The sequence below is a fragment of the Amblyomma americanum genome, chromosome 1 (genome assembly GCF_052857255.1).
Source record: "Amblyomma americanum isolate KBUSLIRL-KWMA chromosome 1, ASM5285725v1, whole genome shotgun sequence".
Lineage (NCBI taxonomy): Eukaryota > Metazoa > Arthropoda > Arachnida > Ixodida > Ixodidae > Amblyomma > Amblyomma americanum.
Genome location: NC_135497.1, coordinates 312907675 through 313026133, shown reverse-complemented (window position 1 = coordinate 313026133; position 118459 = coordinate 312907675). Strand labels below are relative to the sequence as shown.

The following is a 118459-nucleotide window of genomic DNA, read 5'->3' as shown; positions in this document are numbered from 1 at the left end:
CTCGACGCCGGAGAGCTTGTAGACCGCCATTCGGCGCTTTGCCTCTTTGAGGATCGTATTGAAAACACCATGTTTCGTCTTCAGCAATGATGCTGTCGACGAATGCAGCATCCTTCTCTGCCTCTGAGAGCAAATCAGCACTCACCGATGCCCGCGTATGCTTCTGGTCGTGTGTGAGGAAGTGCGGTACAAGTCTCGCATTCAGCTTTCGTTTCCCCAAGTTCTCACGCAAAATTTGGTGGCATGTTGTCTTACTAACATCGAGAGCATCTGATAGCATGTTGACTGTAATGGTGCGGTCTTGATGTACGATTTCCCTCATCCTAGCCACGTTGTTTTCGTGAGGTTGAAGGGCGCCCCTGCCTTGTGTCGTCTTCTACCGGCGTTCGCCCCGAAACGAAATTCTTGTGCCACTCGAAAACTCGCGCCCGCGATAATGTCTCGTTGCCGTAAGCGTCACGAAGGAGCTCATACATCGGCGTGACTCTCTTGCCAAGCTTCACACAGAATTTTATGTTTACACACTGTTCGAGGTGGACGTCTATCTCTCCAGATTCACAGTGGCAACGTATCATTCTACATCTAGTGCCATCTAACGGCTGCCACGCAATTAACATATATAGCTCAGGTTAGCCCGAAAATATGGAGCTACACATCCGCACCAACATTTGTTTTGGGGAGTCATTTCTAGAGAAGAAAATAAATCAGTCTCGAAACTTTCTGGGCAATGGTTGTATTACTACCACTCAATTCCTTCCTCAGACTCCGGTCAATACCACATTAATTATGATTACAGTCATGACGGACTCATGACTCAATTCCAATGACCCACATGACAATTATCTGACAGTCTATTTATGTACCAATTGTCATACACATTCAATCGTGACTGAGCACTTTTTGTGAGCCATATTCTGTCCGTGACTTATGATCATGACTGATGTCCACGACTCAAATCCTTCCTCAGACAATGACTCCGGTCATGACCACATTGATTATGATTCCGGTCATGACTCATTACTTCGGACTCATGACTCATTTACAATGACTCACATGACCATGAGAATGATCTGACACTGTATTTATATACTAATTGTCGTACGCATTCAATCGTGACTACCATACGCTAGCTGATGACGTGATATCGTGCGACAATTTTTGCTTCCACTTTTTGCGGACACGTGAGCTACCAACGTAGCTGGAAACAACTTTTATTAAACGAAAAAAAAATCTCCCAGGGTGGTCCCCTACCGGTTCAGGAGTCCACGGGCTTGTGCTTCACATAAAGGCCGATCCACCAGCCATATCTGGCCGGGGGGCTGGGCGGTCCGTAAAGTAGCCTCCCAGGAAGAATGAGTGGGATAAGGGAAGGGGGCCCTGCCTGTGGGGAAGGACATTCCCGAAGCTAGGGAAAAGTGTGGATCGCCACAGGTGTTACAATGAGGAGGAAAGGTGGGGTGAAAGCATGAGAGGCCGTAAGGTGAAATAAAGCAGCCCGTCTGTAATTGTTGCCATGTGGCGCTGGATAAGTGCGACAAGGTTCTGTGGGGTGGTGATAATCTCATGCGGCCGAATTTGTGGAATGTGGTGACTTGGATATATGTATAAAGGACCGATGGGGTCTCTTGCGCAGGGTTGGGTGCCTGATCGTCCGGCGTCCGGGAGGAGAGTTCTCGGGCGAGCGCATGAACGCGCTCATTCCGGGGAATCGAGGCATGCCCAGGGATCCACGACCGAGTAACTGTTCGGTCGCGAGAGGTGGCTGAGGCAAGAATACGGTGCGTGGCTGGCGCGACCACTCGCCGCGCCCTTTAGGTAGTAGCGGTATGCGGCCGGGAAATTAGTTGGGATAGTGGCGGCGGCCCCCACTGTGCTGTCTTCATAGGCTGCGACTGCCATGAAAAATCCTACTTTAGAATTTGCTGCCGCGTTGACATAAAGGATATCGGAGCGGTTGCTGTATGTTTTGGCGTAATAGTTCTCTCGAGCCTGCCGGCAACCCTGATGGAGGCTAGCGCTCATATTGCGTAGTAGGGGCTAGCCTTGTAATGCTTTCACATTCATAAAATAAAATGTTGAGATCAACAGCTAAGTCTGAGTTCCTCAAAACTAGCTCATGCACTGACGTCGCGATCATAAAACAAAGGTAACAAGCAATCTTCCTGCTCGTTCGCATTCTCACCATCGTGGCGCAGTGCTCCCTTCGCTTGATGTTTGCGATTGATTAACTGCAGTGCAACTTTTCACCGAATTAGGGATACGATAGCTCGTCAATCGTGCTTTTTTCATCGGATTGTGTAGCCCTGACAAAAGCGTATTGCGAACTAAGGGACGAGGACACATGGAAACAACACTCGTGGGACACACGATGATGAGATGACCCGGGTTTACTTGCCGGTGCTCCACAATATTGGAGCTTTTGCGCTCGGACCTACTGACCACCCTGCGTAGGAGTCCTGCGATGGCCGTTATAACCTTGCGGCTGGCCAATACGGTCACCTCTCTAGGAGATCGTTTAAGTTTCAGAAGCCAGCTATGGAGAACCCATCGCGGGGCCCATGGTTTCCCTGTGAAGAGAAACCGCCGCGTCGCTAGCACGACGGCACGACCCCACTTGCGGGATGGAGATCCCAAGGTATCTGAAAGCCTTTTGAATTTTCTTACGCCGTTGTCAGAGCGGGATTTCATGGATCCAACCTGAGTATGAACCCAAGCCTGCCTCCGCCAGGCATCCGACTTCATGAGCGCAACTGGCCCCCACTGTTGCATGAAAGTCGCTTACTTCAGAGGAAGAATCGCAACCATTTCCATCCCCACCACTCACGTTGCAATTGTACAAAGCCGGGCAGCCGAAACCGCCCTTGGCCCATCCAGATGGCGGGGCGCGGACGTCATGCGCGTGCCAAATCGGATTTTTCCTCCATGGCAGAAAAGGAGCACGCAATACAGACAAAAAAAAGAAAAAAATGCAGGATGCACACGACATGAGCCATGATAAAAAGAAGTTGGCCACCTCAATGGAAAAAGAGGAGGAAGAAGGGGTCATAAGAGTCGAAAAAGTTTTCAGCGGTTCCAACATATTTCAGCCACTTTGAGTGATCCGTTGCTGAATACCGTGGACTTTCAACACCTAAAGTACCCATGGAATATCCGGTGGTGTAAGTCAAGGCTTTGTGAAGTGTCCATGACGCTCCTGCGATGTAGAATCCCCCACTTAAACTTGTACTTATGCAGGTGCGGGTTCGCTGCGACAAACCTTTGTGTATCATGTGGGCAAGTTGAATCAATCGATCATTTTCTCCTCTCTTGCCGGCGGTTCGCGGTTCAGAGAAAGCAATATCTGGAGGTTCCTCTTTCGAGACTAGGACTGCCTCTGTCTCTTACAGTTCTTCTATCGTTCGGTGCGAGTGCCAAGGGATTCCCGTTAAGCAGTGTATGCGGCTATCTTCACGATTACATAAGTGCAACTAATCGATTATCTTGTTAGCTATACACAAAATTCTTTCGCATGTCCAAAAAAGGCTAGATTGATTCTATTCCGGATGACTCATACCTCTTGAATTCATTTTATTTTTCCCAATTTTTTTTTATCTTGATTCAGTCTTCTGACGATTCCTTCCCCGCGCAAATGCTTCATTGGCATTCTACCCTATACCTTGGCCAATCCCCCCCACGTGGGTATGTGCCATATTACTTGAGGAGAAGAAGAAGAAGAAGAAGTCGAAAAAGGTCAGTGGGAAATTTCGCACGGCTCCACGAACGACGGATATCGCCTTCGAAGCGACAGCAAGATAAGCAGGTGGCAAGCGCAGAAAAGGGCCAAACATCTTATCCAGTGCTGTTAGCGGCATGTAATGCAGTCAAGCCATTATGACGCCCTTGGACACTCAGCCGCGTAGGAAGCTTAGCCGGAGAATGAGCTTTCGTTTTAAGTTTGCGGTGACCACTGGTCGCGGTACTGGGCGACGGCACGAAAACAAGCCAATTAAAAAAGTGCATAAATGTGTTTAGGGTAAAGAACGCACATGAACACAAAAAAACACATATGCACACACAACAAACAAGACCACAGCGGTCCTCCAATGTTCTTGCAGTCTGTTAGTTCTCAAACCACATCACTCAGTTTCAGGTACTGCACTATGGAGCGCCAGCAGTCAACATTAAGTTCGTCAAGCTGTGTGCTGCCATGGCCAGCCTCGCAGAGAACCCTCGCACGCACAACCCCAGCATTGATCATGTAGTTGTCATGCAGATAGCACCGTGCCTTGTTCACGTCCATAGACACCTGGCGCTCGGATTTTCCAGACAATGACACCAGGTGTTCCTGTAGCGATGCGGTACCGCACAATTCATCGAAGGCAGATGCGCAGTGATGTTTGGCTGAGGCGGTTGGGCGTCCGTCAAGGCTCATCACGAATTTCGCTGCCTTGTTTAGTAGGCCCTGGTTCTGCTCTTTAGCGTCGTCCATCGCTGCACAAGCCCACACCACGTCTTCCCAGGCAAAACACATTACACTAACCCTCGAAAGGAAGACATTCTTGCTGATCATCTCTTCAAGCACGCCAAAGACCGCGACGGACATGTTGCCGGTGATCCTGATGCGCAGCTCAACTAAGCTTCTCTTGATTTTGGGAACGAGGACCGAGAGCAACTGAGCACTCTTCAAGGTGAGTCGAGAGGTGACCAACGTAAGTTTTCTTAGGCGTGTGCTGCATGTCAGGGCATCAAAGATCTCAGCCATTAGTGGGGCTGTCTCCTCGCTCTCATTGTAAGCTGTGCGCATGTCTAAGTGAAAGCTACAAAGGCACCCACATGCCTTGAGTGCCGCACAGAGCGCACTGGAAATAGCTCCTGGTGTTGTGCCATCATTGCCAGTGGCAACGCACACGTAGTCAAGGTGTATAGTGAGCGCAGTGAGGGATTCAAGGCCAACTTGTCATACAGAGAGCACAGGACGTTGCCGACGAGCCCGCTGTGGCTGAGTTTCACCTTTGTAGCGAATCCGAAGGCCTGTTCCAGGACTTCGGACACTGGCGAGGGCCGGTCTACAAACAGGCAAAATTGGACGCGGCCAGGACACTCCAGTTTGAGCAGCTCAAGAGTGGAATTTTTCTCCTGTAGTATTCGCGATGTGCTGCTGATCTGCGGCAGAACGAGGCTTTTGAGTGTAGTGTTGGAAGGAAGTGCCGCGCATAACTTGCTGACAGTTGCTGCATCAATTGGAGAGCAGTTGTGCAAACTCAGGTGCTCCAAAGTGCAGTTGGCAGATAATGCCTCCGCAGTATATGTAGCCCCTCTGCTATCAAAGCTGCAATTTAGCAGCAACAGTGTTTAAGTGAGTAATGACCAATCAAGAACTTTGCCAGTGCCTCTCTCACCGTGTCGCTAATTGATGTCTTTTCCAGAGCCAGAGGCTGAAATGGTAAAATGCCTTCTAACGCGCCAAACAGGCTTGTCAAACAGTCAAGACAACCTCGCCGTCCGTTTAAGTGCTCGCAGCTCATACCAGTTTCGCATAGACCAACCAAGGACAGCTTCCGCAGAAACCTGCTGCTCTTGAAGGCCTCTGCCATGGCGTCGCAGGCGGAAGACTGTCTGCTGTCCTGGAGGGCCAATTCCTCAAGCCGTTCACATGCGACTAGGGCTAGAAGCAGTGTGATTGTAGATTCCCGAGACAGATGGTTGCCGATCAGCTTGACGCTGTGCAGAGTTTGCCCGTTTCCCCTCAGCACTCGGCCACCTTGGGCGCCAGGACATCGCTGATGTGAACGTTTGTAAGGTGAAGCTCACGCAGGCAATTCGGAGGGCCAAAGGCCTGGAGAAATCTGCAATCAGGCAGAGGTCTATGGCTGGCATGAAGTACGAGGCTCTGCAGATTGTTCGCCGGTCCAACGATGACAGACGAGATGGACAGCCGGTCAATGTGTGTTCGGTCGAATACACGGACCTCGCGGATGCAGGGATGTTGTTTCGGAAGCCAGGCGATGAGGAAGGCACCATCATTTTCATTGCCGGAGCCCCGGTTCCTCGCCCACTGGTCACCTCGGTCGTCATAAGAGCGCAGACAGAGCTTGCCCGGTTCAAACTGTGTCAATACAAGCCTCGTCGCCCGCAACGCCTTGTTCCACGACGCTATATCTTCAATAGCCAGCATTCTTTGAGCTTGTCTGCGGAGCAGGGTCGTTCGCTGCGTAGGCCACGTAGCAAGTGTTCGAGTCTCCAACGCCAAGGATAGTGGTTACCCGCACCGTCCAGGCTGGTATTGCCTTTTCAACTCGCCCGAAAAAATTCCGCTGGTGCCGTAATACCAAATGAAGAAGGCATACTTCTTCCACAGCGGTCTAAGTGCACTTGGACGAAAGGTTGGTACTCACGCTCCAATACACAAAGCTTGCGAGGTAACTCTCGAAACACGAGTTCTTGCTTTCTGCCAGGATCTCTGGATCTTCAGATGCGGCCGTAGCTATTCCTCTGGTAGTACTCTACGTGATCAACACTGCGGGCGTGCTCCGAGTCCAGAGCAGTTGGGAATCAGCGGAGGGAACGAAGCCTAGCACGGCTTGGAACACGAGAGCGCACGAGAGCCGCCAGTGTCAATGTGCTACGGCTTCGTCGTCTTCTTAGCAAATGGCGCCATCTCTTTCACTCCTGATCCCGGGTTCCATACTTGGAGAGAGAGAAAAAAACGTTCAATCCATATAATGTTTGGGTGGGCTCTCATTCCAGGAGCCCGTTGGCTTTTGCCGCAGTGCTTGCCCGGTTCACCATCGAAAGCTTGTCGTCCGAATGTGAGCTGCACAGAGCTGCCTCCCAGTCCTCAGTTTTTGCGTTATTGATTTTTGGTATAGCTGGGTTTTTCTGGCATGTCCATACCATATATGGTATAACTCAGCCACTTCGACGCAGAAGGCGCAGAGCGGATCGTACGAAGTTGGAAACATATAGCTGAATTTGACAGGAATAATTCGTTTGCAAGTGTGATGACCCCCATAATGCGCAGGTCCACACGGGACGGAGAGGCAAAGAGACACCGTATGGCTCAGTTTAAACAAACAGGTATATTCAATAATTACACATGATTAAGGTTATACATCAGAGGCTGGGGCGTCCGAGCTTACGTGCCGACGACTTCATGGGGGCGATGGAGTGGCTCCGGAGTTGGTCTCGAGCGGTTGCTGGCAGAAGCTGCACGCCGTCGGGCTTCGGCGCTGAAGGCCCTCTTGGCGAACGATGTCGTCCTCAGCTCAGACTGGCCTGGACTGCATCCGTTTACATGTGCTTTTAAGCACTTGATTAACAAAGGACTAAGGGCGGTCATTTCCAGTGGCCCGCCCAAAGCATCAATTCTCCAATCAAAAATAACATGCGAGATGGGGACAACCCCTTGGGTTGGGCTTAGCCTCGAACCCAGAGTCTGTTAACAATACAAACTAAATAAACAACAAAAACGCCACCACTCTCTCTCAAGTGAGAGTATACACAGGCTCTCTCTTCGGAGCTAATCCTTGCCTCAGGCATGCATACCGCCTCCCACCATCGGTCCGCGTCGCTCGTCAACAACAGAGGAGGGGGCGAAAGGGCCCACGATGCTGCCGCGCTACCGACGGCGGGACACAGCTAATAAGTATGAATGAGTTCGTCTGTTGCTCCGGGAAACCAGACTAAGGGTCGCCCCTGTCTTCCCACATTCTTGGCGAGTCTTGCCTGTCCGCCATGACAGGTGTCCGTCACGGCCATCCTGGGAATGCGCTTTTTGTTCACTAGCGCCTGTCTTTCCACATTCTTGGCGAGTACTGCCTGTCCGCCATGACAGGTGTCTGTCACGGCCCTTCTGGGAATGCGCTTTTGTTCACGAGGCACGGCGGGAAGCTGTGGGTGCCTTCCCGGCGATAGCCCACGTCGTAAGGGGAAGGAGGGGGGGCTAGGGCTTTCACTTGGGCGCACAAACATACCACCGCATCGTGGTCTCGCCCCCCCCCCCTCACGTGTTGAGTCCGAGGGAAAGAATGTTGTCTTCGCGGTAGCGCATAGCGTCGGCTGTGGTACGGCGCGCTCTGGCCCGCTGACAGCTCCCTTGTCCTGGAATGTGCCCGGGAGGGCCGCACCTGGAACGGCCACGCAAATTGGGGAGGATAAAGCCTGTTTCCCCGCGGCGGCGGCGGCGGGTCCGGTTGTTCTGGTCGTCACTCAAAGAGCATGGCTGGGTAATTGATGATGCTGCTGTCACGGCGGCGGGTCCCTTCGTTCTGGTCGTCACTCAAAGTGCATGGCTGGGTAATTGATGATGCCGCTGTCATCTGGGTCTCCGTCTACGCCGCGCCGTGGAACGCGGAACCTCGCAGCACACACAAGGAATGTACCTCGCAGCACACACAAGGAATGTACCTCGTTGCACACACAAGGAATGTACCTCGTAGCACACAAGGAATGTCACACAAGTATTCGTTTGCAATTTCCTTAAAATGACCCTTTGCTCCCTGTTTAGTTTTTTTTGCAGTTCGGAGTACACTTTCTTCGTTAATCTCAAATGTTGGAGCAAATCCCTGTAGCTTCCTAGTGGTTTAGAATAATAATGTTCCTGCGAATGTTGGGGGACCCGGGGTAATATCGCGCGGGCAGCGGCGTGAGCGCCTTCGGTTCCAACATCCCCGAGTGTCATGGAGTCCACATGACTGTGGGTTTAAAGTCTTTATCGTCTTTATTTCTTGAGTATTCTGTTTCCATGTTTACCAATCCTTCCTCTTGTAAAGTTACGACATGCAGTCTGGGAGTCTGTAATTACACAGAAGACCTTCCTGGAAACCACCGCCACACCTATCGCCGCTTCCTCAGCCTGGGCGATTATCTGGCATCCAATTGATGCCCCATTAACTAATTTTCCTTGCGCACTCGTGCATGCTATCGTTGACATCCCGTCGACCGGTCCTGCCGCGTCCACGTAAAATGCCTCTTCCATCGCGCCCCATGTTCTCCTGATGGCGTTCGCCCTAGCCTTCTTTCTTTTCTTATGATATTCGGGGTGCATATTTCTCGGAATGGGCTTCACCTCGATCTTGCTTCTAAGCTGATCTCTCAAGTCCTCTGTCCTCCGTAGACTAAATGCATGGGAGGCCTAATCTATCGAGCAAGTCACTTCCTGTCCTGCTTCCTGACAGCCGTATCCTCTGTGATATCGAATGGCCTTCAGTAATTTCGTCTACAGTATTGTGAATGCCCATGTGCAGTAATTAATCTTTCTGTTCCTGCGTTTACCAGGATACCAAGTGCTCTTTTATATAACTTTGCGTATTATGACTTCCAGCTTGTCACTTTTCTACTATTTCAGATAAGGTGCTGAGCAAGCTATACTGCTCTCAATAAAAGCCTGTATTAACTTTCTGGTTTCTTTTTATTTAAGTCCATGCTTGTAGTTTCATACCGAACACATAATTCCCGCCATTTGCTCAGTTGTTGCCTGCAATCGCCTAATCACTTCCGCGTTGGTGCCCTTGGCGTCTATTAACAGACCTAAGGTTTTCGCAAGTGCCACCTCTTAAATTTGCGCTCCCCTCACAAATACTATAACATGGTCAGAGTCTCCTTTCTTCCCAAAGATTAGCAACTCCGATTTGTTGGGTGCACATTGGAGTCCGCACCTATTAGCGTATTCTTGCACGGTATCCGCCGCACATTGTAGTCTTTCCTGCATGCTCCCAGTTCACCCTACCGAGGTCCAAATCGTAACGTCGTCAGCATATAGCGCGTGCTTGACACCCTGTATGCTGTCCAACCAACTCGCTAGTCCTAATAGGGCATGCAGCGTTGAAGAGCAAAAGGGGCAGCACTGCCCCAGCTGCGGTGTGCCCACGCTTCCCAGCCGCGTGAACTCCGACTTTACTTCTCTGACATATTAAGCCTAACTCTTCTGTTCAAGAGAAATTATTTGATATAATTACACATCCTTACACCGCAATCACAGTCCTGTAAATTTTTGAGTATGATATCATGTTTGACATTGTCCAATGCGTGCACCATTTAGGTCTAATGCTAGAATTGTCCTGGTCGGATAGCCTCTAGGTTTGTCAATGACTTCTTCTTTTAGCTCTAAAAGTACATCTTAAGTCGAAAGGTTTGTTCTGAACCTGAACATCGCGTTTCGGAAGAGGCCACATTTATCTTAATGTCTGTAAATTCTTTTATATATAACTTTTTCCATCAACTTGCCGGCGCACGACGTTAGCGACATTGGCCTCAATTTATCGATACCGATTTCTGTACCGGGTTTCGGAATAAGCGGAACTTCTGCCGTTTACCATTCCTCAGGAATTTTTTCTTTCGACAAGCATTTGCATGTTTGGATGCTTGGAGCGAGGGGCAAATCACGTGACACATCCCTTGCCACAAGTGCAAGGACGAGCGTTCAGAGCGGCGGTCGGCGCTGGGGCGGACATGACTGAGAAGCGGAAGAGCGAATCACGGAACACATCACATGCCACAACCGGCGCAGCGCTGGACGTCAGTGCCAAATGCGCAGCTATGGCGTCGATGAAGACGAAGATCGATGCACCTGCCACGCGCGATTTTGCACATGCGGCGCGCCTCTTGTTAGAAGTCAAATCTAAAAGAACCGTTGACCTTCAGCCTCAGCATGGGTGGAGTAGAGCGTATCGCTCTAAAATAACTTTAGCTCTACTAAGCTAAAAAAAATGTCCCTAAACCAACATACCTTGACAACGTTGCCATTGGAAACCCAGGGATGAAATAGAAGGCTGACACAGGCTGTAACCATAAATTCAACGCAGCCTTCTGTCCTGCGCCTTCCCACAGCATAGCGAATGCTCAAACATATGAGTTACACCCTCGTATCGATCCTGTCAGTTTGATTTCCTTGTGGTTTAGTGTGCGGATAAGACTGCTTGGAGCCAGACGGCGAGGGGGGGGGGGGTGGACGCTCTCATGGTGCAGCAGACCGCTCGTGTGACGCGGTAGAGATCAAGGCACATGTAATCCGGTGGGGGGGAGGAGTCACTAGGGATGCGAACACAACATAAACTATACCGCTGCGACAGGATGGCTGGGCGACGGCGAAGTAGGTAGAGCAGGCTAATCAATGGGGACTCGCAGCAACAGGACGGTGAGTCCCCGAAGGTCCTTCCTGCCTATGACCGCAGTGGACGGCCAGGCTGCAGTCGTCGGAGGCGCTGAGGAATGTAGGGTGCGTGCTAGGAGTCGGCCATTGCCATGAACTCCGCCGCCGCGAACACCGCCTCGAACAGCGGCATCATGAGGGCCATGAAGCTGCGCAAAAGGCTTGCGATGCACCGCCGCTGCATAAGTTCCAAAAGGAATAGTGTGGGCACGCTGAGGTGAGCGGGAAAGCTGCCGTGAATCTGTAGCTACGAAGTCCACGACAGCCCAGTGATGAGAGCATTTAGGAGCTGCCGCGAGCTGGGGTTTGCGCGCGAACGACGGGGGCTGCGCGAAAAGGGGCGCGCAAGATGGCTTCCGTGCAGCGAGGCGAGCGACAGGACGCCATTACTGCACTTCTGCTAGACAGAGGCGCAGAAAGGACTGCCGATAGATGGCTCATGCCTTCAGCAACCGCCGCACCATGTTGAAGTTGGGCGGCAGCAGGGGAACCGCTAGAAGACGGGCACGCTGCTGACCGCCGCTTCCCGCGGCGCGATGAAAAGGCAGACCGCCGTGGTCTGGCTGCGGCAGGGAGCTGGCGGCCCACGTGCGAGAAACGCATGCGCCGAGAGAGATGCGGGAACCGCTTCCTTCGGCCGTTGAAACGAAACTGTAGTTTGATCTCTCAAAACGACGAGTTCAAGGGTCAACCGCAGCTTGTGGTGAGAGGGAGACAGAAAATAGAGCGAGCAGTCGATTTTTGTTTCTTGTTAAAAATCATTGGTCCCGAAACGTTAAACTCAGCTTTCTGGGACCAAAATGTTACGATTCGTTTCTGTTGCTGCTTAACGCACGCGAAAAAGCGTTTCTGTACCCTTGGTGGGAGCACTGCCTTTTTTGCATGTGTTTCTATGCCCTAAAAACGTTTGATAAATGTTGTACTGGGACATTCCATCCTTTTTGGCCGCACATGGTTAGGTCCGTTGATTGCTGGGTGCATGCGTGGTTTCGAATACCCGTTCTTGGACGTCGTTCGCCGCCCCAACTTGAACAGTATATCACCATTCGCGGAAGTCCTCTATGCCGAGTCTTCCGTCCCGAATACGGGAAGAGGTGGCAGCGAAGCGCGCGGGAGGCATGCGTATACGGCTGCACGGAGACGGCCAGCGCGGAAGAAAATGGCGGTACATTTCAAATCGAGGCCAGCGTATCCGCGGCAAAACGTACCGTAACCCTGACGTTTATGTGGTGAAACCGCCAACAACTGACCAATGTTTTGACAGACAAAACACCTCTCGCTATACTGAAGCCATCGCAGAGTTCTTGTCGCCGGCTGCTGAAACGATTTTGGCTCTTGTCGCTAGGCCTAATTACGAAGGCCAACGCCGACGGAGCGCTTGCTTCGACCGTTTGTCGGCTCTAATCTTTTTGCACATTCGCCTTCTCGTTCCGTGCCCTTTGCACTGCGGGCCGCAGCGCAGTTCCCACAGCGGCGGGTTTGTTTTCGCGTCAAGAATTTTTCCAATCCCAGAGTTCGTAGCGACATGCTGAAGTCAGTACAGCCATTGTATGCAGAGCTCGTCAAAGGGGTCGCCGCCCGTCGTCTTTGTGCACGACGCCCAGCGAGTTTAGTCAAAGAGCTTCGAAATGTTCACAAAATTATACTGACCCCTTCCTTCGGCATATCGGCAGTAAGCTAGAGATTTTTTGCCGGTGAAATTTGTTTTTTCGGACGTTTTCGCGGTTCCTAGAGTCCGAAAACTCGGTCGTCGACTATATATACCACGTTAAACCGTACGTCAGTGTAAACGTTGCGATTTTTTTTTGTCGGACGCTCCCATAACTGGCACAGACGTCGCGATGTTCGATGGCGCAGTGGACGCCACGCTATCACTCAAAACTGTTGTATATGTGGTTTCGGTTTCGGTTTGGGGATCACCTGCCGCCAGAGGCACCAGTGTCGCTATGTGTATATATATGACTGTATGTGGCAATAAACCGGGATGGTTTTGGTTGCTAGCAGTTCGTGTACTTGAGCGGCACCCGCCGCTACAACATTGGCGACGAGGATGGGATCATTTCGGGGGGCGTGACTTTCGCCGCTTGCTTTCCGGCGCCATGAGCATTTCTGGACTCGCGCCGCCGCCCCCGTTCCTGCCTGTGCCTGGTCGACCTGCTGTTTCGTGGCCGCAATGGTTCCGCATCTTCGAGAACTACGTGCTTGCTTCGGGGGCCTCTGACTGCACGCCGGATTGTCGCAAAGCACTACTTCTTCACAGCCTCGGCGTAGAAGGTCAGCGCATATTTTACACATTACCACTTCCATCGTTGGACAACGTCAAGCTCAGTGAGCAAACTGCTACTGAGAAAACGTCGGAAGATAGCAAGGGCACAGGCGACACAAGGCCTGAAGTATCGTCGTACGATATCGCAGTCGCCGCTCTGCATGCTCATTTTTCGGCAACAAGCAATGTTGTTGCCGAACGGCATCGTTTCAGTAGGCGAGTTCAGCAAGCTGGTGAATCAGTGAATGAGTACATCACTGCATTGCGGGAGCTTTCTGCTACATGCTCTTTTCCTGCCGAAGAAGATTCGCTGCGTGACCAGTTCGTTGCTGGTATTTCGTCTCGGAGCTTGCGCGAGCGTCTTCTGCTTGAAGGATCGTCTCTCTCGTTCGCTAGAGCAGTACTACTGGCAAGGCAGTTTGAGCAGGCGTACAATGATCTGCAAGAATTTCCTTCTGCAGATGTTGGGCGCATAAATACTCGTGGAAATACGCCTACGCGTACACCAGAATCCGACGAGAGCTCGAAGTGGTCGCACAACCGCCAGTCTCATTGTTACCGCTGCGATTCATCCCAGCACAATGCAGCATCAGTTCGCTGTCCAGCCAAAAGCAAGCGTTGTCACCATTGCGGTGTCATGGGTCACTTCCGCTCTGTTTGCCAGGAACGTGGCTCCGCTCCGGTGCGTGAGGTAGACAGCCAAGACTCTCCTAGCGAGGAAGTTTTGATCATTCTGGCTGTGACGACGGCCGCTCGCTCCGCTGTTTACGTCACAGTTTCGATTGACCGTGCGGACATAACTTTCCTTGTAGATTCTGGGTCGTCAGTTTCCATTGTTGCACACGATCTTTTTAAGCAGTATTTTGAAGGCCAAGTACTTTTGGCCCCGACTGTTCGGTTACTGGACTATTCAAAACAGCCAATTCCGGTTCGTGGCCGTTTCTTCGCTGACGTTACGTACAAAGCTAGCACAACAAGCCTTCTTTTCTACGTCGTAGAACAAGGCACCTCACTCTTGGGTATCGATGCCATCAAGGCCCTCGGTCTACAGATTGATGGGTCATCTCTGCAATGCCTTGAAACGACGCTAACTTCTAATTCTCGAAGGGAACAGCGCCCTGACCCGACGAAAGCCGTGCAGGATATTAACCTCCCAAAAGAATTAGTTGGCGAGTTTGGATCTCTTTTCGATCCAGGCCTTGGCCTCGCGAAAGGTTTTGTGCATCACGTCAAAACGCGATCCACGGTGCAGCCAGTGCAATCCAAACTTCGGCGCCTTCCGCTCTCGCTACGACCATTGGTCTCGGAAGAGCTCCATCGGTTGGAAAATCTGGACGTGATAGAGAGGGTGGAGGCATCTGAATGGGTGTCACCCATTGTGGTCGTTAAGAAGAAAGAGGGAGGTATTCGCCTCTGTGTAGACCTTCGACAAGCAAACAAAGCTGTCGTAATAGACAGCTTTCCCACGACAGCTTTCCCCTTCCTCATACAGAAGAGCTATTGCATAGTTTAGTGGGGGCTACAAATTTTTCTAAGCTAGACCTCGCATCAGCTTACCACCAGGTCATGCTTCACCCTGCGAGTCGCGATTTGACCGCATTTATAACTCACGAAGGCCTCTTTCGTTTTAAACGAGTGTGCTTCGGACTGGCTTCCGCGCCTTCTGCATTTCAGAGTATGATGTCCAAAGTCCTGCAAGGATGTAAGGGCGTGCTCTTCTATATAGATGACATTATAGTCTTCGGGCGGGGCCGGCAGGAGCACATAGATAACCTTGCAGCAGTACTTCAACGCATTAAAGAGGCAGGACTCAAACTGAACAGCAAATGTATCTTCGATACGCAGGAACTTTCATTTTTGGGTCACAGGATCACAGCAAGTGGTATTGTTCCGCTGGAGGAAAAGGTTGCTTCCATCAAGGATACACCGGCACCCACCAATACAGCCAGCCTTCGATCGTTCCTGGGACTGGTCGAATACTACTCTAGGTTCGTTCCCAACTTTGCCGATATGGTTGAACCGATGCGCGTTCTGCTTCGAAAGGGGGCAACCATTTGTTTGGTCTGGCGAGGTAGACTCCAGTTTTCGAAAGACCAAAGAGGCACTTGCGTCCAACATAGTCCTGCGGATGTTCGATGCATCTCTTCCAATTGTTGTTTCCACTGACGCTTCAGACTGTGGGCTTGGAGCGGTTCTCCAACAAGTGGAGGGAGAGAAACTACACACTGTCGCCTTTGCTTCTCGAGCGCTTTCATCTGCAGAGAGGAGATATTCAGTAGGAGAACGCGAAGCGCTTGCGTGTGTTTGGGCGCGCGAGAAGTGGCATGTTTACTTGTGGGGACGCCATTTCACGTTGCTTACTGACCATCAAGCCTTGCCCGCATTGCTGTCTACTCAAGGGCCAGGAAGGCGTCCTTTGCGGATAGCACGGTGGGCGGAGCGCCTACTGCAGTAAAGTACCGGAAGGATTCGCAAAATCGAGTAGCAGATGCGCTCTCTCGCCTCCCTGCGTCACCTCCTCAGGAAGAAGAGACTTTACCAGACGAAACTGTATCAGTTGCCCTTATATCTTCTTGCATTACCAGGGAAGAGTTTGAACAGGCCCAGTTGGAAGACAGCACACTGCAACGAATCAAGGCCTACATTGAATCGTCCTGGCCTGCGCAAAAATCTCTGCCGGGTGAGCTTCAACCTTTCCTCAAACTTCGCGATGAACTGTCAGTGGTGGACAATTTGATTTTGCGTGGCGAACGCCTTGTGGTTCCCGCCTCACTTACAGCGCGGATAATTACCGCTGCTCATGAGGCTCACCCTGGAATTGTACGAACGAAAGCACGTCTGCGGGAAAAATTTTGGTGGCCAGCCATGGACAGGCAAGTCGAGCTAGCTATTCAAACGTGTAGTATATGCCAGGCAGCGGACAAGAGCACGAAGGTTATGGCTGCACCATTGAACCCGGTCCCCTTACCAAAGGAACCGTGTCTAAAGCTTGGCATGGACATTGTTGGCCCATTTGAGAGAGCACCACACGATTGTCGATATGCGATCACGCTGGTCGACTACTTTTCTAAGTGGCTCGAAGTATACTTTTGCAACCAAGCCACAACAAGCACAGTAACAGGCTTCTTGGTGTCAGTGTTCGCACGTGAAGTTTACCCAGAGGAAATTGTTTGCGATAACGGGCCACAGTTTTCATCTCGAGAGTTCCAAGCTTTTCTGCAGGATCGCGGCATCCGCTTGCGGCATTCGTCCGCGTACTACCCGCAAGCAAACGGACCGGTAGAACGGTTCAACAGAGTTTTTAAAAGCTTTGTTCAAGTGGCTACACTCGAGCAGCGTCCCTTACGCCAAACGGTAACAGAATACTTGGGCATTTACCGTTGTACGCCGCATGCCACAACTGCAGTTGCTCCAGCACTTCTCCTGCATGGACGTCTACCAAGGACTCGGCTCGATGTCGTTGGGTATCCGTCAGCAATATTTGCAACCGACCCTACTTCAGAGCTCCACCGCCTACGCGAGCGGGTGAAGCAAAAGCAGCAATCCAGTAAACTATACACAGACGCTCGCAGGGCCGCAAGGGAAACCAAAGTGAATGTTGGTGACCTTGTACGAGTACGCAGACAAACTGCTTTTAAAGGTGACCTGGCTTTTAGCCACCCAAGAAAAGTAATGAGAAAACAGGGGCAATCGTCCTTCCAACTTGATGATGGAAAAACGTGGAACGCTTCAAAGTTGTCAAGGATGCCACGAGCTTCTGCATCTATCTGTGGGTGGGGGGAAAGGAATGATACAAATGACACCGCTAGGGAAAGCAGCTCACCGCCTACCTTGGAGAGACCCGTTTCAGAAGCGCCAATCGGAACTTCAGCTAGCAGCCGCCTATGTCACCAGTGACCGGCTGTGAGCCGGAAGAGACTTCGCCTGCCGCCAGTGGTTTCTCAGAAGCATCGGGACCTCAGCGTAGGGTACAGCCATCAAGGAATAGACGACCTCCAGACCGCTATGGACACTAAGTACAGAAAGACTCGTTTTGCAGTGAACATGAACGTGTCACAATCTGCACGAGTGTTGAGTTTGCTGACGTTGTGAAATATGGACATAAATTAAGTTGTATCTTGTTTTCCTCTTTTTGTTTTATATTTTTGTATTAAGTGCATAAGACAAGCACATTGTTGTTACTGTAAATATAATTCTGTAAAAAGCACTAACGTACTGCCACTACTAAATCACTAACCCATGTAGCTGTCTTTTTTTATAAGGAAGGGAATATGTTGTATATGTGGTTTCGGTTTCGGTTTGGGGATCACCTGCCGCCAGAGGCGCCAGTGTCGCTATGTGTATATATATATGATTGTATGTGGCAATAAACCGGGATGGTTTTGGTTGCTAGCAGTTCGTGTACTTGAGCGGCACCCGCCGCTACAACAAAAACCACCGTGATTTACATGCTGGCCATCGACATTAGGAAGGGACCATCCGATTTGCGGCGCCTTTGGGGCGTTGGGGCGCGCGTCGGGCCGAGCATGGGGCCGATTTTTCTGCAAACATCTCAAGCCATACACACCGGGCGTCAAAAAATCACCAGGAGAGCGAGTCTCAATAAAGACGGATTTTGTTCCCGCCGAAAACTTGTATAGTAACAACAGAAATTTTTGGAATAGCAACAGAATTTTGTGTAGCTTCTACAGAAAAGTACTGCAGAACTACATACTATAAAAAACTACTGAAAGAAAGACTACAGGACACAAAAATACTATAAAACAAAAATCTGCTACGACAAAACTACAAAACATTTTGTCGGGTGTTTTACACAGTTCTGTCATTTTTTTTCGACTGGGAAACATTACAGCCTATCGGTGTCAATCTGTTCGCATGAGCTCGCGTCTTACCCGCTTTTCAAGAGTAATGCGCGAAAATCCCGAAGTCGTGAATGTTGTTAAGTGTATAGACCTCCTGCATGTTAGTAAACAAACGAGGTGGCGCTGCAGTCGCTAGCGAGCTCATGGTAGGCAAAAGGCCAGGGAGTGTCGTCGCGGAGAGGTGTTGAGCGCGGGTTTTCAAGGCTTGTAGGCGCGTTTTCAGCTTCTGCGAATCACAGCAATGGTTGATGTTTACAGCTTAGTAATTTCTTGAAGTACACGAGCTCGCGTTGGCCACGTGCGGCGTATTCAGAGAAATATTTCGCCACTGTGTATTGTATATATGGTTAGTAGTAAACAGAAAGCATTTCCGCCGTTGATTTCTACGCTAGGCATTGAATAAAATAGGAAGTTTTTAAGTTTTTGGCACTCTGCTCTAGCCAGAATGATTTTGCTTCGGGACAGTAGTGAGAGGGTGTGCTGGCGATCTTTCGGCGGAGCAGACGTGCGCTCACAGTCTGCTGACATACGTAGGTGTCGTGCTGTGCGAAAAGTGGGGACAGCGTCGTGTACTTATTCTCCTCTAGCTGTCCCGCTTAAGCGCTGTTTTTATCCGCAGGATCACGCACCAGCCAGGCCGACTTCTTCCCTTGTTAAACTGGCCGATTTGGTGAAATTTTTTTATTTCTGGAATTATTTTCTTTCTTAGCCCTGGGGTGTTCTGTTTCGTGACGAAAAATTATAGCAAAATATTCAGTAGAAATTTATAAAGTACGCTTTCGAGATGCGGTGTCGTCGAAAATTGTGAGGTAATTCCGTTGAGGCTTTCTTTGTGTTCAGGGCCGCATTTCTTTGACAAAAGCGCAAGCGAAGAGGCCAAAAACGAGGAAATAAACGTTAATTATAAGGTTCGTTTTCTGACCTTTCACATTTTCTGCGATTGGCATCACTCACACCTTCGTAATTTCGTAACGCATGAAAATAGAATGATTCTATTTGTCGCAAACGATTCCTGAGACGTTGAGGAATGTAATTTATCTCTGGATTTTTTTTCCTACAGGTGCAGTATTATGTCCGTTATTTTTGTAAGACGTTTTCACGTAACTATGCATGCATAAGTACATGATCATCTAAAAAAGAAGTAATAGCGTCATATACAGAATGCTTTGTAAACATGCTGGCATATAAAATTTGCGCACTTTCTACTCAATTAGTTAAGACCTTCAGGTGACTTGACGAGGGTGTTAATTATAATTACCCAAGAACTGCACCAGGTATAGCTAAAAATAAAAGACATTACCGAAACTAGCGCAGCAATTTCATATTTGCACCAAATTTAGTTTCATATCGCGTGCATAAATAACGAAAACAATTTTCATTGCCGCGCCCCCTCTCAATCTCGACGCGTCTGTTAGTAGCACGCCTGCGGCTGCTTCTTTCCAAACAAGCTTCGCGGTCATGGACTGCTTCATGAAACATGACACATGCATGATGCAATGAAAAAGCATGTGGCTTTTAGCACACTTAAGGTACGCTATTCTAAGCAAGCCAACGTGACCGCTCATGAACTTACCAGACTTATTTCTACTAGAATCAAATAATTACGTCTGTCATATTAAGAAACACTTTCTAGTAAATATCAAATGCCATAAAACGTGCCATTAAAACATGCTGTGCTATTAACAAAAGAACGCATTCCTTGGGGGCGAGTGAACCTGCCGGCGGTGGTCCCGTGCACACCGGCTCAAGCTGATAAATGCGTGCGCAGCTAGATACGTGCTTTTTTTCCTTGCGCAGTTATAAGCGTACTATGCTGATGTTCAGGTGAATGAAAGCGGTAACTTACATGCTATTAAGTACATTGAGTGGCAGTGCCGATCGACTCCCAGACTTCGCGCTTTAGTACCGCGGCCCATTCGCCGTTAGCCAGTTTACTAATGCGGTATTTATCGCGAGGAGCCTATCGGGGCTAATTTAAATTTCCTTTTATGCTACTACGTGAGTCGAACAGTGACGCAGCTGATCAATACATGGGGCTTCTGCAGTGCGCAGGCATGATATGTAGCCGCCGGTAGCTGCAGCAGCTGCGGTAGGCACCGGCTGGCCGTAGCTGTTTTGCCTACCATGCGAAAGTCGCTGCTGACATCAGCGCCACCGCATCTTCGTGACGTCGGAGGGTGAAGGAGGTCCATACCCCGTCCGAGTGCATTTTGTAATGCGCTTGTCGTTTCGAAAACAACCAGAAATGATTTGTAATCACACAAAGAGGTATACAAGAAGCGTATACGCCGTGCTTGTCTGTTCTTCGGGGGCGGTAAGTTCGTGCACTATTTGCGGAATATTTAACTATATTTCGTTCTCCTGGAGTTTCGAACGAGAATAAAATTCGCCGCTGCTTGCACAGCGCGGCTGTCGCATATTCGTTTGTGTTTATTCCTTCGTGCCTACAGTCAATTTGACGGGGTGTTATCATTGGTTTTTTTTTTTGCGGTCACGCTGATCTCGCGCTTTGTTGCGATCATGCATTGGTGCTGCCTATTCACCTTTCTTTGCATCTGTCGTAAACCGGTTCCGCTACCGCTTGCACCGACCGTGCTATAGCGCGAGGTGCGAACGACAGTCCATCGAGAAGTAAGGCGATGCCCAGGAAGCCCTTAAAGGGGCTGTGAAGGGGGCCCTCATAAAGTTGCGGCATGTCTGGGATATTGAAACACGCCGCTTCACGAATAGTGTCCAGCAAGAATTTTTTTAAATGCGCTTTGTAGAAGCTGAGTTATCTGTAGATAAAATTTGAATTTCAGCGTCTTCGCGCCTTTTCCCTCTCTCGTCACTTTTTGCACACTGGAAGGTAGGAGCTCCTTTGCCGACCTCCCCTCTGGGAGCGGAGCTTCCCGACCCGCCGGAGCTAAGCGGCTTATTGGCCGCGGCCACGGTAGCAGCCTGACGCCTGAAAGAATCTAACCAATGGCCACATCTCACTTTGTCTACGCAGATGCGGGGGATGAAGGAAGGTGCGAGCGTGAAAAAGTCGCCGGGAAGGGCCAACACCTTCTCGACTTTACAAGGCCTGCTCACGTCCTCCTCTCCCCGGCAGTCTACGTCACGCTAGTGGTCCTGTTCTCCGACGGGCCAACACCGTCTTCGACGAGCGCCCCCGCACATTCCGAACATTCCGGAGCGACAGGTTCCAGCCAAAAAAAAAAATTTTTTTTTGAGCAAGTCCAAGCTTTTCAGTCGTCCCTGTCTACTCTGTCGGTTAGGTTTGGTGCTGCATCGCTCTTCGCTGACGTTATTTTCGGGGGTTTTTTTTGCCGTGCTCAAGGGTGCTTGCATTCGTGTGCATACATTTGTGTGTGTGTGTGTGTATGTGTACGTGCAAAATATTGAAGTGTGACAGCATCACCAGTGCTTGAAACAAGAATGTGGCGTTAAGCAGACGCAAACGCTTCACGTGGCGCAACATGGGACGGTGTTGTGTCCCTGGATGTCGCGGAAACTATGACACTGGTCCCAAGGTGCGTGTTTTCGCGTTTCCCAAGGATGCAAGTCGAAGAGAGTCGTGGATTAGAGCCATCCCACGGAAGGATTTCACACCCAGCGTACATTCTAAGGTGAGTAACTGAAGTTTATGCCGTATCCTGCATGTCCCGCGTGCTCGATCAATAGGTCAGAAAAATCTTAAATAATGTTTGATGAGAAAATACTGGTAGTTTTATTGCAATTTGGCTAGGGCAGGGCAAGAATAATGAACAGAAATATGCAGTACTGAGCTGAACTGCTTAATACTAGGCTAATTATGAAATAGTGTGTCCATATACCGACAATAAGCGACTACATATTTTTCATACATTGCGCAGGTTTGTGAACTTCACTTTCAAGAGAATGACCTCATCAGGAAGCTATCACACTTCGATGCAGCATCAGGAAAGACTCTGACAGTTGAGATTGAGAGGGTTCATCTAGTGTCCGATGCAGTACCATCTATTTTTCCGAACTGCCCTGCTTACTTGAGCACGAACCACACTCGACGCGAATCTCCAGCCTCGAAAAGAGCTCGAATGGAAGACGAGGCCTTGGGCAAAGCCATCAAGAGCTCGATGGAGACAAAGAAAGACGAAGAGCAAAGAATTGCGATAGCATCATTTCAAGACCTCAAACACAAACTTTCTGGTATTGGCAACAGTGATTTCTGGACCATCAGTGTCAACAGTCGCTGTGTGATGTTTCTACGCATCGAGGAAAATCCTTCACCACATGTTAGATTTTCCGTCACCGTATTTGCTGACCTCTCACTTTCAGTGTCAGCAGGCATGATCAAGCTGAATTCCTTACCCTGTGGAGGGGCAATTCCAGAAGCCGTGCGTGACACTAGTACGTTGTCGGTACTGCTTGAGCAGCTAGAAAAGCACATGACTGAAACATCAGAAGAAACTACTGCATCTAAAACTACGACAGTGTTGCAGCATATCGGCTCCTTGCTGAATGAACTAACCGAAGAGAGTGACGCAACGAAAGAACTAAGTGCCTTGATTCGGTTGCTACATGAGCAAATCACTCACTCTCGCTGGACCCATTCGTCGCTACAGTGCTGATACTTTAGTTTTTTCCAGCATTCTGCACTCAATTTCTCCCCATGCTTATAACTTCGCGAGATCAGCGTCAATGTTGACATTGCCTCATCCTTCTACTTTGCGCCGCGTTTGCTCGAAACATGGAGGTGACCCAATGAAAGAACAAAACGAAGCCCACTTTCTGTCTTACAACCGCGAAAGAGTGAAGTTCATGGAGTCGCACGAAAAGACAGTGACTCTAATGATTGATGAAATCCACATCAAGCCATACTTTGATTATAAAGGAGGCAGCATAGTAGGATCGTCAGCGAATTCACAAGAAGCAGCCACAACTGCCCACGTTTTCATGATACAGTCGCTCCTGTCAGCTAACAAGGACGTTATTCATATTCTTCCAGTGGCTAAAATGAACTCTGAAATCCTGCATGATTATTGCAAGAGGATAATATTAGAAATGGAATCATTGGGCCTTAAGGTGATAGCTGTAATCACCGACAACAACTCACTAAATCGAAAGATGATGTCGCTTTTCTCTGAGAACCGAGAAGTAAGCATTGTGTATCCCCACCCAGCCGACAAAAGCCGCCCGCTTTTTTATGTCGTTGACACTGTGCACGTACTTAAATGCATCCGGAACAATTGGATAAATCAGAAGAACCAAGGAACATGTTTATACTTTCCTGAAATGAGTCTTTCTGGAGTACTGCCCGATGGGCCTCCCAGAATGAAAGCTGCATCATTTGGTGCCGTGCGGCAGCTATATGCATTGGAAAAGACATCGCTTCTAAAGCTCGGCTACAAGTTAAATTCCAAAGCCGTTTATCCAACTCCCATGGAGAGACAGAACGTAAAGTTGGCGTTAGACGTCATTAACCCATTTGTCTCAAACGCACTTGAAATGCGGGGCGAGGCTCTGAAAATTATGAATTCCAGCTCAACAGCTCTCTTCATTAACATCATAGCAACATGGTGGAAAATAGTGAACGTAAAGATACCTTCCAAAGGTCGCCGTCTGAATGACCCCCTTCAATATCCAATCAGTTCAATCTCTGATCAACAGATAATATTCTTGAATGGTATCGTAGACTGGCTGGACGCTTGGCGCAGTGTTAATGTGACCAGTGGCTGCATGACAAAAGAAACCCACTCTGCTTTGAGACTGACGTGCTACTCGCTTATTGAGCTTTCGCGGTACTGCCTAGAGGAACTAAAATTGAAGTATGTTCTGCTAGGAAAGTTCCAAACGGACACCCTTGAAGACCGTTTCGGTCGCTACCGGCAGCTTGCTGGGGCGCAGTACCATGTTTCTGTGCGGCAGCTTTTGGAGTCCGAAAAAAAAATTCGATTACAAAAGCTGCTGATGCTTCCCGAGCCAGACAACAACAGCGAGAGCGACGAAGAAATGCCACCGCACAACTTTTCAGTGTTGATTTCCGAGGAAGAAATCTCAAGCCCAAAGCATGACATGGAAGTTGTTACCTACATAGCTGGCTACTGTGCCTATGCAGCCCTAAAGAAACTTCCCTGTGCATTTTGCCGCAGCGCACTCATTCTGGAAGATATGAATATAGAAGTTGAATCTTGCAAAATGATTGCAAACCTCTCCAGAGGCGGGTTGAAGTTCCCACAGCCATGCACTGTGCACATGGTGCTGGTTACGACGCTTGTTGTTGAAAAGCTCACCACGGGCGAAAATGGAAACGCATTCCTTGCATCTAGCAACCAACATGCAATTGTTAGCTCCACTGCCATTTCATTTCTGCGAGATGTTGCCTTGGAAACCTGCGAGAATGGTCACACACCAGAGACACTCGTGCGGCATGTAGTGCGTGCCGCAACAAACGTTGCTTTGAACAACTTTTGCAGAATGCGAAATGATCAAATTCAAAGTGCCGCGCAAAAAAAAGCTGCGGACAGAAAAATGAAGACGTTAAGCAAGAAATGAAATAGGTCGCTTCCAACCCTTCCTGTCAATAAACCCATTTGTACAAATGCATTTGCGACTTTTTCAGAACGCTGTTAACAAGTCTAAAAAGCCGCCTTAGATCGTTGCGGTGCATGCCTCAATGGAGCGAGAAAAAAAATACCCGAGTGCATTAGTCAAACTCGCTAAATAATTACCGAATGCAAAAACCTTGCAACAGACGCGCACCTGGGTGTCATTCTAACAAGCAGCCACGACAGATTCAACGCGAACGACAAGCGACCGAAAGCAGCGGCCGGGGTGCCGGGGACCACTGGCGTGACGTCACGGTCCCCATGGAAGGGCCTTGAATAGTCCAGAGGGTGTTGGAAGGGCTCACCAACTTTGACGCGTGATTGTGGGTCGTCTGCTGCGTGTAGAAGAGTATTATTTGGCTTTGGTTTTCGTGGCAACACAGTGCACTGATTAAGTGAGTTAATGTGCTCTTCTCGGAAGGCGTTTCAGAGCCCCTTTAATGCAAACGTCTATAAACAGATTGTGAAATACACCTGTTTCTGAGTTGGTATAGCAACGGTAATATTTAGTCGTAATCCGGCCATCACCCTGAGTCTGCTTCTTCAATGTTTTTTTTTCGAAAAACAAAAACACCTGTTTACGACGACTGTATTTACCTGGGACGCAGAAACCACGTCTAAATTCCTCTGTGGGCAGCATCTAGAAATGTGCTTGCTCATCTGCATACCGAGCTCTCGCACCACGCATTAAAAAATTCTACAAGCGCGGTTCGTTCTTCGACGGTACTTATAGCCATCGAACTAGCGCTGTACAAGAAAGAGATGAACCGATCGTGGCCAGGCGCAGTTGCAGGAATCCGGGAGTGGTGACGCCAAGTGCACTTCACTTTTATGTAGTTCTCTGGATTATCAGTGCTCTGTTCTCGGTGACAGGGACATATTTGCGATCGCACGGCTCTAGTACCTCAATTCTTGATTTTTTTATGGTGTTCAACATCCCAAAGCGATTCAGGCTATGAGGGACGCCTAGTGTAGGGCTCCGAATAATTTCGACCACCTAGGGTTCTTTAAAGGGGCTCTGAAAGGTCTCTAATAAAGTTGCAATATGCCTTGGATGTTAAAGGACGCCGCTTCACGAATATCCTCCAACAAAAATTTTTTGGTGCGCTTAATAGAAGCTGAGTTACCTGTAGTCAAAAATTTAAATTTCAGCGCCTTTGCGCATTTCCCTCTCCTCTCGTCACCTTTTCCCTCCGCCGGCCCCACCACCGGGGGCGGAGCTTCCTGACCCCCCGGAGTTACGCCGTTTACTGGCCATGGCCATGGTATACCTGCCTGACGTCTGAAAGGATATAACCAACAGCCATCTCTGAACTGGTTTACGCAGCAGCATGCAACGGAGGAGGGTGCGAGCATGAAAAACTGGCCGGGAAGGGCTTGCCAACTTTCGCGCGTGACGGTGGGCTCTGCTACGCACAGAAGTTTATTATTTGGCTCAGGTGTTCATGACAACACAATGCAGTGACTGAGCGAGTTGATCTTCTCTCCTCAGAAGAAGCCCCTGAGTGACATCGCACAGCACACAGGCCTCTAGCATTTCGCCTCCATCGAAATGCGACCGCAACTGCCAGGATCGAACCAGCGTCTGTTCGGGTCAGGAGCCGAGCGCCATAAACACCCAGCCACCGCGGCGGCTCTCTAGCATGTTAATGTAACTTGACTCAGCATTCCACATTAGGATTCTTTTAAACATTCAACCACTACATAGACCATGCAGTTGAAGATATACGAGTGTCCCACCTAAGACTTTAAACAATTTTTAAAAATTGGCTTTTTAAGGTAAACAAGCGCTCTTTGCGGCATACCATGTGTGAGCGGTGTAGTACATCAAAATACATCGAAGACGTGCTAACTAGCAGGCTGGTTAAGCAATATTGTATAGTTAACATTTCAACTATTACTGCTAGGCTCCTTAATTATTGAAAGGCATGTAGCCCCCCCCCCCCCCCCCCCGCCCCGTAGTTAATAAACATATCAGTTTTTACAATTTGGAAAACGCGGTTACCTTCGACGCTGTGGCCTAAAGAAATTCTGGATATTCTGACGAGTTACGTGCACTGGAGAGGTTGCTTTGCCTGCAAGCTTCTCGAAAGCGCATGTAGTTTGGCGCGGTGTAGCCAGAATTTGTAGGGCCACGGCGCCGAGGGTAACTGCGTTTTCGAAATTCTAAAAACTAATATGGATATTACTTGGTGGGCTTCACGTCTCGCAATAATTATGGAGCCAAACAGTAATAGTTAAAAAGTTAACTATTCAGTATTAGTTAACCAGCCTGCTAGTTAGCACGCCTTAGCTGTATTCTGATGTACTACGCCGCTGACAATGTTATGCCGAAAAAGCGCTCTTCTAACTCAAAAAGCCTATTTTAAAAATTGTGTGAAGTCTTAGTTGAAACACCCTGTATAATGAATGAACGTCCGGAACGTATAGGTATTAGAGAGTTTTAGCAAAGCGGAGAAGTATACTATACTAGGCGTATACCGGATCACTGGAAGCCAGGTGCGCACGCGCACTAGCAAGAGCGCGGCCAGGTGAGGCGCACACCTGCTACTGGGGGTGAGTCCGTCTGTGCTTGTTAAAACTCTATTGTAGTAACAGACTAGTAGACCTTGGTGGTTGGTTACTAGCACAAAAGAGGTGCATTTTTTTCAGCTAGTACATACTGGCTAAAGAAGCAAGTGCTTTACAAAGTGGTTATAACGCAGTGATTGTGCGACTGGCTTCGAAGTTGCTTGCTATGAAACTTTGACTTCCCGCACGTCATACCGCACAACCTCCATGATTTGCGAGAGGATTAACAATTTTGCGATAAAGTCGCGCGTTGAATAATTCTGCCCGATTATTCAAAGAAGAAACAAAAGTTCGCAATCTACCGTCCAGGGCGAGGTAAGAACGAGGCCCAGTACCCTCCAATCACCTCCAGAGACGAGGGACTTCTTGGTCCAGATACAAACCAGACCACCCGGCGCGCACCAACACACGTGGCTCATTCTCAATGGCCGGCATTATCATTAGCCCTACCACAGATCTTGGTCGCGTTCATTGTAAGGGTGCAACCACTATCGAGTGAACTGTCGCTTGCGACAGGCATGTACCTACTACCAAGACAACTACGTAATTATAGACATTTAGATTGGTGGACCCTATATCGATTAGGAGGATAGGGTCCTCCGGTTCTAAGACTCGCTATTAGCTGCTGAAGACCTCCCCGATATATCGCTGCAAAATCTAGCATTCCGGCCTGTAAGGTGAAATTCTTCTTGCTGGGCTAAGAATAACAAAAAGGGAGTGTTTGCGTTATTATGGCACTCCCTATCAGACTCGTGAAATACGTTTCACACTTGTAACGGCCTGCGGTAGTCAGTTACGTATGAGTACGCAGTTCACTCAGAAAGTTTTATCTAGGCCAGGGTTCAAAAGGGAGTGACCGAATAGTGGGAGAATCTCGTAATGGTCTGGCCCGTACACGCGGCATGCACTACGTTCCTGCGCAAGATTCCGATGAGGTGTTGGTGCAGGACCCCGTACCAGGACGAAATTTTCTTCGACTGCGAAGTTTCTGTGAAAGACGTAGAGCTTTATTTTGCACCCGTGTGGCTGCGCTTAGGTGGACGTTAATGAGTAATTACTCCCTTGTTGCAGTCTGTGTGGTGGCGCTGATGGCCTGTGCGGTACGGCTGGGGTCGCATTTCAGCTGCGATCCAGGAACGCCTCTGTGCTAAATCATGCAAGCAGGTTTGAATATATATGTAAAATAAATCGCCGTTCACGATGGTTGACTATGTCCCGCGCTAGCGCGAAGGCGTCCTTAGAGCGCACGCGTGTTACGGGCTGCAGGAATGGATTGCATGCCCCCTGTAGATGCTTAAGTGTGCTCCTCACAATCTTCACTGCATGGATAACTCCGTCAAAAGCTGACTTCGGTACATGACTTCATCAGAAACGCTTGGAAAATCGTTATTCTTCATACCGAATTACAAGTTGCAGCTTGCAGGTATAACCATAATCCAAAACGATATACTGAGAATGCAAGTTTTCTGTCAGGGCAGCTTTTCTCGCCAGGGAATCCAAACGTTGTTGTAAAGCCCCGGGTCAGACAGGGGATCGTGCGGGAGGTTGGCGGGCGGTGTGGCCGCGGCCTTGTAACGCCCCAGCTTCGCAAGCAGGCTTTTCACCAGCTGTGCAGGAGTGAGAAAAAAGAAGCGAATTAAACGCGCGTGCAGTTGTTACACACGTTTTCAAAGCCACGCAGATTGCACTGCCCTACACGCAAGAGCAAAACGCGAAGAGAACAGCAATTAATGGTTAGCCAGTTACACGAGCCGCTTCGAGCAAAGCACTGAAGGGTCCAAAATCTCAGTACTTCATTTTAGCTTCTAATCTTCACCAAGAGTTGCAAGCCGCGCTGATATGATGAGGCTAAGCCGCTCAGTACACATACCGACCTGCTTCGTCCCACTTGTACCATATAGTACCATATAGTCGCTGTGCCATATTACTGCTTCAGCGCCTACACTATTAATACTTCAAGCTGTCATCGCACCTTTATGCAGCTGATATTTTCTGTTATCAGAACTCTCTGCAAGTGCTCTCGAATGTAATCCTTTTCTTACGTTCCATGCAAGCGCACCCAGGCCTTTCATGCGACGCCCATCATGCATGCATACGTGGAGAATACCGCCCTCCTGAATTCTTACACTGATTTTTGCCCGATACCACCGACACACGTTAGAATGGATAAATGCGGCTATATTTTCTAGGGCAGACCAATGCACCCCTGCAGGACAGAAGTCTGCACTGCAGCAATCTTGGGCTCGGCCAGTTCGGGAGGTTTACAAAGGACGAGGAAAAATCAACAGGCATCGAACATCACATTACTATATTTCTCCTGTTTGGATACGATCCCGTTATTCCTAAGGCGGCTGAAAAAAACAAAATGTAAGCTACATGACTGTGTTCGCCAAAGCCATACTGCAGTAAGAGTGCACTTCGCAGGTGAGTTTCCGATTAATCGCCGCCGTCAATTCCCTCTGCATGCAGTCTCCAGCGTCGCACCGCTTTTGCGCTGCTACCCGAATTTGCACACCCCGTAATGCGCGTCACACTACTCTACACATTGTGGTGTATGCACTGTATGATATTTCACCCTACGGGCAGCAAGCAATGCTCATGACCCCGTAGCAGTGCAGGCGCATCACCTCAGGGTGCTCGGGGGCGACGTCGTTGTACTCGCACGGGTCCTTGGCAAGGTCGAACAGACAGGGCGCCACGGTCGGCCGGCACGTCTTCTCGGGGTCCCGGGAGCCGCAGTCAATGGGTGTGGGGTAAGTGCCGCCACCCAGACCACACGCGGGGTCCAGGCCCAGGCTTGTCAGCACTCGAGCCACCGAGGACGCCTCACACTGCTCCAGGGGCTCGGTCGAGCTCCAGTTGACGTTGCCGACTATCGGGTACCAGTGCTCGAACTTTCCCCCCTCTGCGACGCCCGCCACGAGCTTGAAGTGGCCTTCTATGATGGCCGAGTAGTTGTCGACGGGGTCGATATTGACCACCAGTTCCGTGCGTGGGGGTGAAGTCGAATTTGCGGCCAGTGAGTCCGCGTGGCTCACTCCGTCGATGTCGCCGAGCTCTGCGGGGACGCCTCCTGCGCAGAACGTTTGAATCCAGAGCGCGTCGCCTTGTAGTGAAGTCTCTTAGGGAATTTTCTGCACACAGAGCGGACATTGAAGAAGGACAAGGACATATGGTCGAAATGTACTTCCTCGTTATGTTGGTTTCCAGCTTTCCAATTCAAACTACAGTCGCGAACGTGGTGCGGTTTAAAGCATTAATTTTTTTATCTATCCATGTATTTACATAAAGTAAACGATATATTTGCTCAAGCGACCGCCAACGAGACTACTGTAGTCTCATTACGGAACGCTCTGTATATCGGAATAAACTTGCTGGCTTCGTGCTGCAGCGTCAGAAGAGCGACTGATGAAACCACTTGAAATGCAATAACGACAAATTCCCTCAAGTCATTAAGTGGAAAGATATTCTGTGCCTGTGCATGTGCAGTCTAATTACAACAATGAGTCGTTAGTAGCTCGTGTTATTGAGGATTCGCACTCTTCCGCGCGTGTGTGCAGCCTGCTGCATCCGGTGTCTCGTAGTATTATCACTTATGCGTTATCTAAATCACACTTTTTCCTCCAAATAAAGCACAACCTTGCTCTTAACTGGTGCCAGGGCATGTTTTCGTCCTGTTAACCAGAACGCGCCTAACCACAATATAACGCCTCATGGCCACGAGTGCCTTCATACAGAAACGTTCCAGGAACTGTGAGCGCCCTTACAAACATGGAAGCTATGAGCTAGACGCAATCGTGGGGAAGCTTTGCCGTGATAAGAAACTTAGGCGAGCGCCCGGCCTTCTCAGCACTTGTTCTGGAAGGGCCTGGATCTATATGTAAGTCTAGAATTCGCACAGTGCATTTCTTCAACCCTTTTTTTTTTCAAAAAAGAAATAGGCGTCAGAGTGTTTTCTCATGAAAAAAAATTCTCGCTTGGCCACCCTTCTCTCTGCCTAGAGGACCATAGATACCCAATTTTAGTTGCATGCTTTCCTCTTTCAAATGATGCGTTACACATTAGAACACAGGATTCACCAGGTGGTATTCCCCTACAAGCAGTAAATAATTTATAACTGAGTTTCTTCTCTCCTGCTACTTCGGTTTCGGTTCCATCAACTGAACGATGGCTATGACGTGTAGATGGCGTTTAAGTCACGTGAGGAACTTAAAAACTGATACATAATCAATGATAGGCAGTTTTAATTCAATACAATGCTTAAATCAGCCTGCTTCAAGATTTGGGACAACAAAAATCGACGCATCAGCCATTTTTTTCCATGGCTCACGTGACCTAAACACCAATTACACGTCATAGCCATCGTTCGGCTGGTGAAACCGGAACCGAGACAGCCTGAGGGAAATTCAGTAATAAATTATTTAGTGGCCGTAGGCAAATTCCACGGGGTGATCTATGTATAATAACGTCTGACGCATCATTTGAAAGAAGACGACACTCCCATGGTTCTGGACATGGGATATGCAACGTACAGTCACGCACAAATGTTTGCAGGATGTGGTTCACAGAAAAATGTTTATTTCTGCGCGGTCAAGAGAAGGAGGTCAATGGCAAGCATAGAAGCATATCGGGGCATGCGTGCTCTATCCGCAGGAACAAATTCCAACTGACTCGGTAGTGAGGAAACGGAGGAATAAATTCTCCAGAAATCCGCATCCCGAACACATTTGTCCATGAGTGTACGTGTAGCGCTTCAGGCCCCAAAACAAGCCAGCGGAGTTTTTCGTTTTCACTTCACGCCGTCTCTTATGAAAACAAACCCATCATGTGGTCCATCGAGGAACGGTGCCAAACGTCACGTCGGTTATGCGACCTTGTGCTAGCAGAGCAGCAGCTACTACAGTGTACCAAACATTGTTAGTTAGTTATATTTATTTTAATGGCGCAAAAGCAACTGAGGCTATGATGCGCCAAACACACGGTTAGAGCTTTTGTTAAAGGTTACGCTTTTTATATCTACAGTTTGTATAAAACATTGGCTTCTCTGAGAAATTTAAAAATACTTGAAAAATCAACCAGTGCTTGATCTCCTAAAAGTAACATGGGGTGTAGTGGGATGTATTCATTGTACAATGTTGTGAAATATTTTTTCCTCAGTTGTTCCAGTTTTTTGCATACAATTAAAATGTGGTTTACCATGAGTTCATCGCCACACATTTCGCAGAGAGGTTTGTCTTTTTTTGTCAGTAAGAAGTTGTGAGTAAGGTGTGTGTGTCCAATGCATAGCCGACATAAAATAACTTCTATGAAACGCTCCTGATGTGTACATGATCTGCATTCTCCTATAACAGGTTTTATAGAATGTAGTTTGTTGTTTGTCTGTTCGTCCCATGCAATCTGCCACTTATTCCTGAGTTTACTGTGCAGTAATTTAGAAAAATCCCTCTGTGGTATGTTAACTTGTTTTATATGGCCAATTCTAGCTTGTGCTGCGCAAGCATCTGCTCTCTCATTACCTAAAATTCCAACATGACTAGGGACCCAGCAGAATATAATGTTATGTTTTTGCTTTGTAATTTTAACTATGTTATGTATGATTTTTCCTATTATGGGTTCAGCAGCAATTGTAGAATGCAGCGCATTTAGCATACTAGTGAATCGATGTAAATGATGCTATTTTTTATGTTTTGTTTTACTATTTGCTCTACAGCTACAAAGATGGCATAACACTCCGCAGTAAATACCGATGCATACTGTGGCAATCGTATCATTTTTTCATTTGTTCCTTGAATTACTGCACTTCCAACATGACTTTCTGTTTTTGAGCCATCAGTGTAAAATTCAGTGTAAGTGTCATATTTTTCTTGTAGTGCCAAGAACTCTGGCAGTATGTGCTCGTGTGGCATTTTCTCTTTGTTAACGTGTGTCAGTGTGAAGTCACACACCGCAGGAAGGCTGTACCATGGTGGTAGATATTCATGTCTTTGTGCAATATTAGGTAGGGCGTCCAGCACTGCTAAGTCTTCACATTTATCTTCAAAGCGCATTATTAGTGGCCTGATAAAATGTGGTTTATTATTGAATAATCTCCTAGATGGGCACTTGGTAACAATGGGATAGCAGAGATGTTTAGGGAGAGAACGGGTTTTTAGGATGTACGTGCATGTTAGTGTGACTCTTCTATCCTCTAGTGTGGGCTCATTAGCTTCAACATAAAGACTATTTACCGGGGATGTTCTATATGCTCCAGTTGATAGGCGCAGGCCAAGATTATGAACAGGGTCCAGTCGTTTCAAGTAGGATGCTCTTGCCGAACCATATACTATGCACCCGTAGTCCAGCTTGTAGCGCACTAAAGAGCGATATATTTGTAATAGGCATGCTCTATCGGACCCCCACCGTTTTCGCGAGAGTACGTTTAATACATTGAGGGCTTGGGATGCTTTCTTTTTCAGGTTGTTAATGTGTGGTAGAAATGTGAGTTTCTTGTCAAAAGTGACGCCTAAAAATTTATGTTCCTGTTTGACTGGCAGTGTGGTTTGATTTAAGCACAGATTGGGATCGACCTGTAGGCCTCGTCGTAATGAGAACAAAACAGCTACTGTTTTTTGAGGGGAGAACTTGAACCCATTTTTCTCTGCCCAAGCAGCCAGTTTATTCAGTGTGATTTGTATTTGTCTCTCGCAGGACAGTATGTTGGAAGAAGTGTATGCTATCTGTATGTCATCTACATAAACTGAATACATTACGGACTTAGGTATTACTTTGGCCAAAGAATTCATTTTTACTATAAAGAGTGTCGTACTTAAAATGCATCCCTGGGGTACGCCATTCTCTTGGGTGAATGTTATTGATAGAGTTGCTCCTAGACGGACTCTTAATGTGCGGTTAGTCAGGAAGTCGTTCAAGCAGTTCAGCATCCTGCCGCGGATCCCTAGCTCTGCTAGGTCACTGAGGATGCCGAACTTCCACGCGGTATCATAGGCCTTCTCCAAATCGAAGAATACCCCGATACAGTGCTGTTTGTGGATGAACGCCTCCCGGATGGTGTTTTCTAGGCGGACAAGGTGATCAGCGGTCGGGCATGCTTTCTTAAATCCACATTGATGTAAATCTGAGAGTCGACGAGATTCAAGTGTGAAGGTCAGTCTAATGTTTATTATGCTTTCGAAAGATTTAGCAATGCAGCTGGTGAGGGCTATCGGTCTGTAATTGTTAGGACTTGTTGGTTGTTTTCCGGGTTTCAGAAAAGGTACTATTATTGCTTTCTTCCACTCCTCAGGTATATTCCCAGTTGTCCATATTTTGTTAAAGAATTTCAACAATGCCTACACGGCAGCCTCAGAGAGGTGAGCAAGCATAGTGTAATGCACATTATCTGGGCCTGGTGCTGTCTTTTTACCAGAAGATAATACCCTAATCAATTCCTGGAGTGTGATGGGTTGATTGTAGTCCTCGTGCATACCTGCTGCAAATGGAAGTTTTTGTTTTTCTGCTATTGCTTTGTACTTCTGGAACGTGTTTGTGTAATTGGACGAACTGGAAACTTCAGCAAAATGCTCACCTAGTATGTTGGCCTGTTCTTCTAATGATGTTTGTGTCCCGGGTGTAGTCAATAGAGGAAGTGTGAAAGGGGTATGGTCACTACTGAATCTACGAACTTTTTCCACATCTTTTTTGAGGTTATTGAGCTGTTTATTGAGGACACATATTTCTGCCATGAGGATTTCTCGGCATTTCTTCGAACGAATCGCGCTCTGGCCTTGGCCCTCTTAAAGGCAATCAAGTTCTCCGCTGATGAATACCGACGCAGAGAGCCCCAAGCTTTATTTTGTTTTGTTTTTTTTGCTAATGTGCATTCTTGCGTCCACCATACTTTATGTTTTTTGTGTACGAGTCCTGTTGTTTGTGGTATGGCTAGTGTAGCGGCCGATATTATGCATGTAGTAAACCTTTCGTTAATTTCGTCTATAGTGAGGTCTTCACAAAACTCTTTTTCTAGTGTGGCATTAGCTGTAAAAAGTGACCAGTCGGCGAGGTGAAGTTTCCAGCGCCGTGGTCTTGTGGGGATGACTGGAGTAGACGATGAGAGGCTGATGATAGTAGGTAGGTGATCACTTCCCAGAGGGTCATTTAAAACATCCCATATAAAATCGTTAAAAAGCGATGGTGATGCGAAAGCTAAATCGAGAAAGCTCATTTTTGCCGAGCTTGGGCAACAATAAGTGGCTTTTCCCGTATTTAAAAGACAGATGTTATTTGAGAGGATAAAATCTTCGATTATTTGTCCCCTTGAGTCACATCGTTCGCTTCCCCAAAATGGGGAGTGAGCGTTAAAATCGCCAACTACCAGATATGGCTCCGGCAGTTGATCAATCAGGCCTTCTAAATCTTCGACTGTTAATGTGATGTGTGGGGGAAGATATACAGAACATACTGTTATTGTTTTGTAGGTAACGACGCTAACTGCAACTGCCTCAAGTTTTGTGTTAAGTTTAATTTCTTGAGTAGGGACGCCGCTTTGAATGACAACTGCGACACCACCCGAGAGTCTATTTGACTGCTCGCGATCGCGTCGATAAGTTTTATAGTGTTTTAAGATATTCACATGTTGCGGACCAAGATTGGTCTCCTGAAGGCACAAAGCAATGGGCAATATTGACCCTAAAATATGTGTTACGTCACTGTAGTTTCTCAGTAATCCTCGACAGTTCCATTGAATCACAAAAGTCATGTTTGTGTTCTTGAGTGGGAATGGAGCAGAAGGAATTTACTTTTCTGGGCCCGTAATTAGGGTTCTGACTTTTTTTCGCTCGAGAGAGCTGTTGCGCCGCTTCAAAGCAGACGGACTGGGATTTATATCCATCACCTCAAGAGAGGTGCTGGAGGACCGCGATGCCGCGGGTGTCTGATTTTTAGGCCTCCCCCGTTGGGGGGAAGTCCTGCGGGAGGCCGACCCATTGGATGGATCTCCCTGCTTTGGGGATGACAGAGCAGCTTTCGCTGTCTCTGCCTGGGGCGTGGGTGGCTCTGCCATAGGCTCACTGAGCGTGGCCTTGGCAGATGCCGGAGTGCTGTGTGGCGCACCGCCCCTGCGCACCACATCAGCAAAGGTTGTTTTTGTAGAGAAGGTGAAAGTGTTCTTCGCGTAGAAGAGTCGTCTCGCTTCCTTGAATGTGATGTTTTGTTTTGTTTTCATTGTAATGATATCTTTTTCATTTTTCCATGTTTGACATGACCTTGAATATGCTGGGTGATCATCTCCGCAGTTTGCGCAGCGAAATGCTGCTCCTTCACAGTTTTCGGAAGCATGGTCTTTTGAGGCACATTTAGCGCATGTTTTGTGGCCACGACAATTTTGTGACCCGTGTCCATATCTTTGACAAATGAAACACCTTCGTGGGTTTGGAATGTAATGGCGTACATTTCTTTTCAAATAGCCTGCTTCTATGGACTCTGGAAGTGTGCTGCAGTTGAACGTGAGCACTATGTGTTTCGTTGGGATTTCTTTGTCCTCTTTTCTTGTCTTTATACGGTGTACGTTTATGACGTTTTGGTCCTTGAGGCCTTCCAGCATCTCTTCCTCAGTGAGGTGGATAAAATCTGTTTCAGAAATCACACCACGGACGGTGTTCAAGGATCGGTGTGCAGTGATAGACACAATGTTGTCCCCAATTTGCACTTGGTTAGAAAGTTTGGAGTATTGGACGATGTCTTTTAGTTCAAGTAGTAGGCCACCATTGGGCATTTTTGACAGTTTGTAGCCTAGACCGATGGCATCAGTCAGACATTTTGAGACTAAGAATGGGGACATAGTTCTTGCAGATTTTTCTGTTTCCTCACTATGGAGGACATGAAATTTTGGAAATGATTCCTTCGTTTTCCTGAAGCATTGAATAGATATATCTTCGGTCCGCACTCTTTTATGAGAGCGATCAGGTTTTGAAAGGGGGGGGGGGGGGGGGCATAAAAAAAGTTTGGTGTTCGGCAGCGGTGCTGCCGCCCACCACGGAGCCCAACATGGGGATGGGACAGGCGCCTTTAAAAAGCCCTGCACACACCAGCTATACACCGCCACTATAACCTAATACGGCATAACACAGGGTTGTCAGCCACACATGGTTAACCCTCGCCGCCTATGAAAAGTGAAAAAACCGAGAAAGGAGGAGGGGACAGGAAAGTTGTAAGAAAGAGATAGGAAAGTGAAAGATGGAGGGCAGGACAGGAAAAGGCGACTGCCGATTTCCCTCGGTCGGGCCAGGCCGGAGGTGCCGTCTACAGGAAGGTGGGGCCAAAGTGGTGTGTTGCCTCCGCCGAGGGGCCATAAAGGTCCAAACGCTCGGCATCGGCTCAACCACCAGGATCCCCTTTTCCCCGGACACGGCGATGCCACGCACGGCGAGGCCCGGGTGCTCGGGTCCGTGGTGATGCACAGTTCACCATCAGCCCCTTTTGGGGATGTCCCTGCGGATGCTCGGGAACCCGCGCTGTCGCCACTCACCGTCGCGACGCCTGCAAGCTGCAGGCGCCCCCCTGCGGGGAGTGTACCAAACACCTACAGTAGTTCTCACAGCTGTATATATGTCCACACAGTGTATGTCCCGCGCTTCACAGGATGACTCCTATGCACTGAGAAGCAGGTCAGTGTACTGACTGCAATAAGAGAGGCAGAAGATTTGACGCGGTTGGATACCATGAAAGTAATGCAAGATGGCCGAAGACATTCAATATAAACGCGGTACGTGCACTGTGATGGTTACCGTGTGTTTTAAAACTTTGAACTATACACGTATATGTATACATAGACGCAACATTTTTGAGGCCGCCTGTGGCCTGGCGTTGGAACAACCCTTACGCTTACGGTACGTATCTTTACCTGCCGGGAAACTTTCAAGCCCGGCCCATACGTGCCGATGTGCAAAGAAACTGTGTATAAGAAAAGACGCTCCACTGCGTCCGCAACATAAAAGTGGAAAAATAAAATCTGCGTGCAGTGTGCGTACGCGACTTGACCGAATTTCCCAGCGTCGCGTACTTGGAACTGATTTGACGCAACGCCGTGTGACTACCGCGACCAGCGCTATACTTTTGGAGCGCAGGCTTGTCCAGAGCACTGCAGCGGTACGCTGAGGAACAAATAAAGCGAAATCTTAGAAAGCTGCTCTGCTGAGGGAGGTGCTCGTGTCTTCGCCGCTTGCCTGGCTATATGCAACGGCGCTCGAGAGCAAGCTTTGTCTGGAAAGCACGCTTTATAAATTCCCTTCAATAATTTGCTCTGCACAGCGCCGCTCGAGCGTGCTAGACAAGTCTGCTCATAGGACTGCAGTATACACGCATCCTGGAATACCATGCCTCCGACCACCTATGCCTCCCTTTCGCTCGACCCAGTAGATGTCCAAGGAACAGGCTGGCTAAGGTTCGTTTGCTTCCGAGAAGAAATCTCACGGCTGCACTAGCCAGCTCAGCACAACAAGATCGAGCTCTAAAAATTGCCTGCAGTCACGTTTCGAATCACTCGGGGCAATCATGATAACCCAGCGTACGATAACTAAGAGGCCTGTCAATCCCGGCCAATCTTTCAATGTGCGTGCAATTTTCTAAATGCGGCCACCGATTAGCTGACGCCAGCCGATGTCGCCACTATGCGTTACCATATTTTAGTGAGGCAAAGCAAACGTATAGATAGCCTAGGCCCCATCTCCTTCCCCATGGTTGATAGTGGGGCACGGAGACCGCGCACCCTGGAGGCGGCGCACTGACCCGCCAGCTGGTAGAGGGTGGGCAGCCAATCGGTGATGTGGAACAGCTGCTCGTAGTCCGCGCCCTTGGAGTGCGAGAGAGCGGGGCTCCAGACGAGGGCTGCCGCGCGCACGCCCCCTTCCCAGGGGCTGTACTTCTGGCCCCGTAGCGGCCACGGGGACGCGTGGTTGGCGTTGCCGCCCGCCACATCGGCGCCGTTGTCCGAGCAGAAGACGAAGAGCGTGTTGTTCAGTATGCCCCTCTTTGCCAGCGCTTCGAACACGAGCCCCACAGATTCGTCCAGGGTCGAAACCATGCCTGCGATTGAATCAGCAGTTCACGTGACGTCAATGGGGGAAAAGAAGGAGGGGAGAGGAGGGTGGAGGGGAGGGACCGTTAATTCAAAGTTAGTTGCGACTGACAACGACAGCTGTTGCATAAGATGTGTTTCGAGGAGGTCGCCTTCTGGTAGGTTATTTTCAGGAAATGCTCGGTTTTGCGAAATGCCTTGTTCGGTCCGCCGTTGCTTTCCCTGCGCATCTTCTTCGTGAAGAGGAGGGGAGGAGGGGGGAGGGAGGGTTGACCTTTTTGGTTCCCCGCTTGAAATTCCCGCGCAGCGCAACAGACGAAGAGCTCATCTCCCACGCCTGCGGCCAAGTCTAGGTGGTAAAGTGAGCGAGCCCTCCTCCCCCCGGGAACCTTCGAGAAGGAAATTCCCGCGCAGCGCAACGGACGAAGAGCTCATCTCCCACGCCTGCGGCCAAGTCTAGGTGGTAAAGTGAGCTAGCCCTCCTCCCCCCGGGAACCTTCGAGAAGGATCGAGCAGAGGCGCCAAAGATTGGGAGGAGGGGGGAGAGGAGAACACATGGTTGTCCAAAGGGTGATGGCGACGGGGAGACAGCGATCGCATGGTGGCTATCGTGCAGCGAGCGCACAGCTGTCGCGTCTGCTTTTTGCGTACGACCACCGCCCGGTTTCGCTAAGAGGGGGCACTTACTAGTCACTGGCACTTACAGCTGCCGCTTTAAAACATATACAATGTATTCATCTTTGTAAGATATGTTGGCACCATAATGGCTTCCTTCGCTTATTAAATGTACCGAGCCCTTTAGGCCACGTTAGGCACAGTGCCCCCCTCCCCCTTTTTTCTTTTTCTGCTGCACTGCGTGTTTCATGAGGTCCGTGCTTGTTATTATTAGTGGTTTTCAAGAATGGTACAAAAGGAAGAAAAAGCTTTTTGCTGGCCGCGGTGTCTCAATCGTATCAGAAGCCTCTGAGCTGCAGCCAGCGGAAATAAACGGGATACATGGAGTTTTGGCGTAATTGACCGCATACGTGTCAAGCTCTTTTTGTCAGCCCATAGCTGCGGCATAGCGGGAATCCTTTGCCGTTGCGGCGCCGGGCTCGCGACTGGGCCGCGGGCGCCCGATGGTCTGCTGTCTCGGGAGTCATGAACAGAAGCGCGTTTTTATGCGACTGCTCGGGTACGCACTATACACACCCGCGCAAATTGCACAAATGCCTCTAGAATGTGTGAAATGGTCTTTATAGTATACGAAAACACAACCGCAGTCTGAATACGTTAAAATAAATGGCCTTTATTTTACAGTACAATGCGTTTTTTTTTTCTGCACAACTGAAATCCCGGCGTCAATAGTTTGCTGCAAAATGTCGTGGGTTAATTGTATACGGCTGAATTAATCGCGAAGTTTTAAGGTTGCAGAACATTCCTGAACGAAAATCTATAGCTCAAACCTATGAACCGAGCGCAGCCATCTGTCGGTGAGGATGTGGCTTCAAGTTTTCAGCCATGCAGAACAAGTTTGCTATGCGTCCACGCGCTTGTGTCTACAAAGAATGCAAGCAAATGCTACTTAATTGGACCAGTGCAACGCAGTTTAATTTCGCTGCTGCGTATCCAGTATCGACATATAAATTTTTGTTACATGATTGATTGGACTGCAAAACATTTATTTCGTCAGGAAAGGCAAAATGCATTCAGATGATCCGCGCTATACTCGCTGACCGCTTTTTCCGGCTATGCTGCGGAAGCTACGGGCGCGCGCCGCCAGTTTAAGCGCCTATCTCTCTCCTTCGTGAGACCGTGAAAAGAGCGCGCTTGTGAAAGGCTTGCGATTCGCCCTCGTCGCTTCCACTGCATAGCCACAGAAAGCTGTCCGCGAGTACAGGGGGCTATCAGTCCACGGCTGACAGCGACCCGAGTAGCCCATTCAATGGTCCGGGTTTGAACGCCCAGGTCTGAGATGACCAACACGGCATCTGGTGGCGGCTCCTCTTTAAAGTTCCACAATATGTGATCGTAAGTGGCTATTTCGCCACAGAGTGTACATTCCGGGTCGCAATCACCGGGATCACCGGGATAAAATTTTGATAGTAAGTAAGGAGTAATTTTGAAGGATCGCGTCTGGAGTCGCCTCCAGGTGGTGTCCTGCTCCTTATCTAAGCTTTTGTCTGGAGGAAGTTTTGTTTGCATTTTTGTTTCTACGAATAAAACTGCATCTTAATTTGAAGCGAGCGTCTGGTTGCAGAGCTAGACGCCGTTTTGCATGTTTCATGTACTGTTAGCTAGATCTGTTATTAAAAGAACCCGTAACTGAAACCTTTCCATATGGCAAAGCATTCGCATATATAAGTATTAAGTGCTTTTGTGTTCTTCTATATGCTAGAATGGAGCCCTAGAAAGAGAAAGACGCACACTCGCTGTAAGAAAGCTTCAGTCACACTTTAGCCGTTTTGCACACTCGACAGAACATAATAAACATCTAAGTAAAGGATTTGTATGCCAGAGAGAAACTATTCGAGGAGGACGAATTTGGAAATAAACCCTCGCGGGTGCTGATGACTCGATGCACGTTGGCGCTTGCGAGAACTTTCGACAATTGGACAGCAATAAATCGATCAATGTCGTTTAGTGCGCCGTGGTTCTTCGACTCACCTGCGTACTTCATTCTTTCGGGGGACCCGATATCTCGGTACGGCTCGACGTACTTGTCAGGCACTTGCAAAGGATCTCGGAGACTGGCTGAGTGGGGAGCTAGGTGTGCCAGGTACAAAAACAAAGGCTGTGAAACAACGTCGGGAAGCAGCACCCGTTAAGGCAAAGCTAATCAACAGACATATAACTCAGCGCAAAACACTGTAACCGCTTATTTGCCGCGGGGTCGACATTGTTTCTTTGCAGGCTATAACAACTGACGTCCACGTTACCTTGTCATCCGGATGGCCTTCTATCACAGCCACAGCCTCCTCCGTTAAAAGATGAGTGATGTACCTCCCAGTGTCATTTGGTGCCGGAAGGAAATCCCTTCTCATATCCAGCCCTGGGGATCGGGTGGGCTGAAAAAGAAGGCGTTCGTAGTTCAGAGGGAGCACTTTGCAAAGAATTAGACATTCATCGTTAATGCAACACTTTCGGCTAAAAGACCGGAACGCTTCAGAAACCACCCAGCACGTGTACTCTACGTGCAGCAGATTCGGAAAGTTCACGTGACGGGCGAATGACACACGGAACGTTTAGACGTCTGGCCACCAGTCTCAAAGCTTCAGGTCCGACAAATCCGACTTAAGGTAAGGCCGCGGTAGCTCCACAAACAGCGTAGCTAGTCTAGCGTTTCACGTTAAACGTTCATTTTATACACCGGAGGCCTGTCCGGATTTAGTTATTCAGGTCTGGGCGCTGCCTTGGTCATTTTCTCCGCAGCCGGTGGGGTCGGAGGGCCACATGTGGTGGCCGAGTACTACACCATGCAGGCTGGTCAACTCCAAGCTCTAGCGAGGGGGCGCGTTTTTTGCTTGTTTTATAAGTGAGCTCACTGAGGTCGTATTGCGCAGTATAAGGGCACATCGTGACAGCTATCAGCATGGCTTGGTGGAGCAAACAGATGGGAATGGTAGACCAAAATCGATTGCGCCATATATACCGCTATACTATACAGGGAGATTTTTTTAAAACCTCTACATATTCTTATTTATTTTTGAAACTGTAAGAGATGCGCCCGTGCGGTCTATTGAGCTGGTTGTACATCAAGGCAGTAGAAGTAGTAATAGAAAACATTTATTCCAAAAAGGTAGGATAGACAGGCGAAAATACAGATTTTGGGTGGAATTCTTATTTCAGGACCCCAATGTCCACCGCAGTTGCTCTTGCTTGGGATGTCAGCTTTCGCTGCGTCGCCAAGTCAGAGCTGAGCAGGGCAGACTCCCACTGTTCCTCGGAGTGATGTTTGTCTAGTTCCGGTGGCTTGGGACCGGAGCAGCCCCATGTTACATGATATGTTGTTGGAATTCCGCCACACCAGGGGAAGATTCCGTCATATCTGTCGGGGAAGATGATGTGGTACTTGTGTAGGGTAGGAAAGGTGTTCGTCTGTAGTTGTCGCCATTCCCTCGCCTCTGCCGCCGTTAGCTTACCGTGGGGTGGGGGATAGACTTGTCTTTGTGTTCGGAGAAGGAGGAGGCGCTCGCCGTGCGTAGAGGGGAGAGGGGTGAAGTCGGGGAGGTTAGTCGCTCGGTTAGTATATCCTCGAGCTAGACTGTCCGCGGCCTCGTTTCCCTCGAGCCCCTCGTGCCCAGGATTCCAAGTGATTTGGTGCTTGCATGTGGAATTTTGAACTTGTGGGGTAGTCAGAATGGGAGCGACGGAGTGTGGAAGTCTGCCAGAGAGGAAGAAGCGACACGCGGACTGGGAGTCGGTAATAATTTTTAGCTCATTTCCCGTAGCATCGCGTGCTGGGTTGCGAGGGCAATTGCAGCAGTTTCTGCTACTGTGGGAGAGCAGTTTCGTAGGGAGGCGATGGCGATTTCCTTGAAATTGGTGTCCAAGACGACCGCCACCGCGTTTGTTGAATCGGGGTACATGGCTGCGTCGACGTATACAGCATTTTGTGCCTGTCGATGTGTGCGGCGCAGATAGTCCACTCGCGCCTTTCGTCGTCCCTTTTGTGAGTCCGAGTGCATGTTTTTCGGGAGTGGAGCTACATGCACGCGAGTTCGCAGAGTTGAGGGTTGGTCTCGGTTGTCCTGGACGGCGTGTATGTCAGCCGGGGAACCCACTCTTTCCAAGATTGCGCGTCCAGCTTTGGTGGTGAGGAGGCGTTCCTTTTGCGATGCTAGGACGGCTTCTCGAATTTCTTCTATTGTGTTGGTCACTCCCAGGTCCTCGAGGTGGCAGCTGGCCGTGTACATCGGGAGGCTTAACGCATGTTTGTAGGCGGTGCGGATGATGGCGTCTGCTTTGTCTCGCTCATTCCCCAGAAGTGGTAGGAATGGGAGACCGTATGACAGGCGGCTCATAACTAGAGCCTGTATCAGTCGAATTGTATCCTCCTCTCTCATGCCATTTTGGTTGCGGGTGATGCGCCGAATCATGCGGGAGATCTGGAAAGCAGTTGTCCGGAAACGCTGTAACGTGTGGTTGGCTTTCCTATCGCTCTGAAGCCAAAGGCCCAGGATGCGGATAAGAGGGACTTCCTGTATTCTTGTGCCTTCGAGGTAAACCTCGATGTCGCCGGGAGATTTGTAGGCATAGCCTTGAATGCAGATAATTTCGGATTTGTCGGGTGTGCAGCGGAGGCCGCAATTTGCTGCTTGTCTTTCTACGCAATTGACTGCCTCTTGTAGGGTGTTTTCTTTGTCGGCAAGGGAACCCCAGGTGGACCAGATGGTAATATCATCAGCGTAGATAGTATAGCCGATGCCTTCAATATCCTCGAGTGCTTTTGCCATGCCGATCATAGCTATATTGAATAGGAGAGGAGAGATGATAGAGCCTTGGGGAGTGCCTTTGTTGGGTGTCTGCTCTGTGCCGGAGCGGACATCTCCCATGCCAATCGTGGCCGTGCGGTTGCTGAGAAAGTTTTTGATGCAGTTGAAGGTCTTGGGTCCGCAATCGAGGGCGTTGAGCTCTTTCAAGATGGCGTCGTGAGAAACGTTGTCAAAAGCGCCTTTCAGATCAAGTGCCATAATTAGGTGCTCGCCGCCTCTCGGGATGTTACTGAGTACTTCTTCCTTGAGAAGGAGGAAAGCGTCTTGCGTAGAAAGACCTTTCCTGAAGCCGACCATAGTGGGTGGAAAGAGGTTGTTGTCCTCTATGCAGTTTTGGAGGCGGTTCTGGATAACGCGCTCGTATAGTTTGCCCAGGCAAGAGGTGAGGGAGATGGGTCGTAATGCTTCCAGGCTTGGTGGTTTGCCTGGTTTTGGGATAGTAACGATTTCGGAGTGTTTCCACTCTGCCGGTTCCCCTATGCACCTTGGTTTCGGTGACTGTTGGCTCCCTTCATAAATTTGTCAAACGGGCCCCTCATTTCATTTAACTTGTCTGCTGATAGCTTAACGAGGGTCTCGGTTCTGGCAGTCTTGATGCCATAGGTAGCATAAGAGGGCTCTCGCACAGTTTCCGCCCTCGCCGTTAGATGACGTTCTACGTCACGCTCGCGGTATTACAGGACGTGCTACGTCCGCCGCTATGGTCGAGGGTGGCGCTGGTGAACACTCTCAAGGCTCGCTTACACCCAGTAAACATAAATACCCACGAGAGCAGCAGATTGGACAGCCGTCGCCGTAGCTCAGTTGGTAAGAGCACCGGACGCGATATTTGGAGGTCGTGGGTTCGGATACCACCGGCGGCATGGTTGTTTTTCTGCTGCTTTATAAGTAATTTTCTTTAAGCGATTTATTAATCTAAGTATTATTATTCCCCTGATAAGCATAACACATAAAAAAAATTAACGTTCCCCTATGCACCTTGGTTTCGGTGACTGTTGGCTCCCTTCATAAATTTGTCAAACGGGCCCCTCATTTCATTTAACTTGTCTGCTAATATATATATATATATATATATATATATATATATATATATATATATATATATATATATATATATATATATATATATATATATATATATATATATATATATATATATATATATATATATATATATATATATATATATATATATATATATATATATATATAGGGGGTTGGTTATATTATGGGCATTTCTCTGTCACCTGATGGATAGCGTGAAAATGATCTATTGTGGAATATCCTTTACGAAAGCCTGCCCAATCATTTGGTTGTTTGAATTCTAAGGTTGGTTGTCTTGATTATATTTGCGATTACCGTAGCAAATACCTTGTAGGCAACAGGCAGTAAGCTGATCGGTCTGTAATTTTTCAAGTCCTTGACGTCTCCTTTCTTATGAATTAAGATTATGTTAGCGTTCTTCCAAGCTTCTGGCACACCCGAGGTCATAAGGCAATCTTCCGGCTCGGTCAGTTGCTCCGCAGCGAGTGGGCTGGGTCGAGGGTTAATTGGTTTGTTCATAGATGGTTGTGGCCAAGTGCTACACCAGGGTGGCCAAATCCTGCTCTGGTGGGGGAGTGCGTTGTCGATCCTGGTCACCGAGAACAGGCCAGGCCTCACACCAGGCCTGGTTATGCATTTCGATCGACACGCGGAGTTGTTTTTTTTTTACCCGGAGGAGACTTCCGCGGCACCGGGTTTCGAACCCCGGTCCTCTTGCACACGAGACGGATGCTCTACCTCTTCGCCATCGCTGCAGAATTCCGAATTGCATACTCATAATTAGTCATATACGTATCAGTACACGTCTCTAACACAGTTCACAAAGTCAAAGACACCAGCGCATTCACTAGGGCCATCTTTATACAGCTTGAACCAGCGAGCCTTCGTGGCCTATGGTAGCATGCCGGCCTCCCAATCCGAAGATACTGGGTTCGATTGCAACCCAAACCTGAATTAACGCAATTTACCTTTCATATCAATTACTTTGGTTACAGAAACCTCCCTGAGAAATGTGGCGTCAATGCAAACGTTCTTTGACCTGTTCCTAAATTTTATCAATTCTTTGCTTCCATTGGGATTTTTCGCTAATGGCCAACGACGCCCTTTCTGCGACACAGGACCCTTAACGCTGTCGCGTTAAAAGGAGCTCAGATTCTCGAGAGGCCAGGAAAGCAGCGTAAGAGAGGCAACACAAAAGACACTTAAGGCAGGCATATGGTGAGTGTTGTTTTCTTGTGCGCTTTTCTTACTTTGCACTGCTCGCTGGACATTCGTTACGAACAACCAAGAAGTGCAAATCAAATTTTTTTGTAGAAGCTTAAGAGGAATTTCTAGTCACCAGGACGGTACGATAATGCGCGTCTTCAACTAATACTTTTCTTGGATCATGGCAACCCGTTCCCTATAAGTTATATCGCTAACAAGACTGAAAAAGCATTGGCCAAATTTGTACTCTCCCAGCACGGAATAACTCAGCTACATTTAGACACAAATGGATGTCCATACGCAAACGCAGTCATGAAATGTCTTCGAGGTGCTTATCTTACCCCGAGGTAGTCCTTTTCGTGCTTATAGTAGTCTATGTAGGCTCCCCAGAAGCCCACGTGCCGCTGGAAACCTCGCATCGTGGGTGTGTACTCCTCTTTGCAGAAACCAACGTGCCACTGAAATGAATGGCATGCCGATCGTCACGAGCAGCATGCGGCCATTACATATTATACTTCGTGTACTGTACATTAGACTAGACAATACGTTCGTACAAATCCCTGATACAGACCTGAAAACCTCCGATCAGTGTCGGCTACATATGCTTCCTCCTTTCAAATTGGAGGAAATACTACTGCGACACGTTTCCGAGTGGGAAAGCTATAGGAAGGTGCATTAACGAGCGCAATGTATGTACACATGCACGTATGTGCACTGCACACATGTATTCATGATGTTCACTCTCCTTCATTTTGAGCTGCAAAGATTGTGTATGCAGTAAACGATGGCGAATTAGGTAAAATAGGGGCCTCGCGTTTGCACACACTAAATGAAACACGAACGCACCTTCCATAGAATGGCGATATAAAGACACAGACCGGTCAAAATGTACTAACGTGCTACATTTGCCTCGTAAACGAGCTTCCGGACTGCAGAGGTGTCAGTAGCGAGAATCATTGTCGTGCTTTCAAACAACACAAGGATAGGTAATCGTCATTGTCGCATCGCTGCACAGGCCTATTATGCGCACATTCGCTCGTGACCTTCGCCCTTCGACTTGGACAGAGTCCCACTGGTAAAAACAATAGCAAACCTGAAGGCCAACGAGAAAGCCTCAGGACGCTGATCGGTCAGTTCGCGAACAAACAGGAAACCATGCGAATGAAGCAGCAGGGGCTCTTAACGGCGAAACCTCGTTTTTGCCGTCACGAAGCGCGACGACTATAGTGCGCTGCCCAGTAACTCAGGAAGGGAAGGCAGTTCCGCACCGTGCGTCGCATAGTCGCGACTCATGTTTGCTCACGCGACGACAGCGCTGTGCTCCTACCCTAGCGCCAAGCCGTATAACAAGCGGGACGTAGCCATGGCAGGACTGGGCGCGCCCTCTAGTCCAAACGTGGCGCAGCAGTCGCGCGATGTCTGCGACTCCGCAGACATCGAAGAGTATTATATTGACGCAGAGTATTATATTGACACACACATTGGCAGTGTGCAGTGTGCATATACCTTCCGTCCTCGTCTTCGTCGCGATGCGTGCTTTACGTTGCACGAGGCGGCATCTTTGCGCTGGCAGAAGCGGCCACGCCGAAGCAGAATACGGAGTACGAGGTATTGTGGCGTGTTCAACAGTAAACCGACCACCAAAGTACGAGATCCACCTTTGGAGCTCTACTTTTCCCGGGCAAGTGGTACGAGGAACGAAGGCGAACAAGTGTTAAGCATTTTCACCAGGGCACAATAGGTTTAAAGTTTATGGAGTTTAACGTCCCAAAGCAACTCAGGCTATGAGATACGCCGTAGTGGAGGGCTCCGGAAATTTCGGCCACCTGGGGTTCTTTAACGTGCACTGACATCGCACAGCACACGGACCTCTAAGATTTCGCCTCTATTGAAATTCGACCGCCGCGGCCGGGATCGAACCCGCGTCTTTCGGGTAAGCAGCCGAACGTCATATCCACTGAGGCACCGCGGCGGCTCTCCAGGGCACAATAGAGAACAAATATTCAGCAGCCTGTCACATATTAAGAGGTACATTTTTGCAGATAGCTGTTGGTCTGCACCTGGCCCTCTGCCGCAATATTACGGTGTCGCGGACAGAAAATTAGGGCGAAAGAATAGGTTCTAGGATTTTTGATATAAGAGATTAGACTGTCTCCATTGTGTGTTTACGCCCACGCTTAACACGTTCGCATCAGACAAGCACCCCAAACAAATAAAGAGCAATACAGCAATACTGCCGACCAAATGTCATTGCTGTACGAAGTTTGAGCTCGAACAATTTACCGGATTAGCTGAGAGGAGCGTTCTACGGCGCGCGTAAATTTTCGGAACACGCTGTATGACTGCGCTTTGCCCTACCGTAGAGTGAGATTTAACTGAATTGTTTCAGCTCAACTGCTAAGCGCCACTGACTCCAAATGGAGGTTCGCTCAAATGGCGCATATAAACGCGGAGATAGTATAAGCGTCAAAGGCAAGTGTAAGGCGCGCAGTCGTGGTGTCTTCCGTGCTGATCTTTGTCACCTCAGCAGCCGTGCACGACTTATCTACCACAAAGACGTGGCATATGCTAGCATCGTGTTACTGAGCGTGCGGCTTTACAGAAAGTTGGCTCCATTTAAGGAACTCTTTTTTTCTTATTCGAATATGTTCCTGAAAATCACGCCATGAACATTATGCAGACATCAGGAATGTGACTCCAACGCAAACAGGTGCAGACACACCGTGAAAGGTATATCTTGGTGCCATAATTATAGTTGTGAATGCTGTAATTTTAGCGCACAGTGAGGCAAGTCATCTGTAGCTTTTCGTAGGGGCTGTTCAGCTTCCTTCAATAGGCCCAGTCACGCTTGCCAGTCGCGAAGGGCGAGCGAAGGGCTGTCACTTGCGACCAGCGAGCCCCTTGACTGTACCAACGTTCACAATTTCAAGCGCGGCCAGCGGGTCGCTTTCCCAAATCGGGCTCGTTCGGAACAAGAGTTGTCGATCTCGAGTATTACCGGCAACGAGTAGCCAGACGTGTAACAGGGTGCTGTTCACTTCCACGACGCGGTTGGTTGGTTAACGGTTAGCGACTCGCAGTCGCAAAGCTATAAAATCAAGCAGCGTGCGACTGGCCTGCGACAGTAGCTTTTCGCCTAGTGCAACCATTTGAGACTGACGCTTTTCTACCAAAACGGTCGCACAACCTCTGCGACTCGCAAATGTGAATGGACCTAAGAATACACGCACCAAATAATCAATCAGTGTAATTTAAAGCAATCAAGGCCTAAAAATAGGCAAAGCGCAGTGGTGAAAAGGGTGCAGCTGCCACTATCTCACCCCACTAGGACATCCATACTTGGCACCCTTTATGGGGGGTGCAAGGGTGTGAGCTACAGACATGATACACCCTTAAAGGTGCAAATTTTTTCGCAGTAAACTGCCTCGGTGACCCATCATCTCTGCCACAGCAGCTAGCGACTCAATGACAGCACGCGCCTCGAGCTACGCACCACGCTTGCCGTGACCCTATGACGTAGATCAGAGGACGAACGCCATGAAATCGACCCACCTTCCCCAGCAATAGTGCTGTAAAACGAGCATTTCACCATTCAGTTTCTGAACATTACAGCCGACGTAAGACCGGAAAAGCATGCAAAGCCGCACGAAGTGTGCAAGCATAGTTCGCAGATGGCGCAGGTATTTTTCGATGCTTACCTTTCCCAGAATGTGGGTGGCGTACCCCAGCTTGGCCAGCCATTGGGGCAACAGCGAAACAGACAGCGGTAGTCCCCTAGGCTCCTCGTTGTAGATCACCGAGTGCTGCAGTCCTGCATTGGCATCGCGTACAGATACTGTGCACTGAAGCGCCCATTGGTTTGCTTGCTGCCTTTCGTTTTTCTCTCCCTCATATTCAGTTTCTATTACGTTGGTTTACTTGTTTACACACGTTTCTCTCCTTATCGTGCAATATTTCATGGCTTGATATATATATTTTTTTCCATAACGTCTATGCGAAACGTAAAGGAATGGTAAGTTAAAGTCAGAGGCTCTAAAACTAACGTTATGGCGTTAAGTTTAGCGTCACCGTAACGTCGGTGTGGGACGAAGCGTAGGCATAACTGAAATTTTGCGCATTTCTACGTCCCAAAGCAACACCAGCACCCAACGCCGCATTCGATGGCTGCAGAACACCCGCATGAAATACCAGTACATGAACGATTACAGGGGGAGGGGGTATTCACGTGACGTCGCGGGCGCCATTTTGGTGTGCAGCGCGTGGCACCAGCGGTGCATGCCGGAGCATGGCGGCGATAAGCCGAATAGAGATGTGCCCGTGGCTTTTCCTCGTGATGCACGGACGCCAAAAATACGCCCACTGCAGCTTGACTGCATATCCCCGTTACTACCGAAAAGCGGCCACAGAGGCCTTCTGTTAGTTAGGGCGCGTTCACACCTGTCCAAAAGTCCGGCGAGTGAAGCGGAATCGCAAGCCGGAAAAACTAGGACCTGTTCTCCTCTGTTGACGCCCGGCGAGGCGCAACCGCCGTGCCACTGCTGTTTCTCTCTTTTCCACACCATGTCGCCGCTCGTGGCGTACACAGTTATGGTGAGAAACTAGCATAAATCGACGCTGTCTACATACCACAAGCGCATGCATGCTTACGTACGCTAAACGCAGGCGCATTCCCACCTTTAGTTCAGCGTATGTAAGCGGAGACGCAACGATAAACTCAGCCTAGTGGCGTCATCTGGTTGTCAGGACGGGAACCATTACTGTCAATAAACCGATGCTCCTCTTATGGCCACCATACTCCTCTTAAGCCTAGAAGCGGCCGAATCGTCACTCTAAATTAAAAAAAAAGCAAATTTATCACTTATACGTTTTTTTATAGGCGAGGTGAGGCGAAGAGAAAGACCGGTGCGCCATTTATGGACAGTACACTGAAAAAAGGCAGCAACAACGACGAATTCAGTCTGGAGCGAGGCTATTCCTCCATCTATTCGGTCATTCCAGTTCCTATAGGTGGCGCGGCGGCATTGCGACATGGCGGACGAGGCGGTGATGGCGCGGATGCCATAGAGTGGGTCTCTATAGAAGCAAAGCGGCTTCTTGACGTTGTGGCCCCTTTGGTGTGATTTTTAGAGTCTAGATAAGCAGCAGTAAATGATTCTTGGTTATTAATAAGATCCTATGCTTGAGTTTGGCTGCATTACAGGCTGAAAATAAATTTTTATCGATATGAGCATGGATCGCTTGTTCGCAAGTGCCGCGCGCACAAAAACCCCGTCGGCGTTGAAACTTGCGAACTCAGCATGGTGAAGTGCGACGAACACTTTAAATTGTAATTTTTTGCGCGTTCACTTTCTTCTTCTTTCGGCACTCACACGAAAGCGCAAATAAACTACTTTAATGACCCAGACAGTCTGACGCTATATACCGCGCTTACACGAGTGCCGCTCTTACTCGCGTAAATACGGTATGTGTATTTATTGCGTGCTCATCTTCTAAGGACACAACTGAAAACAAAAAATCAGCAGTTGGTAACACCGGCCATTGTCCGCAGCGTAATATTACAACACTTACCAATTACAACAGTGATCAAAATCAAATTTTTAATGTTGGACTTCATCAAACAAGCCAGAAACGTCAAAATCCTTGAGCCTACAATTTCGACGCGCGATTGCCTGCTTGTTTAAGTAAACAGAAATGTTTCACCAGTGGTCTATATTTTCTCACGGAGGAATTCTGTTCGGTGTTCCTGAATGTGGGCGGAGCTTTCCTGTCGATTTAATTTTAGCTGGTTATAGTCGGTCTGCAGCGCACGTTGGTCACATATGCCTTAATAAAAGAGGCAATGTAGCTGTTGCTTGAAGCGGCAGCCATCGGGCCATTCGAGCCGAAATTCGGGCCATACAGTCGAAATTAGCGCTCAAAATGTGTTTTTGACTAGCGGGGGAAAACGCTGTGATCGAGTGAGCAGACGACCGTTGCTCAGAAGCGTTTGGAATTATTCATCCACTTTATGCGTTATAACCGAGGAATTAAGGCACAATTGTGAAGTTCTTGCCATTCATGTCACTATTTAGCAATCACGTCGTGACCAGAAAGCCGTGTTTAATCTAGACCAGAATGGACTGAAGCGTGATGAAAAATCTGTTTGCTGCAAACGTCCGCCTTAAAATATAACCAAAATACTGTACATCAGGTAAGTGTTTAATCTCTGCACTGCTTTCACGCAGCTGTAATAGGCTACGCTGGTAGCATGAACCAAACTCCGAATAGGAAAGCATTGACGACACGGTGTCGTGGCGTCCACAGCGGACGACGCTGATTAACAGACGGGTCATTGGGCTCGTTACCAACCTGCAGAATGAACTTACACTGCTTTTTGAACTCTTTACGTGTTGGCAGAAACAACATGTTTGCTATTTGGAATGTCCGAAGGTTGTAGAATAACAGAATATGCTCATTTTTGACGCGTATCTTTCGCTCCAAACCACTGCGATTGCACGCGCCGCGCACAGCGAACCGGCTCGCCGCTTCAGGAAGAGGCCGCGTGGCGCTCCCACCGTCGTTGGAACGACCGAATAGCGAGGGGTCCGGCTTCAAAGGGCGCCGCCATGTTTGTCGTCGCGGAAATCGGTCCTCGACCGGTCGGCGTCAAAAGCGGCCGAATCCGCTCTGCTCGCCGGATTTTTGGAAATGTGTGAATGGGCCCGGCAGCCAAAACTGCGAACGCCAGCTCGTGCTCAGCAGGAGAACGGTACAGCCGCTGAGGCATCGCGGCAGAAGGAGTGGATACGACTTGAACGACGCTCACCGCCCGCGCGAACTGAAAGGGTTTGCGCCTAAGTTTGCTTCTCAGGCGGAGGGTCGTGTTCAGAGCCCGTGCGTGACCCAACCTACGAATCTCGCACTCTGAAAAAGCACGCGGCCTCATCGGCCAACGTTCATGTTCATGGACGGTCGGAGAAATAGCCACCAGTTCTGCCAGTGGTGACAGGAGTACCTGCGCTGGATCGTTCAAACCATGAGCGTCAACGATAAGCCTAATCGTTTACCACAAGCTTCGCAGTTGACAGCGCTGAGCTCTGTCATAACTGTCGTCATATCGACCACTTACGTACGTCGCACGACCGGTTTCGGTCGATTCATTATACCGTCGCCTGCTACATGTCTGGGATGCTCCGGTATCGCAACGACTGTAGGGCGCCCCGATGGGCCAGCGCCGCTGCCGCGCGAGCATCAAGGCACCGAGAGAAAGCGGCAGTGCGACGTCCGCGACAGTCGGTCGCCGTGTCTCGGCGTGCTGGCGTACCCAGGTTCAGCGGGTAGCGGCCGCTCAGCAGCGCTGCCCTGGACGGCGTGCAAAGCGGCTGCGCGTAGTAGCGGCGCAGCCGGATCCCGTTCCAGGCCAGGGCGTCGATGTTTGGCGTGCGGATCTGCGGGCAGCCGTGGTAGCTCACGTCATTCCAGCCCTGCAGGCGAGCGAGCGCTTCCGTCAGTGCGGGTTGAGACGACTGGGCCCGTTGGACGGTGGCCCACGTAAGCACGGGCCAAAGGTTGCAAAATATACGCTGGAACAGCGTGGCGGCTACCTATAGGGTGCAGAAAAATGTTGGTCACGTTGCAGTGACCTAGCGCTCGTGAAACTGTTTTTGTGTCCCTTACTCTGTCCCTCGTCCGGTATTTTGCGCTTCCTAGTTTACAATAATACGATTATTTACGTACACCAATTTTAAATCGCTCAGTAAAGTTCGTGAAAGCGTATCTCTTTGGAGAGCTGTAGAACATGCAAGAACTCCCAGACTGCCTCGCCGAAGAAGCAGCTTCTTATCAGAAAATCGTGTTCATCTTCTGCCCGACAAGAGTGCTATTGACGTGGGCGATTTCAAGGGATGCAGACAGGGGCTGTGCAGCCATCGCCATCACTTCGTCGTGATGATTCATTTTCTTGGGAACACACTCGCTTATGTTACGCTGGACTGAATGCAACCTGCAGCTGTGTTCCCACATTTAAACTTGTGCGTCTAGCAAAAGCATCCGTCTTTTCTGTTTTAAACATGAGCACACACACACACACACACACACACACACACACACACACACACACGTACGCAATGACATCTGGTAAACGTGTATCGATAAAGACCAGATTATCAGGCGCCACAGAGGCGACTTCGCCGCCAAAATTAGTGCGCTCAGCATGAAAAAGAATGCGTTAAATACTAAAAGTGTGCTTCGGCGCGGCAAGGCTAGATAAGACAGAAAAGACAAACACAACACAGAGCGCCCGTGTGTTGCTTAAAATACAATCCTGCTAATGTTTGAAACTCCACCTTCAATACACCGAACTGAGCAGAACGGAACAGGATGACATTCTTCCGGGAGCCTGGAAGCTGAGAAGCAAAGCTGAAAGAAAGTCACAAGGCGGGCGGAAGCTTCGAACGAGGGTTACACAAGAAAGAATGAACTGTGCGAGAGGCGGAGGCCACTAACCTGCACGCCGGTGCAAAGAGCCACGTGGAAAGCGGAAGCTTGCAATTTACTGCTTGACTGGAAATAGTGTAATCGAACGTCACCGGTTTAAGTTCACCCGCTATCATCAGTCAGGATGCGTCCACTGCAAAACAACCCTACTGAAAAATATATATAGGTTTGAACGGGTCAGCAAATAGGATTACGGCACATTAGGTTTGGCTTTATAGGATGGACGGCCCAAAGCGGCTCAGTCTATGAGGGACGCCGTAGTGGAGGGCTCCGGATAATTTCGTCCACCTGGGGTTCTTAACGGGCACTAACAATGTACAGTACACGAAATTTTCACATTTTTCCTCCATCGAAGTGCTACCGTAGTGGGCGGGTTCGAACCCACGACTTGCATGCACTGTGTGATGTAAGTGCATGGTAATTAACCACGGGTAATGGTAGTTATACGGAGCCCTCCACTAAGGAGTCACTCAAAGGCTGAATCGCTTTGGAAGCTTCATCCTATAATGTTAAACGAAATGTGCCATAATCCTATTTGTCTCCTATTCAAACCTGTACACATTTTTCAATAGGGAAGGGCCTCTCCCACCGATCTCTAATTGGTCTGCCAGCCATGGCCTCGCCTTTCCGCGAAATTTCACAACCTCATCTATCCGCCTGACTCTCTGCTGTCCCCAAGTATGTTTCCCTTCGCTTGGAATGCATTCCTTTAACCCTGACAGATCATCGGTTATCTTTTCTTAGCACTGCAGGTCCCGTGAAAGTCAATTCCATCTTTCCGATTCCCACTTTAATATAATTTACTCAAGTACGTATTTAAAATTCACGCTGCCCTCTTTCTGTCTCCTGACACTATGTACCCCAACCATTTTCCTTTCCATATGGCTCGCTGAACCCTTCTCATTCAGATTTCAAGCATTGGTCTCCAGTTTCCAGCCCAACAGGTGAGCACTGGCAGAAGTCAACTGTTATGTGCTTCCCTTTCGAGGGATATCGGTAGCTGCTGTTCAAACGCCCACAGTGCCCGCTAAACGCACTCAGACCGATCATTGTTCTCCTGTCCTGGCAATGTCTTTGTTATGACCTGGATCTCTAGTCGACACTTAGACGGAATAGATGTGCGCCCCTGGCACTTTCAGTAGCACGGTGCCGTGCGCATCTTTTTAAGCTTTTCACCATTGAGCACATGGCCGGGGGACGTTTCTATGCATGTCCATTAGAAAACCGGTGGGTTCCCGCCAGGGCTGGCATTCAAGCCCAGTGTATATGTATGCCGCACACAAGGCGGGTGCTCCAGCGCAACGCCATTGCTGCTGTCCCCCGCCAGGTGCTCGATCGGCTTTCGGAGTGATCTCCGGCCCAACCGTCCGCGTGGTGGCGAGGGTGCTGTCGGGTGGTCAGACCTAGTGTCCCTGTTTATGTGGGAGTCAGACCGAATCGGGGCTCGTAAAGTGCCTCGTGTGAGAAACTGCTAGTCGCAGACGCGTGTCTCAAGGCTTCTGCTCAGGCTCAGCGCAAAGGCAAGTTCGGTGAAATAAGGAAGGACTTCTCAGATAGCGTCGTGTTCCTTCTCTCTGCAAGAGCGGGTGCCCGACCTTGTTTTTCCCGCGTGCTCTTCATCATGCCGTTGCATGAATTGCAGCGACGAGTAAACACGGTACGCTTTTCCCGGGAATTATGGTGGCGCTTGCGTTGCGCGCAACCGGGAGATCTTCCTATATCCAACGTTGATAGCTATAGAAGTGGCGCGGATATATTAAATCGGACCTTAATGTGGCTATATAGCTTGATTACATAAATAATATTACGAGGGGTTTCATTAAGTTTTCTCTCCTCCACGGTCCGTAACTGTCCTTTATGAAGCAATGTTAACTGAAATGCGTTTCATTAAAGTACAAGATTCGAGTGTCCTTCTACATAGGGCATCACTTTTCGACATTGTCCCCGTCAGCCACGACGCATTTCTGCCAACAGCGCACTTAGTCTCCTTACTTTTGACAAAGGCTGTATATGCGTCCTCCCGGGACTGAGAAGACTTGGTGATTTATTTGAATGTAACTTCGTTCAGATCCGCAGCTTAATAATATAAAAAAGTTAGAACTGAGGAAGCAAAACTCATTGAACAGCCCTCGTACATATACGAGCTCGCACAACGCGCGGAATGGAGCGCCACTGATGAGAGCATATATACCGGATGTTTCAGGGAAGCCCGCCACTAATTTTAAAAAAATCGGGTCTCTTACGTACAGAGAAGATTTTTATGTTATAGTAATTCCAGGGCGCCTGATTGCAAATTAGACATTTGTAGCCGGTCGTTAGTAATAGATGGCAATAGCCATATCAGTTTTTAGAATTCCAAAAACGCGATTACCCTCGCCGCTGTGGCTCAACTAATTTGGGCCATTTCTCGCGCCATTTGAAAGCCGCGCGCCTGCTCTCTCGCGGAAGTTCGTTTCTACACCAGGTTTTTCAGGGAAGCCCGCTACCGATTCTTAAAAATAGGCTTTTTGAGGTATAAAGGTGCCTTTTGGGGCATATTAATACCAGTTTTGGAGGACAACAGTAAACAAGTGAATCAAGTTAACTAGCTGGTTAACTAACTTGTGATACTTAACTTTAAGCTGCTACAGTTAGGCGCCTGTTTGCAGTTCGAGATTTGCGGCTGGCTGCTAGGATTAGCCATATCAGTTTTTATAATTTCGAAAACGCGATTAACCTCGGCGCTGTGGTTCAAGAAAGTTTGGCCTTTTTCCGGCTCTTTCGAAAAGCGCGCGTCTTTGTCGCGCACAAATGAACGCCCACCACGAAACTTCACTCTGCGGCGCACTGCCATGTGACGTGCTCGGTCGCGCCCGCGTCCTCGCTGCAGCTCGCTGCTCCAACTCACAGGGGAGAGAGAGGATCACGTGACACGTTCACCACGGAACACGGTCTAAGAATATACTCCGCAGAGTGACATGTACTGGTGGGGATTGCTTTGCACGCGCCAAAGACGCGCGCTTTTCGAAACGGGAGCAAAATAGTCCAAATTCGTCGAGCCACAGCACAGACAGTAATCGCGTTTTCGAAATTCTAAAAATTGGCATGGCTATTACTAGTGGTAAGTTACAAATCTCTAATTGCAGTCAGAAGCCTATATGTAGTAGTTAAACAATCAGCTATTAGAAATTAGTTGACCAGTTTACAGCTAACATAATTCACTTCTTTGCTGACGTCCGCCAACACTGGTATTAAAATGTCGCAGAAGCCATATCTTTATACCTCACAAAGCCTATTTTCAATACTTAGTGGTTGGCTTCTTTGAAACACCCGGCACATCGTTGCCCACCGCAAATAGCCAGTTTCCGTTCACCATCAGATCGAACACCCTCTGCAGTGAAGTGTCACAAACATGAACCTGGATCATTCCTTGCGTTTGTATGGAAGAAAAACGCTAAGGCGCCCGTGTGCTGTGCGATGTCAGTGCACGTTAAAGATCCCCAGGTGGTCGAAATTATTCCGGAGCCCTCCACTACGGCACCTCATTCTTACTTTCTTCTTTCACTCCCTCCCTTATCCCTGCCCTTACGGCGCGGTTCAGGTGTCCAACGATATATGAGACAGATACTGCGCCATTTCCTTTCCCCAAAAAACCAATTATTATTATTATTATTATTATTATTATTATTATTATTATTATTATTATTATTATTATTATTATTATTATTCCTTGTAGGCGTCGAAAAATGGCGGCTGCGCGCCACCTCCGAGCCCTGAGAATCGCGGGCGATCTGGAACTTAAATTCACCGACTCCAAAGGTTGTGGAACAGGCTGACTAAACCATTAAACAAAACGCGTCCGCATGTCAAGTATGCGCAGGAATGAAGCTTTTGAGGGAAGAAGTTTGTCAGCCACCGCGCGAGACTGAATGCTGGGCATTACGCGGCTGGGGGGTAAATGTTACAAAGTTCATTGAGTTTATTTGATAGCCTGTGTGAAATGCTCGTGAGATTGCTAATCTCAGGGCTTACGGAAGATGCTCTCTGGATGGAATCAAAGATCGTGCTTTGGCATTTGACCAAGTTGTCGAGCTCGTGAATACGCCCTATTTATGGCCACCTCCAGCGAGGTACGCACCATAAATGGTAGGTTGTTTTATTTTTCAAAGAATCCGACTAGCGTGTGAGAAATTTAAAAAAAAACTGATCTGATTTCATAACGGTAGTCGCCATGAGGTGTGTTAAATTCTTGCATATAAGTGTGTGAGAGTGGTTATTGTACCAAAACACGGTATTTGATTCCAACAACACGTCCACCGCAGCATAGCGATTAGTAACCTCCCAAGCATACTACACAGCCGGTCACATCAACTCAATTGACGTTGTAACACTTCTTTGGCCGTTGGGACAAGGCGGCCTCTGCTGCATTTTTCTTGGCGGCTACACGGTCAAGTAAGGGTTTTGAGGTAACGCGGAGCAGCCATTTTTTCGACGCCTATATGAGGAAAGACGGCTCAAATTGTGCTGGCCTCCACGTTTGCGGTGCGAATGTCAATTTATAGATTCTCCGCGACGACCCTGAGATGTCATCTCGCATTATTCTATCGGCAGCTCTAGCTCTGGTGCACTGAGATGCTCATAACTTGGATATTTTGTGAATGCGTCGTCCATGCAAGCAATAAAAATAATAGCGCAAGAAATCGGCGCCCCAGTTAGCATCGTAATCGTTGCCAGTGTCAGCCCGCCGTCCACACAGCTCGGGTTCGTGTTTTCAGGACACGCGAAACGACTGGCTCGCCAGTCATTTTTATGTCGCTTCAGATAGTAGGGCTTTCCGCCTTTTGCTGAAAACAAGCAGTACCAGGTCACTCCCGAAGGACGCACACCGCGAGGCCATCGCGAACGACTTCGCTGCAACCAACTAGCATGATATGGAAGTTATATGACCCCGAAATGACAGTGATACTGGCGGCGCTTATTCCAGCGCATACCACGCGCGGTAGACACAAGATAATGATTCCACATGACATGTGGCGCAGTTAGCGCTGAGTCATTGCGACTAGTGCGGAGCGACGGATATCCACAACACATGCTTGCGAGCATAATGAAAAATATGAATACAGATGCGAAAATGGCAAAAATAAAGCTGAAACTAAATCAAACATTCCGTTCGTAGAACCGAAGTTGCCTTTCCTCTTGTATCCTCAAAGAGGCTGTCCTCTCAGACAAACCAAAGATGGTTTATGAGGTTTAAGCGACGCCGTAGTGAAATGCTCCGGAAATTTCGACCACCTGGGGTTCTTTAACGTGCACTGATATCGCACAGTGCACGGGCCTCTAGAATTTCGCCTCCATCGAAATGTGACCACCGCGGCCGGGATCGAACCCGCGTCTCCCGGGTCAGCAGCTGAGCGCCATAACACCTGAGCCACCGCGCCGGCTAGAAACCATAGAGGTTGTTCGCTTAGAGAACAACAGCAAAGAAAGGATGAATGTAAAGTTGAGTTATCACAGCGATAAGCTTGATCTTCGCATGGGCGACCGAATATTCTGAATGGCGAAGTGCATTTTGTACTTTCAAAACAAAATTTGCGGATGCTTTTATTTCCAACCTCAGTTTATGCCCAACAGTTGACACGTCTATGTTTATACTGCAAACAGAACGCCTAGACTTGTGGCCTCGAACAAACTGTGGCTTCCAGAACAATTTTCCTATCTTTGCAAAGAAGTTGCGGTGGGAAATTAGCACTCTTCTTGTACAATAATTTGTAGCGTAATCGAATTACTTCGGAAGGGTTGCCTTCCTCCCGCGTGAATCGAATGACGGAGAAGAAAAGCTTCGTGTGTACCTTGTATCAATACGCCCTCGCGCGTTAAATAGCCGCAGCAGTCGGTACAAATGAATCTTCATGCAACCTCTTAAGCTTCTTCAGTGACTGCCATGCTGCCGGGTAGAGCTCTGGCTAACGCTCATAGTGCGTAAGTGACGTTCCAGGATGCTTCGGATGGCGCCCCTGGGCTATGGCACTTAGTGAACAGGAAGGTTTCCTCACTCACTGAAAATCTACTGTGGTGGGACGTAAACAAGGTTATGAATATCAATGATGAAACCAAAACTTGAATGCAGAGCAAGAGAAGGCAACAAGGACATACTGATAAAGCAAAGTGGTCTTCACCTACTACGAGGTCAAGAGCATTAGAAGGCTAAGGAAGGCTCTCCATCGTGTCACCGCTGCCTCAGAACGGTTCACTGGGAGCTCGGGACGACAGCTAACTCCATCACCAACTGCATCGAGCGCTGTCTTGTTATGCCCGATCACGCATTCCACTGGCATCAGTGGGGAACCAGCGCCGTGCGGCCGTCATCGCGCGAAGCAAGCATGATTCATCCAGGCTCGCCCCGCGAAATCCTCCCACCCCATCGCTAGCGCCGACTCGAAGCTCAACCGACGCTTCCCGACAGCCCTTTCCCGGCTGCAGGCTTTGAACGGCCGGAACCCCCTCGTCTATTCGTCCCATTAAAGCAGCCACCAGCGGCGTTACCTGATTGGAGGGTTCGAACAGCTGGCTGCTGCAACGGTACCGCAGCCATAAAAAGCGAGCCGCGCTGAACGAGAGCAGCTGACGGGGAGCAGACGGAGATACCAAGTGAGCGAGACGCTCTCCCGAGGCATCGCCACGCTCCTTTGTGCGAGCCCGTTGTGCTCTCGGCCCCTGAGCCGATTGTGTAACGCACTTGTATAAACTGTAGATAAATGTTTCGTTGACTCACCGTCGCCTTGGCCGTTTCATCGGTCAGCTCTGCGCTAAAGTGGCAGCAGGCTGAGATTCTTCAGAACCAACAGTGGTGACAGGGTGGGGAGTCCTAACAGTCTCCATCTGTGCCACCGGCGAAAAAAGACCCGTACTTCGTTCTTTGAGAGCAGTGGGCTACAGCATCGTGAGTGAGTTTGGTAGTGCGGTTGCTTTAGCGCGCCTTTGTGGTTTTCTACCTTTATTATTACGCGAAATTATGGGAAGAAATTCATTCATCACATTCACAAAGGGTGTGAATCCCCAAATCCTCACGCCGACACATATGCTATATATAGGAAGAAGAATAAGCGTCAGAAAATACCTGTAAGAAAATAGCTTTTGCATAGAAATGTGGTGGAATTTGTCAAGCTGCGTAAGAAAAAAAAAGAGAAGGACCCTAATTATGAGTGCTTCTCTCTTCGTTTTCTTAATTTTTTTTATGCGCGGGGTATATCTTCATGAAATTGTCGGCTTTTCATCGGCACTCCTGTTGGAGTAGCCGCCGCCCTACCAGTTCGCTCGCTATTTTCACCGCGTCGTGACATTATAAGAAAACGCAAATCCTCTTCCGCTCGCTCCTTTTTTTTTTTTCGTCGACGCTACAAGAGGACGTAAAAAGCAGCAACGTCTAGGCGGACGCAAGTTAAATGAAGGATAACGGAGTCAGCCTCTCGGGGAGGAAAGCTTCCGAATTCCCAGGCAACTTCGCTAAAATTTCTTCACATAGGCCTGTCCATAGGCCTGTCCATTGAAATTTTTGTGAGTTAACGCCCCGCAGCTTCGCCGCGAACATCAGCGCAGGCTCTCAGTGCACCGTGGTGGGCCGGTCGTGCGGCGGTGCCCGCACTCGCTCACCAGGTCGTCAGCCAGGACGAACACGATGTGCGGCCTCGGGGCCAGCTGCGCGGCGTCCTGGCGCAGCAGGAGCCACGCGGTGCCAAACAGCAGCGCCAGGCACACGAGCAGGAAGATGACCCGCGCCGACTCCATGTCCGCCTCCGTTGTGCGGCAAGGTCGGTCCGGCGCGCAGCCCCGTGCGCGGGCTGCTACAGCACGACCCGAGGGCCCGCGCGCGCCCCTGCCGCCCGCCTCTCCGTTCCCGGACGATAATGGGACGATAGCGAGCGGCACGTTCCACCCGCGGCACGATAAGGACGATGCTGGTCCGCGTTTATGTATATTCGCGGCTGCACCGGCGAGCTGCGCGCATACACACAAGGTATCAACAGTGTAACCATTGCTTTGTCAAGAGTTGCGTACGCTATTCTTGTCTCACAAGGATTCGCTTCACAGCGCTTCACCTTGTCGCACGAGGGCGAAACATGCAAAACGAGTTGTCGCGAAATGGCACCGGCCGGGTGTGCAGAAAACAGAATCGCGCGCGGTGGTCACATTCGAGGGGACTTAGTCGCTACATGTAATCATGTTTCGTACCTACACCTGTTTCACGGCGAGAGATGGCCAAGGATACTGCATATAACAGAGCGGTAGATTTAGCGCAAGCATCATCTGTGCGAGCACACATATATTATGTGCAACTCATGAGGTAGCGGATCATTCCCCAGCAAGGAATCGTCGATTCCGCCGAAGGTCCCGCGATGCTTGCAGGTATGTTCATCCCCATGCGCACAGCATTCTGCGTTATAAGTGTCTGCATCCGCTCGCAGTTATCTCAGTGCTATCACCGCTTCGTAATCTCCTTCGTTGTATTGATGTCCTATCGTTCTCGAGGACAGCCAACACCAATATATATCGACATCCGCTCACCTTGAGCTGCTGCATCAAGTGGATCCACTTCTACGTCATCAGGACATCCAGTTTCGTCACGATCGCATATTTACGATCACTGTGAAAGCTACAAGTTTTTTGTGTCATGCTGTTATCAGCACACGTTTCTGTCAACGTGTCCAGCATTCATATTCAGGCACTTTCACGAAGCTATTCCATATACAAGTCAGCGTTAAAGGCCCCGTTCTCCAGAAACGCCGGTGTCGGCGCCACCGGAAATCACGGGCTTTGCTCTGGCATGTGGTCCCCAGAGAGCAACCTAGGAGGCAGGTGAGCCGCCTAGGTCACGTGACCTTGCGGCGCCATCACAACCTCCCCACCGGATAGTGCGCAGACTGCCCACCGTGGCAGGTGGCAGTGACATTAATGATTGGTCGCTCGGGAAAAGCAACCTGGTCCGCACAGGGCCCATCACAGGGTAGTGGCGCATGGCTTAACCGCTGAACAACTGCGCCAGGAGGAGTATGAGGACTCCCAGGGATCTATGAATGTAAAGTAGAGAATGACCTTCTGCACATTTGGGAATTAACCCCTCATGCTATTGCGTCATGCGCCTTCAATTTTTTTTTTGTCCAACTTCGCCGCCGCGGTGGCTCAGTGGTTAAGGCGCGCTCGGCTGTTGACTCGAAAGACGCGGGTTCGATCCCGGCTGCGGCGGTCGAATTTCGATGGAGGCGAACTTCTAGCGGCCCCTGTACTGCGCGATGTCAGTGCGCGCTAAAGAACCCCAGGTGGTCGAAATTTCCGCAGCCCCTCACTACGGCGTCCTCATAGCCTGAGTCGCATTAGGACGTTAAACCCCCATAAACCATAAACCGTTGTCCAACTTCCGGCTCTTGGTTTGGCCATCCACAAATTTCCTTGCAACGCACCGGAAGTTATACTTTTCCATGAAAAACTACGAATGGTTTCTTGACCCGATTCCTTTTCATTCAAAGGCCGCAGCGGTGGCTCACTGGATATGGCGCTCGGCTGCTGACCCGAAAGACGCAGGTTCCATCCCGGCCGCGGCGGTCGAATTTCGATGGAGGCAAAACTCCAGAGACACGTGTACTGTGTGATGTCAGTGCATTTAAAAAAAAAAACGCCAGGTGGTCGAAATTTCCGGAGCCCTTCACTACGACGTCCCTCATAGCCCGAGTCGCTTTAGGACGTTAAACCCCCATAAACCATCCTTATAATTCACCTCGACGTGAATGAATTTCCATTCCTCCGGATGGAAGCGGCTGGCTGTTCTAAGCAATTTCTACCCTTTTTTTCTCTGTGGCCCCAATCCAATGTGCCTTATTAGCTTCATAAAAACAAAAACAAAATTACAAAAGAATGTTTAGACCAGTAGCCAGGGACTAGTTGTGTGTCCAAAACTTTACAGTGCACAGTTACAGGCAGTCGTCAAGAAACAAACAAATACGGGCCTCATCATACATGCAAATAACAGAAGCAATATTTCTACGTAGAGAGCGGAACACAATGCACAAAGTGCAGAACATTATACAAAAGTACGCCAAGCAAGAGCACAACATAATGGTTTTCCCTGAAGAGAAAGACCATGAGCTGGAAGTCGTAGTTTGAAGAAAAAGAATACGAAGTGCCATCTAATAACGAGGGTGGCTCGTCATTTAACATCAGAAAATAGTTTTTGAATATTTCCAGGAAATTCTGTCAAAGCCTTTAATCAAAAATAATTTTATACCAAACTTTGGCACCAACATAATGTATCAGCCGCTCACGACAGATATTTTTGGCAGGGGGGGAAACTACAAGCGGCGTTTACATGAACGCGATAGAGCCGAGTTGAGTCGAGTTATCAGGTCGAAAAGCGGTTACTGGGTTCATGTAAACGCTCGCAGAGTCGGGTCGGGAGTCGACGGATCAGGTCCAGTCAACTCCGCCGCAACGGGTAGGCTGACTCAACTCTACCCTGCTCCGATGTGCTTGTATACGACTCGACCCAACGCTATCGGATTCATGTAAACAGGGCTGGGCTAATTGCCTTGGGGTGGAAGCTTTCTCCCCGTGTGGAACGGAAGCAACATTCCCACTGGCAAAGTGGTGGAATCCGAGCCTCCCTCTTCCTGCAGTGACTAACAACGGCGGCCGTCCCCGTCTATTTCCACGAAAAGCCGTGGTTCGAAGATAGTGGCCTTGTTGGGAGCGGTGCTTATTCCAGTTAATCCTGCTCAAAGACCAATGTTCATGGTGCTGCATCTCCGCCATCATTGGTGTTTCTGGGAGGCAGCGACAAATCGACATGGCTACCAGGAGAGCGGCCCTCTCCACCGGAGTAGCAGCGAGAGGTCAGCGGTGCCACCTCTTGAGGTGGGCGGTCCCCCAGGTTATAAGCACTGTCAAACCGCGAAACATGCCATCGATTGGAATAATGCCTCAGTCATCGCGACGGAAAAGTATTTATTATCCCGCCTACTTTTGGAATCACTACACATTCAAATCACGCCACATGTTTTGAACCGGGGCAGTCTATACCTGAGATTTACGCACGCTCATTATACGCCACGTTCGCCGTATACATAAGTCACTATACATTCGTCCTTCCGCTGCCTTTGTGATCAAGGGACCCGAGTGGGCCCCGAAACGTCAAAGATTTTTCCTTTTTTTCTAAATTTGGCGAGTGTTCTTGTCTGATATTACTTCAGTGCTCAACGGCATAGGCTAACAAACCCATACCAGACGCCAGCTCCTAACGAAACCTGGCTACATGGTGAAGCCCCTGCAAGAAACCCAGAAGGACTTAGCAGGGGGAGGAAAGCGCGAGCAACTTCCATCCCGGCTAATGGGTGAGATGGTGAGATGCGTTTCCGAAGTGAGTGCAAAGAACCATGGGAAAATCGTCTGCCAGATACTTCCGGTTCCAAATTTCTCCCACACACTGCCTTTTGCAGAGCAATTGCCGTGCATGCGTGCATCGTTTATTCACTCATTTATTTGTGCTGCGACATCGCTTATAGCACAGCATCAACGTAAGATGAGCGCGTGCTGCGTATGAACGCGTCCTGGGCGCTGAAATTGGCAATAACGAAAGGTAAGAGTGTTCTGTCGTGGTTATATGCCAGCGTAGGCTGGCTGTTATGCGTATGCACGGCAGTCGATTGCATGTGCGTTTGAACTAGTTTAACGTCTCGGTAATTACAAATTTGTACTTTCGCCGCACTACGAAGGCAACGGAGGGCTCAAACTTGCACAGCTTAGCAGTATTTTCCGCACAGCATGTAAAAGCTGCCAGTCAGCTTAGCAATTATCCGCACATGTCACTGTGCACACAGCGCGTCTCAACACATCGCACTGCATACGCATAGAAAGCCTTCTACCATTTACATTATTTTTGTTGCATTTCGTACGAAAACACACTACGAAGCAGAGCAGAGTCGACGTCGAGTTGGTCTTGCGATGATGCAATACAATCAGCGGTGTTGCAATGCCAGTAAATTAGTGTAAGAAGCGAAATTAACATAGCGACTGCCGTGAAGCAAGCGAGCAGGGGGGGGGGGGGGGGGGGAGGGAGGATTTCGAACCGGAAGTAGCGGTAGCAGGCGACTTTCCCATGATTCTTTTCGCTGAACTTGGAAACCATGGGGGAAGGAAAATTTCAAGCCGGAAACGCACCTCACCAATTGCAGAAACCTCCACTGAAGCCGTAACTCGCACATCATCCGTTGTGAACGTAACTGAAGGAGGAACCGGCGCTAGCGTCTGTAGTAAAGAACAAGATCTAACCACAAGAAGTTTCTGAAAGGAGAAAAGATCTCTATCTCTGTCTATCCATTTTGAATTTCTGACCCGTGCGGCCGTTGCAACCGCCGCGCATTTGTCACTGCTGTTGGTAAAGCAGTCATCGGGTTTGGTCCGCAGAATAGTAGGCACATCGCGGGAACCGATTATGCAACTGTATATGTTAACTGAATTCAATTGGTGTCGCATATATTAGCATGGACAGTGAAGGCCATTGCGTGATAGCTGTTTGCTTTCGCGCATTTACGTAACTATTAAACAATTTTTTTTTGCAATTTTCTACGACTGCATGCAAGGTACATCGTGCATGCATTGAACTAGGTGCACTCACAGTGCACATAATGATCCTTCTGTATTGCGCGGACTGTATGCAGGAATGATCGCACATGTTTTGCGTGAATGATGCACGAAATTATGTACTGAAAAAGTCAGCTGCGCCGTTTGAGATAAGCTGAACATCTCTGGTGTGTCGACACACATTATCTATATTGTACGGAATGCTGTAACGTAGACATATGGTGTATTCTGAGAAATATCTCTTTTAGACTCAGAGTAACGGAAAGGATATATGTGTCAATAAAACCATGGAAAATATGTTCTCTGTTCTTCGTACATCGACCCAGCGCTGCGGTTACCATTGTTTACCAGCAGCGCAATCAATATTATCATGCCACAATAGCAAAGAAAAGGTGTACGAAAACCGAAGTAAAGCGGGGGCTGGTGGTGGAAAACATTTATTGCCAAGCAATACAGAGGGGGACAGACCCCCTAACATGGCACGAGGCAACCCTTATGGGGCTGCCCTTACAGGGCAAAGGACAGCCCTTGGAGGGCTATCCGCTTCAGGGCGTCGGTAATTATCCGGCGCTGGTCAGCTGCAGCGGAGCTGGCCAGGAGTCTCCCAGCATGACTCCGCCGTGGTTGGGGATGGAGGGTGTGGGAAGGTAGGACATGAGAGGAGGACATGAAGGAAGTCTCCCGGTTTCCCGCAGAGCTTACAAGAAGAAAGGAATTGATCGGGGTAGCGGGCATGAAGGAGAATAGGGTAGGGAGCAGTTCTGGTCTGGAGTCGGCGCCAGTGGGAGGCCTGGGTTAAGGTTAGGGAGGGAGCCGGCGGTGCATAAACGCGCCGGCTATCTCGGTAGTAGTTAATAATATCTCTGAACGTAAGCAGACGCTCCTGGGATGGCGGAGGAGGCCCAACTCCGGCCCGGAAAGTGAGACCTCGGGCGAGGGAGTGGACCTCCTCGTTACCTGAGAGGGCTGACACGCAGGGGCCCAGATAAGGGTTACGGGGTGGGTGGGGTGCCAGAAGCGTGGAAGCCGAGCCGCGGTGCGAGATATCAGGCCTTTGGCCAAATTAGCGTGGATATTGAGTAAGAGAAAATTTTGGTGGCAGAGGTGGAGATGAGAGCGAGTGCAACGGCCGCCTCCTCTCCAATTTCCGATGAGTCTGTGGTGACGGATCCTGATGCGATTAGTCGGGCCTGATTATTAGCGACGGCGAGAACCATGCGGGAGCCCGACGAGTACGCTGCCGCGCCCACGTAGGCTACCTCGGAACTGTTGCCGCGCACGGCCGCGCGCTGAGCAGGCGGACAACGATACATCCGCCCACCTCCTCTAGCAGACCCGATTTTGGACCAGTCCGTGCGTGAATCAGATGCCATGCGAACACCCTCCGCGCTCACGTGTTTCGGTCGTCCGTTGTCATGGAGATAACTCGTACACCATTCGCTATGAACGTAACTGAAGGAGGAATTATAGCGATATACCGTCTGTAATTCGCAGCCGCTCGGAGGTATAGGAAATTTCACCCCCTGGACATAGCCCGAACCTATCGGAAATTCAATATGGTTGCACTGCTTCCGCGGCACATGCACCCAGAAGACAGGCGCGCCGTAGATGCGGATGCCGCTGACCGCCGACTACTCCTCCAAAAGAGCAATGACCGCGGTGGTAGTCGACAATGAATCGTGCGTGGTCACAGGGCTCACAGTACAAAAAAAAATTGAAAATTGGATTTTGGGGAAAGGAAATAGTGCAGTATCTGTCTCACATATCGGCCGACACCTGAACCGCGCCATGAGGGAAGGGATAAATGAGGGAGTGAAGGAAGAAAGGAAGAGATGCCGTAATGTATTGCTCCTTCACAGTACATGGCAACAACACGCAGCACGCGCAAGAAATCGCCATTACATTGGCAGTAGCCCAGATGAACGCCACTACCATTCTCACCGATTCCCAAACCGCATGCAGAACCCTTCTGATTGGGAGGATCACCAAAACGACCCTGAGGATTTTCTCTCAAGCCTTACTAGAAAGATGCATTGCCTTCAAGTGGACACCTGGATATTCTGGACTGCGTGGGAACTCCGCAGCACACGCGGCTGCATGCCCGTGTTTTGGCAAACAGGACCCACAAGATACATACCCAGGAGATTTTGCTTATCACGACATCACTCAGCCCTGCAGCCTAACTCGCAGGTGATATCCCGCTGGACACGCATCCCTGACTTAACAGCAGGAACTTATATACGTCGACAACTACAGACAGGAGTCTGCCCCCACCTAACACGCCTATGCTGTTTCCCACGCGCTACAGCCCACACTGCTCCCATTGTGGCGACTGGGCAACCCTCTACCACATGGTTTGGGCATTTCACAACCTACGCAAGGGCAGTGAGAGGGTGAGCTGACCAGCTCAGACCCGGACCGGTAGCGATGGCTATTCATACAGTCTCAGCGGTCAGTGGAGACCAATGGGGTCCTAGACTAGGGACTCCACCCACTCCGCTTGTCTTTCTTTTGTTGCTGAAATAAATGTTTCAACCACCGCCACCCTCAGTTTTTGATCGATAAAGCTCTCTGGGGCGTGTCGTCTGATACCCTTGGCAAACAATAAAATGACTCTGTGCGGACCATCCAGACAGAATAAACACAAAATGGAACGCAAAAAAAAGTCTTTCAACGATCGCCCTAGGTTTCCGTTTTTCGCCCTACGTGTCGGCATCATGACAAGTCTAGAGCAGAGAGGGTGTTTTACAGCACACGAGAAACCCTCCCCGCCGACCTCCTCTAAGCCAGCGCAACCGGGACAAGTCCCCTGTTTTGGGGCGAAATAAAGAGTTCACCCCCACTGCGCGTTTTTCCGCTAGTATGTTCGTGTCTTTACAGCTGCTAAGGGTGCCTCGATGTAGCACACCACCGTCGAGGCACCCCACAGCTGTCGGGTACCTGGCACCACCTGGCGCCCTCAAGGCGATCCGCGCATGCGCACTGACGACGCTCGGGCTTCCGGTACTCCGGTAACGGTAGCACGGTGCACGGCATGCTAAAGGTGTTAATGAGGCGATAAGCGATTCCTTCAGGAGCTGTTGCCTTATTCGGGGACAAGATGGTAATGGTAGAGTTCATTTCATTCAGTTCGATGTCCTGCTTAGCAAACGTAGAAAGGCTGGTAGTATTCGTGTTATAAGCGCAAATACTTGCAGCTGAGGTTGGGCGAACGCCGGTGAAGTAGGAGTTGAAGTACCGAACTGAAGTTTGAGTAAGAATGTCAGATGCAGTGTTATTATAATGGGAATTCCCAGGAGCTTGCTTAATGAGCTGCAAGTGATATCATTTTTTACATACCGTCATTAAAAAACGAATTAATTGCGTGTACTCTTGAACTGGCCTAAGTAATCATTGTCATTATGGCATGTCAATTTTTGATACAAGTAATCTAACTTTTCTATTGTCTAAAACTCGTTCGCTCTTCCACGGGCCAATAGACTTATCTCGAAAGTAGAAGGGTATGTTTCGACTACTGCTGACTGTTATCACGGCCGGTTGATAAGCAACATTTTGCTTCCAGCGGCCGTGCTATTATGCTGGTAAGAGCGCCAGAACGTTTGTGGAGTTTTCATTTACATCGTCTTGTTATGTAAGTTCATGAACTATACAGGGTGTCTCAAGTAACTTGAACCAAGGATTTTAAAAAAGTGGCGCACCGGAGCTGGGTGAAACGAACAACATATTGCTTCCCGTCGTGTGGCCCTCCTCAGAGAATTATTAAATGGCACTTAATGGGTTGAATAGCTCAGATAAATTTTGCAAATTTTCTAATATTCACTTCAGGATCACGTGTGTCTCGTACAGTTGTAGAGGCGCTTAAAGGGACACTGAGGAGAAATTGAAGTTGGCTTGTATCGATAGAGTATCAGCTCCTGATCACAAAAACGCCGCTCTTACTGAAAACAAAGCTCTTTTAAGGTAGAAGATAGTAAGAAACAAAATACAAGTATCGCCGCCACAGGCCAATCTCGCAAGTACAAGCGTGGTAACGTCATAGGACAAGAGACGCCACCTTGGAAGAAAATTAATTCCTTAGGTAACTGCGAATCTCTGAGGCTGACAAAGGAAGGTTGCGCGGTTCAATATTGAAGTAAGTTTTGTTTTAATACCGACAGTGCACTTTTATCACACAAGGAAGGCAGACAAAAGACAACCTGAATATTGGAAGCAAAGAAAACCGATGCTTGGCGGCGCCACAGGCGGCCAGGAGAGAGTCGATTTGTAATAGCGCTTCGCGTCTATGAGCTTTGCGTGCCCCGTGGTTTTGTTTTTGACGCGCCTCGATTTACAAGCGCCGAACAGCAGAGGAACTCCAAGTGCCGCTTCAAGTGCTAGTTAACCTTTGAAGGAGCCTGTTAAGGCTGGTCAGATGATCGCTGCGGTCGATGGAAAGCTATGATGGCACGATGGTCGGTGATCGTACAAGGCAGTTCGCAGTATAAAGAGCACTTGTGTCTTCGCACGCTCGCCCGACGAAACATTCCCGGCTGTGCTAGTCAACTTCAAGCTGCTTAACGGAAATCGTTTATTAGGGACGGGAGACAAGGTGCCATGCAGTGAAGAAAAATTCCTGATGGCCTAGCTCTGTTAGGCCAGGACATACGTAGCGAAAGCGCGGAGATTTCTGCATCGGAACTTCGGAAGAGTGCATTCACTAGATGCGCCATTATTGGTGGTGATATCTTGAGCCGTTGTGGCGGAGTGGTAGAGTCTCCACCTCAAACGCAAGGCCCTGGTTCGATTCCGAGCCTCGGCACAGGTTTTTTTTTTTGTTATTCAGTGAGTGGGCGGGGGGTTTCAGTGGCTCCCATAGATGCCGCCACCGAATACGTCGGTTAGCGGTTAAGCGCAGGCTCTGTTAAGGCGCGTTTATGCTCCGGCGTAACGCACGCGAGCGCGTGCACGGCGACGTCGCGTCGGCCAAAGCGAGACCCTCTATACTCCGACTGCGCTTGACCGCCGACGCGTTCGGCCGCTTCGGCGCACTCTGACCCCACTGGCGGAGACTTGGAGCATGCCTCTATTTCGCGCCGAGTGCGCCAGCCGCCGCCGGCCCGGCCAGACCGATTCGGCTCCACGGCGATGTGAGCGTTGTGACGTAATTCAATAACTTCGGCAGTTGGGCGGAGCTGTTCTTCTCGAGCTCTCGGCTAATTTAATCAATTCACAGTACACATCTGATGGTACATACATGCAAGTGGACGAGAGAGCCCGATCCAATGGACCCCGTAACTCCGGAAACGCGCGGAAGCCGTTGAAGCGTCGGCTTTACTTTCAAGCCGCCAACTGTAAACGCGAGCGCCCTTGAGCACCCATCCGTTTTTTGTGGCAAAAAAATAAATAAATAACCTGGCCCTTGCAACCGTTGAATACCTCGACGCCGCCTGCTGCACCGTGCAACCGCGCCGTTCAAGGAATCACAATCCGTTGGCCCCAAAGCCCCGGTCAGCCTCCGATGGGCGCGACGCGCCGACCTTGTCCTCGCCGCTCGCGACTCCCCGCACTGGGGTTATGATATTTAATTTGCAACGGCTGCTCACGGCGGAAGGCGGAAACGACCCGCCGGCACCTAACCTAACCGTGCTCCCTCAAAAGCATCGCACGCTCTGTGGGGCTGAGGTCGCTGAAATGCAGGCCGGAGATTTTGCGAGAACTACGTCGTCGGGTTCGGGAACGGGATCCATCGTAACGGTGGCAAGACGCCGGTGCAAACGTAAACGAAGCGACGGTGGCGACCCCTGATAGATGCCTTCAACGTGCGGCGGCGGTAGTTTTCATTTCGGCAGCTGCTAGACCGCGCCGCTAGCCGCCAGAAATCACGGAGTCTGCGTTTACGTCCCGTTTCACGTCACTCCGTCCTATGACGTCATAAGAGTTCTCCTTACGCCATAAGAGTTCTCGAGTTTGAATCGGAGCGGCGGGAAAAACTTTTTCAACCTCGAATCCAGATTTCTTTGAAATAAATGCATCCTTCGCTCCCGGACAAGCGGCAACAAAGCCATGAAATACCGAACTATCAGATTTTGCTAACAAAAAAAAAGTTGACAGAGTTCTCCTTAGTGTCCCTTCAAGAAAGAACCGATCCAGTTTTTTGTAGCAACGTACCTCTATACATGGTCCTTTTTACAGGAATTTAAAGAAAACCCACAAAATATGCAAACAAAAAATGCATGATTGCGCTCATGCGCTAACATATTCCAGAGCTCCCAACCGTGTTTTGAACGAACGAAACGTGCGCGTTGACCGTGCCCGAGTGAGCGGCCGATAATAAAAATCAATGATATAATATGATGATATAAATAAATTATAAAAAACGGAGGTTATATTGAAATACGCGACTTCACTTTTTTCCTTTTTTTCGTTTGCTTTATGGGATGGCTCAATAGATGAGTCATCGCATAGACATGCGACCTAAAGCTTGGTGAGCCTTATACAGCAAGAGAACTGGGATGATGTGTTCAAGTAGCGTAGCGCTACGCTAGCTTGCCAGGTGTTTTTGAGGAAATTTCATATTTGGGATACGATTTGGCCTTTCCGCTACGGTAAACTCTCAAGAAACACAAACGAATTAGGAAGCCATCGGTTACTAGGGAGCTGTACATCAGAATAAAAGAAAAAAATCGAAATTTTCAAGAGATTATTTAAACGAGATACCCACATTTGCTGAGTGAATTTAAACAATTGCGAAACGGACTGAACTCAGATCTCAAGAATGCAAAGTCAAATTATTTCCTAAATAAATTACAGGACGTTCGAAATGACAGCAAAAATCCACGGGACATGCAGAGCAACATATTAACAAGAAACCAAGCTGGCTGCGGTGTGAAGGAAATCCGCATTGACAATGTGCTTCTAACTGGGACCTAGTAAATGCAATGAATATGCACTTTGTCAAAGTAAGTGTTTACTCAGGAGGTTATGACGGTGCAGATGACAGCATGAATGTAAACAGCTTGCTGGGGTCCATTACGCTTGCTTCGACAGTGCGCCTTGTGAAATTGGAAAAAATAAATAAAAAAAAGCATGTCGCCTGCGTGCGATGACGGGTTAAAAGTCTTGCCTATTAAACACGTAAGTGTTACGCTTGATAAGTCCTATATCGTAGCACGTAATAAATCATATGCTTCTTAGCGGAGCTGTCCCGGAAGAACTAAACATTGCAAAAGTTACACCTATGAAACCAACATTAGTAATTACATAAATGACGGAAGCCAACGGTCGTCGAAACCGAGGAGCATAGGGGGTCGGATGTCTTTTTTTTTACCATTAATTTTGTAGTTCTTATCAATGGGAGATTAATAAAAGCAGAAGAAAAAACAACCACATGCCGCCGGTGGAGCTGGTGAATCCTCTCAAAGTCTGCTTACACTACACATAAATACCCCCGGAAGCATATGATTAGATAGCCGCCGCCGTATATAGCTCAGTTGTAGAGCACCGGGCGCGAAATTCGCAGGTTGTGGGTTCGGGTCCCACTGGCGTCATGTGTTTTTTTTCTGCTTTTAGTAATCTCCCATTCATAAAAACTACAAAATCAATAATAAAAACGACATCCCCTATGCTCCTTGGATTCGGTGGCTGTTGGCTTCCGTCATGTATGTCATAATGAGCACCTGTTTCCATTCCCTTTTCTTGTCTGCTGATTAGTAATTACAGGCAAATTTCAGTTCTGACAGTGTTTTCGAAGGTATTTGAACACGTCGTCAATCACAGGTTAAGAATCACCTTTAAGAATCACCGAGCACAAGCTGAATAGTACGGTTTTCAAGCATAAATCAGCAGAGCTTGCACTCGTCGACATCTAGGATAAGATCATTGAAAATATTGAAAAATAAAACTGTGTACTTTTGGTTTATTGCTAAATTTAACGCAGACATCGCAGTAATTAAATTACTTTTCTCGGTAATCTTTAATGTAATTCGTTGTTTTTCTGCACTGGTAATTTAGTAATGAAAACTAAACATTCTGACAGATTTGCCTGTCTGGTTGGGTTTTAAAATTTATAATAAACTGCACATCTCCAAACAAAAATTTCTAACTTTAACCCAACGTTTCGAAGCCGACTCGGCTCCTTCATCAGGGGTGACTGGGGGCAGTAGCTAGCGTCTTTTAAGCATGGAATGGAGGAGGGGGTCAAAGGAACGACAGCTGTGATGCGAAAGGCGTGGGGGAGGGGGAGGAAGGGGGGTTAACTGCTGCCCTCAGTCACTCCTGATGAAGGAGCCGAGTCGGCTTCGAAACGTTGGGTTAAAATTTAATATTTTTGGTTGGAGATGTGCAGTTTATTATAAGTAATTTAGTAATGTAATGAATTACATTGGCGCAGTCATTTGATGCAAAAGTAATCAATCACTAGAGAAATTGCTTTTACTGCATGATGAGTCCGTGCTCTGGCCTCGCGTTTGCGGAGTTGAGCGTCTACAAAGCAGGCAAAGCGCGCGGCCAGCAATAGCCAGCGCTCCAGCGAAGCGGCGTACGCGGACGAGAGGCGGGGGCATCGGGGCCGTCTTGGTGGAGCGCCTCATTCAGCACTGCGTACGGTCGCACGCACACACAGACACGCCGCAGGGCACCCAGGAGAGCTCGGTGACCATGGCAAACCATACTGCATCTTCCCACGGACTCACACTGCGAGCGCCTGAGCGAGTAATTCCCTCTAGACCGCATCGTATAGTCACGTCGCCACACTGACAAGAAGTTTTGGAATCCCTATCTAACAAAATTGGTTGTGAGCTTCAGGGAAAACTAGCTACTGTGGCCAGATTTGAAGCCCTCTCTTTAACTCAGGGGCAACATACGCGCCAGTATCACGGCGACATGCTGTTAATTTCCGCCAACGTGCCTCCAGAACAAGTCAAACTGCAGAAATGGCAGCTTGTCTGCACCCTGGTGCATTCCCCGGAAGAAGAACCTGAGCAAGCAGTCGATGCACTCCCGCTGTGTACGCGTACGACAAATTCTTCAAAATCAAGAGGATGGAGCCATATTAGGCATTGAACGATGAACTTCTGATCTAAGAGTGATGCGAGGATTATACAAATTTTGCGACTAAGTTAATTAACCTCATCCATGTCAGCAAAGCGGCTCTTCAATGAGCTAGGGCTAGCTTTCTTCCCAAGAGGGGCAAAATTTCCGACGCCCACTTTGAAGCTTAGTGGCGGCGCAAACAAGGAAATCTGAAAATTTTGTCGTAACTGCGACCAATGCGCAACTTTTAAATTAAAAAGTAATTTAAAAGTAATTTTCAATTCTTTTGGACAGTAACTGTAATGTAATGTCATTACATTATGAGAGCAGTAATTTGTAATGCAATTTAATTACTTTTGCAATATTTCTAGACAGGTAATTAGTAATGTAATTTAATTATTTTTCAAAAGTAATTTTGCCATGTATGGATTTAAGCAAAGCCTTTGACACTGTTCAACGTATTATTCTGTTAAACTCGAAATATATGGCATTAGAGGAGTGACAAATCAAACTAATTCGATGCCACCTTCAGAAACGTTATCAATATGCATGTGTTAATAACTGGACCTCCATCAAACTAGAAGTGCAACACGGTGTTCTCTGGGGCTCTATTTTGGTACCCCTCCCTATTCTCATTTACATAAATGACATGACAACAATACCTAGATCCGCACAAATTATAATGTATGCAGATGATACCAATGTATTTTTTACCGGAAAAACTGCGCACTTTCTAGAGAACTCTGTTAAAATTATTTAATACAGCTATCTGAATGGCTTCACAGAAACCGCTTGAGTCTGAATATAAATCAAACGAAATACTTAATTTTTAAGCCAATAAATAAACATGACTGCAACTGGTTTAGGATTACATTGAAGGGCGCTCGCTGGAACAGGTTCCCGAACAAAAATTTTGGGGCGTTTGGTTCAGCCATGACCCCTCAGGGAACACTCATGTTAATCAACTTAAATAAAGCCTGTCTCCGAAACTCTTGAAACCCGAACGCCAAATCCCAAACCCAAACGCTTGAAACAGGCACTGTACTATTCAATAGTTTACTGCAGAATAGGCTCTAGCATCCTGATTTGGGGAACGACAAGAAGCACTAATTACTACAAACGTAATGTACTACGACAGCAAATATTATGCACTGTGGAAGATTATAAAAGAAATAAGCAGTAGAACGCAACCATTATTTGTCAAATATATGTTGAAGGCTGACCGGGTGTACTTCTTTAAATTATTGCAATGGATCCATAAATACAGGCTATATACATACATTTCCCCAGTACACATTTCAACGTTCGAAACCCAAAACAAAAAAATGTCACAAGTTAGAACTAACTACGGAACGCAAGCATTACCCTTTGAAATAACAAATGCTTTGAACAGATAATATATGCAAATAGACGTTAATAAAGGTGCACAAACCTTTAAAAATACTGCAGGAAGTTTTTTTTGTGAAAAGGAGAATTAAATTTTTACTACTGTAATTATTCCAAAAAGTGTAACCTAGCTATGTTCCCTCTTGCATTGCTCTTGTGATTTCTTGCAAACTGTGATATGATTACTCCACTACTACACTGACCACTGCTACACATGCGCATTTCACGCTGCTTAAGCTCGCCGCGATTCAAGTTTATCACAGCTCTCATGCTCCGTTTTATTTTTGGAGGACCTATACTCCCGGATCCCAGTAAGTCCGTGCCGGCAATTTCTTCCCTATTCCCGAGTCAATGAAGGATATCCCGAACTTCGCACGCCTTTGTTCGCATTTCCGCCGTTTCGTTAAACAATTCGCCGGCGTAGCCTGTCATTGAACCCCTCAAGGATAACGTTCCTTTTTGCTGAGGTCGTGCCCAAGCGGCAGCCTTTCGTCGCTCGTCACGTTGCTGACCATGCCACCAATTTTGTTCCTTTATGACACATCGTTCAGCCCCTACCCAAGTTCGCACCGACTGCAGTGAACGCGGGATCGGCGCCCAACAGCAGCAGGACCATGAACGCATCAGTGCTTATGCTGCAGCCCCAACGACGCTTCGCATTCGTATTCGCCCACCGTCGTATACAAGTCCAAGCGTCTATGCCACGGCCTGGGCTGCTTGTCTCGTCATCCTGCGGAGCCGCCTGACTCGAGACCACTTTCTCAACAGCACTGCAACCCGTCATTACCGACCGCTGATGGAATGCCTTTCTACGACTATTTATTTTCGACGATAGCACTGTGTATAGCCGCAGCGTCCACTCTTACGGCCCTTAATTAGTTGCTGCTTGTGGTTCCCTCCGCAGCTCCGTTCGGGCGTCCTGAAGGAACTCAATGACCTGCCCACCCCCTGCAACCTGTGTGTGCATAGGCGCCGAGTTTTCAATCTGCCGGGGAGGGCTGGGGCGGGCCCAGTTAGCACCCTCTCTCTTTTTCATTCCCCCCCTCTCCTCTCTCCGGGCATGCTCCTTGGCAAGAGATATTTATTTATTTTATTCTCAGGATACAGAGTACATTACAGAGGGGAACGACAATTCACAGCAATGTAGAAGATAAAAAAAGCTAAGGGGGCCATGTACTGATCCGTCTGTCTGTCTGTCTGTCTGTCTGTCTGTCTGTCTGTCTGTCTGTCTGTCTGTCTGTCTGTCTGTCTGTCTGTCTGTCTGTCTGTCTGTCTGTCTGTCTGTCTGTCTGTCTGTCTGTCTGTCTGTCTGTCTGTCTGTCTGTCTGTCTGTCCGTCTGTCCGTCCGTCCGTCCGTCCGTCCGTCCGTCCGTCCGTCCGTCCGTCCGTCCGTCCGTCCGTCCCTCCCTCCGTCTGTCTGTCTGTCTGTCTGTCTGTCTGTCTGTCTGTCTGTCTGTCTGTCTGTCTGTCTGTCTGTCTGTCTGTCTGTTGTTGCCAGGAAGAAAGAAAAGGAAAGTGCACATGCCTGCCCACTGGCTCAAGCCGAGCCACAATCGCTACCACGTGCAGATAGTAGGAGAGTTGAAAGATGGGATAGTAAAGACGCGCGGTATAAAGACCAAGGCCGATCCCGGAGGTACCCGAGAACCAAGTGGTACAGTACAGGATTCAGTGTCATTAATGCTAACAAATTCAACGCCAGAAGAAGGAAATCCACGGATCCAGTTAAGAACTGCAGGGTCAGTGTTCAGCACACTTAGTTTATGTAATAGCAGTGAGTTATAAACTTTACCACTTCATCGAATGCTTTAGCAAAGGCAAGAAATATGCAGTCAGATGAAAAAGCGGAGTCCATATAGAAGTGCAAGTCGTAAGTGAAGGAAAGTAGTTCAATGTCACAAGAGAAAAACTTCCTGAGGCCATGCTCTGAGAGAGAAGAAATTGTTATCCTCCAGAAAATTACCAAGATGTGTAAATATATGTACCATTATTTTGCATGCTGTTGATCCCAACGATATGGGTCAATGGTTAGATGGATTCTGTTTATCTCCGGCTTTGTGTACTAGTATGACCACAGCAGTCTTCTAGTCTTCAGCAGTACGTACACCAAGATGATACGATTGTGAGAATATGCATTTCACGACAGAACTATACTCTTTAGCATTCCGTATAAATTTGCCATTCATACTATCAGTTTCGCTAAAAGATGTTAGTTTCAAATCGATAATCGGTATGATGCCTTGCAAGTCGAACATGGTGGGATACATCGCGAAATGCTCGCACGGTTGGAGATCAGGACTTTTGATAATATTGGATGAAGAAGGAAACGACTTAACGAAAGTATCATTTAGTACAGTAGCACAGAGGTGCTCAGGAGCAGGTTCACCGGCGGGTGCAATAACGACACTTTATTGGTGTTTCCAGGTTTTGATATGTTCCAGAAGCGTTTCGGATTAGTCTTCCGAATGTTCAGGAGGGTCATTTTAAAGAAGGTGGATCGTGTAGACTTCAATGCTCGTTAATATGCTGAAGCAGCTGTTTTGTATGATGTCCAATGGGCAGGTTTCAATGAATACTTAGCCGTTCGAAAAAAGTATTTTCTTTTTGTTAGAAAATCGTTTTAAATATCTGTTGGCCGGTTCAAGCCAGAGAAAGGGTCGGAGTCAGAGCTAAAAAGCAAAACAAACTTTATACAGCAAGCGACGATACAAAGGAATTCACACTAATACACAAGGTTCTCAAAGCAATGCAAATCATGCTACTAAAGAGGCTCTATTACAAACAGAGTTTAACAACAATTAACAATGCACGAGAGAGTCAGAACAAATAAACACTAATTTTTCACCGGGCACTGTCGCAGACCGACGTCTGGAGAGTCACGTTGTGGTCGTCCCTAGACGTGCGCCGCTCCCTCCCAGGTGTGTGGGCTTGCCGAACAGCGGGTTGACCCCGGGAGCCCAGCGGTAGCACTTGATGACTCACTGCAACATTAGCTAGCTTCCCGAACCGACATGACCGCAATTTATACGGCGTGTCGCGTCTGTCACAACGCGCCAAAGTAGGCGCGCACATTCACGTAGCTTTTACAGTGCAAGTGTCCTCTCTCCCTCCCGCCGAGACGCACGTCGTCATTCGTCAGGTGCGGCGGAAACGCTTGGAACCTTCTAGGGGATTCTCCGCCGGTGAATCACCGCTGCCTCCGATCGATGAGGAGCATAGATGGGCATCCTCACCCTCACCTCATGAAGATTTCACTCGGTGAGGTGAGGGAGGTGGGCGGATGAAAATTCGTGAGGACGAGGGTGAAGGAGGAAAGACATAGTGAGGTGAGTGTGAGGGAGGGCAAGATGCACGGTCTGAGGGCGAGGGTGGTGGTCTGAACCATACTATTGGCTAACGTTTTTTGTCTGTGCAGCAAGTTATGAATTCCCGTTTTAAAGCGCTACTTCTTAAGGTGAAAATCCCGGGGAAGACGTAGTTTCTGCAGTCTGGAGGTAGACGAGGCGAACACGAAACGCGGGTGCAGCACACCTTCTCCGTCGCCGTGATGTACTACACCCCCGAAAAAAGACCTCTTCTAACTCAAAAACCTTTTCTTTTTAATTGTGTAATGTGTTGGGTGCAGAGGTGGGCAACCTCATGAGGTCGACCTCAACCTCAAAACGACCTCAACCTCACGTCGTGAGGTGAGGTTGAGGTGAGGTCGGCGACGGCTCAAAATTTTGTGAGTGAGGTCAGCAAATCAGACCTCAACCTCACGCATGAGTTTGAGGTTGAGTGAGGTCGTCATTCAGTGAGATCGAAGTTTTGAGGTCGGGACTTTCTGCAGTTGCCACGTCTCACTCCGACGAATGCCGCTTCCGAAGCGGAGTTGCAGCGCATCACCGCAGTGTGCGTGCAATGAAGCTTGGTGTTCGGTTTCCCCTGTTTGGACAACCGGATGCCACAGTTCCCTCTTAGCTTCCGGTGCTGCGCAGTAATGTCCGTGCAGTCCGAGCCTACAGGAAGACGCACGCCTCTGGTCTTCCCGGAAGAACTGTTACTGTCACAGCACGCCACTCTCCCTGCCCCTTGCCCCGCTGGCGTAGCACCCGTAGCTGCCTGCCGGGCGGCTCGAACTCCCGGGAGCGCGCAAAGCACGTAACTGACGTTGACCCGCGGTAGCTTTGTTTGATTCCGCAAACAAATAAGTTCAGTCCAACATGCACGCAATAATTTCGTCGCAGCGCGGATGGCCCGAAGCAAGACTGCTTCGTGGTCATGGTCGTTGCCGGCGCTGACGTCATAGCTCTTGCCTTGCAGTCGAATAAAGGGGATCGTGCTCTACATTACAAGCTGACTTAACAGAAACTAGAGTAGTCGGCACAGGCGAGAGAATGTGATTCAAGTGGTTCCCAACAAGGACACCTGCTGATTTGATTAAAAAAGCATGAAGCCAGAAAAGTCTGTATAACACCGTCGAAGCTTTTGATCGGTGACTTCCCCTTTCGAATCTCACACAAACTCTGTATACTCCCGTTCCGTAATGCAAGCAGACGCAAATATAATTCCACTTTTTCATCCTTCCGAATCACCTCTCTTTTGGTCTCCGGTTCCTTGCTCCTTCTATATATAATTGGTTTTGGGGGAAAGGAAATGGTGCACTATCTGTCTCACCCTGCGGTGGACACCTGAACCACGCCGTAATGGAAGGGATAAAGGAGGGAATGAAAGAGGGAATGAAGAAAGAGCTGCCGTAGTGGAGGGCTCCGGAATAGTTTCGACCACCTGGGGATCTTTAACGTGCACTGACATCGCACAGCACACGGGCGCCTTAGCGTTTTTGCCTCCATAAAAACGCAGCCGCCGCGGTCGGGTTCGAACCCGGGTGCTCCGGATCAGTAGCCGAGCGCACTCACCAATGAGCCACCGCGGCGGGTTTGTTCCTTCTCGGAAATTCACTTATGCCGAAACACCGCAGCACGAAGTGAACGTACCGGCATAGCGGTGTTGCAGCGGCGAAAAAATGCAAAACTAAAATGAATGAATGATGATGTGGTCGCTAATTCCTTTTCCTTTTTTTAATGAAGATGTGCGAATGGAACTGATTACGTGCTCGCGGGGTGCTGCTGAGTCGCTGTTTCAAACCTTCTAATATGACGTTTAATGGGGCACACTGTTGTTCGCTTCTGTTTTTAGTGTGCGATTTTTGTTTGTATGTTTCTAATCATTCTCTTTTTTTTTATAGCGATTGCTACATTACGGTAGCATTTCGAGCCTTCAGCGTGGCGGCGCCGCCACGCTGTCACGTGGTTGGTCACGTGGTGCGGAGCAGCTGCCGGCGGCGCGTCGCCGTGGCTGATCACGTGGTTCGTCTCGTGGTTGGTCACGTGACCAAGTTCCACTCGGCCAGCTGTAGCTATCACGTCACTCCAGGTTTAATCAGAGCAAAACCATTGCCATTTTTTTTCTTTTCTCGTATGGGATCAGTTAGGTTGGCGGCCTGCCTTGCAGACGACCAGCACTACACGTTATCTTTCCTTTAACTATTTTGCAGAGACCCATCGTTCACCTTAAACGGCTTCGCAGAATGCTCGCGCGGTGCTCGTGGGTAAAAAACATCGAGGATGCTGGCATACCATTGATTAGTTCAGTTTTGAAGGGAAACAAGTGATTGACTTAAAGCAGCTTGTCTCAGACAGGTTGACGAAATGGTACCCAGAATTCTTATGAGGTATGTGAGTACTTAGGCGGGTTTTTTTTTTTTCCAAGGGGAGGGGTCGGAAAAAGATTTCGCTGCGGGGAAATTTGAGCGGAGAGCCATGGTGCTCTTGACTGAGAGAGCGGTTCACGCTGCCCGCTCTAGGCTAGTTCTTTTGCCCCATGTGATTTTAATAGTTGGCACAGTGTTGGAAGACGTAGGTTCACCGAGTCATCGGAGAATTCCCAGTATTTCGGAACCATTACCATTGTCACCTGGAAGGAAGTGGCGGAAACGGGGGAGGGTCTTGACCTCCCAGGAACATCAACATCATCGTCCTTAATTATTAGCTGCAGGTATTCCTGTTTTCCCGCACAGTAATCGTCTTCGGTTGCTTTCGGCAGCTTTTAATTTGTTAGCGGTATATCAGACTTCCCCGGGCTCATAAGGATACACTGTTAGCATCATCACCCTCGCCATCATCTCGAGAGTCAAAGGCATGTGCCATTGCATGACCTTTGCAGTATGTTTACCTGCTGGACAATCCGAATGTCATTAATGTGGATTGGGTTGTGGGCACTCTTTGTAATGCTTCATGCGCGCATGTGTAGTAATGTATGATCCATATGGATCTTGAAATGGGGGTGGAAGGGGTGGATGGGGGCCTGGTATGACGAGAAATTACATCGATGTCACGTGAGTAGGTGTGATGTCATATTAGAGCGTCGTCACGTCACTAGGTTTGATGGCATATCACATCGCTGTCACGTGGTCTGGTATGACGTCAGACGCACACGATGGCATCACTAAGTATACTAATTAGTATTAGCGTTACCTAATTACATTAATTAGCATTAATTGATTATGCGACGGCATCATATTCGTTGCGTGACTCGTCGGCTTGTGACGTCACATGATGCCGTTTCTTGTGGGCACTTTTTTGCAGATATGACCTTGAAAGTGAGCCATCTAATGCTTTCGCATTAATAAAAGAAGCCGCTCGCTTCTACACAGATAAATACAACGTGCCTCTGTTGGTGTCCTACAGTCGCAGCTTGTTAAGTGTTTTCGAAGGCAACATACAGAGCACTGAAAATAGCATTTTCGCTATGCCGGATAGAGGTGCATAATCGAAATATACTGATATGCGTCTGCATAACCATCGCATTGGAAAGTACATCGACAACCAACTTCTTTGTACTCGATAACTATTCTCAAGCCTGAAAAGAGTATCGTGAATACCTCCCCCCTGCTCCCAATTTCTGGTAGGGTGTAGAATGGCTGTGTTTGTCAACTGCCGGTTCGTGCGTGAATGAGCGATAGGCTTCCAATACGGACAAGTATACACGAAGCAGGTTCCCATTATTGACACATATAAAGTATACTCACCGACGTTCTGGTGGTAACCGTGTATGGGACACCCGTGCCCGCAGGCCATATACTCTGTGGGGGTTCATCCGAGATTATAAGTTTCTCCTATTGCGTGCACATCAATAGTGTCTGTGCACACCTTACTAAATAATATCATCATCATTTTGGCTTTCCCGTCTCACAGGATTCTCAGAATTGTTTTTAACTGAAAAACTTCTTAATCGCTTTTTGTTTTGTTTTTCGTTTGTTTTCTGAGGTCGAGCAGCCGACCTCTGAGGTTGAGTGAGGTCAGCAGTGGCCTCAGGAAAAGTGAGGTGAGGGCGTCTAAGGATACTTCAACCTCAACTGATGAGGTAAAGGTTGAGGGCACGAAAATTTACCTTTATTTTTAGATTTTAAAACTGTATAGCGTAGTAACACGGATTGACATCGAAAATGATTCCCGGTTTTAGGCACCCTAAATATGGTGTTTAAGATAGTGTGTGACGATCTGGCATAGCTGACATTGCCTAACATATGAAAGATGGCGCTGGTAGCTAGCTATGTGTCGGCGCCTAAGTGTGTGAACGTAGAAAAAAGTCATCTACATTGCCTGCTGGTGGTCTTCGACTTCGGACATTGTCCCGAACCTTATTATCGCATCGACGTTGAACCTGCTGGGACCACGTCCTGCGCAGGCGACAAGTGGATTGCCGTTGTCACTGCGACGTGTTACTCACACGCTGCCCTTCCGATTTTGCAGATTTCCTTCTGCAGAACGGTATCCACGACATCTAGCGACCTCGGTCGCTAAATGTCATCCTCACACCAGCGGCGTACTAAACGCCACAACTGAACATTTACATACGTCTGAGCCGACCGCAGTGATTCGGACCTTAGGATACGTTCGAGCTATAACGCTTCCCACTGCGACACCACCGCCTTTTCAGCGTTTTATCCTTTGTTCGGCAGGCACCCCACATTGCTCTTGGGCCTAGGCACATTGATACCTCCTGCTGCTGCCTCAACCACACAGCGTGCACGATATGCCATCGCACAACCTGAACTGGCGCGCCAGCTTGCCCGCTCCCGTCTCTCAGCGTCAGAAACCTATCAGAAGTCGGTGTACGACCGCCTTTCATCCTTCTTTGGTGTCCATCTCGACTGGCCGGACTCGCTGAAAAACTCGTCTCCTCGTACATTGATTGGCCCGTCAGGTGGCCGGCGTAACATATGAAACTATAGGGGACACAACCAAGGCCAGAGGGCGCTGCGGACTCCAATGAACGATGGGTGCCCGGATGCCCGCTCGCCTCCGCTTTAAAGGGGCTGTGAAGGGGGCTCCAATAAACTTGCGGCATGCCTGGGATATTGAAGCACGCCGCTTCACGAATAGTGTCCAGCAAGGATTTTTTTAAATGCGCTTTGTAGAAGCTGAGTTATCTGTAGCTAAAATTTCAATATCAGCGTCTTCGCGCCTTTCCCTCTCTTCTCGTCACTTTCTGCACGCTGGAAGGGAGGCGCTCCTTCGCCGACCCCCCATCTGGGAGCGGAGCTTCCCGACCCGCCGGAGATAAGCGGCTCATTGGCCGCGGCCACGGTAGCTGCTTGACGTCTGCAAGAATCTAACCAATTGCCCCCTCTCACCTTGTCTACGCAGATGCGGGGGACGGAGGAGGGTGGGAACATGAAAAAGTCGCCGGGAAGGGCTCGCCAGCTTTGACGCGCGATTGTGGGTCGTCTGCTGCGTGTAGAAGAGTATTATTTGGCTCTGGTTTTCATGGCAACACAGTGCAGTGATTAAGTGAGTTAATGTGCTCTCCTCTGAAGGCGTTTCAGAGCCCCTTTAAGGGTGGGGACACCCTTTGTGCCACCCCGCGCCGCCGTTTCCCCCTGCGCAGTGGCACGTTGGGTCCCACGCGCCGGTCCTGCAATGCGCGCTATGCGCATGGCACGGTTTCTGTGCGGCTGCGTGCCGACTGCAATAATGCGACTGAACTGGAAATAGACAGTACATAATTGTTTGACTCGTGGCGGTAGTGTTTTGGCACTTTTGAGCGCATTTTATGCAACGGCTGCACTGAAAAGGGGCATCGGTTATTTGGTCTTCCTGTATAGTGATTATATTTTCATTTCATTTATTGAACCCTCAGGGCCAAAGGCATTAAAGAGGGGAGTGGTTACAAAACAAAAATACATAAATAGATACAATGCGTATTGGAGAGCAAGTATTATCATCCACCTGTTATACAATGTTAGCTAGTGCAGAACGAAAATGCTGGTTATCAGTTATGTCGACGATATTTGCGGGAAGGCGGTCAGTGGTCAACGATTTCCATAGATTTATGCTGCTTTTGTTGTTTTGAACGTAATAATAATAATAATAATAGTAATAATAATAATTGGTTTTGGGGGGAAAATGGCGTAGTATCTGTCTCATATATCGTTGGACACCTGAACCGCGCCGTAAGGGAAGGGTAAAGGAGGGAGTGAAAGGAGAAATGAATAGAGAGGTGCCGTAGTGGAGGGCTCCGGAATAATTTCGACCACCTGGGGATCTTTAACGTGCACTGACATCGCACAGCACACGGGCGCCTTAGCGTTTTTCCTCCATAAAAACGCAGCCGCCGCGGTCGGGTTCGAACCCGGGAACTCCGGATCAGTAGTCGAGCGCCCTAACCACTGAGCCAATGCGGCGGGGGTTACTTTGAACGTAATGACTGTTCACACGGCCCCGGGTTTCTCTTGTATACAAGCAGCGCGGAAGATGAGCTACCAATTATAATATTTCTGCGTAGTTAACACCCACTTTTCCAACATTCTCTGAATTGCCTTTGTCTTGTTACTGCACCGTATGTGAAAAATTCCACGTAGTAATGTCAAATTTCTCTTCCAAGTGGTCTGTCGCCTCACTGCTCTGAAAAGCTGAGGCCATGTCTGAAACCAAATGGCTCGCTTCCACGGAACCGTCTGCTCCAGTCGCTAAAAGAGACACTGGCTTGCTGCCTCACTCGGTTAGTCGTCGGACAGGGCAATAGAGCTCTCATTGAGAAATGGGTCTGCGCTAGTTGGAAAGCCAGGTTTGAGGTACAGCACGCAGGAATACGCGGGCTAGTGAACACGACCGACAAGCTCTCATCCCTGCTGCTGACATCGAAAGAGACAAAGAAAAAAAAGTAATCTATAGGACATGGTTGCCCAGAAACAGGCGTGACGAATTTTATTTATGTGGCTGCGTGACGGCAATGAAGTGAGCCCTTTTTTCCCAGTCATGGTTTCTTTAAAAGCGATACGAAAAGGAACGAAAATAGACCATTACTGGAGAAAAAGCCGCCTTTCGTTGTCGTCACGCAGCCACTATACTTCTTTGCTTACTGACGCACAGAAGATAGGTTCTGCGCCAGGATATTCGTAGTGAGGTGGCGCAAAGAAGTAGAGAGAGGGGAGGGGTTATAATGCTTTCGTTGCATACAACAAAACAAATAATAAACTGAACAAAACGCTGCAACGAGAGCTTCAAATATTCGCTTACCCGCAAGAGCGCCTAAATAATATTAATGGCTGCCTTATTGCGAAACGTCTTTGTGGCCAAGTTTTGAAGAAGCCGCTCGGCAAATTTTGATGTGGCCTGGCAGGTTTTAACACTCGCCTTTCAGCTTTCCTGGCCTACGTCATCGGCTCAACTGCTTCTGGTCCGATGGACAAAACATGCGACTTCTGATAGCGTGCAGAAGGTGCGATGTGTACCGAGGCGGCTGTAATCGGGAGAAGAAAGGTCGGGGAGCGTATCGAAAACGAGGCGCCTGTAATCGGAAGAAAGGCGGCGGAGAACGCACGAAACTTGCAAAACTAAGGCGGAAACAGGCAATTTCGCCCATCGGACCACGCCCCTTTGCTTGAAGTGAGCTCGTGTTGTGTGTGTGATGCAGCATTCAGACATCAAGTTATGAGAGACTGATTGTGTTCCCGGGTGTACTGCCTACACTATTAAAGTGAACCGGCTTTGCTCGTGACTGCACGCGCCGGAAAAATTGCCTATCGCAGGTCAAACCAGACGGCCTGACCAACAGTTAACCCCAAAGTATGCGAGGTAAGGCATGCGAAACGCTTGCTTTCCAGAACAATTTCTGCTGGGGGCAGAGGTATAATGCACAAGTTTGCCTGCTCACAATTACTAAAATTAGCAGCCGTAAAAGGCGCCCTCTCGCATTGATTTCATGGCGAACGAGAAGCTGCTTAATGGCTATCATTGGCGAATATGCAACTGCAGCTCGAATATGCATGTACTCCTGATTGTTAAAAAAGTAATCGAAATGCATATAGAGTCAAGCGATTGCACTGGAATATGCTACGCACGTTGTAAGATTGCTATCATGAAGGAACACAGAGCAAAAGGAATGAGACAGAACAGAACCGACAGGAATAAGCGCACCAACTGTTCACAAGGCGCCGACTTTCTCAACAGATCAGCTGCGAAAGATTACTTCAGCGTAACTAACTACAATTCACTGTTTAAACAATCTCTGGTAACACTCTGTCTTGGCAGAATACCAAATTTCCTGAATTCCACGCGGCAGCCACAGTTTTCTCTTCGAAACGGCGCGCCACCGCATTGCGCTCAATGCAGCCGAACGGGAGCCAACATGCCTCCGCCGAGAGCGGTGCCTTCACCCTGAAAGCGGCGCTGGCCATCGAGGCACCCTACAGTGAACAGTAACAACGTGAGCAGGGAACTCCTGTGGAACGTATTAAAAGATGAAGGTATCAGTCATGAGGTAATTGATTTCCTGCAGGAAATGTTACACCGAGATAATAAGTTGAAATTACATGGCAAGGGATAAAAAGTACGACAGATGTCGAGGTACGCAAAGGATAACGGCAAGGTTGTCCTCTATCACCGCTGCTGTTCATGCTGTATGTGATAAATATGGAAAGAAGGCTACAAGAAAGTCATCTATAATATATAATCTGTGCTGAGCAACGGCTCCAAGGTTTAATGTTCAGACGATACTGTACTCTTAGTAGAACTCCCGCCCATTCACACTCTCACCCCAACCTCCAAGAAGGTCTAAATAAGATACACTGCGGATCTCGTATGTTCCAATATACCTCCACTTTCCTCACTGCACGCACAGCCACGATAGGCATCGGATCTACTAGATCGTCGCCCTTCCAAACACCTGACAAGGGCAGTCTACAAGGTGCTGTCCTATCACCACTGCTATTCAGTATAGCCATGGCCCTTCTCGCCCACAAGCTCTCTACACACTCAGACATCGGATATACCATCTATGCGGATGACATCACCATCTGGTCAACCCGAGAATCCCTCGCCGCCAAAGAGCAAGCCCTACAAACAGCCATCACTATGGTCGAGCATTTTGTTCAGACCAGCGGTATGCAATGTGCACCGGGAAAATCGGAAATCATCCGTAATCATGGTCCCCGCTATCGTTTCCCCGGCCCTTCACAACCACCCTATAGAAGAAAATCACTAATCCGACTGCTTAGCCTCTGGGTCCAGCATGACGGCAAGCACACCCACACCGCTGCCCCTCTGCGCACGTCCGTGCTCAATATCGCCCGTATGGTACAACGGGCATGCGCGAGGACGACACTATCTGCCTCGTCACGGCCCTGGCCATGAGTCGAATCCAATATATGGTCTGCCAGACCACAATATTGATCGCACCGCCGAGATTAGGATCGATATCCTTATCCTTACCCTCTTTAAAACAGCTCTGGGCCTCCTCATGTGTACATCCACCTGTAGACTGCTTGCACTTGGCGTTCACAACACATTTGCGGAAATCCAGGAGGCTCTTCTGAACTCCAACAGACTCGTCTTCTCACCACCTCGGCGGGTAGGGCCATCCTTTCAAGAATATGCGACCCACAAGCCACCAGGACCATGGCCTTGACCGGAATTTTCCCCAACCCTATCCGTTACCGCCTTTACATGGACCTTAACCCTCGCCACATGAACCACGAGTCACAGGCACCCGCCATCAGGCCCGTCTAAGCAGCCTCGAGATTATACTAACCGAGCGGGGCACACTGAATCTACTCTCTACTACTCCCTCTCAACCCATTTTTCAACCTGCCTAGAGACAGCTCCGCCTAAATAGGCGTCTCTACCCCCCGCCGCATAAGAAACTTTCCCCGGCGGACCTCCCCCTCAAGCCTAGCCCGGTCAATCAGCTTACGCTGTTCACCAGTCAGTGTGGCCAGAAGGGCGGTCTTCCAGGACAGAAAGAGGATAAACATTTATTTGTAAAAAGGAGGCCGGATCCAGCGGATTGTGGGTGGGGCCTCACGCTTAAATTTGGCTATGGCGACTAGCTCCTCCTGGTCTTCCAGGGTGCCGATGGCCAGCGTCACATCCCACTGCTCCAGCGCCGCGTTGTGCGAATTTGATGCAAATTTCACTCACTTTCCCAATCTCCCCCCCCCCCCCTACACCGCATACACCCAACATTGTACGCAGACACATGTCCTTGATGTGGCGATATTCTCACATTCACGTACATTACATGGTCATGCTCAGCAAAACCGAACCACACAACGCGGCGCTGGAGCAGTGGGAGGTGACGCTGGTCAGCGGCACCCCGGAAGACCGGAAGGCGTTAGTCGCCATCGCCAAAGCGTCGGCGGAAGCCATTAGAGACTTGGACTGAGCACCCCACCCGCATTCCGCTCCAGTCTCGTTTTTGCAAATAAATGTTCATTCTCTCTCTCTCTCCTGGGAGGCCGTCCTTCTGGCCACACGAGCTGGTGAACAGCGCAAGCTGATTGACCGGGCTAGGCTGGAGGGGAAGGCCAGAGGTCTCTTGAACTGAGGAGTCCTCACGGTAAGGTTGATGTTGATGTCTTCCTTAATAAATAAAGTTTATCCTCCTCCTCCTCCCGAACGAGGTTCCGGAGGCAGCCGCGTGGTTTTGAGGAAATGAAAGGCGCATCAACTTCCTCACTTCTCAGTGCAAACCTCAACAGCGCTGTGAGGGAAGGGGTAAAGGAGAGAGGAAGAGAAAACTTCAGGATTAATTCGGACCACGGGGGGTCCTTGTGGGGGTTCACACCGCACAGCACACGGGTGTGTTACCGCCGCGGGTGCAGCTGAAGAGCGAGCAAGCGTTACGGCGCTTCAAACAGCGAGCGAAACATTGAAATACACTAAACGCGCTGCCCAAAAAAAAAAGGTTAGAACGGAAAGCGCCACTTAAGCTATAGGTACTGTAATATCCCATAGGTATAGGCGGCGCCCGGCTAGCTCAGTCGGTAGAGCATGAGACTCTTAATCTCAGGGTCGTGGGTTCGAGCCCCACGTTGGGCGGTTTCTTTTTATCAGGATTTTTTTTGTGCTCACAATATCGAAAATGTAACGCTGAAAATTCTGTTCACGTTGCGACGAACGGCGATTGGTAGAACGTTGCAGTATCAACTTGTGTTTGGACAGGATCTTTTTACTATTGCAGCATTGGCCACGCGACTCTTAAGGTCACAATGCTGTCCAGCTCATTCCCTGAACCACTGCGTGAACATTACCTGCACCTTGAGTTGTCGCACGATTATGCCGCTTGTGACTGAGGTAATGCCAAGTCTGCCGGTACACAGAAGCATGCACCAGCCTCGAGTACACTTCAGAATGGCGGATGAATACAAGTATGGGCGGTCTGGTGTGTTTACAATATAGTTTACAACAACAAAATAGTTCGAGACAACCAGCCGGCGCTGCGCTGGCAAAAACTGCGCGATAGTTTTGAAAGTTTGTGCAGTGTCTTTTACTAGAGATTTGAAGTTCTTTCGGAGAAACTCAGGAAGCGCCAATCAGCCTGTGCGAGCAACACTGCCACACTATCCCGTGTCATGCATACGCTGGGGCAACTCTTCTCTGTGGCGTGGTTGGAGTCGTGTTGAGTTGTGTGGTGCATTTGACTTTGATACTGAACAACCAGTTTTAAGAAATCTGATGCGCATTTTTGCGTATCAAAATCTAATGAACATCTCTATATTTTCCGATAATTATGTGGACTTGCAGAAAATGTGGAAAACCAGTTTACTTCGGTAAGTCCCAAGCCAACAAGGGCTCTCTTTGTGTTGTGTGTTGACAGCGTTGACAACTCTCGTTGCCGTCGCCTCAACTAATACGCGGAATGGCCGCCGCAGGTTATTAAAGGAAATAGTTTCGACGTTACGTGTTCTGTTCCTATTACCAAGGCGCCTTGTGAAGAGCCTAATGTAAAACAAGGGGTAGTTGCGCGGTGATGTGAGTATTTACAGGGAGATTTTCTTCCCTTGACTCAGTACTGTACACACCATGTACTGACTCATGATGGGCATAACATCTAAAATGAAATTATGCATACCGTAATTTTTGTGGCATGAAGCTACTACTAGCATGCCCTGCTTATTGAGGGAAAACAAAATATGCTTTCTTGCTCATATCGCAATGTTGCTGATTTCGTTTTGCTTACCGGACGCCGCAGCCGAACGGAAGACTTCAATGGGCTACGAATGGCATCCGGAGTGCCTGCGTTGTGAAGAATGTGGGAAAAGGCTGAACCCAGGACAGCATGCTGAGGTGTGCCTTCCCTTGCTGCCTCTTCTTTTAGGTGCTTGATTGTAACGAGTCTCGCGCCTATTACAAATGAAAGTTATGTTTAAGTGGAAAAGTGTCGCGTTTTCTTTTCTGTGCGTAGGTGACATTGTAGGAAATAATCCTTCGCTAAATTACTGCCATCAGCTGTGACTTAAGACGGCGATGGTCCGCGCAGCGCATGCCGGAGGTTTCGCTGTCTTCGGGAGCGGCGTTTCGCAGCTGTGGATTATGGGAAGGAACGAAAAAAAAAAAGCATGTTATAAAAGATTGTTCAGAAGCCTGTGATTAGAATTGTTTCGTGTCTGTGGTTTGAGTGTGATGCAACAATAAATATGTGCACAGATATGTATTAAAGCATCAGTGCACATTATACTACTCATCATTTCCATTGCTTAACTGCCAAAGTTAAGCAGTCACAAGCTGTGCTGCTTTTGACGCCTGTTAAAAAAAACAGAACAGGAAATGCGCCATTTGAAATATTAAATCTCAGTGATACTGCAGTCCCTTTATACATAGTTGTCATATTGCATCTAGACATATCTCACTTTTGTGTGCATGTGAGTTTTATAGTGTATTGATTGAGGATAATTGCAGTGTTAAAAACAGGGCTCAGGGTGGAAGCACTTAAGTACACCAGGATAATTCTTTATTTAGCAGCACCACCCGAACGTGGAAAAAAATAGTTGTGCAGTGGTATGCAACAAACCAGAGAAGCAAAACATTGAATACAAGCATGCGCACGAAGTGCATGCTTATATCTTGCTCATTTCACCGCCTTGCTTTGCAATAGGTTGCTTTACGGCTGTTTGCTCAATGCTCACATGATACTGCTAAAAATTTTTTCGGGTGTACAGTCTAGAGCGAAGAAAATAACTTTTTTTTTTCTTAATTATCTTAGCCTTTAAATTCTGGTACAGTACATATGTAGCTAAAGGGTGACAACTTGATGATGTTTTACCCTAGAAAAAGCATGCGGGAAGGGTTTATATGGCGGTTGCTTTTATTTTTTCTCTAGTTTATGCAGCTGTCTGTTGTAATGCATGCCTTAATGAAGCATAAAAGTGCACTTTTTTTTTTTAACACTACCACAGCACAAGGGGGTGCCCTACTGCCACGTTCCTTGCTACAGTGTCCTTTTTGGCCCTACATTATTTGGCCATGGATCACAAGTTGAGGCACACACAAGCTTTGGAAAAAACACCAAGGACCGCCAGTGCATTTCTTCAGTCTCTAGGTATGTCTGAGGTTTTGAGTCTGCTTCTATTGAGCTTGCTAGTTTAATGTGACAGTTTGCAAAGTCAGAAGGTCCTTAAGCCATAAATTGTTTGTTGTATTTGTCTGTATTTGTCGGAGTAATCACTGATACATTTCCAAGTGTTGTGAAGTAATTTTGAACTGAACTCTTAGTTACAAAACTGCATCTGTGTGGTTTAACATTGATGCTTCACTTGTCTTCCAGAAATCACCTGGAAGGAAAACTGAGGGTCTACAATCAATTCTATGAGGGGAAAAGTGGCATTGTTCAAAGCCGTTTGGTAGGTTTGCGAGTGGCATTATACTCCTTCTTCATCAGTACTTTTCGTTTGTCAGTGTGATTTCCCAGGCAAGGTTTACATTTTTGCTCATGCACTGAGCAGTTTGCAGAGTACGCTTTGCTTTATGCACAGGTTACTACAAAGAAAGCTGTTCTACCTTGCAGGCAGGCTGAATGGCATGGCGTGGACACACACACGCACCCGCATGCGTACACACACACACACAAAGAAAGAAAGATGCATGGCTGAATAGTATTGCTTCCTAGAAAAAAAAAATGCTGAGGTGTGCGATGGTGTTCTAGTACTCAAAACAAATCAAGAGCCTGTAGCGGAAGTGGAAACAAATATTTTTTTGTATTGTTACTGACCTATTATGAGGATCGAGATATGAATCCGAGCTCATTTTTTCTGTTATTAGAAAAGTTGTTTTCAATTTTTGGTGTTCAAAATGTGGCATCATACTTGTAAACATGAGGCAAATTTTAGGCACAGAATTTTTTGTAACGGACAAGTCAGACAATATTCAAGTATTTGGGTAACTGTTGTACAGGTGTGCCCTTGTGTTTATTGTACTCATAACAGACCTTTATACCTAGGGCAAGCAGAAGATGTTAAAAAAAATAAATAGCTGAGCGTGCTTTATGGAAACCATATTGGTGCCTGGTGTGTGCCACATGTACCCTCAAAGAGCCACAAGTACTCAAAAACCCCCTCAGAAGTTATAGTGAATGCCATGTTTCTATTTGTCATTATTTTTATTTACTGCATTGTAGTTATTCCATTGTGTGTAGCAAGCTGTTGTATTACTGTGATGGCCAGTCAGAGCTGCACATTCTTCCTTGGGTTTGTGTCTCAAGCATGACATTTAGTTCATCATTTCCATCCTCTAATGCTTGTCCCCATCCAAGGGGAAAGGGGAACGCCAGGCCAGTAGGACCCTGTGCAAAGCGGTAGATATGCTGGATTGGTGTATATGTGTTCCTGCAAACTACTTGCAGGGCAATATGAACCAATAGGCCCTAGCCAATTGTGTAGAAATCGTTGCACTGGTCACAGAAATTGTGGATACTTTTTTCGGTATTGCTTAGTGAAAGAGTAAAACTATTTTGTATTTTAATTTTCATTGTAACGAAAGTTGTAAAATGAGGTCAGCTCTTGCTTGATACAGTGTACTTTCATTATTTGAACTTGCTTATTTCAAATTTATGGGTTATTTGAATTGACATATTCGTCTTGTCACATCAGATGTGTTAGAAAGGGTCCCCTTAATTCAAATTCCGCATGGTACAAACAAATCTTCAATCTCTTCAAATTTTAATTATTGAGAGTTGACTGTATTACTATTTATTATTATGACCAATCATGATGAACAACATGTTTCTCTCGTTTCATGGCTATTGGGATAAATGACCCTTCATTCAGAAATGGGACTCTTTGTGTCTAGCAATGGCTTGGCATCCCAATTTGTGTATGGTAGCAGAATGTGCTGAATGATTCATGAAGTGAGTTTTAACATATCAGTATTGTTACCAAGCTAGCATGGCATGAAAATGTCTCATGTCAGGCTTACTTGCAAATTGCACTACACGGCTGGGGTACATGAAATTTACTGCAGCAATTAAAGTGCACTGATAATGTTGTTCGAAATGTCTAAATGGTAGCTTCACTGCAGAGAAATGGCCGCCTGATCTTGGAAGGGTCCATTAGGATCTACTGGGGAGTAAATCGAGTGATTCGACTGAAAGAAGACCACGACGACCGCATCCCAGTGCGAAGGAGAAGAACATCACTGCGACTTAGTCGACTAGCCATCAACTCAAAGAACAGAGGGGTATGGTATACCGTGGCTCAAGGGGGGATGCTGGTCTTCAAACTGTTTTTTTTAATTAATTTATGGTAGGATTCTTGTTGAATTCACTCTTGTGTGTGTGTTCTCTTTTGTTATGTTGAGTCCAAATATGCAATTAGGGTTTGACTAGCACAATTAGAATTTGAGTTATAAGCAGTTTAGTGATTTTAATTGGGCTCTTCATTACTAGCTATTAGTAAAAAAAAATATATAAATTATAGTCTAGCCCACTTATAGTGGCCGCAGATATCATGAACACTCGCCTATTGCGAGCAAGTGTGGTGCTACTGTTGAATTATGCATTAAGACAATGGCAAATCGTCTCAGATGCAACAAACTACTATGGCCGTGCCACTTTGTTATAGCGAATGAGGAGGCACTATAAGCTTGCTCCCAGGAACTCAAAAACTCGTGCTTCCAGCTTAGCACGGAGACCAAAGAGTCCCTCAGCCACCGTGACACTGTCCGGAAAGAACATGTCAGCCCAGAAAAGCTTGAAAAAGGGGGCATTGAAACTGCAGGTAACCACCAGATAAGCTTGTGCCGTTGGCCTCGGTAATTCTGGGAGAAGCGTCTCGAATGGAAGGAGTAACACGTTGGGCACGAGACAGTGGCAGCATCGAAAGTGGAGCTAATTAATATGCATGGTTGTAGATCAACTAGCGGCAGTGCTTTTAAAAGTTTGAATGCTTTGCTGGCCATGCTGGTTATCTGGTATGCGTCATCTGCTCATTCGTCTTCACCTTTTGTGCTGCTACCGCATGCAGACAGAGCCAGGTAGCAGACAGTGCAGCTGATAATTCTTTTGTGCATGTGCATTACCCTACTTTTGTCGCTGTATGGGCCCAGGAACGACAGATGATGCTTTTGAAGGCACCACGATCAGAAGCATGGAAATTTTAGCGACGCATCATTGATGCATAGTTGGCCAGATGTTGCCTTGGATTACAACATTTGTTTGGATGCAAACATTGCAGAGCTGTGCTCTGATGAAGCCATTGTAGGCAAAGGACGAGCGCTTCCCTACTGTTGGGAATCTGACTAACATGGCCAACCTGCCACTCTCTGCAGTGGATGCTTCAGCGACAATTAGTTCTATCCCGTCCCTAGAGCAGATTTTTGGCAGCAAGGATCTTGGCGAGAATATGACCACCCTGGAGAGCTTGAAAGCTCCGTGGTAGGGCCTGCTTTGAAGAAATAGACACACATGATGCAGTTTTTAAGGAGGGAATGCCACTTTTGGTGGCTTTAGTAGTTTTGGCTCTAAAGTGGCAACTCAGTGGACACTTGCGTTGCAAGCCCCGAGGCACGTGTGTCAGCCGGAATCGGTCAGCCGGAACGCTCCAATCTGTCCCCGCCAGATACTTGGCGCTCACCGGAAGTGGGGGCTGGTTTATTTGTACTCGCACTGTATTTGTGTATCACGAACAAAGATAAAGAGACTTGAAGGCTGTGTACACTTAACAGGTCGCAGGAAATCGTGTTGCAGGATAGCGGCTGTAGCGTTGGCTGTGTTGCTCTGATGTTATCATGGAAGGTGCGAAATGAAAGTATACAAAAGAGCTTTTGAATGGTAGCAAACCAGTGGTGGTTGGGGAGCATTTTTGGAATTGGGATCGCGTGAAATGGAATGTATTTAGAAGCTTGCGCTTGGTTTTTTAGCTGTGCAGCTCTCAAGCTATTCATTTTTTCTATACTTCGGGATTGTTTTGAGTGTCCCTTTAAAAGGTTACTGAGGGCAGTTTTATGCATCATCCATTTTCTTTTAGTTTTTGAAGTTCATACCCTGACCCATGCTGGGTGCTTTTTATGTGCGTTGATAGGTCACCAAAGGTTTTAAATGAGTTAGATGTTGGGCTAGTTGGATTTGTGACAAATTATACGCTCGTGTTTGTCTTTGTTCTTTGTGTTCCTGTCCTGGTTACACTAAAAATATGTATAATTTGACCAAAGGTTTTCTTTGTTTATGAATTTTATAAATGAATGAAAACTCTGGACTGCCAGTAGGTCCATTTATGTCTTACCTATTTAAGACATAATTGGACCTACTGGCTGTGCTACCGAGATTTGGCTGTGCTTTTGAACATGCAGCCATGATGGAAATTTGCTTTAGTGTTCCTTTATGAGATCCGCGTCTCTCATAGTTTGAGTCGCTTTGGGACGTTAAACCCCCATTAACCAAACCAAACCTTTATGAGATCCTGCAGCTTCACAGGCTCTTACTCGCTGTGGGGTAATAGCCAACTGGCTGTAGGGGCACTGTTATTTGAACAGTCTGATTTTTTAGTCTTGATGTCGAGGACTGGCTACCATCTGTACAATCATTGCTTGTGTACTGTGTGTGTGGTACTGTGTGTGTGGAAAATAGAGCGCACTGTAGTTGCAGTTTCGTGCCTTCTATGCTCAGATGGTAACACACTCACAGACATTACTGCATTCATTATTTTCAACATAGGCGCCGATATCCTGCTCCGACTGTTTGAGAAGAGACTTAGTGTTACTGAATACAGTAATTAACTGGTGTTGTGTGTTGCAAACCAGTTTATATTGAGTGATTAAATTGCACACTTGGTGACCTTATAGCTTGCTAAATTGCGGGTTCACCCTCTCGTGCACTTAATAAATTAATTACGAAATCTATATATTTATTGTACTATGGAACTCTGTGGCCAAGCTTCCCTTGAGTTAATAAAAATTTAAATGATTTGTTGCATAGGTTTGAGCTCATTTTGCTCTGGTTGTTTTTGTGGTTCTAGCATTGTTTAAAAGAATGCTGTCTATGATAAAAGCATGAGTTGCAGAATTATTTGGCTGTAGCTGTGCATTATGTGCAGCTATATTTTTGCACCATAATGAAATTTTTATTATCAATATTATAGTTAATATGGCAGTCCAGAAGCTTGCGATTGAGTTCCACAGCACCCATTTCAGCTTGTCGCAGTGTGCTGTCTCTTGTGGGGCTGTTCTTTGTGCACAAAAAGAAGGCATGCAGAATAAAGGAAACAAATGTTAGAACGCAGAAGCATGCGTCTACAGTGCAGTGCACTCTGGCAAGCCGTATAGTTTGCTTGCCTTAACCCTAGCCTGCGTTTAACACTTCCCTGCCTGTGGAAAAAGCAGTGGTTTTGGGGTAGTGTAGTAAATATTTTTATGCCTTTAACAGAGCATGCTTGATTCGAAAGTGTGTAGTATCAAATTTTAGGAAAGGAAATTCTTTACAATGGAAAAAATATATATAAAGATGTCAACATTTCTTCACGCAAAGAGACCTTCGAACAATTTCAGAATACATGTTTTATGCACCAGAGACCCGTGCAATATTTCAGCAAATATCAGCTTTTTATGGGCAGAATTTCTTCAGATATAGATATAAGAAAACGTTAGCCCTAGTGAATATCGTGCCACCACGCAAAACAGTTCCTTGGTATTGTGAAACACAGATTGGCCACGCATGTCTCACAGCTTTTTCTACTCGACTTTTCTTTCCTCATAGCACATTTTACAGTTTCTGTATTTTCCCATTCTCTGGGGCTTATGCTGGAGGCCCTGAAGTGCATCTCCGGAAGGAGGGAATTTGGGAGTCCATAGGAGTCCATGTATTCTGTGTCACTGCTGCTGCCATCATCCAAAAACTTTCACATAGATGCTTTAGAATCGGTTGAAATGCTCCATTCCCGTGAAGCAGTGGCATGTGCTCCATGGAAACTGCGACCGCTCATCACCTGAGTGCAGAGGGGATGCCAATAGTTTTAAATGTCACCGGATGGCGGAAAAATAAAACAAAAGCAAAACTGAAAGAATAGTTCGTCTATCACCTACTGGATGGCGCTAGCTGTCCAGAAACTATTAGAAAGCGGGAAAATACGAACTAAAGCCATCAATAGTGGGCTGTTGATGGGAATAGGCGTGGGCAGGAAAGTGTTAACCTGTTTTAGGAGCAACATTGGTGCCATCGTTGGGTACATACATGCCACTAGATAGACCTAGATAGACTGCTCTGTTCAGTGCAGATGTGCTTCGTGGGGTATCTTTTTGTACTTTGCATGAAGACTGCCATGACCCTAGCAGCAGTGCACAAACGTTTTCTCTCTCTCTCCCCACGAGATGGCTTGGCAGCATGCACACTTGTTCAAATTGCATGAAGCCTCTTTTCTAGAACTCATGAAAGATAGCTTTTCATTGCAATTTTCTTGTATTGTATGAAGCACCTTACGTTATGGAAGTGTGTGCAGCTAGGTAGGGGGCAGTGGTTTCCTGTTAGCCAGCACTAGCTTTCCCTAATTAGTTTCTAACTATTCTTGCCATCTTTTGATACCAGTATGTGCAGAATGGTTCACCTGAAAAGGAGGCAAGTACCGGCTTGGAGAATGGTGCAGGCAAGAGTGGCGCACCAAAGACAAGCTCCAGCAACAGTGACCTGTTTGTGGAAACCCAACTTTCTGATCCAGAAAGCAGTGAGAGTCAGGTGAATGGCAGTCCATCAGAGATTGGTCGCAGCTACCGAACACTACCAAACCCCGGCAAGCATTCATTATCAGACCTGTTGGCCGACAGCAGTGTGCAGCCAACACCAGCTTGTGAAGATGCCAACGGCTTTGAGGGAGTGACACTGCGAAGCAAGGCTCGTTCATCACGAGTAAAGCTACGTCGCCGTTGTTCCATCAATGGGCACTTCTACAACAGAGAGGTAAGTACATGATACCATAACAGTGAACTTCTAGAAGCATGCTGAAGCTTACACCGGAAGTCATTTTGCAGCGTCCTCTAAACCAGGGATCTGAAAACATTTTGGGCACAGGGACAAATTGCTTCTCTTATGTAATGTTAAGTCCATAAAAGTGCAAAAATTACAAATACTCATAAATAAACCTAGTCTATTAAATAAGCACAGTTTGGATGCACTGAAATCTTGGCATACTTTGTGAACTTTTTTTTTTCGAGCTAGTCACAACTGGAGAGTAATTAAACCAGGAAATATTAGTAGGAGAGGCCATCAGAATACAGAACATCCGTATATATTTATGCACAGACATAAACAAGAGGGCAAATAGTCCAGCTGATGGCTGTGTTCTGTATCCCTGTTTTGCAGTATACTGTGGTTGTAAGTTTGACGTGTGAATACTATAGTTACTAGAAACATAAATGTTCAGATTCGCCCTGCACTGGTCTGATTGCACTCGGTACTCGTTATTGAAGCATTCACACACAAACGTGGAGAGAACAGAGCTGTAACCACAAGCAATTTCTTCATGTCTGAAAGCCTTTCAGTTCCAAAATGGCTTTATGACCAGCTTTCTTTCTTTACATCTGTCTTCAGCATGTTGTTTTATTTCAGTGAGTTCTAGTTGATACTGACATAGAATCATGTCAACATTACTACTAAATGAACTCTGAAACATTCATTTGTTTCTGTATCTCCAGAAAGGGGCGCTCACAAAATAGTTTTGATGACCCCTGAGGGTTTCACTGAAAGTTGTGAGGGATGTAAATTGTGAGGAGGTCAAACAGCTTGTTAGAAGCGGAAGAGTGGGTTGAAAAAGAATGCACATGGGGGTCACTGTGCTGATCATAGCAGCAGTCTGCTTCTGCATGCTGCCAACTGCACATACGAAGTGGCAAGTGTGCACTTGCAGCAGCTGCTTGCACCTGTTGCCTACACAAGCTGCACATGTGTCGCCTTACTGCTGTTAGGCAGCAGTTTGCTTTCAACCCTTGGACCACAAGGGCAGAGGGGGAGAGGCAGGCATGTCTAATGTGGCCATGTGAAAATGGCGACTTATGTAATTGCAGTAATTCCAATACTGATTTGCACATAGTTGGAACCAGTTTTTCAAAATCAGTGGTATCTAATGGTGGCCAGAATCACTTCGAATGATTCCGATAGTTTTCAAAGACTATTTGAAACTGTTTGGATCCAGTTGGAGCTGTCTCATTCATATCCAAAAGGCAACAGGTATTATTTCAGCTGGTTCTTACCTGAATCAACAAGATTAGTTGGCTCTGTGAAGCCCTATCTCATTGACAGCCATATTTGGAGACCACATTAAACACTCACTATTTTTATTGATATCATGAAAAAGTCTGTAGGATACTTCGAAACCTTTTACGTATTTCCAAGAATAAGTACGGCAAAAAATTTCTGAAAGGACTGCAATTCAATGTGCACTGAAGGGGCCAGGAGAAACATTTAATATTCAAAGTTGCCTTGATATTTATTTTGCATGTGTACTTGCTTGGAAATGTTTTTTTTTTTTGCATTTCCAACCAAGGCTAATTTATTCTGATTTGCAAGTGACTTTGTAGCAGCATATCCTAAATCTTGTTTCTCTCTCTCTCTCTGTCTTGTGTGTTGCAGACAAGTGTATTCACGCCAGCCTATGGGAGCGTAACCAGTGTCTGGGTGACAAGCCTTGTGAATGCCCCAGAAGTGATCAACCAACTCTTGGACAAATTCAAAGTGGAGAACTCACCCCGAGATTTTGCTCTTTATGTTGTTCGCGACACTGGAGGTATTGTGCTATTTAAAATACTATTCCTTTGAAGAGTAACTGTGCCAAAATTTCACTTTTGCTTTAGATATGGTGTACAAGTCATAAACGTTATTCATGTTTTAAGGCTGTCAAATGTCTACTATGTTAGTTTAACACATACAGTAAAAGCTCGTTAATTCGAACTCGAAGGGGACCGGAAAATTGTTCGAATTATCGAATGGGCGCTAGAATGAGCGGTTATAGCGCCCCGGCAGAACCCATAGCAGCCACATCGAGACTCAGTATCGCGAGCTAGGCGCTATTACACGTTTGTGGCGGGCATATTCTGAGAATTAAATTCATCCAGTCCTAGTGGCAAATGAAATAAATTGATCGGCCAGGTATGCGCCAGAAACAAGTACTGGAATGCATTCGCGTGAGCAGCGAGCTTTAGAGCTGAAATATATGACGCTATTTGTGCTCCAAAACATGTTTATTTATGGGGAAGGGTTGTTAAAATTTAAAGTAATCGGCGAAGTCCATTTGATTGCGTTTCTTCTACCGAGACTCCATCAGCGTAATCTGCAGCTTGCTCAAAGCTCCTGCGCAACATCAGAGTTCTCACTGACAGAGAAGTGGCGGGCTGCAACACCGAGCGCTGACACTACTTCATGTGCACTTGGCGGTGGCATAGTCTTGTTGCCGCCGTTGGACTCATCACTGTCGGTTGTTCCCACCGCACGTGAGCCCTGCGACGTCTGCTGGGAGCATGCAGCCTCAATTATATTGGCGTCACTCGAGAGCTCCAACATCTCCATGCTGCTGTTCATGTAGCTCGCGCTCGCGGCACCAACAAAAGCCGGCATCGCCCAAACTGCCATACTGTGTTGTTTACACCACGTGACTGCAACCCAGCGACCGCGGCACAACGAAAACCTGGAACGGCTCGCGCCGAAGCATCAGCGGCGCGGTCGAGTGCTCCGTCAGCGAAAATCTGCTACGGCATGCACCGGAACGTGGGCTCCGTGAGCCTCGTGCACTCGGCATTTTTTTTCTTTTCCATTGTTTTACATCTCTGGCAAATTTGGAGCGTGTTTTACATGCTATGGGTCAACTTCTATCTATGAGGAGCGGTGTCAGCCAGTGGTTCTTAGTTTGAATTAGCCATAACGGATGCCGACTTGTTTGAATTATCGGGAGTTTTCCAAATACACAAGGTTGAGCCGGGACCTGGGCGTCAATTCGAGTTAAGGAGCTTTTACTGTATAAACATATGACAGCAGAGGGCAGAGACCCCTTACACTGTGTGGGGCAGCAAACAAGATACACCGGAAATGATTTGAGGCATGAACACGGATAATATGGATTACTGGCTAGATGGAACTGTTTCTATGTATTTTTAGCAAACACATGCATTTCTTACTTTATAGATTTAACGCAGTTTGCCATAAAACGGAAATATCGAACTGGCCAGCGCCAAGCTGTACCAGCCCGGATGCAGGCAGTAGCTTTGGTTCACTACAAGAGTGACTAGTGGTGGTGCGGCCACGCTATGTTTCATGCTTTATCTCGCATTTGCCTACAGTGCCACAGAATATAAACAGTAGAATCTCAGGTGATACGAATCTCAGGAGGTCGCAAAAAAGTTTGGATCATCCAAACGAACAAAATTTGTATGCAGAAGCATGAAAAATGCATTCACACAGCTCTGTTTACGGCTGATGGGATTTATTCACGGCCGTGCTGCTACTGCTCGCTACTCACGGCGAGTACAGTGCGACTGGCAATCACAACATCGGTGATGTGCGGGCCATGCATCGCTGCTTACTGCTCACAGTGCGTACCGCATGATTAGCGGTGGCGACATCGGCGATGTGCAGGCCATGCATCACCGCTCACAGCTCGCTGTGCGTACCGCACAGTTGTCGTTGCGATGTCGGTAGTGTACCAGCAGCGCTTAGTGCTCGAGGGTATGGTCACTGCTCAAGCGTTTTATTGTCTGTAGAGGCGCGGGAAAGAGTTCGGAGCATCTGAAATTCCTCACATTGTACACAGTGCACTCTGGCCAGAAAATTTTCGTATCATTGCGAAATTCATATCAATCATGTTTGTATCACTGAAATTCTACTGTAGCAGCGAGAACATCTTTTAGCCAGGTGGTTGGCACCCGTTTGCGCCTCTAGCATCTGTCCATAGTGCCCTGGTACCAGTGACATGGTCAGTCGTAGCTTTCCAGCAGCCATCCGCTGCTCGCATTGACTGTGATGGTTAAGAGGTGGTGAAAACGACGGTAGCTTTTGTCCTGGCATGCGATTTTTTTTTACGTGACACCACTATCATACGAGGAAGCCACCCTAGCTGGCTCTTGACCTGCCGCTGCCACCGTGGGATGCGGTGCTGTGCGGGGAAGCTAACCTAACTGGAATTTTCCGCCCAGTTTCTTGCGGCTTTTGCAATCGCTGCCAGTGTCTTGAAGACAGTGCAGTGCTAAAATTAGAAAAAGGCCTCTCCTAGTTGCCGTTCTTTTGCCGACTAAATTTTGCTTCTCCAACATGAATTTGTGCCAAAATTTTATAATGCGAATTTCGGCTGTATCGAACTATTTTACAATTCATTACCTATTTGCTATAACAAGGTTTCACTGTATATGCCTGACACAGGCATCGCTCCAAGGCTACGGTGCAGGTGGGTCAAAAGGTTCTTACATGACATAGTGGCATCAGTCTTTTGGTCACTGCAAAGTGACAGCAAGCCTAGGCCAGCTTTACAGTATACATTTTCCGACCAATTTTTCAGACTCAACCGAACCCAAATAATGGTTCGAATATTCGAACATTCTATAAAATTTGTGAACTTCAAAAAATCACTGTACTGAGATAGCATCGGTCTGTAAAAATAAATTAGCTAATTTTGATCTGTGCTATGTTGCACCAACAAGTGATTAATATTAGCTTGTGTTTGAGTCGGAGTTGTGCTTCTGCCATGTCCGAACCACACATGTCCGGGGCATACAGTATGTTGTTAATACTATTTGTGTGTGTGCCGCTCCGCACACACTTACTCCGCACAATTTCAGTGTTGTGCGAGGCAAGGTCAGAGTCCGTTTCCAGGGCAACGACACTCTGGCTGATCAAGAGAGGGAACATTCAGGAAACAGAAGGCTCTGATGACTCCCCCACTTTTCCACTACATTCCACAGGTTGCGCTGATTCTGAGCCGCGATGGACGCTCCTGCTGTCGTTTTGTTACGCACTTATTTTTGTAGGCTGTGTTTATGGCACAAGCATCGCTTCTTGGGACCACAGTGCATGGGGCCTCGAAAGAATAGTAGCGGGTGGAGTACCATTACCTCAAATGGCAACAGTGAGGCACAGAAATAACCTTGGCACATGATTTTTTGTCCACTGTGGCCAACATATTGCACGTGACCCACACTGTAGGGAGATCTGGCCATGTCAGATCTCTATTCCACACATAGGCAACCATGATGGTGTCCTGCTTTCCCCCACACTATCAAGAAAGCTTCACCGCACCTTCGCATGAATGTGCAGGGAAGCTGTTTTGCGGTCAAGGATTATTTTTTCTTGTTCTTCTTTTCAACTCCTTTTTTCTTGCTTGTCTCGAGAGTGCTGTGCAGACGCTGTGCGAGATATTATGGTGATTGAAAAAGTCCAAGGCATATATGAAGCAGTTCATCTTAAGCGTGTGTGTGTGTGTGTGTGTGTGTGTGTGTGTGTGTGTGTGTGTGTGTGTGTGTGTGTGTGCGCGTGTGCGCGTGCGTGCGTGCGTGCGTGTGTGTGTGTGTGTGAGAGAGAGGGGGGGGGTTACATTGAGTCTATGGGAAACCAGCTAAATGGTTTCATATTGTTTGGACTAGGCTCTTTGGGACGAAAAAATCTAGAAAAAAAACAATTTTTTGAAAATTACATTTTTTAAATCTACAGCTAATATTCCTTAAATTCAGCAGGTTTCCAGTCCCGTGGGTCAGTATTTTTTGCACAGGATCAGCTTATAACACCTTTGTGAGCTGATTTCCATGCAAAAACAGTGCTTTCTGTCGTGGTGCATAGCTCTTTTCTCAGTCAGCGCAGCCATCTTGGTCTCGTTGGAAAGCGCGGCTTTTCTAGTCCCAACGCACGGCCCTATTCGTCGAGCCAGCGCACGTGACAAAAAAGTGCTCTCTGATTGGCTGCGCGAGGCTCTCGTCATCTGCTCCACTCTTCAAGCGACGCAACAACATGTCCCTTCGTTCTTTGTGACAAGTGTGCAACAATGTCTGATCCAACGGGGAAGTTCCCCACGAGGCTCAAGTTCGGTTTCGAGGCACAATTTAGCAGTTCTGCTCTAGATCAGACAATAGGGTACCCACATTTGGAGCAGTGAACTTTGGATTGCTATAGTATCGCTAATATTTGTTGCATCAAAAAAGTACTCCTAACATTGTATTCCTTATGCTTTATAGTACCTAGCCATATGTTAATATAAATTTTTGTAGTGCGGTTATTTTTTCATTGTTTCTGCAAATTATGAACCGTTAATCTCATTTGTCTTCATAATTAATTGGTCTAATGGTAAAAAAACTAGATATTTGAAATCAGTGGAAGAAACTGAATAAGGGTAGCAAATTTCATCAAATTTGGTCAAAAAATCAAAAAATAGCTCTAAGAGCCATGTCCCCCTTAACTGTGTTCTTAACGGAAGTCTATTGTGTGTACCTGTACAGTAGTAGAAATGCTCGCAGTTATAATGTGGTTAGTGCTTCAATAGTACACAGACCATGGAAATTTTTTTTCTGAATTTTTGTGTTAGGATTCAGTGATAATGACATTCCGTTGTCTTCGTAAAACAGGACTGTACAATCGTGTACTTGATGTATATAATCCAGTTTCTGCTGAAAACTTGTCTAATACCCCTGTTATACGGGCACCGCAAAGGCCTTTAAGAATCGGGTCCTTATATCCAAAGGCGTAAGGAGTGCAGCTACGCGGCAAAAATGTTGCGTCTTTGCCGCTAAGGGCCTTGGAGGCGAAGGCGCTCGTCAGATACCTTTGGAGCCCAAAGGCGCGGCCTTCGAGAACCTGCGATGGCAGTGCCATCCAACGTCAAAAAGTAAAAGCAATAAAAAAAAAGATGCAGCCAACAACGTTTGAAAATATTTTTTTTAAATACGAAAGGTGTGTCTGGCTTTGCTTTTTGTGCAGGTGTTTATATTTTATGCCCAGATTTCAAGGCAGTGAAAGTGTTGCAGCAACACCGAGTGCCCCTGGTGGCCAAAGGCATTACACAAAACCTGCTGCTCCTGCTGATGAGAGTAGCTGTTGCAGTACTTTTAAGGAAGCTATCAGAATAAAAAAATTGTCTGAGCTCAACGAATGAACAGAATACCCCAGTTTAATTTTAAAACACTCATTTCAGCCGCCTCGAGCACAGCAGCGGGTGCTAAGCCTGAACGACTGTTTCACCTTTGGGCTGCACCGTGTAGCTGCGTCGCTGCTCCTTTAAGCTTTCGCTCCTTTGGTGAAAAAAGGTGCCTTTGCTGGAAAGGCCTTCGAGGAATGCCGTGTGACAGGGGCATAAGAGTCTTGTTACTGTGTACAAAAGGGCTTAGAACTCGTGCTTTGATGTCGGTGTGAAAGCAGTAGACTCCCATCCCATTAAGACAAATTCGGTTGAGACGAATTCTCGGATAACTCAACAGTGTGAGACTATTTCATTGGTTTTCCATAGGACTCGGTGTTAAAAAAAAAAATCCATTAAGACAAACTGCTTTACGTGTCCTTCGGTTAAGATGAACTTTCACATCAACTGCGAACCACGGTGACCCCACGCAACGGCTCTTGCAGGGCAGGGCGTCTGTGCGGCACTGTTAATGAAAGCTTCTATGCAGTAGTGCTCCAAGAGGGGAAGCCGCCTTGCAGGAGTGCACCCTCTTCTGGGGAAAGCTTTCTTGACGGTGCGAAAAATGCAGGGCACCTTCGCATTTGCGCTGGCACAGAGATCTAACATGGTCGGACCTCTAAGACTAAGAGGTGTACATGTGCAGAGTGCACACTCTCGTTGACCTGAGACAAAAAAAACTCCGGGGCCGCATTTTCAACTGACGTGGCATCACAACGCACACTATCACGATGCAGAGATGGCCAGATATCGACGCCATCCGCATTGTTTGCAAGGAACTGAAAATCACTTGCTGTGCCTGTTCATGGAGTTGATAACAGCTTTACTGCAGAAGGATCGAGATAAGACAGAGAAGCGTGGCTGCCCTTCTGGGCACCTTTGAATTGCACAGAGCCGTATGGAAATCAAAAATTGAAAAAAAAAACAAATGGCAGTTGCTGGAGAATTGAGTGAGAAAAGAGAGACGGTGAAAAAAGAAAACTAGACCAATGCCATTTTCAAGTAGGACAACGTGAGCTTATGTCGTGCTCTCAGTTTCAGCTCGCTTCATGCATATAGCATGCATAACCAGTTTAATTGTTACGCGACAGTGTATACAGCTCGTTCAGTCGAAAAGCCGTCGGCATGGTAGTAGTTGGCACCGCGTGTCGGAAATAATAGGGGGTTGCATACAAAAAAATCGTATCATAGTAATTTGTGGTTCTAGAGATTGATGATTGATTGATGTGTGATAGGCAATGACGAGGTGTCGAAATGCTCCCAATGAAAAGCCAATGCTTGATTGTGCTAATTAAAATTTAGAGTGTGTAATTGGTCGATTAATCAATTGAAAAAAAAATGAAAAATGCATTCAAAGGTGTCAAACTGCTCAGAATGGAAAGCCTAACACACTACACTATCCTGTCATACCTTTAAGGCAGAGCTTAAGTGTCTTCTCCAATTTTTGTTTTCATGTAACATATGTTTGGACACATCTAGCATGCTCACATTGTATCTTTTTTGGGGGCACTTCTGTTAAGACAAACTTCTGATAAACGAACAGTTTTTCTGAACCCTTGCCTGTAGCTGACTTTTGTACTTTTATTCTCCACTGCATATGCCTCAGTGTTCTGTTGGTTCTTATTCCACGTGGCGCTTCTAAACACTGAATAGGGCATAAGTATGTTACTTAAAACTTTTAAACACCACACTATGAAGCAATGTTTCAAAGACTAAAATTCCTAATGACAATTAACATACGCTTTCTAAAATGACCGTGGAAAAAAAAAATTAGCGACATTCAGTGACTAAGCATGCATTTCTTTTTTCTCACATGTTTCATTTTTGGAACATTGGTGTCACCCATATGCAGAATGCTAATGTTGTTTGAAACAGCTTTTATGGTGTGTGCAGTGAGTGGGAATTTTTTCTTCAACTGCTATCTGAAGACGACGATATAAGTGCCTGCAATGTCTTTGCAAATTATAGAGAAAACGGTTAAGCTTGAATAATGTTTTCTTTCACCGTGCGAGCCATATCGCATACAGTGCTTACAGGTGGTGATGACTTTTATTCTAAAATACTTCTATGTTTGAATTTTTGCAAGGCTGTTAGCAGACTGTACAAAAGATTGCAGAAAAAGTTACCCACATTTTGCAAATAACTGGTGCAAATATAATACCAATATCTATTTATAGTAACTTTCTTACATTTACAGATAATGCCTGAGGTGATGTGATGACAATGCGACAATTTTCCTTCTTGCTATAATACCTGATGTGTGGTGCTGCAAGTTGTGGGATAAGAATGAGTGAAAGTACCTGCTCAAAGAGTGTCGGTTTTTCCAAGGTTTTCTTTTGCTTTTCTGAGTTTCGTTGATGTCTTGTGCTGACTAGAGCGAAGATTAATGCAAGATGATGAGTACCCATTGCTGGCAAGAGTGATGCTGGGCCCTGATGAGACTGTTGCCAAGCTTTTCATCATGAACAGAGAGAACACCAATGAAATACCTTATGAGGCAAGTTGGCATCATTGCTAGTGCATGCTCTCCGTAGCAAATTAATACTGTATAAAAGCTATTTTAAAACCTTGTTGCATAGTACTGTGTTTAGTACTTATGCTTTCTAACTTGCAGTCATTAATTTACCCTGTTGTTGTAAAGTGCAGTGTTTGAGATTAACTTTAGATGCTTTTGTTGGCAGTCTGTGCAAGTTCAGTTTTGCATCACACAAATTCACTTCTATTATGTATTTTAAGGTGTCACACCTGCCACAATGGTACGACATGTATCAATAGATGCTTAGCACTCTTCACGTGCTTGGGAGGTTTACTTGTGATTGCACCATTACGTAAATGCACAAAGCATGTGGCCATTGCAGGATACAGTTTGTGCACAAAAGTTGTTGCAAAGTAAAGATATCTGTGACGAGATAGGGCTATTGGTGCATTTTGTGTGGCTGACGTTGCTATGTGTTTTCATGGAGTTGCACAAGAAATCAGAGCAACGCACTTTTTTGTGAGTTCTCATGAGCATCAGCGGTCCATTTTGCTGCTCTGAAACGACTTATCTCACTCATGTTGCTGCATCCTGAACATAGGCGTGAATTAAAAAAAAGCCTGCTATAAAATTTCAAAACCTTCATAAATAGTCTCTAACAAATGACGCAAAATGAAATTAGTGAAATGATTCAAAACTTATTATACACAGAAAAAATTTTTGTGCCGTTTACAATTGTGCACATGCTGCCTCGGGGCTGAAAAAGTTGGCTGGCAGCTTAGCATTGCTAAGCACGAAATATGCGAAAGCAGTTTTTTGCACATGGACACCACCGCCTCATCGATGCCAATTTACCCAATGTACGCCAGCAGCCTATGCTCCTGTGCTGCGTTTCTGCAGCAACGTTATCAACATCAACGCGTATTGCTCTAGTGCCGTGTTTCTGCCACAATGTTGGCCACGCCAACACATGCAGTGCACATCTCTCCGTCACTACTGCCATATAGCTCAAAGCCCGAATACTAGTTTGATAGTGAGTCTAACTTGGTTATAGCGAAGCCACTTTAAGCAAAATAGTAGTTATAACGAAGGAATTTCAATTTCTCATTCTCATTTTTGCATATTCTATACAGTTTGGGTCTGGTTTTAACGAAGTAAATAAAAGTGCATTGGCGGATATAGCAAAGAGATTTCGTACCAACCAAAAAATAATCTATCAAGCAGAACATCTTTACGCCTCTGAAGCAAATTTTTGCATGAAAATAAGGGCAAAACTCGACTGACATCAGCCTTCGCGGCATCGTCTGCTCTTTCGCGAAACGAAAGATCACACGTACACCGTGCAATCGAAGAGCAACCATGGGGATTAAGGGACGCAAACTAACTGATCAGGTGTGAATGCATAAATCCAATGCTAGCTGCAAAGCCAGTCCTTTTGCCAAACTTGTCCTGCTCCACAGCCGCTGCCCATCGCTATCATCCCTATCTGACCGCAGTAAACTTGTGCAAACCTGTGCCGGTTCCTTTGTTCTGCTTTGCGGCTCGACCATCTGCACCACAATTTGTCGGCATGTTGCAAATTACATTCAAAAACACGTAACCATGGCACACCGAATGCGGATGGTCGCGCCTTTTGCTTGCACAATGAAAGCCCCTGTTGGTGCCAGCACCACCACACCTCTGTGATATCACGGCCTGATGCTTGTCTATATTGACTCACAATTTCAGTGTTGCAGAGACATGTGTTGAGAGCTTATATTTATTGCATTGTTACTGATGTAGTCACGTTAACTCTACTGCTATTTACTTTTTCTAGGTTGCACAATATCTTAACTTCAGTGAAGTGGAGCTGACAACATTCATCAAAAAGTTTCATGAAGAAGAGGACAGGGAAGTGGAAAAGATAAAAAACAAGTTAGTGACTAATTTGTCATCTCCATTCTGCTGTTGTTTTTTTGTTGCTGTTCGTGGCTCTATGTCGCCAACCAATATTGCACACTGGAGCACAATATATAGTGGTGTTGGCTGTAAGTAAGAAGGAAACAGTGAAAATAAATTTTGTTGTTTCTTCATTTTTGTGAAGATCAAGATACCTTCCTGCCAGCAGCGTTCGTTTTGACGAAAGTACACTGGGCATTTACAGCCATTTGCAGAGAAAAATATAATTTTTTTATAGTGCTATTAAAAAAGCACGTATAAAGTAGTCAAAGTTTTGACCATATCATGGAAAATAAAAAGGTTCGGAACATATGGAAAATATGTGTGTGGTTTTACCACTACACTTGAATTTGTGCCATCTGTACATACTTACAATGGCAATTTCATGCGAGCTTTCTTACAGATAAGCATCAGCTTATGTGAAGCATTTGTCCTGTCATAGTATTAAACAATAAGAAGCTGAATATGTAGAATATGGTAAAATCTCATTAATTAAACCTGACCTAATTGAAGTTTATGTCTAATCTGAACTGACATGCAAGTGCTTTTAATTTGCATGCATTTTAACAGGTGGAAACCATGATTAATTTGAATAATGTTGCCAGTGTCGCAGATTGTTGCTCGTAAAAATTTTGATATAGCAGGAATTTCGCAACCCCTGAACAGTCCCTGTGCTCATGCCTTTAGCAGCGTATGTGAAATGTGGTTTGGTATGTAGCTGTGCATAACTCCCACAGCACCACTTATATGCCTGCTAAAAAGACACTTGAGTGTGTGTATGCCCCATTGCTACATGCTGAGGGAGTTTCTACCTCTCAACAGCAGGTGCCTGTTGTGTAGTAACATAATACCGCTGTCACACAGGCGTTCTTGTCATTCGGTGAACATTATCGTTATTGAGCTTCTTCAAGCATCTTGGAAACAAGGTCAAAAGCGTGACTGTGAGGTAGCCAAAATAGTAGCATTTCTGGTAAATGTAAGCCACACAAAAATTTCAAACTGGAAATCAGATGGTTCCATTTGAAGTGTGGTTCCAATTCAATTTATCCTAATCACAGTGAGTCTGAGCTGGTTCAACTGTTGGAATATCCATTGGACATCCATGGGACACTCAAAAGAACGGGTTCTAGTAGCAAGAAGTAAGAAATCTCTCAGGCCTTTCACCCACTCCCTGAACAAAGAAGTGACAGTGTTGTCACAGGGACAAGGCAAGCATATTGAGGAGGATTGTATCAAGAAATGTTTGTTCAGCACTCTGAAAGAAAAATCTTTTCAGCTGTGGGTGGCTGGTGTTTTCTGTGACAGGTGTTGTGTAGAACGTCTGCACAAGGCTGTCTAAAGTTGCCTGCAGCCTTGATTCTCTTCATGAAATTGTTGCTGTTCTTGAAAAGTGGAATGTCCCTAATTACATGTCATGCGCAAGGCCATCCATGGTTCACAATTGTTCTTGCCAAGCTGGCAAAACACTGGCTAGCACAAACCTGTTCAGTTATGATCGGTGCTTTATTTTGTTTGTTTTTGTTGCAGCCTTTTTCTTTGCATAGTGCAATACAGTCGGCCACTTGGTGCTGTGGAACACTAGTCAGTATGGCATTGAAAGAGGCTCTATTGAATTGTGTGCTCATGTTGAATGGTTCATTATGGCAGCTGTTTGGTTTTTTTACATTGTTTTGGGGAGCAAAACAAAGATCCCTTAACTGTTCAGCTTAACATACTTAGCTTCAAATGGAGTTCTCTGTAATGCTTTGTCTTGAAAACAAATTCTTTTAATAAAAAAATGGCTGACAAAGTGACTTTTGAGCCAACACTTTTTCCTGTAAACTAGCAGCACAGGCTTTTTTAACTTTCTCGTGGTGCTGGGCCAACAACAAAACTGCAATGTGACATACATTTCCTGGCAGCTACTGTTTTTGCTCAAAATGCTGACCAGGAACCTGCTGTAAACACCTCGTATCAATGGTTTTGTCAGTCTAATGAAGCAGTGAATATGCATGAAGAGGGTATTTTTAGCCCAGCCAGTACCTGAGTTACAAACCAGCATCTAAGTGGCATCAGTTCAGAGAGTACCTAAATAGTGCTATAGTTTGCCAAGATGTTGGCACTTAGACCAAAATGATCCATGTTGAGATTTTCAATCCCATTACTTGTTGCATTTTCCAGGTTTAAAATCTTACGGCATCGAATCCAAACCAGAATGCAGGAGCTGAAATCGATACCAGTCAAGTTTAACACCTAGGAATCGCATATATATGTATTCTATACCATCTGTTCTTGTTTATGGGCATTGTATAATTTTGATTACCATTGCACTGCAAGTAATAGCCGCAATATTTCTCATAAAATTGTTTTGTGTTGTCTCTTCTTTGCATTATTTACATTTTGTTTTTAATGGACAGTGAGGCTCAGGTCAGTGCATTTTTGTTGCTGTTTTCTATGGCTGCTAATAATGACTAAAGTCTACATGCATCCTTTGAAGTTAAAATCTTTACAGTGGCTCACAGTGCAGCCGTAAACAATCCTAGTCTAGCAGTATGCTGTGTCTTGAGAATGCTTGTTTTATTATCACTATTGGCACTTCTGTTCTGTCTTAAAAGCTGTCAGCTTGAGCCAAAGAGAAGGTATGATTGCATCTGGCGCTGAGGAGCCATATTTTACAAACTTTATAAACATCATTCATCATGTTCCAAAGAGTTAGTGCTAAGGAGCCATTTTCAGATGTTGTGCAGTCGGCAGTCAGAATTATCAGTTTCTTGGATTTTTTTCTGCCACCATTAAAAGTTGACAAAAAAATGTTTCTGGCTTTGACATTAACCATTATTTTTTATATATATATATATATATTTGTCAACGGCATGTTTTAGCAATGCATTTTATTGTATGTCTTGGAATTTTACACAAACACAAGGAATGGGTCACACTTCATATGCAGTGTTGCAAATTAAGCTTTAATGCCCCCGGCATACTGTTTGGTCAATTTACAAGGGGCAAATCTGATACGGAGCAACTGAGCCATTATATATTCTGCATCATTGAAACCATCAGCTAATGTTTTGCTGGTGCTTTGAATACTCTTTTTATTATATCCTTTGTGAAAACTACATTAAAGGGAAGGTGAAATGGTTTTTTGAGAATTTGAGGTTCTTCAAAAAATTGAATCTATGAAGCTTCAAGGTAAAGCATGCAAAGTATTTTTTCGCCAGCATTTAAAATAATGAAGTAATCAACGATTAAAACTGCAACGATATTCAGGCTTCTTCTCACTACGTTAGAGAGGAGCGGAGAAACTCGTGATGCCGTCATTGTTGCCAGATTTTCTAAAGATCGCTACCTTCGCCCACAAACTGCAGTGAGCTTTCCAGTGCTGCCAAACTATGCTTCGTGGGCTTCACCTTAGGCGGCGCTGGTTTACTTCCTTGAAACAACCGTTTATTAGCTGGAAACGCACTGCCACCCTATGTGACGTCATCGTTGCGGCTTCTGCCCATCGCTGTGCACTGCAGAGAAGCCTGACCACCAATGTGGATTTATTCTGCGATTACGTCACCATTTCATATCCTATCACAAAAATACTTCGCATCTGTTACCTCCAAGTTTAACACATTCTACTCCTTTAAACTCATCGAATTCTAAAACCTCTTCACCTGCCCTTTAAGTTGTAGTGCCACACTTGGGTCTCATTTGGCAACTGAAATACTTCTTTAGTGTCATTGCGTGTGTCTAGTCTTGAAAATTCCGTAGTGTGGCTTTCAATTTTACTTGTGGCAACTATAATGTGTCTGCATGTGCAGTACTTTGCAGGACAGCTAGGTAATCTACCCTGCTTGTATATTTTTATGAATAAAAGCGGTTTTTGCATCACTGTCCTCTCCATCTTGGCAGGTGAGCCATAAACAAACTGCTACGTTCAATACGACCTGTACAGTGCTAGAGCATTTGGAGGCCCGATGGTGATGCCAATTGGTGTCGCATTTTGTATTATACAGTTGAACCTCGATATAACAAAGTTCGCGATGCAACAAACTTCTTTCGTTTCAGTTTCTTGCTACCATTGAAATGCATGTATTTTTTCCCTCAATTTAACGAAGTAGTTTTGTGCTGCAGCGTTGATAAGGCTTTCGCGAGTTGGGCAAATTCCCCCACTTTGTAATGTTAAAAAATTTTGACTTGTAAAAATGTGAAGGCTGCTACTGCTACCAATGAGCAACGTTGCTAGCAGTAGCAACCTATGAGCGTGACATAACGGCCATGCTCTTGAGCAAACGTCAGGCAAAAATAGCTGACTTCATGATCGCACCATGAAGTGGGTTTCCTTGTGCAAGGCTTGTACAAAAATTAGCTGTGGTTTAACTACTGTTGAACCTGGTTAGAGAGTGAAAGCTGTGGTGTATCGGGCAACTAGACTCGGCTTAGCGCCTGTAACGTTGAGTGCGTTCCAGAAAACTGCGAGCACCGGAGCTCATCGAAGTGCCTGCGTCTTCATTCCCATCGATGTCGCCCATTCATGAACGCCTTAGTGCATA

General features: G+C 47.5%; 2 protein-coding genes and 1 non-coding gene across 5 annotated transcripts; 2 read left to right on the top strand and 1 right to left on the bottom strand.

Annotated features, from left to right (window-relative positions):
* Nucleotides 1–28729: 28729 nt before the first annotated feature.
* On the bottom strand, nucleotides 28730–63529 carry LOC144115353 (arylsulfatase B-like). Of its 3 annotated transcripts, XM_077649704.1 has the most exons (9): nucleotides 63274–63528; nucleotides 54473–54632; nucleotides 50868–50980; nucleotides 47511–47627; nucleotides 42364–42492; nucleotides 42092–42218; nucleotides 39157–39453; nucleotides 30024–30469; nucleotides 28730–29003 (listed from the first exon to the last, which is right to left on the bottom strand). In XM_077649704.1, exons 1-9 carry the CDS (start codon nucleotides 63406–63408, stop codon nucleotides 28866–28868), a joined length of 1662 nt encoding a protein of 553 aa, XP_077505830.1. In that variant the 5' UTR covers nucleotides 63409–63528; the 3' UTR covers nucleotides 28730–28865. The 3 variants fall into 3 exon arrangements, with proteins under 3 accessions (XP_077505830.1, XP_077505832.1, XP_077505831.1); XM_077649706.1 differs by lacking the exon at nucleotides 39157–39453 and having other exon boundaries at nucleotides 63274–63529; XM_077649705.1 differs by lacking the exon at nucleotides 47511–47627 and having other exon boundaries at nucleotides 63274–63529.
* Nucleotides 63530–92935: 29406 nt separating this feature from the next.
* TRNAK-CUU (transfer RNA lysine (anticodon CUU)) lies at nucleotides 92936–93008 on the top strand. The gene has a single exon. It is a non-coding gene; the product is annotated as a tRNA-Lys (tRNA).
* Nucleotides 93009–93379: 371 nt separating this feature from the next.
* Rassf (Ras association family member) lies at nucleotides 93380–117794 on the top strand. The gene is made up of 10 exons (XM_077649702.1): nucleotides 93380–93739; nucleotides 94162–94256; nucleotides 95366–95508; nucleotides 95734–95809; nucleotides 97482–97640; nucleotides 101977–102345; nucleotides 104014–104167; nucleotides 111901–112022; nucleotides 113818–113915; nucleotides 116100–117794. Exons 1-10 carry the CDS (start codon nucleotides 93700–93702, stop codon nucleotides 116173–116175), a joined length of 1332 nt encoding a protein of 443 aa, XP_077505828.1. The 5' UTR covers nucleotides 93380–93699; the 3' UTR covers nucleotides 116176–117794.
* The last annotated feature ends 665 nt before the right edge of the window (nucleotides 117795–118459 follow it).

Excerpts from the sequence above, each read along its gene's own strand:
- LOC144115353 (XM_077649704.1), bottom strand. The coding sequence starts at position 63,408 with ATGGAGTCGGCGCGGGTCATCTTCCTGCTCGTGTGCCTGGCGCTGCTG. Across the intron at positions 47,628-50,867 it reads CCACCCACATTCTGGGAAAG|TGGCACGTTGGTTTCTGCAA; the intron begins GTAAGCATCGAA and ends CATTCATTTCAG. Across the intron at positions 30,470-39,156 it reads CACCCTCTACCAGCTGGCGG|GAGGCGTCCCCGCAGAGCTC; the intron begins GTCAGTGCGCCG and ends CGTTCTGCGCAG.
- Rassf (XM_077649702.1), top strand. The coding sequence starts at position 93,700 with ATGTGGACTTGCAGAAAATGTGGAAAACCAGTTTACTTCG. Across the intron at positions 95,509-95,733 it reads TGCATTTCTTCAGTCTCTAG|AAATCACCTGGAAGGAAAAC; the intron begins GTATGTCTGAGG and ends CTTGTCTTCCAG. Across the intron at positions 97,641-101,976 it reads TCAACTCAAAGAACAGAGGG|TATGTGCAGAATGGTTCACC; the intron begins GTATGGTATACC and ends TTTTGATACCAG.